At 50.9% G+C, this 113516-nt stretch overlaps 4 protein-coding genes and 1 non-coding gene across 6 annotated transcripts; 4 read left to right on the forward strand and 1 right to left on the reverse strand.

The window, feature by feature from the left end:
* Nucleotides 1-10091: 10091 nt before the first annotated feature.
* Nucleotides 10092-32298, forward strand: LOC146334566 (SMAD family member 4-like). The gene is made up of 12 exons (XM_084824461.1): nucleotides 10092-10327; nucleotides 12115-12369; nucleotides 18182-18356; nucleotides 21466-21486; nucleotides 21907-22116; nucleotides 22753-22893; nucleotides 23006-23161; nucleotides 25311-25364; nucleotides 25450-25633; nucleotides 27437-27605; nucleotides 28661-28799; nucleotides 29182-32298. Exons 2-12 carry the CDS (start codon nucleotides 12133-12135, stop codon nucleotides 29391-29393), a joined length of 1698 nt encoding a protein of 565 aa, XP_084680587.1. The 5' UTR covers nucleotides 10092-10327; nucleotides 12115-12132; the 3' UTR covers nucleotides 29394-32298.
* Nucleotides 32299-34555: 2257 nt separating this feature from the next.
* On the forward strand, nucleotides 34556-40468 carry SNAPIN (SNAP associated protein). The gene is made up of 4 exons (XM_084824473.1): nucleotides 34556-34720; nucleotides 36886-36932; nucleotides 37968-38086; nucleotides 38581-40468. Exons 1-4 carry the CDS (start codon nucleotides 34578-34580, stop codon nucleotides 38683-38685), a joined length of 414 nt encoding a protein of 137 aa, XP_084680599.1. The 5' UTR covers nucleotides 34556-34577; the 3' UTR covers nucleotides 38686-40468.
* Nucleotides 40469-40574: 106 nt separating this feature from the next.
* Nucleotides 40575-54015, reverse strand: ILF2 (interleukin enhancer binding factor 2). Its single transcript, XM_084824462.1, has 15 exons — nucleotides 53897-54015; nucleotides 51251-51310; nucleotides 49595-49637; nucleotides 48946-49050; nucleotides 47412-47489; nucleotides 46860-46962; nucleotides 46697-46762; nucleotides 46300-46416; nucleotides 45990-46068; nucleotides 44688-44775; nucleotides 43804-43865; nucleotides 42874-42988; nucleotides 42184-42274; nucleotides 41150-41318; nucleotides 40575-40718 (listed from the first exon to the last, which is right to left on the reverse strand). The coding sequence occupies exons 1-14, from the start codon at nucleotides 53899-53901 to the stop codon at nucleotides 41158-41160; spliced, it is 1173 nt and encodes a 390-aa protein (XP_084680588.1). The 5' UTR covers nucleotides 53902-54015; the 3' UTR covers nucleotides 40575-40718; nucleotides 41150-41157.
* A 494-nt stretch (nucleotides 54016-54509) lies between these two features.
* On the forward strand, nucleotides 54510-54581 carry TRNAM-CAU (transfer RNA methionine (anticodon CAU)). Its single transcript has one exon. It is a non-coding gene; the product is annotated as a tRNA-Met (tRNA).
* A 4775-nt stretch (nucleotides 54582-59356) lies between these two features.
* Nucleotides 59357-112624, forward strand: NPR1 (natriuretic peptide receptor 1). 2 transcript variants are annotated; one of them, XM_084824459.1, is made up of 22 exons: nucleotides 59357-60719; nucleotides 78173-78372; nucleotides 82720-82833; nucleotides 86653-86788; nucleotides 88077-88168; nucleotides 88781-88916; nucleotides 90160-90244; nucleotides 90938-91058; nucleotides 91549-91623; nucleotides 93084-93161; nucleotides 97118-97222; nucleotides 100106-100177; nucleotides 101216-101375; nucleotides 102293-102451; nucleotides 103665-103833; nucleotides 104412-104561; nucleotides 104831-104954; nucleotides 105997-106065; nucleotides 106196-106370; nucleotides 107224-107322; nucleotides 107957-108048; nucleotides 109298-112624. In XM_084824459.1, the coding sequence occupies exons 1-22, from the start codon at nucleotides 59936-59938 to the stop codon at nucleotides 109358-109360; spliced, it is 3258 nt and encodes a 1085-aa protein (XP_084680585.1). In that variant the 5' UTR covers nucleotides 59357-59935; the 3' UTR covers nucleotides 109361-112624. The 2 variants fall into 2 exon arrangements, with proteins under 2 accessions (XP_084680585.1, XP_084680586.1); XM_084824460.1 differs by having other exon boundaries at nucleotides 59936-60719; nucleotides 104415-104561.
* Nucleotides 112625-113516: the final 892 nt, after the last annotated feature.

Genomic DNA, 113516 nt, shown 5'->3' on the forward strand with positions numbered 1-113516 from the left:
GAGAGAATTTTGGCAAGTGAAGGGGTGAGAAGAGATGGCAGCTGTCAAAATCTGCCTTTGCTGGTTGGCACTGTGCAAGCAAAATGCTGTAGACACCTTTCCTCTGCAGTTTAGAACTTTGCCAACTGTAAAGCTGAACATTTGAAATTGGGAAGTTGTCGATACCTCGTGGTTGGCATCTGCGTTTGTCTTGTGGCAATGCAGACGAGTTAAACCGGTCAAATCCTTAATTCCCATTCTTGTTTTACGAGAGGCCAGCACAGGGCTTGGAGAAGCATTCTGGTTCCTCGTTAGGCTGAAGTGCCTTGTCAGCCACCCTGCTTTGGTATACTGTGTTCTGCTGTGGGCTAACCATTCAGTACACCTTTGTTTCCCACTTGGTTGGAAGGAGCTGCCAGGATGTTGTGTGTGTAGTGGATCGCAAATCTGTGGTCTTGAGTCTCCAGAGCAGCAGCCACAATGAATAACTTCCTCCACTGATAAGAATTTCCAGAGGGGTTGATGTGTTGGCTGTAAAGAGTCTTGTGGAGCCCTAAAAAGCAATTTGAATGTATGACAGAACATGACTAGAGTACTTCATCGAAGGGAGTGTTGCACTAAGCTGCTCCCTGGGTGTGTACATGTCTCTGCTGGATGGAGGCGGGGGCAGGGGCGAGGAAGGAGCCTTCCTTTAGGGTTACCTTTGGGTGAATGTCCCACTAGGTGAGAGTAAAGCAAAGATGGAAAGAACCAGAATCCCCGCTGCAAGATAAGGGCAGGCAATTTGCATGAGTTGCAAGGGCACGATTTGTGAGGGGGTCGTGGCAAGGGAACAGGAGCAGCCTCGAAGGTGGGTGTGGCCCACTGGTGCCACCGCAGATGCAATTCTGAGTTAACTTCAACTGAAAGGTTGGGCTGCTATGTTTGTGCATGCCCATAGACAAGGGGCAGGGTAAACGTCTAGCCTTCCAGATTTTAGGCCAGAACTCCATCATCCCTGACGGTTGGTCGTGTTGGTTGAGGCCTATGGGAAGAGGAGTAGATGTAAAGCAGCTGGAGGTGGCCGGACTGGGTGCGAGACAGAAAACGTCCTGGGCCTAAGCTTTGGCTGCAGCTGGTGGGCTCTCCCCTGGAACCTCAGCAAAAGAATAGGCAGGCACTGGGAGGGAGGGCGGAAGAGTGCTGGCGGGGGTTAGAATGCTAGGTGGGGTGATCTGGGTTTTCAAACACACCTTCCCAAAAAACGCTTACAGGGTTTAATGGACCATTGAAGCAGATGCTTGACCCGTTCGGAACGTATGGATAAATGGTGCGTGTAGGGCCAGCCATAAATCTCGCCCTGGGCTAAAGCTAGCAGTCTCTGAAGAGGGGTGGTGGCTGCATTTGTGTCCTGCTTGTGTGTTCCCAGTTGACAGCTGGTTGGCCACTGTGTGAATAGAATGCAGGATGAGATGGGCCCTTGGTGTGATCCAGCATCAGGGCTCTTCATATGTTGATGTCAGTCCATCCACGAGACGAATTAGTGGTGCACTTTGTACGTGCCCAAGTTGCCTCTACTTCAGTTTGCCCCATCCCTGCACCTCCTTTCCACTGCCCGCCCTCCCCCTACGGGAAGAAACTGGTGGTAAAGCCTGGTCTGGCCTGTACCACTTATCGCCTTTTGGGGGGGGGGGGAGAATATTGGAAGTTTGAATCCCGCCCCCTCGCGGGGTAGACTGTCAGAGGGAAGGGGTCCTGCTTAGCCTGTTGCCTGCAGTGCTGGCTTTCGATGCACAGAGACAAGCGCGGATACGTTTTCGATGGGTGGCGTGGCGCCCGCCTCCCCTGCGCGCAGAAGTGGTACAGGCCGGGGGCGGCGACTCGGCCCCTGGAGTCTGCCCACCGGCCTTTAATTACGCAGGTAGGGCCCGGCCTCCGAGGGGCTCGGGGCGTGGATTGGCCGGGACCTCCGGCGCCGCCTGTGCCCGCGCTGCCTCTTAGCCGCCGCCTTGGCGCGCTCCGCTTCTGTTTTGGCAGCAAGCGAGTTCCCGAAGCGGAGCAGTTCTTGCGACGCTTCGCTGGGATGCAGGGAGGGAGGGGGCTGGTCGGGAGGAGGAGCCAAGCAGCGCCTGCGGGGTGAGCCGTGCCCGCTTCCTACCCGAGGGGCCCCATTTTGCTCCCCCCTCCCCAATTGGGCGCAGTCAGGCACCCCAGATTCCCCCTTCCCTCAAAGATCTAGCGCAGCGTTCCCCAGCCTGGTGCCCTCCGGATGGGTTGGGCTGGGGATGCTGGGAGTTGCTGTCCAACCCATCCGGAGGGCGCCAGGCTGGGGAAAGTGGGTCTCGTGCAGAATAACGTATTGCCCAGACAGACGCACCCCTCTCCGCGGCCCTGCCACGCGCATCTTTGCACCCCTGTAACTCGTTCACACACGCACCAATCCAGGAGTGAGTCGTCCATCGCCTCTACCGACAGGTCTCGCCTCCGCCCGCCACCCAAGCCCGGGGATCTGCAAAGGTGGGCATCGCTCTGCAACCCAGGCGGGCGCTCCCCTAAAGCAGGGCAAGCAAGGGCGCCGTCCCACTCACCAGATGTTGCTGGACTGCAACTCCCATTGGCCCTAGCCAGCGCAGCCAGTGGTGAGGCATGATGGGAGTTGTAGTCCCACAGCATCTGGAGGGCCGTCCCATCCCGCTCAGATGCAAGTTTTCCCTAGCCTGGTGCCTTCCAGGTGTTTGGACAACAGCTCCTGGCATGCCTGAGCATTGCCCATGCTGCCTGGGGCTGATGGGACTTTGAGTCCAAAGCATCTGGGAGGTGCTTGGTTAGGGGAAGACTGTCAGATGAAAGGGGCGCCTTTTCATCCCACCTACCCACCCATTGGTAGGGTCATAGAATCATAGAATATAGTAGGGTTGGAAGGGGCCTACAAGGCCATCCAGTCCAACCCCCTGCTCAGTGCAGGAATCCGGGTCGATCGATGGCTGTTAGTTGTGATTTTCCAGATTTTCAGGCATTGCTTTTCATTTAGCAGAATAATTCAAAGTTTGAACATTTAACGTCTGAAACATTTGTTTTGTTTCCACTTGATGTGTGATATTCCAAAAGCAGGGAGAAACTACCGTAATTACGTGTGCATGGTGGTCCCTCCATATTCAGATGCAATCTACCTCTGAATGCAGGTTGCTGGGGGGTATAAAAATGGAAGAGGGGGCCATTGCCTTCATGGTCACCTTGTGGGTTTCCCTGAAGTGCCTTTGTTAGTGGCCACTGTGCAAAGCAGAACACAAAACGAGATGGGCCTTTGGTTCGAGATTCTGTGCGGCTGTTAAGAACATAGGGTGAACCAAGGGTCCATCTAGTCCAGCATTCTGTTGACACAGTGGCCAACCAGCTGCCCACAGGAAACCCACAAGCAGGATGTGAGTGCAACAGCACCCTCCCACCCATGTTCCCCAGCAACTGATGTAAACAGGCAGACTGCCTCTAATACTGGAGGTAGCATATAGCCATGAGGACTAGCAGCCGTTGACAGCCTTCTCCATGAATTTGTCCATTCCCTTTTAAAGCCATCCAAATTGGTGGCCATCGCTACATCTTGTGGAAGGGAGTTCTGTAGTTTAACTCTGCGCTGTGTGAAGAAGTCCTTCCTTTGATCCATCCTGAACCTCCTCCAGTCAGCTTCATAGGATGGCCCCCACTGGGTTCTACTATTACGAGAGAGGGAGGAAAACATCTCCCCCTCTGCTTGCCTCATGGCGTGCCTCCCCGCCTCATCCAATTGTGAGTGAGGCGAGACTTGCACCTGCCTACCTGGCAAAAGAACCTTCTCTTCTCACCTACGCCCTCCTCAGTCGGATGTTCCAGCAGACCCGATGCACGCACTCCCTCCCAGCCTCCCAACATAATCCCAGATGGCAGCAAGCTAGAATTCCCTTCCCCACCCGCAGTTCCTCCAGATGTGTTAGGACTACAGCCTCCATCTCCCCCGCCAGGGCGTTGCTGGGGGAGGATGATGAGAGGTGTAGTACAACCCATCTCAAGGGTGCAGGGTGGGGGAAGGCTGAGCTAAAATGTCAGGATGCCCCATCGCCCAACCCAGTGCCAGGCCAAACCTAAATAAGGTGTCCCCACCCCACCCTCAGCCTAACTGAGGAGTCCCCCATGGTGCCTCCTGAAACAGGCTGCTTTGCTCCGAGAACAAGCAGGGCATGCCATGCCTGGGCTTTGGGTCTGCATTTCTATAAAAGAGGAGGCATGCCCCAATCTGGACTAGGGGCTCCCCCAGATGAAACCTTCTGCACAGCCCACTGCAAAAGCTTTCCTCTGCTCAGCCCTGGGATGAGTTCCCCACAGTGGATAACTCCAACAGTACGCCAAGCAGATAAAGTACCAATGTACTTTACGTACAGGCAGCCCTAAACTTCAACCCTGGGTTCTCTCGAAACATTTATTCCCCTGGCCCCAGCTCAGTTGTGTCTCTTTTTCCCTCATGTCTCTATTCTGTGTAAATTAGCTTAGATCCCAGCCAAGATCCTGCTGTGTTTTTGAAAAGTCCCTGCAAATCGAAAGCTAGCATGTCAGGAAAAGGGCTAGGCTGAACACCTTTTCCCTGCGGTCTTAACTTTCCGTACGTTGTTGTTCAGTCATTAAGTTGCGTCCAGCTCTTCGTGACCCCATGGACCACAGCACGCCAGGCCTTCCTGTCCTCCGCTCTCTTCCGGAGTGTGTTCAAGTTCATCTTCATTGCATCGGTGATGCTATCTAGCCATCTCATCCTCTGCCGTCCCCTTCTCCTTTTGCCTTCAGTCTTTCCCAGCATCAGGGTCTTTTCCAGGCAGTTTTCTCTTCGCATTAGGTGGCCAAAATATTTGAGCTTCAGCTTCAGGATCTGTCCTTCCAATGAGCAGTCAGGGTTGATTTCCTTTAGGATGGACTGATTTTACCTCCTTGCAGTCCAGGGGACTCGTAAGAGTCTTCTCCAGCACCACAGTTCGAAGGCATCCATTCTTCAGTGCTCAGCCTTCCTTCTAGTCCGGCTCTCACAGCCATATGTTGCTACTGGGAAAACCATAGCTTTGATTAGACGGACCTTTGTCGGCAAGGTGGTGTCTCTGCTTCTTACTACGCTGTCCAGGTTTGCCATAGCTTTCCTCCCAAGGAGCAAGCGTCTTTTAATTTCATGGCCACAGTCACCGTCTGCAGTGATCTTGGAGCCCAAGAAAATAAAATCTGTCATTGCTTCCATTTCTTCCCCTTCTATATGCCAGGAAGTGATGGGGCCAGATGCCATGATCTTAGTTGTTTTAATGTTGAGTTTCAAACCAGCTTTTGCACTCTCCACTTTCACCCTCAACAAGAGGCTCTTTAGATCCTCTTCGCTTTCTGCCATTAGGGTGGTATCGTCTGTGCATCCCAGTTGTTGATAATTCTCCCGGCAAATTCGGACCTGTGATTCATCCAACCTGGCATTTCTCATGATGTACTCTGCATATAAGTTAAATAAGCAGGGTGACAATATGCAGCCTTGTCGTACTCCTTTCCCAATTTTGAACCACTCGGTTGTTCCGTGTCTGGTTCTTACTGTTGCTTCTTGACCCTCGTACAGGTTTCTCAGGAGACAGGTAAGGTGGTCCGGTACTCCCATCTCTTTAAGAATTTGCCACCGTTTGTTGTGATCCACACAGTCAAAGGCTTTAGCGTAGTCAATGAAGCAGAAATAGACGTTTTTCTGGAATTCTCTTGCTTTCTCCATGATCCAGCAAATGTTGGCGATTTGATCTCTAGTTCTTCTGCTTCTTCGAAACCCAGGTTGTACTTCCGGTAGTTCTCGGTTCACATACTGCTGAAGCCTAGCTTGTAGGATTTTGAGCATCACCTTGCTGGCATGTGAAATGAGCGCAATTGTGCGGTAGTTTGAACACTCTTTGGCGTTGCCCTTCTTTGGAATTGGAATGTAAACTGACCTTTTCCAGTCTTGTGGCCACTGTTGAGGGTTCCAAATTTGTTGGCATGTTGAGTGCAGCACTTTAACAGCATAATCTTTTAGGATTTTAAATAGCTCAGCTGGAATACTGTCATCTCCGCTAGCTTTGTTGTTAGTAATGCTTCCTAAGGCCCACTTGACTTCACTCTCTAGGATGTCCGGCTCAAGTTCAGTGACCGCACTATCATGGCTATTAGGGACATTAAGGTCTTTCCTGTATAGTTCTTCTGTGTATTCTTTCCACCTCTTCTTAATCTCATCTGCTTCTGTTAGGTCCCTGCCTTCTTTGTGCTTTATCATGCCCGCCTTTGCACAAAACGTTCCCTTGATATCTTCAATTTTCTTGAAAAGATCTCTAGTCTTTCCCATTCTATTGTTTTCCTCGGATTTCTTTGCATTGTTCATTTAAGAAGGCCTTCTTGTCTCTCCTTGCTATTCTCTGGAACTCTGCATTCAGTTGGATATATCTTCCCCTTTCTCCCTTGCTTTTCGCTTCCCTTCTTTCCTCAGCTACTTGTAAAGCCTCATCAGACAGCCACTTTGCTTTCTTGCATTTCTTTTTCTTTGGGGTGGATTTCGTTGCTGCCTCCTGAACAATGTTACGGACCTCCATTCATAGCTCCTCAGGCACTCTGTCAGGTCTAATCCCTTAAATCTATTCCTCACCTCCACTGTATATTCATAAGGGATATGATTTAGGTCATACCTGTATGGTTTAGTGGTTTTCCCTATGTTCTTCTATTTAAGCCGAAATTTTGCAAGAAGCAGCTCATGATCTGAGCCACAGTCAGCTCCAGGTCTTGTTTTTACTGACTGTATAGAGCTTCTCCACCTTTGGCTGCCTAAGGCTCCAATCCTAAACATGCTAACTAGGGAGTAAGCCTCAATGAACACAGTGAGACTTATGTCCGAGTAAACATCTATAGGATTAGACCATTAATCATGTGTCTCTGGGAAATTTGCATATATTAATGTATTCTGCCCACTTGGGGTGATACAAAACCCTGACCGCTGGAACTCATTCTCAAACTCCTCCTTTTAGCTTCTGAGATTTCCCCAGACATTGCCCCCGTACATCAAAGGCTTCATAAGGACTAGAAACATGTTTCTTCCAACCAACCAACCAACCCCCACCTACCTTTCCATGCATGTTTTTAAATGGAACGATTGCAACGGAAGTACCAGAGCACACGGCATATCACGAATACCCATGTTCTTTCTTCGGAACTGGGGACTTCTTGTTTGTTTTGGCGGGTGCAGAAAAAGGTTGCACAGAGGGGAATGTTGTGTGTCAACCGGGGAAGTAGCTGTGCCTGCAACTTGTAGTCAGTGTGTCCTAGGATTGCCAGAGATTTAATCCGCTCCAGCCCCTGTTGTTTTGTCTGCTGAAGCGCCAAGGATTTTCCCAGTACGCTGTGCCTGCCTTCTGGCCAGCCTGTGACTCAGCGGTGGGCCGGCCCAACCGCTGGCACAGCAATAACAACAGCAGCGTATTAGAAGGGGAGGACTGACGCCCACACAGCTGCCCCAGTCTTGCCCGATATATTTGTATCTCCACAGAACGGCCCAAAGCAATTCTGGCTGGTGTGTGTGTGAGAACCTTTTATTCCAAAGACTGTGGGCGCAGCTTAGAGTTTCTCCAAACTTCTGCTAGCTGGGTAAAGAAAGAGAGGCGTGCAGCCAGGTAACTTCAGACCCTGGGCATAAGGTGCGTTCCTAAAAGTCCCACAACTCCCAGCATGCTGGCTGGGGAACGCTGGGAATTACAGGGCGTCCTTCTGTCGAAACATGCATAGGATTGCGCCCTTAATGATCTTATTGGGGGTGGGGTGGGGGCTTAGACGGCCCTGTGTATTATTACTTCAGTTGTGACGGAAACAGCTAATGTTTCTCTTCTCCGCCCCACAACTGCCGTTCCATGCGTTGAAACTGCATCTACGTTCCTGATCACGTTAGAACGACGCCAACAAAACCGTGTGCCAACCCTGGTTTTCGACACACACACGCTTGCTGCTTGTGCAGATGTTTTGCATTTGAAAGTCAACCGAAGCTCTCCCCACGACCTGAGTTCGATCCCAGCAGAAGCCGGGTCTCAGGTAGCCGGCTCAGGTTGACTCAGGCCTCCATCCTTCCGAGGTCGGTAAAATGAGGACCCAGCTTGCTGGGGGAAAGGTAGTCACGACTGGGGAAGGCAATGGCAAACCACCCCGCTACAGTCTGCCATGAAAACGCCAGCGCAAGCGGCGTACCTCTAGGAGTCAGCAGTGACCCGGTGCTTGCACGGAGGAACCTTTCCTTTTTTTCCCCCTAGGACTGCAGGAATGAAATGGGGTTGGCTTCTGCTTCCCCGATGCCTGCATCAACTGCTGCTCTCTTGGTGGTCATCTGGGGGTCCCCTGGGCGTTGGCCCCAAGGCCCGCTGCTGAAGAAAGCTGCTTATTCATCTGAATTAAAATCAGAGGTGGCCCATGATTTTAACCTAAAAACTGTTTACTTTTAGATGTCATAAAAAGTAAGTGGTACTTGTCCTTAGAAGAGTTTCCCAGATCAGGGAGTCGTGCAGAGACCCAATGGAGCAGCCTTTTGCCTCGTTCTGCTGTGCCCCTCTTTCATAAAGGAACGATCCAGTCCCAACCAACACAGAAGCAGGACAAAGTCGCCCATGCCCGGTGGAGGCTAAGTGGAAGGAGAGGCAGCGTGGTGTAGTGGTTACAACAGCCTTTCTGGTGACCTCCAGATGTTTTGGACAACTCCTCCCGGCGTTCCTGACCATTGGCCATGCTGACTTGGGGCTGAGTGGAGTTGAAGCCCAAAACATCTGGAGGGTACCAGGCTGGGTTACAGTGTCAGGCCAGGAGTGGAGAGACCTGGGTTCAAATCCCCCCATGGCTCTGAAGCTCACTGGCTGTGTGGCCTTGAGCCGCAGTCACTTATCTCTTGCCCTAAACACCCTTTCAGGATTGTTGTGAGGATAAAAATCTGGGGGCGGGGAGAGAAAGAAGAAAAAGCTGACAGAGGCAAGGATTGCCCGGTGAATTGCCCCAAGATGTAGATAGGTATTGCCTCTGCAGATAGGTTTCTTTCAGCTGATGTCAGAATGTAATTCATTTATTCCAGCCCAGTGCTGTAGTATGTCCCCAACACAGTGTTTGGGAAGTGTTCCTATGGGCTGGGTGACCCAATTAAAGTTCCTACTTCACTCTGACCTGACAGGCTCAAACTCAACAGGTATGGTTCCCCCCCCCCCACAGCCTGGAAATACAGTAAGGTGAACTGGAGAGAGATGCTTGTGACACAACAAGCTCTTCCCCGCTCCTTCCTTGACACAGCTGTTATGCTTTGAGAGAGTGCGGCAGGGCAGAAATCTTACCGGTGCAGTTTCCCCCAGTGATTCTGGGGGAGGAAAACTGCCACTTTGTCAAGGTGTGTGTGATAACATGAGACTCCGGGTGCGTCTCGTGGGTTCGCTCGTCTTTAATATGCCTCAGGGGAGAGGAACATAATTTTAGACTCTGGACTTAATGATCTTCTGGAGATGTCTGCTCTGCATATTACTTCACTTACTTTGAACTGTCGTTTGGCTGCGTTTGGGGCCCTCCTGCGTATTCCACCAAGTGGGGGCCCTGGGCGTTTGCCCCAGAGTCCTGCCCTGATGGTGCCACCGGAGAAGAGCTTGCTAGGAAGAGGGAGGGAAGTGACAGATTAGGGAGCAGTGCGGAGTTGCTTTGTTTTTTCTTGTTTCTTGTATTTCTGGGCTGCCTCTCTGAGACCAACCCAGACGGTGGACAAAAAATGTCCATCTTCCCCAAATTCTTATCTTATCCCAAAGTTCTTATCCTTACGTTCTGGACAAACACTTTAAAAACAAAACGGCCCCCAAACCTGGGGCCTGTCGCTGCCCGCTTCTGGCAAGGAAGCAGAGCCTAGTGGTTGGAGGTTAGCAGAGAGAGAGGCCAAGGCGCGCGGGAGGACTGACGGGGGTCTTTCTGCCCTGGGGCGGGGTGGGGCTTAGGAGCCCCCTGACGATGGAAATAAAAAGACGGGGAGAAAAACCCGACCGCTGATGGCCAGCCCCTGCTCTGACCCTGCGTGGAGAATTCTGATTTTCTTTCCCAGCTTCCTCGCTCTCTCTCCCACCCCGGGCGATGCGGTTGACGGCATAACTAGCAGGCAGCAGCGGGAATTGTCTGGCTGGGCTGTGTTTAGTCTGTGCCTCCTCCTCCGTCTTTCACGCCAGTCGCGCAAGGAAAGGGGGCCGCGCGAGCCACGGACGGGCGTCCCGCCGCCGTAGGGAGGCGATGTGCGCTCCGCGGCGTTAAGGGGAGCATGTGCGCACCCCGTCGTGACCGTCTCCGCACCCCGAGGAGGGAAGGCCGGTAGCAGGTGAGCTGGGGGGGGGCGGGTGTGTGTGTGCGAGAGAGAGAGAGAGGGAGGGAGGGAGGGAGGGAGGCCGTCCCCCCCCCCCGCCCCGCTCCGCTCCCCTTCCCTTCCGAGAAAGCGCCTCCCATCCCCCTTGGCAAGCCTTGGGTGCCTGCGTGCGCAGAGTTCCTCTGCCCCGGCGCTCGAGCTCGCTCCTGCCCCCGCCCCGCTCCTTCTGCCCCAGGACTCTCTCGAACCCCTTATCCCAACCTGATCGGGCCTGTGCTCGACCCGGAGAAAGAACCCAGGAGTCCTGGTTCCCGTCTCCTCCCCGCCGCGCACACAGACACACAGAAACGCGCCAGCTTCCTCCTTCCCTGGTCCCTCCTTCCCTTCTTCCCACCCTGCTCTAACTGGTAGACCCGCTGCCTTTTAGGGCGTGGGAGGCCGGGGCCCAGGAGTCCTGCCCAGGCTGGTCCCAAATTAGTAGATCACTGTTTCCCTCCCCCGCTCCCTGCCTCCCCCCACCCCACCCCACCCCACCCCTGGCCATCATTACAACCGAGGAAAGACCCTAGCATGTCCCTGTTCCCTCTTTAAGCTCTCGGTCCACTCACCTCTAACCACTAGGCCCTGCTTCCATTCCAGACCTAGGGGCCGATAACTAGAAGCCCTTGTTTGTCGCTCCTGTGTTCCAATTTTGTTGTTTCAACTAAGTTTTAACATGAAGATTAAAATCCCAGGAAACTTGGCTCCTAATCCTCCTTTCCCACTCTTTTCCCCAGCAAGCTCAAACCAGTAAATACCCTCCCTTTTCTGTCTGGTGTTGAAGACCGGGGAGTCCCGTATGCTCCTCTCTCCCTGCCTTGATTGCCAGGCCAGGGGCAGGCAACCTTTTCGCCCCCCACGAACTGATGAGTGGGGCCACAGACTCTGTGCCACTTGTGCACACAGACACTCGCCCCGCCCCTCGCCCCAGTCGTGGCACACGCTGTTTACACCTCCCCGCTCCTGTGCACTGAGATCACGCCTCGCGCCCCTCCCTCTGCTCACCAGCTAGGCGGCGGGGGGGCATGTTTTCTTGACTCTCCTTCGGCACCCGCTGCCCCAGCACAGTTGTGCTCCTGACGGCCCGCCCAACATCCCCGCGTGCGCTCTTCCCTCGCAGAATTGTGGCAGAGGCAGTGGTGCGCGCGTGGTGGTGCAAAGAATTCGTGGGGGACCCATCAGCTCGGGCACCTGCAGCGGGCCGCCCAAGTAGCCTCCGAGGCCCGCATGAAGCCCTCAGGTTACCCATATCTGCGCTAAGCATTTCACCCCCTGCCAAAGTTACAGAGAAAAACCCAGGTGTCAGCCCTTCTGACACACACATATACCACCACCGCCACTATCTTTTTCTTTTTTGTGGGGGGTGGGGAGGGTGACCGGTCCTCCCTATCTGTCCCACCCAGCTGTCCTTGCTGACCCACTCTTTCCAGCAATATGTCTCATGCATTTTGCTCCTAGCTTAGTATCTCTCCTCAGCAGGCCTCACCGGTCCAGCCAATCACGTTCGGAAAAGTGGCAGCATCCTTCTCCCGGAGGATCTCAACTTCCTTCTTTTTCTTTTTTAAAAAATGCGGGGCAAGTTACTAGTCCTCAGATGTTCCATCAGAGGCACACTAGGAAGCCTGCTGGTGAAATCCTAGAAGTGTTAGGAAACCAGCTTCTGTGTATCTGGCTACTGCCTCCTTTTGCTGGGGGAGGCTGATAGCGGTGTGCTTGGCTTCTCCCCCCGCTCCCCCCCCGCTCGCCCCCTCCGCCCCCACCAGGGAATTGCTGCTCTCGCCATGTCCCTGAACCAGCCCAGCAGCAGTGACGCCTGCCTCAGCATTGTCCACAGCCTGATGTGCCACCGGCAGGGCGGGGAGAACGAGTCGTTTGCCAAGCGGGCCATCGAGAGCTTGGTGAAGAAGCTGAAGGAGAAGAAGGACGAGCTCGACTCGCTCATCACGGCCATCACCACCAACGGCGCCCACCCCAGCAAGTGTGTCACCATCCAGCGCACTCTCGATGGCCGCCTGCAGGTAAGCAGCGGGGGGGGGGGGGAGCAGTTGTGCTGGGGCTCTCCTAGGCCGTGGTCATCTCCAGGCTCAACCTCTGCCCCCAGCTAGTCCCCCATTTCTTTCTTTATTGTTTCATTGCTTTTACTTACTACATTTCTCTACTGGCCCCTAGCCGAAGCTCTCTGGGCAGTTCGCAACCGTTCAAACCATAAAATACGGATGATAAAAAGCAACGTAACTTGGAGACGTTCAAAACGGCGATATAAAAGTACAAAAATAAGAACTAAGCTGAAGCTAGCAGCAGGGCAAACGTTTACAAGATGGCACTAGACACAAAACAAAGTGGAAAACTAAAATGCCTGGGAGAAGAAAAAGGTATTTGCCTGGTGCGGGGCACCACAGCAGAAAAGGCCCTGTTCTCAGTAGTCACCCGCCCTTCTTTTGGCAGGGGCTCCCGGACAAGGACTGCACTCCTGTCTGTTCCAGGCTCAATCCCTCCATCTAGCTGGTGGTGAAGTGGTTAGAGCAGGGGTGCAGAACTTTAGTTCTGGGGACCAAATCCAGCCCTCTTCAGGTCCCAGTCTGGTCCTTCAGGGTTCCCCAAGGCCGGGGGGCCAGATCCAGCCTCCTGGGCTTCCCCAGAGCGCCAACTGTTTGCTGATTTTCCTGGCTTTTATGGAGTCCCCCCCCCCGCCCTGCCCCCCGCCATTCTAAAAGGCCGAAATCCCTCTCCTAAGGCTTAGTGACTGGCAGTGAGAGCTTTAAGTGAGATGCTGGTATTTTATATTGGCCCTGCCCCCTTTTGCTTTTGGCTCTGCCCACCACCAGAATGCTGTCCCACCCCCACCCCCCCCGAGAGCTTCTCCGAAATGGAGTTCGACTCCTGGGCTGACAATATTTCTGCACCCCTGGGTTACAGTTTTGGACTGGGACGCATGAGTCCCAGGTTTAAATCCCCCCTCAGCCGTGAAGTTCACCAGGTGAGCTGGCGCTCAGCCAAGCCTACCTCACAGGGTTGTTGTGAGGATAAAATGGGGAGGGGGAAGGCCATGCCACCTTGGGCTCCTTGGAGGAAAAGGCGGGATCAGGATGTAAGAAATAATAAATAATAATTAGTTCTCAGGATGGCGATGTCTGTCTACAGTAGGGCGAGGAATTCCATCGCAGGCTTCCTGGCTGACAGGGGTCACACGTACGTGCTTGGTGATGACTCAGACCTGGTCAACCTATGCGGCACCATGAGGTGGTAGAATTCTGGGATGGCAAAGCGACCCAGAAGGTTGCGCCTCTTAAACGTTCGTTCGGCCAGTAAAAGTCGCTTCTCTTTGTATCGTAGGAAGATAGAAAGCTGCCTTATTCTGAGTCAGACCTCTTATCCATCTAGCCCAGTATTGTCAGCACTGACTGGCAGCAGCAGCTCTCCAGGGTTTCAGGCAGGGAATTTTTCCTAACTGGAGATGCTGGGAGTGAACCCGGGACTTGGGGCATTACCCACTCAGCTACGGTCCCTCCCCTCCTGGAACTGCATTTCTCATCGCGAGAGTAATGTGAGTCCAGGAGTCCCTATGCACAGTCTTTCTCTCCCCCCACCCCCTATTGTTGAATCCAGGTTCAAGTAACTGGTCTTCAATTTCACCCTTTGAAATCAGTGGCTGAAATGAGAACCCGCGGGTTGTTCTTCCAGGATCAGCAATCCTCCCGCTCTGTTATTGGTTGCTTTCTTTCCTGGGGACTTGTAAAGCATTTTCTTCACCCTGCCCACCCCCCAGACACACACTCTTTCCTGTACCCTCCATTGCATGATGGAGGGCGGGGTGGGGGTGGGGGGTTGTGCACGGAGAAGGAAGGACTAGTTGTATTTAATGGTTCAGCTAGGTAATTTTAGACCCTGGACTCAATGGTCTTATAGCGCAATCCTAATGCATGCTTCGACAGAAAGGAGTCCTGCAGCTGGACTGGAAATTGTAGGACTTTTTTCTGTCTCGGGATTGCACCTTAGCCTGCCGCCACCCCTCATTTAGACAGTCAGGCGTAATAGCGAAGCATGCACCCCACATTCCTCCCCTCTCCCCTGCCTCCCAGCCATTCCACGCTTTACAACTGCTTCTACATCTCTGATCTCTGACAGCAAAAGCTGCAGCAATAAAATCCTCTTTGCCAACCCTGATTTTTAACTTTTTTTTTTTTTAAACAAATACTCTGAACATGTGCGCTTTTTCAGCTGGGAGTTGCTGGAATCATAGCCTCCGTCCAGGAATAAAATGGAGTTTGCTTCTGCTGTCCCAGATGCTATAAGCGCCTTTACTGGGGAATAAGCAGCACTTGGGGGTCGAGAAGGATGCTATATTTTAAAAGTTAAACAACGATAAAATGAGCATCTGTAACCATCTACATGCCGGGCCAGCCGCTCCCGCCCCCCGCCTATAAAATGGTTTTAGGAATAATAAGGAAGAAAGGGTGCTGTAGGGAGCAGTGCCAACCCAGGCATGCCCGCGCCAGGGTTGACGCCAGGCCTTTTTGCCACTGCCTCCACCGCTTGCTGCACTGTGGGAGGCCATTTGGGGAGCCCTTTTGCTGCGGGGCCCCAGACCTCTGCCCCGAGGTCCAACCGTAGCTGTGCCAGTACCATTCCAGTGGTGCCTTATTAAAAGCGGCATCCGCCAAAGAGAAAGATGAATCCTTCTCACAGGCCTGGAAATACTGGCGGCCTGCGCATCCTCTGTTGTTATTTTTTCATCCCCCCCCCCCCCCCGGCCCCCGCAGAATCTGGTTGATGAAGCAGCTCTAGGTTTTGAGGTCAAGATTGTGAGGTCATTAACCCATTCCCTTTTTTAAAAAACAACAACCCTCCACTCGTCTCTCATTTCTTTTCTCTCTTCATCTCCCCCCCCCCCAGCACCCCCCTCCAGATGAGTCACTGTCTGGTTCTTGAAGCCGGGGGGGGGGGGGGGCTGTTGTTATGTCTGGATTCCACAGCAGCCAAAAGCCTTAGGGGAAAAATGAGTACAATGTCTGTGTGTGACGCCCCCCCCCCCCAATCCTTAAACCCAGGAAAGGGAGGAAGGATGTGCGGGGGGGAGGGGGACAGTGCTGTCCTCCTTCTTGCGCTAAGTGGAGAAAGGGGGTTGATTCCTTCGTCCGTCACTGCAGGGGGCTGCATGCACCGCAGAGCAATTTGTAGTGGGGAGGGGGCGGGAGTGTTGGGGTTGTGGGAGAGGGGCGCCACATGCTGTCAGAGGAAGCTTCAGCGAAGGGGGTGCTGAGTGCCTGGCAACTGGGGTCTGGAAGAGAGGGGGACAGTTCCGTTCCTTGCAGATATTTTTCCATCCGTCACCAGGGTGTGTTCTCTGTTGAAAGCTGCATGAATTGGGGGGGACAGGGACACTGCCTTCTTCTGCTTTGTCCCAGGACATGAATGGTGGCGGGGTGTGTGTGTGAGGAGTACAGGGTTGGGAACAAGGGCCCACCTCTCCCCTTGTTAACACCATCAAAATACTCTCAACTTGTTTAGGGACCTGCCATAACGGTCTAAACAAAGTCTTGTCTTTCCCTCCCTCCCTCCCTCTCCTTCCTTCCTTGCTTCCTTCCTTCCTTCCTCTCTCTCTCTCTCTCTCTTTCCTCCCTCCCTCCCTCCCTCCCTCTTTCTTTCTTTCTTTCTTTCTCCCTCTCTCTCTCTCTCTCTCTCCCTTCCTTCCTTCCTTCCTTCCTTCCTTCCTTCCTCTTTCTTGCTTTCTTTTCTCTCTGTCTTCCCTTCTTTCTCTTTCTCTCTTTTCCTTTCTCCCCGCCCCCCTTTCCTCTTTTCTTTCCTCCCCAGCCAGCGCTCTCACTTTAAAACTGTTTCTTCTGAAACCAGTTCTGCCTGGGCACACAAGTAGGGCCCATCCCCAAATTCTTTGTTCTGTCTGCAGTGGTCATCTAATTCTGATCATCTCAAGCAGTACAGAAAAATCATGGGAGAATGAGTTGGGCAGGGGGAGGGATTTCCCCGGCTTCCTGTCGTTGTTGTTGAATAGATCCCCTTGTTATTTTTTTTTAAGCATTATTATTATTCAATAACAGTAGATATTTCCTTGTTCTTTTTTTTAAGTATAATTATTTTTACAGTGGTGTGAAATCTACAAACAAACTCATTTCAACACCAATAAACAATGGTTAAATGAACCCTAAATGATCTTGAGAGAAATTAAAGGGGGAGAGAATGGGGATGTATTATGGTCCCCCGTACTTTTTTGTGAGTTGTTAGCCACTCTGGGCAGAAGAGCAATGGGTTGGACTACAACACCCATTGTTCTGCATGCTGGCTGGGAATGATGGGAATTGCAGTCCAGCCCATCTGGAGGGCACCAGGATGGGACATGCATGGGACTGTAGAGAGCCAGTGTGGTATAGTGGCAAGAGTGTGGGCCTAGGAGCTGGGAGATCCGGGTTCTAGTCCCCATTCAGCCATGGAAGCTCACTGGGTGACTTTGGGCCAGTCACAGACTCTCAGCCCAACCCACCTCACAGGGTTGTTGTTGTGAGGATAAAATGGAGAGGAGGAGGATAATGTAAGCTGCCTTGGGTTCCTTGCGAGAGGAAGAAAGGTGGGGTATAAATGCAATAAATAAATAAATAAATAGTATAAAGCACCCCTAGCAGGGAAATTGAACATGAGGGAAGGATTTACGTTACCCTAAATCAGTAGCGGCAACACCCTTTGAAAAACTCTCCCCGCACAGTTCAGGAAGCAGGAAATGTGGCATCCTTCAAATACCCGCTGAAAACGCATTAGTACACCCAGGCTTTCTCCGGGTTGTAATTAAATTAACTGTGCTTCTCCATCTTACCACTCCGTCTGTTGCTTTCATTGTAGCCTGAGTTGTTTTTCATGTCGTGTTTTTGATATTGTATTTGAAATGTGATTTTAATATTCATGTGTGAACCGCTTAGGGATTTTATTCCATTTAGCGGTATATAAATATCGCACATCAGTAAATAAATAAGTAACTCTCCCCTTGCTTTTCCCCTCCCTTGTGCCTTGGCATGAGCTAGTTTGCATATACAGCAAACATGTGCAAAAACCCTGTGTTAAAAGAATGAAGTAGGATGTTGTTTTTTTGTTGTTGTTATTTGTGTCACACTTTAGGTGTGATCAAAGTACTTTAGAAGGTATTTATTTACTGTGTTTATATACGTTTCTCATTTGATTACAAAAGAATAAAAACAGTAGCAAAACAAACAAAAGACACCACACACACACACACAAGTATCAAGATGCTGGTACAAAAATAGTTCATGGCTGAGGGAAAGCCAAAGCAAACTGGTATCAAGGCCTGACGTACTTCAGAGGGGAAATAATTTCACATGGCAGGCGCCACTGCAGAGAAGGCCCTGCTGAGTCAGACCAAAGCCCGCTCCAGTCCAGCATTCTGTTCCCAAAATGGCCAACCAGATGCCCCAATGGGAAGCCCTTGACGCATGCTCAAGAGCACCCTCCTGTTTGTGTTCCCCAGCAACTGGAGCCATCTCTGATTCTGGAGGATACATCTAGCCTTCATGACCAGTAGCCATTGCTAACCTTCTCTGCTGTGAATTTGTCTAATCCCCTTTTAAAGCCATCACGAGCTCTTGTGGTAGTGAATTCCACGGCTTAACTATGCGCTGTGCGAAGAAGCATGCTAGAAGTGCTAGCAATGTGCTGAATAGACAATATCCAGTCCCCGACTAAAGATGTGCTGTACCCCAGTCCATCTGAGACCTTCGTTACCACGTCCTCCTCACCCGCTGATCTGGTGCTAACCACGTAATCAGACACCGTTTTTCCCCACCCGACCCCCTGCCCTCTCCCTGACAGGTGGCCGGACGCAAAGGTTTCCCCCACGTCATCTACGCCCGTCTCTGGCGCTGGCCCGATTTGCACAAGAACGAACTCAAGCACGTCAAGTTCTGCCAGTTCGCCTTCGACCTCAAATATGACAGCGTCTGCGTCAACCCCTACCACTACGAGCGGGTGGTGTCTCCGGGCATTGGTGAGCAGGTTGGGGGGGGGTGTCACCCAACGGGCCCACGGACACCTAGAACCCCCACCACCTTGGGGTGCTAGGGTAGGGGTAAGCCACTGGAGGCCATATTGCTCAAGTCTGAAACCCAACAAAGCTGCCAGTCCAAAGGCCTCTTCCTGCTGTGCGAGCTTGGATGATACAAGCAAAGGGCACTTTGCCCTCACCATGTGTACAGACACGGCTGTGGATAGTAATGGAGACCTTGGCTCGGTTCGCCTCTTGCGCGCTTCAGGCCCCCACAACCCCTGTGGCTGTGTTTTGTCTCTTGCATGGCAGCCGGCAACAGGGTTGTGTAGTCATTGGAAGCATTTGGCCAAGGCCTCCGTTCATGGTTGTCTTTGGGGAGGAGAGGGTTAAAGAGCCCTTTGAGCGTCTCTCAGCCCTCAAGTTGCCGGAGCTCAAGTTGTGTCTTTGTCAACCCTCAGTGGTCAACTCAAATTTAAATATATTGTTGTCAACCAGGAATCTAGAGCACCCTCTGCCAAGCTGGGGCCCTTTGGGTGTGTGGCACTGCAACCCCTATCATCCCCAGCCATGCTGGGGCATGAGAGCTAGTGCGGTGTAGTGGTTAGACTGGACTCAGGAGAACCAGGTTTGAGTCCCCACTCGACCAAGAAGCTCGCTGGGTGACTTCGGGCCAGTCACAGACTCTCGGCCTAACCTGCCTCACAAGGTTGTTGTTGTGAGGATAAAACGGAGAGGAGAAGAGCATGGGCTCCTTGGGAGAAAGGCGGGATATGAATGTAACAAACAAATAAAAATGTTGGCTGGGGATGATAGGGGTTGCGGCCCGACGCATCCGGAGAGTGCCAGGTTGGGGGAGGGGCTTGGCCTAGTTTCTGTATTCATGGGGCTTGCAGGCCACACAGACCACAAATCGCCCACCCTGTTCCCAGAGGCCTCAGCCAAACGGTGTTGCAGCCATCTTGGGCCTAGGCCAAGCCCAGTTTGCCCGGAGCTTAGCCAAGAAACACACACGTAGCAGCGACCGCTGCCATTGTGACGGGAGTTGCCAGCATCCCAACCGCCTTGGGTGAAGGCCAAAGCCAAACCCCACAGACCGACTTTCTAGAGTCTGGGATGGGACATGAATTGTGACTGACTCCCAGAGGCCTGTGATGAGAACCAAGGTTAAAACTCCTCCTTTGGGCCTAGATCTGGCCCCTGGTCCAGTTTTCTGGGCCTCGCGCTTGGCTCCGCGGAGCGTACACACTCCGCATGAGTGGGTTGCCATAGCAACGGATCCACATTTCTTGCGCCTAGGCAGAATCTCTTCCTCCTCTTCCTGGTCAGTCGCCAGAACAGGAGGATGTGAAACCAGGGGGAAACAGATGATGGTGTGGTCCGTGTTTTCATTATCTCCCTTCTTTTCCTTAAAATATGCCTTGGTTTTTAAAGAGAGAAAAAAATGACCTTCGGAGGAAGCAGCCGGCGCATGCCCAGAGGCCCTGACTGCGTTCACACAACATGCTAACCCACGCTCAGCAGTTGAATGTGGGTTGTTGTTTAACTGTGGGTTGTTTGTTGAACCGTGGGTTAGCGTGTTGTCTGAACCCAGGACATTTTCCACAGGGTGGCTTCTTAACCATGCAGTATGTCTTATTCTTCTCAAACAAGCCACCTTGAGAACCCATGGTTTGTTCTTGGGTTGTTCAGGGTGGTTAACAAGCCACACTGCATGGTTAACAAGCCACCCTGAGGAAAATGTCCTGGGTTCAGACAACATGCTAACCCACCGTTCAACAAACAACCCATTAGCGTATTGTCTGAACAGCCCTACTCTGTCCTTATATAGTTTTCGGGTGTTTTGGGGTTTTTTTTTTAAAAACTGATATCTGTCAGAAGGGAATTGCAATGCATATTCATACTCAGAGGCAATTTAACTGTAGCTTCTAAAATGATTCATCGAGAGCAAATACACTCTGCACATGCTTTGAGGCAAGTGGACCATAAAAAACAATCCCCTTTCTGAGGGAGAATGTTCTCTGTGCACACTCAGGGGCCATTTGATGATGAGCGTGCTTACAAAACCTTTTTTTTTTTAATTTCACTGAACGAGAGTTTATTTTTATGTGACTCTTTTTCAGAAAATTCCTGCCTTATCTTTTTAGGCCTCAGGGTCCTCTGCACATGGTCAGAGGCACCCAGTCAGAGGCACTAGAGGCTTTTGGGGCGGGGGGAAGACAGCAATTTTTGTAGGCAGAGGAGGTTAACGGGGGGATTGAACCACAAAGGCCCAACCCTAGCTTAAATTGAAACCATGGCCGGCCCTACCAGGAGGCAGAGTGAGGCAGCCACTTCAGGCAGCAGATGCCTGGAGTCATGAAAAGGCAGCAGATGTTTAGTTCTTAATTCAGTGTTGTATGTCTACTGCCAGGAAGTGGGAGAGGCACTTGTATTTTCTGCCTCAAGTGCCAAATAACTTGGTTGGGCTTAGGTGTTTGGCTGAAGCGACGTGGGATAGGAACCATTTGCTGATCCACCTGAGGCAGCAAAATCTTTTGAGGCATTTGGGGGAAATCTATTTCCCTGGACCCCTGATCCATTCCCCAGAGCCTCAAACATCCATTGCTGCAGATGCAAAATTTTCTTTTAGGCTTAACTACATGAGTGGGCGGCAATTTTCCCATAGAGGGGGGAGAGAGAGAAGTCAGGAGGGGACACCAGAGATTGCAAATTAATTGTAACTGAAGAGGAACAGCTGATTTGGGATGGCCCTGGGTGGGCACAGATTAAAGATTTTTTAAGAAATTATTGAGATGATTTGGATGAGAAATTAATTGGCTAGCTCTGATGTCTGTGAAATTTTTAAAAATCCTAGTCGTTCTTTCTAAATGTGCCTATAGATGGGCATTAGCATTGGCGAATTTTGTGCAGACTTGTGTCCTATGAGCCTGGGGCCTGAATCTCTTAAATGCCCAGCAACGCCCCTGTGTCCTAAAGGCGTCCAGTGCACCGTTAGCCTTTGTGAGGAAAAGTGTGATGATGCACAGGGTAACTAGCGTGCAGGACGGGATTCAAACCAGAGCTCAGAGGACATCTAACATACCCAGTCTTTTTTCTCTCCCCCTCACAGGCCTGAATATTCAGAATACAGGTGAGTGATGGTCGCGTGTATGTGGGTGACGCTATAATAGAGCTTTCCCCCATTGGAGGCAGTATACCTCTGACATGCCAGCTAATGGGGACATCAGGGATAGGCTGTCGCCTTTAACAGCCTGCTTGCGGGCTCTCCGGAGTCATCACCTGAGGGAAACGGGATGCTTTACTGGAATGGAACTTCTGTCTGGTCACTGAAGTTCCTTGGCTCTTGATCCCATTGGCAAAAAGGATCTCCCGTGCTCAAGGGCAGTGTACCTCTGGACACCAGATACTGGGAGCTTTTTGCCTGCATGCCCTGCTTCTGGGAGGCTATTGTTTGGAAACATGGTGCTGGATTAGATGGATCCTTGGCCTTTTCCAGCAGGTTTCTTCCCACATTCCCTGGGTCTGAAATGCTCTTTCTACCCCCCTCCAGCACCGCCCACCCGGCTCGTGAAAGAGGAATTTGTTCCCGACTGTATCCAGATGGAGCTCCCGGCTCCTCTGCCAGCTGACCGCCCAGGGCCGGGGATCAAGGCCAACCATCCACAGACAGAGGCGTACCAGCCTATATCACCCCTGCAGCTACCTGAACCTTCCCACCCTTCCGGCGGCATCTATCCTGCACTGCCCTTATCTCCCCCAGGTAAGGTTGTTCGGGAGGGGGGAGACATAAACAGAAGACAAAGGATCAGCTCCCTCCCCATCCCCCAAATTATTTATTGATTTGTTTCAAAGTATTTATCGGCCCTTGTTCGGAGCAAAGTAGGTCTTTCTCGCCTGGCAGGATGATATGGATGGAGATGATCCGTTAGGTATCCTGGTCCCAAATGGTTTAGGGCAAGGGTGTCGAACCTCTTCTCTTCCAGCCCGAGGGCTGCATTCCATTTCAGAGAAGCTCTCAGGGGCTGCTTTCCAGTAGTGGGCGGAGCCAAAGGCAAAAGGTGTGTGGCCACCCGAGGAACCTCGGAGGGCCAGATTAGGTCCCCGAGCGTGCTGGATTCGGCCCAAAATTGGCGCTGGCCCCACTAGCAGCCGGGCAACGCGTTTTGCAGCAATGGGAGTTTCCAAACTGTCTTCCAAGGCAGCCCCACGTAACGTGCATTACAGTAGCCCAGCTTGGAGGGAACTAATGCGTGGGTAACTGAGGTCAGGTTTGGTGTTCCTGACCAGTGCCGCTACCTGCACCTCTCCAGATGACTGTGAGCCCAAGAGCGCAATGACCCTGTGATGGTGATTTACAGATCAACTCTCTCTCTCTCTCTCTCCCCCCCCCTCCTAGGCCCTCCTGGGGGGCCCCTGCTCCCCCTTCTGCACAGCGAGGGTCTTCTCCAGATCTCCAGCCCCTCTCACCCCCCAACGCCTTCCCCGGCTCCCCCAGGGTCCCAGCAAAACGGCTGCACCCCCAAACTTCCCTATCCGAGTAAGTATCAGGGCGGTATGATCAGGCATGTTGCGGGGCAGGCAGGTTCAAATTCAACCCGCCCCCCCGACCTGTTTGTCTTTTTGTCTCTTTCTTCTTGGGCCTTTGCAAGATCCGGCTCCCAGCTGGCCGGGGAACAGCAATGCCACGAGCTACAGCTCTGGCGGAAGGGGCCAGCAGCCCACGCCTCCACCGCTCCCCACTCCCCAGCAGCAGCAGAACGGACGGAGCCACCCGCAGCCTCCACCCCATCACCCAAACCATTACTGTACGTCCCTGGCCAGCCAAGTTGTGTGTGGGTGCGCGGGAGAGATGGGTGGTGCTTAGTTTTGGAAACGGGGGGCTTGGCACAGAACCCTGCTTTTTGCGGTGGGGAGTGACACGTACATCAGCAGCAGCAGCCTGCCCAGAAATTACATTCTGTGCTCCGGCCGCCCCATCTCCAAGAGGACGAAGTGCAGAAAAGGGCAAGCTAAAGGATCGAGGTGTGTGTGGGGGTGCCTAGGGGGTGGGGGGGGGGTGTTGCAGCAGTGTCCCTGGAAGGAAAGGCGAGTTTGTTTAGGGCTTTTGAGTTGAGAAGGAAGACTTGTGGGGTGCGGGGAAACGATAGAGGTATATAAAGTGACACATGGTTTGGAGAGAGGCGGGCGAGCGCTAGTGGGTAACCGGTGATGGTCCAGTTCTTTTGCAAACAGCAAGAGGGGGAAGGCACATACATGTCCCAAAACAGAAGGGGAAGTATTCTCAGGTGCTTGAAAAAACTTTCATTCTGCCCAACATGTTTTGGAAAGACATTTCCTTCCTCACGGGCCGCTTACCTTTCTCCAAGCACATCAGAAAGAATCCTTCCTTTGTTTCTTCTCTTTTCAAATGCTTCCAGTTCTTTTGGCCCACTACTCCCATCATCCCTCCCCACTAGCTATGCTGGCTAAGGCTGACGGAAGTTGTAGGCCTCAAGTTGCCCGCCTCTTTTCCCCTCTTTCACAATACAGCCACTCTGGTAGGGTTGTCTCGTGAAATCGCCGGGAAGCCAGTTTGGGATGGACCAAAGGGAAGTCTTCCCGTGTCGTGGAGTTGACTGATGGAGCTCCCTGCCACAGGGCAAGGCAACCAGATTGGTTTGGACCACAACTCCCATCCGCCCCAGCCAGCATGGGCAGTAGTCAGGGATGACAGCCCAAATGTCTAGAGGGCACCAAGTCAGGGAAAGCTGCTGAACCTGCAAGATGGTGGCAACGGCTTCATGGCGTCAGAAGGACAACCCCACAGAGGCGAAGCAGACTGTCAAGGGCTAAATGGAAATCCCCTGTGCTGAAGCAATCTACTGCTGAATACCACTTGCTGGAGACAGTAGACAGGGGATAGGCTGGGGGTGCCTGGGCACCTCCAGTGGCGCCCACACAGCTCTTCACTCCCTGCCCCTTCAAAAAAAAATTTTAATAAAAAAATGTTAGGGTGCCAGGTTCTCCTTCCTGGTCCTGAACCTGTCATTGATCAGCTGCTCAGTGGGCAGGAAGAGAGAGCAAGGCAACGAGTAGAGGGGAGAGAAAGAGCAAGGCTAGAGGCTGGGAAGGGAGTGGAAGAAGAAGGCTAGGGATGGGGAAGGGAGAGAAATAGTGAGGAAAGGGGTCAGGGGAGAGAAATAGCAAGGCAAGAAGCTGGTGGTGGGGAGAGAGAGAGAGAGAGAGAGCAAATGGGAAAGGTCTGTGTGGATGGAAGAAGATTGGGCGGGCCAGGAAATAACCCTTTCCATGTCCCTCTCGCTCTCAGTCTCTAGCCTCGCTATTTCTCTCTCTCTCTCTCTCTCTCTCCCCGCTCCCCCCCCTTACACACACACGTACGTACGTACGTCTTGACTAGCCAGGCCCCCACGGCAGCCATTATGTGACTAGCTACGTCCTCCACAGGATCCATTTTGTGGTGGTGCCCACTGCAGTTTCTTAAATTCCCAAATGTGCCCACAGATCCAAAATCTGTGGGACTTCAGGATAGGCCATCGCCATCACGCCCCCCCCCCCCCCCCGCGCTTCTGAGTTTCCCGGAGGCATTTGGCTAGTGGCTGCTGGAGAGAAAATGCGGGGCGGAGGTGGCCCGTTGTCCTGGTCTGACAAGGCTCAGATTCCTAAGGGTTTGGAGGGAGTCAACGTCACCTGGCTAAGAACGTAGGGCAGCCTCCCACGACTTGGTCCCCTCCGAATGAGTTGCTGGCTGGGGATGATGGGATCTGTAGTCCACCAGATCCAGAAGGGCACCAGGCTAGGGAAGCGTGGGGCAGGGAATGTCTGTGGACCAGGCTGCCTGGGTTCCAAGCTCAGCTCTGGAAAGGGAATGAGTTCTAGTGGTTGGAGGGAACATTCCCAGAAATCCGGTTCTGCCACTGTGCCCCCAACGCCCCCTGTTTTGCCTTTGCCGTGCAGGGCCTGCCCACCACAGCTCACCTCCCTACCAGCAGCCGGTCTCCAGCCACCCCGGTAAGTGATGTCCGCTCCCTCGCTTGCCCTCTCTCCCTCTGTTTCCACAACTGGGCCTGGATGTTTAACTCTCTGCTCCCTGCAGGCCCTGAGTTCTGGTGTTCGATCGCCTACTTCGAGATGGATGTGCAGGTGGGCGAAATCTTCAAGGTGCTCGCCAACTGCTCCGTGGTCACCGTGGACGGCTACGTGGACCCTTCCGGAGGTGACCGTTTCTGCCTGGGGCAGCTCTCCAACGTTCACCGCACCGATGCCAGCGAGCGGGCCAGGTCAGGGGGTGGGCTGGGAGAAGAGAGAGAGCGCGAGGGTGTGTGTGTTTGTGTGAGAGAGTGAGAGGTTTCCACGCAGAAAGACTGCACCAGCCAGTGAAACTTTCTTCGTAGCACAGAGATAAAAGCTTTTATCATTTATAATGCTAGGCAGGAGATACCTGGCATTTGGCAGCATATGATGAGGTTTTAATCAGGTCCTGGATTTTTCTTATTGTTGCCTGTTTAAAATTGTTTTAGATACATGTGTGTCCCTGTGTGTGCTGTCTGTTTATACGTTTGCACATCAGTGATTTTTATAATGTATTCTAAAGGTTTTATTCTTTGTCAGCCGCCCAAACAGCTTTGGCTCTTGACCGGTATAGAAATGCAAGAAATGAAATGAAATTACAGCTACAGAGGCCAGCTGAAAAGTTGGCAATATTCTAATCGAGATATTGGGAGAGGCCCCTGTGGAGTTCCTTTGCCCGCCCCGTGCCCTCTCCCCAGTGGGAGAAGGGGCAGGGCAGGCAAGGTCCATCTCCAGCGGACGCCAAAGGACCATCTTCCCAACGCACCTACCGAGAACCAAGCGGCTTCAGGGGGCGTGGTCACACCCCTTTTCCCATCGGGGTATATCGGCACCCCCTCCGACATCATTTGACCCGCAGAGGGGTGGTGGGTGAGTCATCTGGCCCACCCGGTCATGGCTGCCTCCCCTGCCTTAAAGACTAACATACATATTATGGCATAGGTTTTCATGAACTACAGCCCACTATTGAAATTTCAGTTGTAAACTCCTGGAAGGCAGGGACCTAGTTCATGATCTCTCTCCCCTTTTTTAAAAGAATTTGGGCCTATGTTATTCTGTCAAGTGCCGTCTTACCCTGATGGCTTTATAGCAGAACCTGGTGCCCTCCAGAGGTTTTGGACTCCAAGCCCCATCATGCCTGATCATTGGACCTGCTGCCTGAGGCCAATGAGTGTCGGAGTCCAAAACATCAGGTTGCAGAAGGCTGCCCTATAGAAAGAACAGCAACTGATGCTTAATGCTGAACCCTTTGAACAGATGCAGTGACACACAGATGTGCCTGTGAGATGCAGATGTGCCTGTGAGCAAACTGTGTATGTGGGAGGTCTGTGTGTGTCCTCCAGCACGGGGTGGAGTTACTGCAGGAGTGTAGAACCTCAAGCCTGGGGGCCAAATCCGGCCCTCCAGTGTTCCCCAGAATTTTTTATTATTATTATTATTATTATTATTAAATTTATTAATTGCCCATCTGGCTGGTCACCCAGCCACTCTGGGCGATGTACAGCGTGTAATAAAACAGTTTAAAACAATAAAATTCTACAATAAAAACGTTTTCTAAAATACCCTACCCCACCCCAAATGCCTGCCTGAACAACAGCGTTTTTAATGCACAACGGAAGCTCATTAAAGAGGGGGCATGGCGGAGTGCCCTAGGGAGGGAGTTCCACAGAGTTCCCTAGGGAGGGAGTTCCACAGAAGGCCACACCTCTTTCCCTGGCTCCACCCCCTTCCACCCAACCACCAGTCGTTTGGTGGCTTCTTGAGTTTTGCTCAGTTTCATTCGAAAAGGTTGAAATGCTTCTCCTAAGGCTTAGTGACTGGCGGTAAGCGCTTTCAGCTAAAAGATGCTGGTGGTTTTGGCCCCACCCCTTTTGCCTTTGGCTCCACCCACCATGGGAATGCAGCCCCCGAGAGCTTCCCTGAAATGGAATCCAGCTCTCAGGTCGAAAGAGGTTCCACACCCCCGCGTTGCAGGGCCAAGCCATGTGATCAGCCCGCCCTCCTGTCCGCAGGCTGCACATCGGGAAAGGTGTAGAGCTGCAGTGCCGCGGCGAAGGCGACGTCTGGATGCGGTGCCTGAGCGACCACGCGGTCTTCGTGCAGAGCTACTACCTGGACCGGGAGGCCGGACGCGCCCCAGGGGATGCCGTGCATAAGATCTACCCTGGTGCTTATATCAAGGTGAGCGGGCGGCTTTGCTGTTGTTGTTTTTAGCGCCCAGGAGCAACCCTCGAAGGGAAACTCCCCCCACCTCCCCGAACTATCCCAGCGCAAATCGAAACAGACCAGCAAGGCTCTCTAGTCCAGTGGCATGACAGCCCCCCGCCCCTGCCCTGATCAGCCCACCCAGTCTTGACAACCGTAGCGTTCTACAAGAAGAGGGCCAGCAGGGCTGGAAAAACCCCTGTCAGGAAACCTGGAGAAATGCTGCCAGTCAGTGCCGACAGTACTGGGCTAGATGGACCTAGGGCCCAGCTCAGTATAAGGTGGCTTCCTATGTTCCTGTGTAGGTGCTGTGGCGAAAAATGCCTGCAGGCAGCTCCCAGGAGAAAGATCTGAGGAAGTGAACCAGGTTGCGCATTCTATTCTTATCAAAGAGGTTGTTCAGGTTTGGTAAAGCTTCAGAAACCTGAATGACCTGTTTGGCCAGAGACAACAGCAGGACAAAAGGAATTACCACGGTCACCAATATGATGATGATGAATAACAAGAACTATTATTAGTATAACTATTATTATTAATCCAAAATTGAGTACAAAATTTAACAACACATATAATCACATATGCAAAGAAAAAAAAACTCACAAATAGACATACAGATGGTAGGATAAAGACTGAAGAAAATTCAAAATAGCAGGTATCCAAGTGTACAAGAGTAGGTTTTAAAATGACACATGAAAAGGGTGTTTCAAAGATGCCTTAAAAACCAGCAGTGTGGGAGCCTGGAGGGAGGGCGTTTTGGCGCCACCACTGAGAAGGCATTGCCTCTTTCACCCATCTGTCTAACCTGCTTTTTGATGGGACAGCAAGTGGGGCCTCTAAACTTAATCTTAGTTGTTGGTCAGGTCTCACACCTCCTAAAACCTCTTTCTGTCTCCAGTCTCATATATCCTTTATAAACGGAATGGGGGATGTTTCTGGGCACCCACAGAGGGGTTCCCCTAGCCATGGCTTGGAATCTTCAGTGGTTGTGGGCAAGCTGCAGAATCTCTTACCCCTCCTTTCTTGCCATGCAGGTTTTTGACCTACGCCAGTGCCACCGTCAGATGCACCAGCAAGCGGCCACGGCACAGGCGGCGGCGGCGGCGCAGGCAGCAGCAGTGTCGGGGAACATCCCTGGGCCCGGCTCAGTGGGAGGCATTGCTCCAGCTGTTGGTAAGTATCGAGTGGGAGCTGACATGTCCCAGCTAAGGTATGACAGCAGAAAGGGGAAAGCGTACAGCCAGTGCTGGGTCATGCACCTCCGACGTCTGCCTCCGGGCTCCGTTCCGACATCTGCCTCCGGGCTCCGTTCCGACGTCTGCCTCCGGGCTCCATTCCAAGCCCAGAGGCACTCTCAACTTTATAATCCACCGAGTGTTCTCTGGGGCAGAGCTCTGGCTTATTTATTTATTTATTTATTAAATTTATTACTCGCCCATCTGGCTGGTAACTTTGCTTTTTTCTTTAATCGCCCCTGGTACAAATTAAATCTGGGGCTGATGTCTGGTAGCCAAGCACTGCTCCCTCCCCAATGCTGCCTTTGCATCTTGCCTAGGCCTGTCGGCGGCAGCCGGCATCGGCGTGGACGACCTCCGGCGGCTCTGCATCCTGCGGCTCAGCTTCGTCAAGGGCTGGGGGCCGGACTACCCCCGCCAGAGCATCAAGCACACCCCCTGCTGGATCGAAGTACACTTGCACCGGGCGCTGCAGCTGCTGGACGAGGTCCTGCACACCATGCCCCTGGCCGACCCGGCCCCTGTCAACTAGACGGGCCATGACGAGGCACGAGGGAGACGCCGGGTCTGATCGTCCAGCAGGCTTTGGGGTGGTGGCGTTGCGGGGGGAGGTACCGCGGAGGAGACTCTGCTCCTCGTGCTGTTGCACAGGCTTGGGGTGCGAGGATGGTTTCCTGAAGTCGCAGAAGGGACCAGGGCTGTGGAATTCACTGTGGACGCCAGCCCTTTGGGGTTGTCCTGAGACCCGCTCTATTCCATTGCCAGCGGGGGAATGAACTTTTTTAGAAGAGGGCCGTTTTTTGACCCCCGCCCCCCCTTCTGCCGTCAGCTGGGTCGCTCCTGAGCATCAGCAATCCATCTGCAGGTTCGCTAAGGAGCTGATGCCGACGGGGAACGGCGTCACGCCTGCACGCGCAGCCCCATCCGAAAACCCTCCTCCGAAGCGGCTGGCTTGGATGCATTCTGACGCTTCAGCTCCCAAAGCGAAGGCACCCCCAGTGGGCCCCCTCCCTCAGCGAGTCTGCCTTCTCAACGCTGCTGCCCCAGCTGCTGATTCTCCATCGGTGCTTACCTCTTGCTTGCTTGACAGGCGGAGAGACCCAGTGAGCAAGGAGGCCATGGCATCAGCTGTTCCTCCTCCTCATGACCACCGTTGTCTGGGCCGGAGCGAGAGGCAGGTGAACAAGCCGGTTGCAAGGGTAAACAAGAGGAGGAGCAACGCCAGGGGGCTCTTGTCAGCGGGGCCTGCTGGGGTGTGGGCCCTTGGCAGGTGCCTGACCATGCCAACTCTTGACGCCAGCCCTGGTTTAATCGATTGGTTAAAAGCACCTTTCATTGAGTGCGAAGGAGTCAGCAATATACGGGGCAGCAAATTAATGTTTTAAAAGGTTTTTTGAAAAACAAAACCACAGTACAAGTTCTGATCAAAACCCTCCGTGGCAAGCGCTGTCTTCGAAGAGGGAACTCTCCGTTTCCTGTTCTGCCGAACAGCATGCCTCTTCTCAAAGGTTTTGCTTCTGCTACAAGATGAGGCGTTGCCTGAAAACATAGAAAGCACGTGTCTCACTTCAGCAGTGGGCGGGCGGGCATGGGGGTCAACCCACATGCAAACGATTGCAGATTTAAATCAACTTAATCTACTCAAGCTCATGGGATTAAAATTGCTTTAATGGGGTTGCGGCCCTATCAAAATCCAAATAACTGAAAATACCAAAAAAACCAACCCCAAACCACAACTACCCACAAACAACTCATTTTAAACCTTTGGTGTCTGCTAGGGCTTTCTGTCTTGGTGGTAGGCAACCAGCTGTCTTTCAGCCAAATCCTGCCCCATCGCACATCTTTGGGTTGGCTAATCATTCCCCCGGCGCCATTCTAGCGCAAATCAAATGCCGAATATGGTATCGTTCATAGAATTTGACTGTCTGGAGGATTTCGTCTTTCATTCCACCCCCGCAGAGAAGAAAAAATAACCCAGGTTTCTAGCCCTTAATGTGAAGGTAATGTTTCTGGCCCTCGTGTGAAGACAATCTTGAAAGGGTGTGGGCAATTCCTGATGAAATTTCAGCGGATAGGAGTGAAGGTTTTGTTCCATTTCTCTCCCTCCGATTAGCAAACTAGAATAAATTACACAAAATGGAAGTGGGGGGAGTGCAGAATAAATTCTGCAACGGAAGAGAAATTCTGCTAATTTGCATGAATTGCAGAGGCTGTGGAGTCGAGCTTTTCTTAGCTTGCCTTCTGAGTCCCACAGAGCTCCTACTTGGTTCTATACCCAAGACTGGCCAGCTGGCCAACCACCACTCTGTCTGTGTAATAAGCACAAATTCAACAGGTGCAGATTTCCCCCCTCTTATCATGGAGAGGATAGAATGAGGCAAAGCCTCCTTTTAATGTCTGGCTGCAATCCAGCTGCTGGAAACCCAAGAGGGGGTACAGTAGTGTGTAACCACCTTTTCAAGAGGCATATGGTTTGCCATAATTCAACAGGAGAAGCTTCCCTTCTAGCTCCTTAAGCGTGTGTGTGTGTGGGAAAAACTGCACCTGATGAATTTCTGCCTGTCACTCATTAAAAAGGGCACCCCCCCCCCCCCCGTGGCTTGCTGGCTCAATCTTTTCAGCGCCATCTTATGGATAGCTGTGGACACCTTCTTGCCCATCTGGGACATCGTACAGCAGTGAAAGTCTAATTTAGGAGTCTAATCACACGCCGAACTGGCTCTGAGGACACGAGGGTGGATAATAATCCATGGTGTCTTACTAACCCTCCTTGCACACGCCGGCTCCTTTCTCTCATTACGCTCGCCGGGCGCAGCTTGTCGTGACATACAAACTCAGCGAGCGTGGGTGTGTGGGATAGTTATCAAACCACCCAGAATCCGTGCTCTTCTGTAGGTTAGACTGTGCAGCAGTCCTGCAAACTCACCCCATAAGATGTTTTGATGCGGGGAGGAAGGCAAGCCTCCCAACACCAAATCGGTTTGCCCCGGGGGGTCCACAGGACTATTGCCCCCTATTGTGATTTGAATGTTGCCAACTTTTCAAGTGGCCTCTGTAGCTGTACCTTTTAAGAGCAGCTTGTTACCTTGCATTGTAAGTGATACATGTCTTTATCTCTGTGCTTTGAAGAAGTGTTTCACCTGCTGATTTATGCAAATTAAGCTGCTGATTATAAAGACACAGATGCAGGCCAGGCCGGCTGTTTTCCTGGTAAGTTGGCAACCCTCCCAGAGTCCTGTGTCGGGCCCAGAGGGGATACAGGCAGGAGCAGTTGTTGCAATCCTGCCCACCCCACTTTGTGGGTTGAGTCCGGCCTTTAGCACTGATATTCCTCTGAAATGAGCACTCGTTAATTTCAGCTGCTCTCCAGGCGCTCTTGCCTTTGGCTGTTTTCTTTATTTTTAATAACACATTATTTAAAGGAGAATTTGTTTTCCACCTGGCCTGTGTTTGTGTCTTATGTCAAAGAAGGTGCAGAGGCACTTCCAACCTTTCCCCTCAATTTCAGAAGCAGCTTAAAATGAGCCACTCAGGATCGAGGCACTTTATTCAACTGGAGAGTGCTGCAGAAAGGTCCAGTGGATAAAATGTGTGGCTCGCCCGGTAAAGCGAGCAAGCTTTGTTACAGGCATTGCTGTTGGTATTCCGTGCATATTTGCATGAGAGGGAGAACAGGATAGTGGTACCAGGCACAGAATACTGTATCCTGAGCTTTTCATTTTCAAAACAAGTTTCTAGCCCTTAAGGCAAGGGTTAAAAAGTGTGCATGTGCACTCAGAGAAATTGGAAATCGTGCACACAGAGAAACTGGAAATTTCCCAGCAGGTCCATTGGCTGGGAATGATGTGAGTTGTAGTCCCCCACATCAGCAGAGGGCCAGATTGGAAAAGGCTGCCCTACATCAGTAATGTATTTGCCTCTCCTCAGCCTGTAGGAACATATAGGACCAGAGCTCAGTTGTACAGCACATGCTTTGCACGCAGAGAGTCCACGGTTCTAGCCCCAGGCATCTCCAGCTATAAGGTTGTGAGGGAGAAGACGATGGGAAAGCTGCTAGAAAGTAGTTTCTTATGGTCCTCCTGTCCAGTTATGTATAATTTACATCATAGATACAGGCTATGAAATTCTGTGTGCAGAATTTGGGTGTCTTTGGCCCAGAATTTTTGTTTCCTTTTGAAATTCCATTCCCAGGGGATCCCACTTCATATTTGCTGTGTGTCTGCCTCTGCTCTTGTCTCAACATGGAGCAAACCGGAGCGTTCCACAGTGGGTAAATGGTGGCTGGGATGAGGGCACTGCTTTGGGTGACTAGCTAAAGCGGCTGAAGGCCAGGAGGGCTAAGAGAGGCTGCCTGCAAGACAGGGGAAGGGGCCCCAGCGCCGGTAGCAGAGCACACACCACTCTCCCACCAGAAGAAGACTGTGCACGCTCCTGTTCTCAGTGCGGCTCCCGCCCAGAAGGCAGGAAGCCCGCAGCAGTGACTCACACAGAGATGCGACGGGGCAGCGCATCCTGCTGCGTCCAGAGCAGTGAAATGGGCTAACAGCACAGCCTGTAAAGACAGGGTTGAAGTTAAGCCACCACCAGCAGACGTTCAAGTAGAACGGTGAATCACACACAACCAGACAGATCCCTGGGTGGCGTTTCTCTGGGAGCCAGAGGCCTTTCGCCCATTTATTTCTCATGACACGCCATTTTGGAATTGCCGAGCCGAACGACCCAAAGCTGGAGACCGGGCAAGAAAGCGTCAAACTGCAGGCCCTCCCCTTTACCCCACACACCAACCCCCCCCCCAGCCTTCCCCAACACAGTGCCCTCCGGGTGCTTTGGACTATAACCCCATCATCCCCAACCAACATGCATGGTGATGGGAGCTGTAATCCTTTGGGAAGGTTGCCTAAGGAGTATAGCTGCCTTCCTAACTGGGCAGGCAAGCTGGTGCCCTCCCAATTCTGGGACTACAGCTCCCACAATCCCTGGTCACCGGCCGTGCTAGCTGTTGCTGATGCGGGTTGCAGTCCAAAACATCTGGAGGGTACCACGTTGGGGAAGGCTGGCCTATTCGCTAGGATTATTGCACTGCGACTTCCCCTGAACACAAGGGCGGCTCACCTCCGGGTACACATGATGCAAAGTTAGTTGAAGCCTGTAGGTAGGACACGGGCGCAGTTGCACCCTCCCACTCCCCAGCATACTGCCTCTGATAGTATGGGAGGTAATGCAGAGCCGTCGTGACTAGTAACCCTTGAAAGCCTTTAATGAATTTGTCAGATGATTCATCCTCATCCTATTTTACTTTTTACAAAGAAGGGCTTGAACCCAGGCTTAGTCATCCTTCGAGGAGACCCAGTGAAATGAATAGGACGACTAACTGCCGCGCCATTCATTTCAGTGGGTCAAGTATGACTTAAATCTGGATCCGACCCCAAAGGTTTGACTCTCTGGGTTGGGGGGGACTACATTTCCCAGCGGCCCGTGCGCCAGAACCTCCTCTCCCCCCCCCCCCGTCTTCGGGGACTCCGTTCCCCACAATTCTTCCGGGCAGCGCGCGCGCTTCCCGGCCTCCCCGCGGGAGTTCTCGCGGCAGAGCTCGCGAGGGTTCCTCGCCGTCCCTCCGCGGCAGCCCCCTTGCTCCCGTGAGCCTCTGCGCTCTCGCTCTCCCCGCCCTTGACCAACGCTCTCCCGGCAGGCGTTGCGGCGAGCCGGGCCAGCAGCGATGGCAGCGGCGGCCGGGTTGGCTGCGCCGTCGGGGTCGCCGAGCCCGGCGGGTCCTGCAGCCAGAGACCTCTTCGCGGAGGGGCTGCTCGAGTTCCTGCGCCCGGCCGTGCGGCAGCTGGACACGCACGTCCATGCGGTCAGGTAGGGCTAGGTCTTGAAAACGGGAGGGGGAGAACGGCATGGCAGGCAGAAGTCCGCCAGGTGTAGCTGCTTCCCCCCCCCCCCCAGCCTACCAGTACAGCTATGGGGAAGGAACTTCTTAAATTTCCGCCTGTCCTGGGCGTTCGTAGCTGGGTGACAGGCAGAAATCTGGCAGGTGTAGCTGCCGCAGCTCTGCCATTAACAAAGGGGGGGGGGTGCAGTTATTAAAGTTTGCGCCTGCCCTGTAGTGGGCTTTCATAGTTATAGGACAGGAAGAACTCGATCTGGTAAAGCTTTGCCCTTGCCCTGGAGAAACTGTGATGAGTGTGCTGCTTAAAAGGGATTCTGTCTGTGTGACAGTGCCTTAAACAGATGTGTGACAGGCAGAAATCCGTTCAGTGTAGCTGCCTCATGCCTTGGAGACACAGAAATGGTGATGGAGCTTGCCTGTTCCGTGGTGCCTTTAATAGGTGGGCGACAGGTGGAAAGCAGCCAGGTGTAGCTGTGCCTCTCAACCCTGAGAGGCACAGCAATAAGGATGCGGCTTTTTAAAATGTTGCCTGTCCTGCAGTGGGCGTAATAGCACATTTTTGTCTTCAGCGGTGAAGTGTAGCTTCTTGACCCTGCCCTGGATATAATAGCAATAGGAGTTGCAGCTTTTAAACACGCGTACCTGTTAAAGAACTGTATGCTGGCTGGAAATCCAAGTGGGGAAGTTTCTCTTCCTCCCTTTCCTTCTTCCTCCCTCCCCCAATGTAGGAAAATATAGGCTTGTCAGGCAGCCTTGAACGTGTAGGTAGTAATTCGAAAGATGTAGCTTTCTCCCACGATGGCATCCCCGGAGTCTACCCCCTTGTCAGGGAACTATTTGAGGTATAGGAACATAGCCAAGAAAATGATGGTTTTTCAGAAGAAGAAGCTAGGCTAGGACCCTTCTCCGTGACACGCTAGCTTTCTGTGTGCAGGGAATGATTTGGTAGAATGTCATTATATGAGCCCCGCCCTCCCTGCACCTGAGATCTGAAGTGGTAAGCCCAGATACAGGTTTACTTCCTCTGTAAGATCTAATGCCCCCAAGACCTATCTGGCCCCTTCCTAATAGGCCATTCCCCAAACAGAGAAACACCCTTAGTACAAAACAGTCTCTCTAGCCAAGGCAGTTTGGATGACGGAGAATGTCATTGCTCCCCCCCCCTCCAATGTGAATTACTGAGAATTCTCACTGATTCCTCACTCAGCCCCACTTCCAGGTATTCTGTGCACCAAAGTGGGGCTCACCCCATTGCTTAGGAACTGTTGCCTTAAACCATTAGGTCAGGTGTGCAGAATCTCAGGCCACACAACACTGCCAGTTGTCGGGTGGTTTCCTGGCTTTTGCTCGTTTTCCCCCTCCTATTCCAAAATGTTGAAATGTCTCTCCTAAGGCTTAGTTACTGGCAGTAAGAACTTCAGGCTAAAATGTGCTGGCATTTTGGCCCTGCCCTGTTTTGCCTTCACTGGAACGGAGCCCATGAGAACTCTTCAGCGATTGAATTAGCCCTCGGGGTTGAAATGGTTCGACACCCTTGCAGGGATGAACTGCAGATGATATCTGTGCTTGTTCATCCCAGGGGAGGTGCTGTGTTCTAACCTTCTTGAATCCAGTTAGCATGGAATAGTTCTCGACTGGTGATGTAAAGGGCAGAAGTTACTCCTGATAGATTGGCAGAAAGCACGGTGTCTCCACTACCCAGGGTGTAAGAGGAGGATGGGGTGATGGGGCAGAGGACTCTGAAACGAAACAGTGAAGTGTGGGTGGTGCTAGGGAGACCTGCACTATTGGTGGGAGCCAGAGGGCTGGTTTTGTCATAAAAAGCAGAAGGAGGTTGTTGGATGAAGAGAGGTATGGGAGGTTGTGGTGCAGGCGGTGATGTAATAAGCCAGATGTGTTGAATGCTTTGTAGATTTGAGGGTCTTCTCCTCCCAGTTTTAGACTCTCCGCTCATTCCAGGAATTGCCAGAGGAAATAATCCCCCCCCCCCCCCCGTTATTGTATTTTTAGGTCCCTGGGTTTTTGTGTGTGTGTGTCTACGTGGGCAAACAGGCTAGTGGATTTTCTTTTTTTAAGGGCTATTAATTTCTGTGGAATTCTTTGCAAGCCTGTTTTATCCCTCTTTTTCTGGCAGAGAGAGCCAGGTGGAGCTGCGAGAACACATTGACAGCTTGGCAACAGGTAAATTGGTGTGTGTGTCAGGGGAAGATTTGGAGCTGGCTTTGTTTCTGGAGTGGGGTCACGCTTAAACTTTTCCTGACCAGGAAGTAGCAGCAGTCCATCCTCCAGGAAATAAAGCCAGACTGCTCACTTTAGGGAAGGATATTAAAGGCAAAACTGAAATACTTTGGCCACATAATGAGAAGACAGGACACCCTGGAGAAGATGCTGATGCTAGGGAAAGTGGAAGGCCAAAGGAAGAGGGGCCGACCAAGGGCAAGATGGATGGATGATATTCTGGAGGTGACGGGCTTGACCTTGGGGGAGCTGGGGGTGGCGACGGCCGACAGGAAGCTCTGGTGTGGGCTGGTCCATGAAGTCACGAAGAGTTGGAAGTGACTGACTGAATAAACAAGTAGCAGCAGCAACTTCCACCACAGCATAGCTTGTACTGCAATGGGGGTTGAGCCTTGCGTTGCCCCTTGCCGGAGTAGTGAAGTATCAGCTGCCCTGTATTTCTTTGGTGTTGAGTAACAGAAGTTGAGAGGGTGTTGTTTTAGAAAGGGCCTACTTGCTGTTTCTGTCCAGGAGCATTTGAGTCAGGCTACTCTTTTGGAAACAATCTACGCTGCCTCTCTCTCTCCATCCCTGGCAAAGAAAATGGTAAACCCCTGTTGCATCTTTCAGCTGGGACTTAACCCCCAATGGCATGCAAAGCTTTCGGCTGCTGTAGTTTCGTTGCCTGAAGCAAGGTACAGAATTGCTCTGATCCCAGTGAAAACCAGGAACATTGGAGCCAGTGCGATATAGTAGCTAGAGTGTTGGGGTGGGACTCAGGAGATCCAGGTTCTAGGCCCCACTCGGCCATGAAGCTCACTGGGTGACTTTAGGCCAGTCTCTTGACTCTCAACCTACCTTGCAGGGTTGTTGCGAGGATAAAATGGAGAGGACCATGTAAGCCACCTCTTGCAAGGAAGAGGAAAAAAGGTGGGATCTAAATATAATAAAAATGTGGGCTTAACCTAAAACAGATAGTTCCCCCTCTTCGCCTTCCAGAGCTCTGCCGAATCAACGAGGACCAGAAAGTTGCCCTGGACCTGGACCCTTACGTCAAGAAACTGCTCAATGCCCGGCGCAGGGTGGTCCTTGTTAACAACATCCTGCAGAATGCACAGGTGTGTGGATGGGAGTGGCTCGTATGATGGAGGACGGGTGGGAGGCAGGGCCACCCCTCACAGATCAGTTCCTTAGGTTCCGTGCTAACATTAGCTCACTCTTTTGCTCCTGGTCTTTCTAGAAATACATCGGGATGTGCAGTATTGTTTCTTGCACGCAGGAGAGGCAGTTAGTCTTAAGATATTTTCACTAGCCCAATTAACTGCCTTGTCTTGCTTCTCCCCCACTCCTGAGCTGTGCCTTAATTTATTTTCTTCTTTATAAACAGTGGGTGGAGGGGAAATGCTTTTCACCACCATTGGAGAGTAGGTCTTGGAAGGTGTTGTGAAGGATGTTAGGGATGCAAGGACTTTAGGGTTGGGAGCACAGAATGTAGCCCTACAGAGTTGGTAGGGCCTTCCTCCACATCAAGAGGACTAGAAACGTAAAGGGGAAAAAACCCTTGGATCTGAGTGGCTTGGTTGTGACACTGTTGCTCCACTCTGCCCTACAGGAGCGCTTGAGAAGGCTCAATCACAGTGTGGGCAAGGAGACTGCCCGGAGGAAGGCCATCCTTGAGGCGAGCAGCAGCTACCCCCATGGCTCCCCCAGCAAGTGAGGCGTGTGGCCGAGGGAACAGCCAGAGCGAGGTGCTGCTTCAGAGGCTGCAGTGTTCTGCACAGGTACTGCTGGCTCGTGAGCGCAGTGTGGAGGGGATAAAGCTGGACTTCAGGCATTGTATGGGGCAAGGAACCCACCCGTAGAACAGAAATGCTGCACACAGAACCCTTCTCATCTTGTGAATGAAGTAGAAGGGACAGATGGAGGTGTCTTTGGTCAGATTCCCATAAACGCTTCCCTGAGGTATCCTTAACCTGGAGTTGGTGCAATTAAAACTGCTTATGGCTCTGAGTAAGAGAACATGGACAAGAATAGTGCTTCCCGCTGGTGCAATAAAGCTTACTACTAGCCAACACAGGCCTGCTGTCTGTCTTTGTTGCACGTAGAAGCAGCCTACTCAAACTAACGTCAAACAACTATGGGATTGAAGCACTAGTCACACACAAGCCTTTGCTGGAAAATAGAAAGGAATGGGGGGGAAATGGGTGTCCCAAGCTGAGGCAGGACTACACACTTTAGAACAGGCAGGAGGGAGCGCAAGGCCAGCCCGGAGGACCCAACTTTAATTAATGCACACTTCCTCCTCCTCCAGCTTTCTATTCAAGGGGACTTCCGTACACATGCTCTCTGGGGGATAGAGATGTCGTTCAGTGCAAGAACTTGAGTTCAGCTTTCTTCCTAACTTCCTTCCCTAAAATAATGATATAATGCTCGTCCCTGCAAGATGATGCTTTCTCCTGCCTTGCAAAACTATTTGAGCATCTGCCATCTGAAAAGCAGAGCATCAGTCAAGGTGTACCTCATTCTGTTGATGGACTTCCTGACTAGAGATCTGAAGGTGTGGGGAAAAATTGGACCCCCCCCCCTCCATTTTTGTTTTTTTCTGAAAAATTGAACAGCTTTGGATTATGAAATTTGCTTTTCGAATTCCCGCGCCACCACCTCTGCCCCCAAAAGACTAGAAATGTCAAATGTCTGGAAGTAATGAAGCAATGGGAGAAAATGTTTTTTCCGTTTCTTACTAAAATTATTGATGCAATGTATAGACATTTTCGGATGCTCCAAGTCATGCTGCTGTTTCCCAACATGTGAATAGAGTCAGCATGGAAGAAAATGGACATTCTTGATGGTTTAGGCTTTATCTTCCTGCTTCTTCTGGCTTTTAAGATGATTTAGATGTTTCTGGGACTACTTGCTGAAGTTCCCTCTGGTCAGACATAAACTAGGAACCTCAAATATGTTAAGGGTAATTTGGTTTGCTCATAAAATTAATCATGTTTGGTATATTGAATTTTAGAAGTATAGTTAATTCAGACAATTACAGGTGAACTGTCCACTTCTTAAAGTTTTCAAATACAGTGATAATTTAATGAGCAAAGTTATACATAATATAACTTTAAAACGAAGGCTGCTTTATGTTCCTAAAGGAGTCTTCCTCAACCTGGTACCCTACAGATGTTTTGGCCAATGCCTAGCATTCCTGACAATTGGCCATCCTGCCTGAGGCTGATGGGAGGCGAAGTCCAAAATATCTGGAGGGCACTAGGTCAGGGAAGGCTGTTCTAAAGCAACAAAGTGGCTTTGTATCTGTAAGGAGTGCTTTAAAAAAGTATCACTTATCACAGAACAGCAAGGCTTTTTAGTCCCTCTACATCTAGTAGTGGATGGAAATCTTTATCAGGCCAAAAACAAAAAAGTACTAGGAGGTCCTGCTGAGGGAGTATGTAAGCGGTTTCACTTATGATTGCTGGTGTCTTCCTTTTTAAAATATTTGCAATTTTATGCAAGCTGTGTGAGCCCTTCTTGCAGGCCACTTGGATAACAATTGGCAAAGGCTAGATTAATGGCAATACTGGAGATCTAGCACTGAGACAAACTCTCAACAGCTTTTAAAAGGAAAAGACCATTTTAATGGCAAGAACTATAAAAACAAGACAATTAGAAATAACACATGGGTAGGACACAGGCTTGGTCCTAGACTACAACTTTCTTCAGCTGGTTCATCAAGTATGAGGGGCAGGAAGAATTCCACTGAAAGACAGAAGGAAACAGCCCTTGAACACACTGTTCGGCACCAGTCTCTTCCCCACCCTGCCATGCCTACCCTAGTATTCAAAACCAAAATTAAGGTTGTAGGCATGCCACTCAAAGCTATGAGAGCAGAGCTGGTCCTCACATATCCTAGCTTTGCTAAGCATTAGCAAGGAGTCACCCCCACCCTCCTGACATTTGCATGTGCTACAAGGGAGCCTTGGCCCTCGCCACCAGCCCTAACATTTGGAATAAAGGCAATAGATTAATTGGCTCAGAGGAAGGATGGGGAAGCGGGGATCACAAATAGGCTGACTAAAACAGAACTGTGGCACTATGCAGTACCATTTGGGTTTGTTGGAAGAACTGCACTCCTGTCTGCAGAGGGGTAAAATAATGACCGCTCTCTGCTACTACGCTGCCCGTCATACCTGGGGGTTCACTCCTGGGTTTCCATGCTCTCCTCCTCCTCCCCAGCAGGTGTGTCTTCCTGGTTTTCTTCCTCTTCTTCCCCTTCCTTCTTCTCTGGAGGTTTCTCATATGCCTTCTCTGACGGAGTCACAATCACCCCTTCCCAGGTGGACATTTCGGTAGCCAGGTCTGCAAAGCAAAAAATGCTACAGGAACCTTCCAGGGTGAGGGAAAGGGGGTGGGGTGGGATAACAGGCCCCATGCTGGTGTCTGACAGAAGGTACAAGCTACAGTTGGTTAGAGGGAGTCTCCTTATGTGTGTTGCCCCGCCCCGCCCCGCCCCACCCCACCCCACCCCACCCCCTTAAGGTAAAAGCCTTAAAAATGCCAAAAGACTGTAGAGAAACAGGTGTTTGTACCCACACCCTTCGCTACAGGTCTGCCCCACAAGCTCATTTACATGACAGCAGTGATCAGGAATTCTGCTGCTCTCAGGGCCAGGTCTCTCCCATGCCTTTCCACCATCACCCTTGTTCTGAGCCTGTGTGAGCCTTCTCCCCATCTGCTGCTACGCTAACAGGTGAACTGCTTTGAAGGCCATCCACCAACTATCCTTTTTGGGTAAGCCAGAAGCTCCCCCCTCCACCTTTTTCATGCCCTGCTTTTAAAGGACACAGGCTAAGCAAAGAGGAACAAGCAACAGACAGGACAGCGTGAGTTGCAGTGCGATCCTATGTCTACTCTCAAGTCCCACTGGCTGCAATAGAGCTGACTTCCAGGTCTGTGGGTATCAGGTTGCAGGACTACACTGGCTAGCCATTTGCAGGTCATGGCAGGACTCCCCAGGAGGCTCTCCCACCCGTGGGGTTTCCACTATTTCGAACATCTCTTCCCACAACTAAATCTCAAGGTTGCAACACTGTTATGAACCCAGTTCATTTACTCAGGTTTGCAGACTGTTCTATCCCTTCCATAAGGCTCAGAGCAAATAGCGTTTTAACAGATTGTTTTTGCCCCTCTTGCTCCCACTGGTTTCCAAGAGCTTCCTACTTACAGTTGGCATCTCCTTCCTGCCCGAGGATCTTTCGGTAGCCACCATGAGAGAGAATGCGGACGAGGGTTTGAGCTGTGTAGCAAACCATGTCCTAGCCGGTGCCAAAGGAAAAACAGAGGGATTGGTATGCTGTTAGCATTCCACTTACAGCGTCTTTTCAAGGCTTTTCCTCCCCTGGACATTGCTAGCAATTTGATTTGTAAGTTGCAAGAACCAAATTTGCCTTCTGACAGCATATTTCTCTTAAAATCTGGACTCTAACAAGAGACAACAAGTTACACAGAGAAGCCGGACGGATGCAAGGTGCTCATCTTGCTCCAAAAGTAGTTCAAAGCACCTGGCATTTGAACTGTTTAAAGTGCTTCCATGTAGTTACCTCTAGTAATCTTTCCAACAGCACTGTCAGGGGGGCCAGTTCTGACCCTGCATATTTACGGGGGGAGGGGGGGCCCAAGCCTGAAAGAACACCGACTTGGCTAACCTAATGAGTGAGGTGAGAACTGGGGGCCTTCCATTCATCCCTACTATTCTATGATTCTATAGGGATGCTCTGACTTGGATTCCTGCACTGAGCAGGAGGTTGGACTCGATGGTCTCACAGGCCCTTTCCAACCCTACTATTCTATGATTCTAGCCACTGTAGCATACCAGTCTGACCATAACAACAAACAGCGATGGGACCAGGGTTACCTGCTGCTCCAGGGTCATGACTGTGTGGACTCTGAAGTTCCCGCTCTCACAGGGATCGGTGATGCCGACTGACCCAGGAAGGAACAGCCCTGCTGCCAAGATCTGAAGGCAGCGCCTGGGAAAAAGCAAGATTAGGATGCCAAGGAGTATTTGGTCCATGTTCATTAATTCAGAGGTGTGCTGTGTAATCAGGTGAATACAAAATGTAAGTCTGGCACTTGATGAGCAGCAGGGAAGGAATGGGATTTGCTCTAGAGCATTTGTTGCCTAGACAGACAGGCAACACAAGGTGTGTGCTGGCCAGGTGTGTGCAAGTGTAGCACTACTACAAGGAGCTGTCTCCTCCAGGAAATGCAGGCATCAAAGGGCAGGGGAGTCACTGGTAATGGAGTTTAGGCTCATGGGTTCTTTTCAGTGTAGGAAGTGGAGCGAATGCCATTCTTCCCTCCACTCAACCGGGATTCTAGGTGAAGAGGTATGAGGGACTGAATAAGGAGCCGAGGATGGTTTCTGCAGCACGGGAGATACAGTAACAGGGCGTGCAGAGGCTTTAGAATTCTGGCGTGGCTTCATAGATTTTTGAGGAACACTTGGCTCTGATGTGCATAGCCACATATAGTTTATTCTTGCTAGGAACTTTCAATTTCTAAGACAAGGATGAGAGAACAGAGCACAGGCAGGGCCTGGAAACAGGCACATGCGAGAGCAAGGAAAACAGGCCAGCAAGGAGCTAGCAGAGGCCACAGGAGAGGGACCAGGAGCTCCTTCAAGCGTAACATCTCCAGCTTTCCCTCTGGAATTCACAGCCCTCAATATGGCTCCATGAGCTGAGCAGGCAGCAAAGTGCTTCTCCCTTTAGCAGATTCCGAAGCTGCATGTTCCCTCTGCCTCCCCCATGAACGCTCAGAGAAACGATGCTTTCAACCATACCTGTACGCAACGTTGAGAGCCAAGGGCTGTCGGGTTGGGTTATTCATCACTGCGTAGTGGCCCTAGGACCAGAGAGAGGATGGTTAGGATTTGCCAATAAGGGATGCTGATTATTTGAGCTTGGTTTTCTCACCCCTGCTACTTGGAAACAAGCCCCACTAGGTTCAGTGGGGTTTACTCACAAGTCAAATATTGTATTGTGCATAGGTCACTGGCAAGTCCCTCAAGGAGCAAATATTTCCCCGGGGGGGGGGGGGGGGGATACAATTAAAAGGACCTGCATTATATGCAATTATCTCCACACTGTGGAAAAGGCCTTGTAAGAAAGCGTGTCTAGGAGCAAATTGCTGAGGCTGTGGTCTTGGATGCCACTTGAGTGCTTCCAGACAGAGGGCTCCTAGTGCTACCGATGAGGAAACATTGGGCGGCTGTTCTGCCTTTTCTCCAACAGATTTTTTGGCGTGGAAAGAAACGAGACAGAAATAGTGGTGGGAAAACATGGGAGGGTTATGAGTAAGGAAGACAACGTCTGCCCCCTCCCCTGAAAAATTCTGTGAACGAGGCAGGGCAATAGCGCCATAGAAGCCTCTTCTGGGGGCACTTTGAGTCCGCGTATCTTCTGTTCCTCCATCTTCCTCAACTTCCATATCCTTTTTGAATTCACTATTCAGCTTCTTAGATTTACTTAATAGTCTGCCCCAGCTCTTGATCTAGGAGCTCTAAATGCTTCAACTCAGGGAAATAGATACTGATCAGGCTCTCCAAGCTGCACAAACGGGATGCATTAATGCACACCCAGCCCCTCCAAGGGAAGCAGTGTGACAGGATGCAGCTAGAACAGAGAACTAACCCAAACTGGAAACCACCCCCCACCTTCCACCTACAAGCAGGTCAAGAATCCAAGGGGTGAGGGGTTCAAAGCCTGGAAACCGCATCCTGAGGTCCTTCAGTAGACGGATCAAGACCTTCACCCTGAAAGAAGAAGGCAAGGTCATCCCGGAAGTAAGCATGGTCACTATTCTCTCCACAATAATAACAGACTCTGGGTCACTCAAAGGAACCGGTTTGGCAGTAAATTCAGGCACAGAAAAGAAAGCACTTCTCCACATTACGTACAATTAAACTTGAGGAATTTCCCAGCAGAAAAAACAGTGTGGTGGCAGCTGGTTTAAGAGGCTGTAGTCTTGAGGATTAGAAAGATGCATGACAGAGGTCTACCGCTGGCTAGCGATAGGATGGCTACATGGAACCTCCATGTTCAGCAGCAGTTTAGCTCTGATGACCAGTTGCTGGGTGGCACACCCTGGGAGAGGAAGGCTGTTGCCTTCATAGCCTGCTTGTGGGTGTCCCAGAAATACTTCGTTGGTTTTGGCATTATTTTATGAGGAAAAGCGGGTAATAAATAATTAAATTCTGTTGGCCTCTGTGTAAAGCAGAAAGATGGACCTTTTGGTCTGATCCCTCAGCACTCTTATTCCAGATTTTTTTTTAAAGGGCCTGACGAGCAAACCATCTACATTATCTGGAGAAGAGTCCTTTTTTCTTTTTTTAAAGTTTAAACAAATTCTTATAAGACTCCAGGGTGGCACACCACAGACATAAAAATTATGCAAGGTACAAATAGAAGAAAACACCGTCCTTCATAACAATTACAGACTCAAAAGGCAGCAAAAGATTGAAAACTACAGGCAGATTAAAAGTAGACAAGCCTTTAAGTAACACCAGGGTAAACTGAAGAACTCTTAACCTGGTGCCAGAAAGACTGATGTTGGCAACAGTTGTACCTCTTTGAAGAGGGCCACTGCAGAAGAGGCCCCCTCCTTAGTGTGTACAAAGTGCACCTCTGGTGAAGGCGGCACTTGGTGTAGGGGCTCAGCCAAAGGTCTTACAGCCCAGGCAGGCTGGTATGGACAACTTAACTGGAAAGACGTTCGCTGTGACAAGACCAACATCCCCAAGATGCACTTGTTTTTACAGAAGAACTGGACGAAGAACACCAGGAGGAAGCAGCCAAAGGAGAGCCTAACTCCTGAAGAGACCCACCAAAGCCCTGGCATTTCCAGTAGTGAAAACACTGATGGGTGGCCAAAAACATCCTAGAGCCCACCGAGACTGGAAAGCAAGGGAGATGCCTTCTCTCCTAGCCTTTTGCAAGATGATCCACCTCCCCAACCACAAAGACTTACGTGGACTGAGAGGCGTTTTCCTCAAACCAGCGGGCATGTCGGATAGCTGCCAGAGCACTCTGCAGCACTTTAATATCCACTGAGGGTGAGGAGAAAAGAAACGACCTTAGGGAAAATTAGAGCCAAGTACTACTTCAGCAGACAAACGATCCTGCCTGCCACCTTCAACCCATCACGAAAAGGGCATAATGTCCTTTTGCTAAGTTGATCTTTTCTACTCCTCGCCCCTGCCCAAATCTCAAGCTGTTTAGGCAAGCTCTTTTTACCCATCCCTCTGCTCGCCCCCAAGAAGATGGCCACGTTTCCTTACAGTGCAGCTCTGGATCCAACTTGCGGAGATTGGGGGGCACGGTAGTGATAAGGATCTTCACAGTCGCATCAGCAGAGCTGATTTCAAAACCTGTCTCATTGGTGAGCATAGTGAGTACTGGGGCAGCGGAGAGAGAAAGAGAAGTAAAGTTACTACAGATCTCAACACTTGGGAAACAGATTTCTCTCAGTCTTCTGTTTTACTCAGGAACTTCTACCTTATTTTGTACTCTGGATCGTATCAATTGTATTTGGGGCTCCACCTGGATGGCTTGAGTGTCCCTTTGATTCCTGGCCATGTATCTAGCTGGTCTTTTCCCCTGGGCCATTTTGCTTTAAACACAGCTGTGAGTGGCTCGTGCAACAAACAGGGCACTGGCTGATGATGTGGTACTAACCTTCGGCTGGATCCTGAGTCCTCAAGCTCTCCACAACTTTGTTTCCCAAGGCAGCGACAGCTTCCACTGTGGAAGGAAGAAGTAGAAACTCAAAACATTATGCTCAGCTACAGCCCCCTTCCCCCTGGCCCCATCTTCCCTTGGCATGAATACAGAAACCTACATGTGGGCAAGATTTTCAGGATCACGACCAGATCAGCCACATTGTGGCCAGTCATCATGGTGCCTTTCTTGTAGGACCCCACCTGGCGAACCTCTTCAATTTGCTGGTAAGGAGGGGGGGGGAGGGGGGAGAGAGAGAGAACACACTTATGCATAAGCAAGGAATGGTGAGCAACTCCAGGATTTGAGCAGTGTGTGTGCACGAGTGTTGCCACCCTCAGACCATGTCCCATGGTTTGACCTATGTAACGGAAGTGTCTTGAGCTATTCACTTGGCAGGGTCTTTGGGATGGTGCCATTTCTTTTGTTTTAGCAGTCTAGACCTGACTCTCTAGGCTAGAGATACTTGATTAGAGGTGGTGATGTGTAGATCCTGCCTGCAAGCAGGCTTGGAGGACGTTCTTGATCAATTCCAACCCAGCGCCTTGGAGTTACTGCACGCTGAGAGGAGACTCAGCTGGCTAACCACAGTGCCTCAGGTGGAAGCTGGTGCTGCCTTGACAAACAGATATTCCCCCAATGCACTCTCAGGAAAGAGGGGGAGAAGACTCACCACTTCGAATGTTCCTGGCGCCACAATCAAGTTATCAATCACATTGTTGATCTTGGTCACCAGAGAGAGAATAGAGGCCTAGTATGGGGTGGAAAAGAGTATTAAATGGATGTATCCTTCATATCACAACATGTTTAAAACCACGGGGCACAGTTATGTGCACGAACAGGGCCATTACGTATGGCACACCTGCCAACTGCAGATATTAACAATGCTAGGCTTTTGCATATCTGGTGCTACTGTTAAGACTGTCTCCTACCAGGAGAAATTAACAGATGCTATCCCTGTAACTACTAGTTCCTGGGATAGTACTAGCTCCCCTCTACTCAGCACTGGTTAGGCCTCATCTGGAGTACTGTGTCCAGTTCTGGGCACCACATTTTAAGAAGGATGAAGACAAACTGGAGAGGGTTCAGAGGAGGGCGATGAAGATGATCAGGGGACTGGAAACAAAGCCCTATGAGGAGAGACTGAAAGAACTGGGCATGTTTAGCCCTTGAGAAGACTGGGGGGAGATAGGATAGCGCTCTTCAAGTACTTGAAAGGTTGTCACAGAGAAGAAGGCCAGGATCTCTTTTCAATCATCCCAGACTGCAAGACACAGAATAATGGGCTCAAGTAACAGGAAGCCAGATTCTGGCTGAACATCAGGAAAAACTTCCTGACACTTAGAGCAATGCGACAATGGAACCAATGACCTAGGGAGGTGGTGGGCTCTCCCACACTGGAGGCGTTCAAGACGAGGCTGGACAGCCATCTGTCACGGATGCTCTGACTTGAATTCCTGCATTGAGCAGAGGGTTGGACTCGATGGCCTTGTAGGCCCCTTCCAACCCTACTATTCTATGATTCTCCCTCAGCTGTCACCAGCAGCAACCATTCCAACAGGCTATACTGAGGGAAATGAGAGGGAGAAGCAGGGCCATTCCACCAGCCCTGCTGAAACTCTTGAGGTTTTTTCCCCCCTTTCCCACTCCATTCCTTTTCTTGTGTGTGTCATTGTTTTAGACTGTCAGGGACTGTCCTGTTTTACTGGTTATATGTAAGCTGCTCCAAGAGCTTTTCTTGATTGAGTAATGGGATAAAAATACTTTAAATACATACATATGTGCATGTTCTCTCCAGACCAAATGTACTCCAGGACAATTAGAATGGCTGACCAGGGCCTGAGACATCAAGCACATGAGGCAATTGATATATTATGCTCATTTGTCAGGAAGGGAGAACCACAATGTAGTTGCTATTTAAGATGAGAGCATTCATAATTTTGCCTTATTATGTGAACTGTTTCTAGCTGGTGTAATCTTTAAACAGTAACAAAAACCTGTGGTGATGGTATTTCTTTTTAATTTCTTAGGCCATAAGGATCATTGCTTCCATTTAATTGATTTTATTGAGCACCCGAGCTGGAAAATTAACTCGATTATTTTATGACCAATATGAGATCAAAGGCATAGACAATGCCCCTGGCCCACTCCTTAGCTAAAACCTCTTACGGCCACCGGGAGGAGCGCAGCAAGCATGCAGGATGCACCTGTTCAGCAGATGTTGGAGCAAGGTCCTGGTTTCTCTTCAGCAAGGCTTCACTGAAGGCAGTCTCATCCGGGGCTGGTTTCACGCGGGGGAAAGCCATCTCACACTGGGGGCAGGAGAATACCTTTAGTGAGAGTTTGCCACAGACACACCCCACTACCTTCATCTCCAGTGGTACCGTTCAGGAAGAGTTCACACATGTCTGTTCACCGCACAGCAACACCAAATGGCAACCTATGCTTGTGCAAGAGCTGCCACCAACAGACCAATATAAAATAAACAGGGCTGGTTAAAAAAAAAAAGGCTAGATAGCTATGGTTTGGCCTCCCAGTATCTCTTCACACACACTGATATGCAGCCCTAAGAGCCTGATTCTCATGCAAAGGGTTTTCCAGCCCTGGGTACCAGCATCCCTTGTCCATGCTCAGTTGCCAGCCTGTGCCCACTCATTCTCTGTTTCAAGCTAACCTAGAGCATCAGGCGTTCCCACAGAAGGATTTACAAGGGAAGCACACCATCTCTAGATGTATCCAAAGAGCTCCCTAAACTTTTCAGCCCCACACTTTCTTTTTAATTTCCCCAGGAAAAAACCCTCAAGCCAAGAGCACTGTATTAAAGTTATGCTTAAAGCACCTGTCAGGCCTACTTACCACATAGAAGTCGAAAGGGATGTGAGGCACAAAGGGTCGGAACCTGAAACACAGTTAAAGAGGAAATATGAGCCTTTAGATTTCAATTCTGCCTCAGGCCCAAGCCATATTTACAGTACATATTTGGCATACTTCACAGGGTCACTAGCATAAGAGTAAAAAAATAATGACTTCCTTAAAGCTTTTGTAGGGAGGAAATACATCAGCGACAAGTCCCAGTATATTCATTGAGGGTTACTCTCCAAGCTTGCACGCTTTTACTTTGGAAGAACCTCCACTGATAGCCGTATGTCTTGCTGCCAAGTAAACTTGGTTCAGATTAGGCTTTATATACAAACCCAGTACTCTGCCCAATGAAACTGCCTCAATCTCTCCTTTGGCTGAAGTCGCTACCTGCAACTGTCAGTATACAATACTGGGTCACTGATCTAGCCTGCACCCAAGAGAAGGAGTAATGCAAATTAATAAACAATTATTATTCCTTCTATCCACTTAGACTGGGAAGTGGGAGAGGTGTCCAGAATTTTGCAGTTTAACTCTCCATTCTTGCTCTACGTTCCTACACTGCCAGAAACCTCAAACTCAAAAGTTCTGTTGAATTAGTATTTGTGTTACTTTGGACTGCTTAAACTGGAAACAGTCCCTTCCAGCCATTACACTTATCTGCCCTAGTATTCAACCCACACTGTGACACAGCCAAACATATAGCTGTGTTATATACAAGGCTATATTAGGCGCCCAATCAATTATTTCAGGAACAAGGAAAGCAAGGATTGGAGAACCATCGTTTCAAAGGTAGAATGACAACAGGGGGTTGGTGTCTTTTCCACACACCCATCAGCCAGTGCACCCAAGTCCTCTTTCCTTTTTTTAATGTTTAACTAGAAATTGCCCACTATTTTTTGGGTGTATCTATGCACCTCCAGGAATGCCGCACAAGTTAGCGTAGTTAGAAGCCTGTGGTTAGGTTAAGTCTCCCAATTTGTTTTCAAATTAATGTGTCCTAGAAAGTCCAGAACAACTTCTTTCCCCTCATTGTGTACACATGCATGTGTGCATGTGCAGTACAGAGGAAGAAGTTAGAGAAGCACTAAGGTTCCAGAAAGGTTGCTAAGTATTATCAGGATGAGGCCCTGCACCCATCCCACAAGGAAGCAGGCCCTGATTGCCGTAACAATCTGACATGCACAGCTGGAAGGTATTGAGTTGGCAGTTGGTCAAAAAGTTATAAATAGAGCAGCTTGCAGCAGAGGAAAGAAGAAACTTCCCCCAGACAGTAGAGGCTGCTACAGACTAATCCAAGCTACTTGCACAAGCAGGAAGTTGCAGCAATAAAATCCCAGTATTATCAGCTGCTACTCCACCTCCTGCAGGGCCTTAATTAACATGCTCAACAGTGGTCCGGGAACAGACAAGGCACACAGAAAGCTTCATAAAGGTAGGCCTAATCATTTTACATTTGTAGAATTCAATTTCCTCTGCTGCAAAATGTACCAATATTTAAAAGCCTTATAGCTTAGGAACTCTGAGCTTCCCTGAAAGCCCCGTGTGGAGTGGGATAGGACACTGTGGGCCTCTCAGGGCTTCAGGTTGCTATATTTTCTGCTCCTCACACTACTAGAGTTGCAGAAGCTATTAACTCCATGTGGGACTTACCCACTGCCGGGACCTCCCCGAGAACCAAAGCGCCCGCCACGACCACGGCCTCTGTCGCCCCTGAAGGAAGGCATGGAGGAAAAACAGAGTGGTAAGCTTAAGCAGGAGCCAAGATGTGCTGGCATCTTTGTTTACTTGCTGCCCCCCTTATCTATATTGAGGGTGGGGAGCCTGTGGGCCAAATGTGGGTCACTTCCTAGGCCATGCTCCAGATTAGTATTATTTACTTGATCCTGCTCTGTCCCCCCAAACTGCAAAAATGATGGAGAGTGCCTTGCACAAATTTGGGAAGGATAATGCCTGGATGCAAATGTCTCTCCCCTCCACCCCTGAACAAAAGTAAGAGTCACACCTGTAACTCTGACTACTTTGGCTCTGCCCACTCCTTGAATGCAAACCTCCCACACAACAGAATTCAACAGACAGGAAAAAAAAGTTCCCATTAGAAGTCTGCTACAAAGCTAATACCCATTTCAACCATCCTCCAATCTCCCTGCCCACATAAAAGAAGTTCCATTCATCTCCAACCCAATCCCCAAAGTAATCCTGCAAGATCAGATGAAGCATCCACTGTATCCAGTCAAACACCTCTAGAAAATCAAAATGGGGATGAAGGTGATAGCCTTCTCTTGTTGCATGTTTGCAGCATCCGGTGTTTTCAGAAGTAGATTCTTTGTTCCATCCTCAGCTCTCTTTATACCAATACTCATTCCCTGTTGTTGTTCAGTCGTCTCCGATTCTTCGTGACCCCATGGACCATAGCATGCCAGGCCTAGTGATACGTTCCATGGGGTTTTCTTGGCAAGAATACTGGAGTGGGTTGCCATTTCCTTCTCCAGTGGACCACATTTTGTCAGAACTCCCCGCCATGACCTGTCCGTCTTGGATGGCCCTGCACAGCATAGCTTATGGCTTCACTGAGTTACGCAAGCCCCTTCGGCTCATTCCCTGCTATCCCATAAAACTCCTTGCTTCATGTCAATACCATTTCCTCTCCCTCCACTGGTTCTTTATGCTCCCTCCACTTTTTGGGACACAATAATTGTACAGCTGCATCAGGCAGAGGGTCCACCTTGGCAATGGGCCACAATTCAGTGATAGAGCACATGCTTTGCTTGCCAAAGGCCCCAGGTTCAATCCCTGTTTTCTCCAGGCAGGGCTGTTGAAGTTTCCTGTCTGAAACCCTGGGGAGCTGCTGGCAATGAAGATAATACTCTGTTAGATTGACTAACAATCTTTATTCTGTATCAGGTATAGTGATGTGAAGGTCTGGGAAAAAACCTTGAAAAAATGAGGAGGGGGAGACTGGGAACCCCCCCCCCAATTTTTAGAAAATTTTAAAAACAAAAGCCCAGTCCCCCTGAAGTCTATTCATCTCTGATCAGGCAGCTTCCTATATTCCTACTCAATGGGACTTTCCCCCTCCAGTAAACATGCAAGTGGTCAGGCTACACACATGAACAGGACTGAAGCCTTCCAACTGGTAGTGCACCTGCTTTGCTCACAGTAGGTCTCCATTTCAACCCCTGGCATCTCCAGTGAAAAGCCTTGGAAAGACCTCTGAGAATGCCTGCTAGGAAGGGTAGACCAATCTTTGCCCTCCAGATGTGGACTACACCTCCCATCATCCGCAAGCAAGATGGCAACAGGATGATGGGGTACTAGCCCAACAATTCTGGAGGGCATCAAGTTGGAGCAGGCCAGGGAAGGCAAGATTGGGCAGCAAGGATCAACAGAATGACCCAGTATAAAGAAGCTTCTTGTTACCTGGGTGGTCAAACCCACCAGGAAACACGAAAAGCTCCTCTCTCCCAGTTGTCTGACGCTTTCCCTTTCCTCCACCATCCCCACCCGGCTTTACCAGGCGCTTGTAGTAGAGATAGACCGCTTCTATCCGTAGTGCTTCCACCGCTGCATTTATAACCTCTTTTTGTGTCTCACAACATTTATGTACCGCTCCACATCTAAGCAGATTCTAGAGCAGTGCACAATAAAAGATAAACCGAATAAAGCATCTTATTAAAAGTTTTCTTTAAAAAAAACCACACACAATACCAATAAAAAACGTGGCTGGTCAATCGAGGAAGGCTTGTGGAAACAAAGATGTCTTCATCAAGCGCAGAAGACCACGCAACATGGGGACCTGCCTGACCTCCAGAGGCAGGCTTGTGTTCCACACAAAGGGAGCCACCACACTGAAGGCTCGGCTTTTTAATTAAGATTTTGTTTGTTAGTCTGGATTTGATTGCGTATTGCTGCCTTGAGAACCAATTTGGGGGGGCGGGGGCGGCCGAATGGAGGGATCAAAATAAAATAATCCTCGCTTCCTGTGGGGGTAAGAGAGACCTTCCCTTCCCCAACACATTACCTGCCCCCCCAACGAGAGACCCCCCAGTCCCCTTCCTCCTCCACGTGTCCTCAATCCCTCTCCCTCCCCCACGTGCTAATCCCTCCCCTCCCCCATTCTCTAATTCCTCCCCCCTCACATGTCCCCAACCGCCCCCCGCACCGATGCGCCCAGCTCCCCTCCTCAGAAATGGAGGGCGCCCGGCTCCCCTCCTCCTTTCGCCCCCAATTCCCTCCTTCCGCTTCTCCCCTCAGTTCCCTCCTCTCCGCCCTCCACTCTCGCTTTCCTCGCCTCCTCACCTCATGTTTCCGTCGAGCAATAACCGTCGCCGCTCCGGGTGAAGAGAAAACGGCGGTTGGAGGTAGAGAAATATGAAAGAAAAGCTACCCCGCCGACCCTCGCGCCCACCGCTTTGCCCACCTCCCAACAAGCGTCCCCGCTATTGGTTCCCGCGGGAAGCAAGCGTCGTGGCTATTGGCTGCCGCCGAGCCTCCACGGCTCCATCCAATCGGCTTCGCGCGTCCCGCCTTTCTCTGCGTCAATCGCGCGATGTCGTTGGCTCGCTCTGCCCGCCTATCATGGAGATCGATCACGCGCTTGCGCGCGCCCCCAACCCCCACCGCTACGGCCTCGCGGGCCATTGAGGAAGCGTTAGCCAATGGCGAAGTCGGCAGCGGGAGCTGCGACCAATGGGAGGGTGAGAAAGAGGGGCGGGGCGGGGCATCGGCAGCGACCGCGCGGGAGGGGAGCACGCATGCGTGGGGAAGGAGGCGGAGCGTCTCGGAGGCCGCTAGGGGGAGAAAGCGATGTAGAAAGGTGGCAGGAAGAATGGGGGAGAGTGTTGCCTCGGGCGCATGCGTGCAGTGTAGCAGCGTCTTTCTAGAGCATCTATGGAAGGTTGCAGTTCCAAGCAGCAGAGTGGCGCAGCGGAAGCGTGCTGGGCCCATAACCCAGAGGTCGATGGATCGAAACCATCCTCTGCTAGTTTAATGCGTTTCGCTTTTAATTTTTTTTTTTTTAAATTCTGGATGCTTTTATTTTTTTTAAATAATACCTCTGTGGAGGGTGAGTGGGCAAGCCCTTCAGGTGGGCACACATTCCCCCGCATTGTTTACCACAATTTGCACAAAAAGTACAGTTGTGGGTTTCCCCCCCTAAAAGCAAAAGCAGAGAGAGTTGCTAGTTGTCTCCTACTGATAAGTTGAGGAAAAAGGCCTTTTGGGGAAGGCCATCTCCTCTTTTCCCTTCCTTTATTTTATGGTTATTATAATAACCATAATGGTGGTTATTATATGGAGCACCACCATTGTGCATGGCATTTCATAAAGTGCAAGGTCTCTGCCCCTGGGACTTTACAATCTAAACATGCCACACGGGTGACAACAGAAGAAGAGGAGGAAGATGGAGCCTGGGGCAGATCTTTTATTTTAAAGAAACCCAAAGCCGCCTCATCAGGCGGCCTGTCTGAGGAGAATTCGAATGAGGAGGTTAAATATGCTGTTTACGTCTTTCCCTCACCCCCATTTGTCTGCTCAGCTATCCGCTGCTTTTTTCCTCAGGGGCTGGGAGATGCAGGGTTCTGCCCACACACCAAAAAGCAGCTTAAGAGATAGTGTGATTTTCAGTGGGCGAGATGGCGACAGGAGCGAGGGAAAAGCAGCCTCCGTTATTCCACCTCTTTGTCTTTGAGTGCTGCCTCCGAGGCTGCTTTTCAACGGGACACGCGTGTGCGGAATGGAAGGAAGAGGCACCAAACTCCATCTCATGTCTGGTTTGGGCTTGAGCTTTACTGAGGTGCCGGCAGCGTAAGTGAGGCCTTTGTTAGCGCCAAATAATACTTCGCAAAGTCAAGAGCGAGCTTTTGCATTCTTCGGAACAATTCTGGCTGCATGTGAAGCAAAAACAAAACAAACAACCTGACAAAAAAGCGGGGAAGCGACAGGAAATGTTGCTGAGGGAGAGAGAGAAAAAAATCGGTCATAAGAACATCAGAAGAGCCCTGCTGGATCAGACCAAGGGTCCATCTAGTCCAGCATTCTGTTCACACAGTGGCCAACCAGCTGTCGACCGGGAACCCACAAGCAGGACACAAGTTCAACAGCACCCTTCTGCCCATGTTCCCCAGCAACTGGTGTTCATAGGCTCACTGCCTCTGGTACTGGAGGTAGCACGTAGCCATCAAGACTAGTAGCCATTGATAGCCATTGTTCTGGCTGAACATCAGGAGAAACTTCCTGACTGTTAGAGCAATACGACAATGGAACCAGTTCCCTAGGGAGGTGGTGGGCTCTCCCACCCTGGAGACATCAAGACGAGGCTGGACAGCCATCTGTCAGGGATGCTTTGGCTCGGATTCCTGCACCGAGCACGGGTTTGGACTCGATGGCCTCGTAGGCCCCTTCCAACCCTACTATTCTATGATTCTATGATAGCCTCCTCCAGGAATTTGTCCAACCCCCTTGTAAAGCCATCCAAATTGGTGGCCATCATTACATCCTGTGGCAGCGAGTTCCATAGTTCAACTACGTGTGAAGAAGTCCTTCCTTTTATCTGTCCTGAATCTCCCACCAATCAGCTTCATAGGATGACCCTGGGTTCTAGTGTTTTGAGAGAGGGAGAAAAATATCTCCCTATCCGCATTCTCCTCACCATGCATAATTTTGTACACTTCTGTCATGTCTCCCCTGACCCTTCTTTTTTCCAGGCTATTGTAGTATATATTGTAATCCCAGCTGTTGTAACCTTCTATCATAGGGGAGATGCTCCAGGCCCTTGATCATTTTAGTTGCCCTTTCTGCTCTTTTTCCAGCTCTACAATATATTTTTTTTATGTATGGCGATCTGCAGTCATCCTATCCTGGAAACATCTTTTCTCTCTGATTCTTCATGTGTCCCCCTTTTTTTCTTCCTCTTTTGTGGCTTAATGCCTAGTCTGAAGAAGAGTTTTGTTGAACTCGAAAGCTTGCTTGCTACTTTGTGACATTTCACTTGGTCCAGACAAAGCTATCTGGATTATTTCCCCCCACTTACTTGACTGTCCTGGAAACATCTTTTCTCTCTGGTTCTTCATACGGGTCCCCTTGTTTCCTTCCTGTTCTTCTTCTTGCGGCTTAATGCCTGGCCTGAAGAAGAGTTTTGCTGAACTCAAAACCTTGCTCACTACTTGTGACATTTCACTTAGTCCTAATAAAGCTATCCAGATTATTTTCACCCATTTACTGGGCCGAGCTGGCTACCTGCCACTTTTGTGCTAGTGTGAACAAGACAGAAGTGGAGTTCTTTTTTTCTTATTATTTTTGGGCCAAAGTTGGTGCGGGAGCCAGCAATGAAAAGCTTGTCCTGACCTTTAGGTGGCACCATTGCTCTTCAAACAACAAATGCGCTGCAAGTCCCAAATTGGGGGGGGGGGGGGATGCTGAGCCAAAACGCCATAACTGGACTCCCTGAAAACTCTCACACCCCTCCTCTCCTTTATCACCTCAGGGAGAATGAGGCCAGAGAGTGTGAAAAAGGCACATTTCTGCAAACGTCCCCGAGGACGCACAATTGGAGCCATTCCTGGGTAGAGTTACTCGGAGGTAAAACCCGTTCACTACAACTTCCTAATGATAAGACCTGTTTGAGAGTGGAACACACCTGTTCCAGGAAGCTGCACTGAGCAGGGGCTTGATGACCTCCGAGGTCGTTTCTAACTCCACAGTTCTATGATTCTTCCCAAGTAATTTTGGCTGGGTCTGCAACCTTACAGTGCAATCCTGTGCATGTTCACTGTGAAGTATGTTCAGCGCATGGTAAGTGCGCATGGGATCGCGGCTTTAGTTCCAGTCATTTCATGGGGATTTGTGGCACAAATCTATGCATGTTTACTCAACAGCAAGCCCCACTGATTATTTCAATGGGGCTCACCCCCTAGTAAACGTGCATAGGATCGGGGCCTTAGTTGTGACTAAGTTTAACTGGACTGTACCATAAATTTGGTGGCAGAGGGGTGCAGTGGGGGGACCTCTCACATCTTGTGATATATTAGCAGGCTGTCCTTGACAGAGCCTTAGAAAAAAATGAACTTGGAAACAGTTTTGGAATGTATTTATTTTGCATCTAATTTGTAACTTTTTACTTAGAGCGTTGAGAAAAGTGTAGCTATAAACCAGATTACATTTTCCCTTCTAATTATATTCAGATTTTGGGAAAGTGTAGGTTGTACGATATAGCCCGTGGAAAATTCAGGCTGATCTTGATACCTGTGTGCTCTTTAAATTAAGTGTGTGTGTGTGTGTGTGTGTGTGTGTGGCGGGGGGGGGATGGGATGGGATGGGACGGGAATCTATATACTTAACTCAAAAGCTTCAGCAGAGTGCTAGATTAATAATTAAATGCAGCATCTAGTGGACAGTTGGTTTGACTCACCCTTGAAAATAAGCCCACAAAAGTTACTAGCCTGCTACGAGGGTAATCTGGGTTCCCATGCTGGCTAGGAAGAGGAGAAGACCCATTATCCAGGGCCTGCATGGCTACTAGCCTCGGGCAGCCTAGCAGAAAAAAATCCTTCCAATTGGGATGTTGAAGAAGGGGCAAAGGGTTCCGTCCCCCCCTCCCCACCGGCCCTCTTGCTCACCTGCACAGAATTCCCAGTGGCCAATGGCGACCAGGGCAGTTGTTCAACACAGGGCTGGTTTGACTGGCACAATTACGCCCATGGAATATAAGCTTGCTTTTGATGCTGGGGCGCTCCTCGAATAGAGCTAAAATTGCTAAAAAGCTTTGGGTGGGCGGTGCCAGATTAATAACCAAATACAGCATCTGGCACACTCTTGGCTCAATGTGGATGTTGATGGGTGGTACCAGCCACCCCCCCAGCAGTGCCCACTTTGTGACATTGCTGCGCATAATGCCCATGGAGCCTTCTGTTTCCCACTGCTCGGCCCTAAAAGCTTTAGATGCCCGTGGGGTCCTCCGCAGTACCTCTCCATCTTTGTTCAAACTCCTTGATATTAGTCTCTTCCACAAGCTTTTGGCATAACCCGTTCCTCCTCCTTCCCTACAGAAGCACATATGCCAGTCTCGGCATAGCTACATTGACACATATTCTTCCCCTCTGTTTCCTTTCCCCTCCCTTTTTGTCTACCCCTCTGCCAAAATTTAGATTGTAATCTCCCCAGTCCCCAGAGACCTATTTTGCATGTGTCGCCTTCGAGTGTCAGATTTTGACTGGGGAGTCGTAGGTTCAAATCCCCCTCATTCAGCACCAAAGTTTTGCCGGGTGACCTTGCTGGGTCCAGCCGCGCTCTCTCTCTCTCTCAGCCTGACCTACCTCGCCAGGTTGTTGCCAGGATTTTTTAAAGGGTGGGAAACCATGCTCTTTGGCAGAAAGGTGGAATAAAACAATGTACTGAGATAAAACGTGCTAAATAAAATGACAATTAAGCTGTCAGATTGCTTGAAGCAATTTGGGGGGGGGATTTTTTTTTAAAAAAACCATACAGTTCCTGGTGCAGCATTAGACACTCTGTTGATAGCTCCATGTGTAGCTCATAATGAGGTACTTAGTTCATAATTAATTATGATCAATAATTATAATAAATGCCTGGCAGGGGGAAATTATCCCGCTTTAAATTCCTCGGTGTGTTTTCGAGTGGTCCTTGCAGGGAGGTCTCCTGTGTGCCCCTCCTGTTCCTGCCCTAACTGGAAAGAGGGGAGTCCTGGGAAGGAAGGAGTTAAGCCGCCCTGTCGGTGATAGCAACCCTTTTGTCATTGAATGAGGAGAAGGAAAAGCAACTCAGCCCTGTGTAGATAAAGCTTTCGGCTCTGCCCTTCCACTCACTCCAGCTCTGTCTGGGCTACGGGAAGGAAGGGAAGGCAGGCAGAGCTTGGGGCAGGACCCGACGGGGCGGATGAGTCCGGCGCCCGGCAAACTCTAGAAGTTGGTGGAGCCCGCAGGGAAGGAGCGGAGATTCGATCAAAGGGGCAGGAGGCTGGGTCAAGGGAGCCATCAGGGTCGTGGGGCGGGGGCTGGAGAGGTTAATGGGGAGATTGTGGGGGGCTGAAGGGAAGAGCGGGTCAGGGTCTTGCAGCCGGATGCAGGGGAGCTGGCAGGGCAGAGGTCCGGCGCAGAGTGCAGCCGCGGGGCTGCCCACAAAGTGCGCCAAAGCATGAGCGCCACCCCTCCATACTGCTCGCCGTTGGGGCTTTAGGGAGGGGCCTTGGTGGCGAGTGGGAGTCCAGGCTTGGGGTGGTTCCTTGGAGGGGGCGCAGTGAGTTCTGGGGCTGGCACAAGGAGGCGCCTTAAGTGGCTCAGGTTCTGGGGAGGTTAGGGGTGCCAGTCGGGCTCACCCCAGGGGATGAGGGCTGGGCGCGGTCGAGGCGGCAGCGGAAGCTGCGGAGCCCTCGGAGGGGCCTGGCTCCGCCTGACGCAGGGGCCGAAAGAGCCACGTTGGCTGGGCCCCAGTAGCATGGCCCTGTGGTGGTTCCTGGCGGCCCTGTCCCAGCTGGGCCCGGCGGCCGGCGCCAACTTCACCATCGCAGTGGTGCTGCCGGAGCGCAACACGACGTACCCCTGGGCCTGGCCCCGGGTGGGCCCCGCCATCGAACTGGCCATCCGGAAGATTAACGCTCGGCCAGACCTCCTCCCGGGCTACACCGTCCAGAGGGTCTTCGGCACCAGCGAGGACCGGTGGGGGGTGTGCTCCGACACCGTGGCTCCCATGTCGGCGGTGGACCTGAAGCTGATCCACAACCCGCACGTCTTCGTTGGCCCCGGGTGCATCTACACCTCTGCCCCTGTGGCTCGCTTCACCCGGCACTGGGGGCTGCCACTGGTGACCGCCGCGGCTGAGGCCATCGGCTTCGACACCAAGGACGACGAGTACGCCTTGACCACCCGCACCGGACCCAGCCACAGCAAGCTGGGCGAATTCGGTTTCTGCCTCAACCAGCGCTTCAACTGGACCCGTCACATCATGCTGCTTTTCTGGGACACCAATAAGGGTGACCGCCCGTACTTCTTCCCCTTGGAGGGGCTCTACATAAAATTGCTTTCCCTGAACAACATGACCGTGGAGCACATTGGTTTTGACCAGACCAACTACACCGCCCTGATCCAGGAGATCAAGGAGAAGGGCCGAAGTAAGTCCCGACTCCCTAGGCTACTCCCCCGCCCCGCCCTTCTGGGATTTAATCTTTTCCTTAAAAAGGGAACGCAGGCCTTTGCCTCCTTTGCTTCGCTGCACACGTGCAGCAAGAGGAAAACGCTCTCCACATGCCCAGAGACACTATGTTCAGTACTGCTTTCATGTTTTCCTGGACAAACTCCAGCCTCAAGATGAGATTGCAAGACGCAAACCAGGCAGTGTCTCCTCCCTGTCCCATTGCAGCCTTAATTTGGACCCGGACCTCCTTTTTCCTGGGCCTGGGGGTGGGGTGAAGTCACAAGGAAGTAAGGAGTACCTCTGAGCATGTGGAGAAAGGCTTTCCTTTGCTGTGGCCCACAACGTCACGCTCGGGCCGCGTATCCAGAGCAGCGGGACTAACTTCGAGCCGTCTCGGGTCTGAGCATACAGCGGTTTAGAAGCTGAGGGGCTGCGTTTGCAACGGATACGAGTGGAACAGAGAGATAGAGGGGGGCAGCAGGAGAGCCTTTCACCCCCACCCCTGTCTCCTCGCTCCACCGTTAAGTAACCAGACACCCGCAAACACACCACCCCGCCTAGCAGCAGGCAATGTCCAGGCTGGAGATCACGCTTGCCTTCACCTCTGACACTTCTCTGAAATTGCGGTGTGTGTTTATTTGAGTCAATGCATGCTATGTCAGCGCCGGGCGGGCAGCTGAATCGGTGAGCATATTTCGGAGCTTGGGGGCAGGCGTGGCATGTGGGTTGCGGAGTGTTCCGATCAACTGCTGATCGATCAAGAGCAGGAGTAGGGAACGTTTTCCAGCCCAAGGGCCTAATGTCGGAGAAGCTTTCGGGGGCCACATTCCAGGGGTGGGCAGGTCCAAAGGCAAAAGCGGGAAAGCCAGATCCCCCCAAATGCCAACCTCTTTCAGCTGAAAGCTTTTCCTGCCAGCAACTAAGGCCTTTGGAGAGGCATTTCAACCTTTACAAGGGGGTGGGGGGGACCCGCACAAAAGCTGGCAAAGCAAATGATTGGTGGGTGCAGGGAAGGGGTGTGGCTCACTGGGGAAACCCCGGGCCGAGGTTCCCCACCCCTGATCTAGGGAACGGGGCTGGCTGTTGGCATCGCTTGTAGCTTTGACGTCAGCTTCATGGGAGTGTGTGTGTGTAAAACGCAGCGCATCACCAGTGTTTGTGTATGTATCTTTACCCGTTTAGAGAAACAGTGTGTGGAATGATCTGCAAGTGACGTGCGGCTTCCTCCGCACTCCCCAGCTAATTCACTTGACCATCTATGGGGAGCTTTGGGATGCTTGGTGTCTGTCCTCGGCAATCCTTACAACAACCCTGAAAGGTAGTCCGGTGGTCTGTTACGTTGCAGATGTGACGTTGATGACGGTGATGTTGGTGGGGAGGCTGAGACCAAATAATTACGGCTGATATGCCCTCTAGAATTATTCCTGTACATTCTCAATACTTTTTAGTACATTCTTGCAAGTTAGGCCAGTATTATTGTTATCCCCAAATTGCTGGCGGAAGAGGGCAGGGTTGAGGCCAGGAGGAGAGGGCCTAAGCCATCTAGTCAACTCATAGCAGAGGTGAAATTTGAACTCAGGGCTTTTGGACCACAGCCCTGACGCTCTTCTGCCATGCTAGAGCAGGCCTTCCCTAACAGCCAATGACTCTGTTGACTGGGGATGATGGGAGTGTTGTAGTCTGACACATCTGATTGGGGAACAGTGCTCAAGATAATGGTTTGGGAAATAAATAGTAGGCGGGCTTAGTGGTGGTGGTGAGGGACAGGCACTCTGCACATGCTCAGAAGAATGCCTTTTAAGATTATTTTGTTTCCGGCTCCAAAGCTGAGGCCTGTTGCTAGATGCGAGTTAAAGGGATCCTGCCTCAGTTGAAGCCCCGCGTGTGCTAATCCTGTGTATGGTCCCTGCTAATCTCTGAGCATGTCCAACTGCAAGCTGTGCGGGGCAGAGGCCTCTCGCTCGCTTGCACGAGTTGAGTTTTAATAGCAGTGAGGTCCTGACCTTGGATGGGTGTTAACTACAGCAGCCTGATAGCAGCTGGGAGAGGACCGGGGACGTCTCCACAGCGGGGTGTGGATTTTGGAACGCGTTTGGGGTTTCTAAAGGGCCGGAGTCAGAGGAAGGGCTTGGCTCAGATATCCATTTTCTTTCAAAGGTGGTGGAGGGGGTTGCGGGGGGGGGGGGCGGGAAGGAGCTTAAGCAGAAGTCCAGGAGCTGTGGCAGAAGCAGGCTGACGGTGTGCATGGAGCATTCCTGTTCTCCTAGGATTTGTCAGCTTCACTTCTTTCCCCACCTGCTAGATCAAGCAGGCCTTCTGTTCTGTGGTGCCATCCCAGGAGATGGCAATGTATGGAGCAGCATAAGAGAGAGAGGGAAAAATGGGGCAGGTCTCTGCCCCTATGAACTTAATAACATAACATCCACCGGGGAGGCAAAAAAGAGAGTAAGAAAGAATAAGCCATGAGCCTTGCCTTCATTCTGACCTTTCCTTTCTCTTCCTGACATCTTCATCTTTAGACTGTAAGCTTGCAGGGAGAGATTTGACGTGTTGTTAATTTTTGTACACTGCCTAGCAGTTCTGGGAGCTTTTTAAAATAGTAGTAACAATAATAGTAATTATAAATGTGAGAAAATGCAGTTTTGTGTATGGCCTGACCTGCTGATCGGTCCGTGAAAGTTACATGCCCACGATACCAAGTCCTGTGAGGATTGCTTGAAAGAGCTGGGTATGTTTAGCCTGGAGAAGAGAATATTAAAGGGACACACAATCGTGGCCTTCAAATACCTGAAGCTGCCATGCGGAAGACGGAGCAGTGGTCTCTGTCACTCCAGAGATCAGGGCGCGAATAAAGCGCTGGAAATAGCGGGGAAGCCGATGTCGGCTCAACATTAGGACGGAGCAGGCAGAAGCAGGATTAGGGTCTACCAATAGATCTCTGGAGATTTGAGGTAGATCACCAGGGGTTTCTGACTCCCCGTTGTTTAACAGGAGCAAGCACAACATGTGATTTCCCCCCTCCGCCCTTGAAATTAGGTTGTTGACATTCAGAAAGCTTGGAGTAACCTAGAATGGACTTCGGTGTGAAAGGACTGTGAGGTCAGTTTGGTTCTGGTACTGAAAACAAATCGCACGGTTCAGAATGTGCTCAGAGGCACTCTGTTCTTGAATTTTAAGTGTACCGTATGTCCTTTGCACCTAGCTCTGGTTGGTGCATCTTGGGGTTCTAGTACACATGCAGAGTAGATCCTACAAGCCTAGCATCAGCTGCATCTGCATTAGGAGAAACTTCCTAATAGTAAGAGCTGTTAGCCAGTAGACCATACTGCCGGGGGCGGGGGGGCTGGCCTTCACTGGAGGTGTTTAAACAGGGGCTGGGCACCGTCTCTTGGGGATGTTGGCTTAATGGTCAGTTGTTGAAGCTGATACAAATAGATCTGATTCTCATGTAACAACAGCCCATGGGTTAAACAACCCCTGGGCTGTCGTGCGCTGTGCTGCCCACCTCCTCTGCGTTTACTCAGCAACCCATGATCGGCTGCTTTGTAGGCTGCTGGACATGACATGCAAACCTGGACCACTGGATTGTTTAGGGGCTAAACAACGTCGCGTTTAACCCATGGTTTGTTGTTGGGTTAACCACCGGGTTGTTGAGCTCCTAAACAACCCAGCGGTCCAGGTTCGCACATCACGCTCAGCAACCCACAAAGGAGCTGATCGCGGTTTGCTGAGTAAAAGTGCTCTCTCCTGATCATGGCTATTTAACCCATGAACTGCGTTACGTGGGGCGTGGCCCATAGTGTAGGCAGCCTATGCAGAAGGAGACATTCCCTGAAACGTTGGGCAAGCACACAATAAAACAGGCTCTTTTGTGACTCATTCACTTTCTTTTTTGGATCGGAGTGCCTCCCTGTTGTCGTTGCAAGATTCCTGCACTGAGCGTTGGACTCGGTGACCTCTAAAGTCCCTCCCAACTTTAAATTTCTGTGATGCTGTGAAATGTTTACCTAATGCCCGTGCCCGAATCCATTTGCTTGAAAGTTACTTGTCAAATTTCCTGGCCTGTGTCCCTGATAAATCGTTTGGTGTTTTCCCAGTTTTTGTGTGTTTTCCCCCCATTCTAAAAGGTTGAAATGCCTCTCCTAAAGCTTGTTCCCGGGAGTAAGAGCTTTAAGCCAAAATAGGCTAGTGTTTTTAGCCCCACCCCTGGAATGCGGCCCCCCAAGAGCTTATCTGAAATGGAATTTGGCCCTCCGCCTGGAACAGGTTCAACACCCCTCGTTTAGAAAGACCATTGACTTGATTTGGCTGGGCGGTTCTTACAGACGTCCTGGGAAGTGTAATAGCATCCCCACCAGCCCAGACTTGTACCACCTTGAGAAATAAAATGTGTGCGACTGTATGGGAGCAAAAGAGGTCCACTTAATTATTCAAACACAAATCTAGAATATGCAGGACGCTTCGTGCATTTGCTTTGGAATTTGAATTTGGGGATCTGGCACCCAAGTGGGATGGAGAACAGCTTCTCCATTTAACTTGCTCTTCTTGTGTGTTGCGCTGAGGCAGGCCAGGGATCTTATAGGAGATGAGCACCAAGGGAGACACGTGTCTGTCGCAGAGAAGGGGTAACCCCGTAGCACCAGGTTGGGGTGACTCCAGATGTTTTGGCCTACAACTCCCATGATCCCTCGCCATTGGTTATGTTGACAAGGGCTGATGGGAGTCGTAGGCCAAGCCACCTGGAGGGCCATGAGTCAACCACCCCTGCCTTAGGGTAAGTAGGGGCAAATAATTCGGAGAACCGGGGAGGGGAGTTGATTTCAGAGCTCCGTCTTTCCTCTTTTAACCACGCTTCTTTAGCTCCAACCCCGCTCCCTGTGGTCATTCCCCTCCTTAAAGACACAGAGGTGACCATTTTATAAGAAAGAGAACCTCTGAACATATGGCGTGTCTTTCTCCCTTGCCATGGAGCAACTGCACCCTGCCCTCAAATGGTGAGCAGGACGTTCTTCCAGAGAGCAAACGCAAGCATGAATCCCCACACCTTAAAAAAACCCAGTAAAGCTTTGCTCTCGGTTCTCTTTTTGGAGAACACGTCCAAAGTGAAACTTTTAAAAACTTTTAAAGCTGACATCTGGGATGACCTCTTTGTGCAACTGCTAAACCATACACTGGAGACTGTACCAGCGCTACATTTCACCTTTGGGGTGACCTTTTCTTCATTTTGGGGTCTCCCTGTGCTCAGGACAAACTGAGACAGCTGGGGCCTATGAGGTGCTTCTCCCCACCCCCAGAATCATGCACCCATAGCTCTCTTTTCACCCGCCTCCCCTTTGCCGGGATTGTTTTCTCAGCCTGGCGTGGGTTTTGTTGTTGTCTGGGGGCCTGCTATTTCTGGGGCTGCTCTGCAGCCGGTCAGGAATGTTCCCCTGAGTTTCTCAGTGCCAAGCAGAATGTATTGCTGGCGCCTCCAGCATGGTTAATAAGATCCCTCATTCCTTGTTATTTCTATAGTGTCACTAGCGGTCCATGGTGCTTTAAAGCATCCTCCGGCAACCTGCACCTTACAGATGTGTTGGACTACAATACTCATAATTGCCAGCCAGCATGGCTAGGAATGGTGGGAGTTGTAGTCAAACCCATCTGGAGGGGGCCAGGTTGGGGAAGCATGCTTTAAAGCATAATATAAGCCGATCATAATACCTTGTTATTGAGTGGCACATAAATGCAGTTAGTAAGTACAGAAACAAAATTAAATCAGCAGAAAAGTCAAGGTCCCCACCCCAAGGAGCATACAATTAATTTTCAAAAGTAGCAGAGGGTGACAAGAGGGGGGAAGTCAAAGGTAATAGGATGAATACATATGCAAGGGCAAGTTTAACATGCTTAGGCTGGTTTGGGCATCAGCAGAATGAGACGGAAAAGTCCCACAATGGTATTGAGGACAGTACCACTTCAAGAGCAGACTGTACCACTTGAAGAATGCAGGTGAAAGGTAACATTGTTTTTTGGAAGATACCAATATGAAGGGTGCTAGAGTTTCTACGGAGGGTTGCTAGGGTTGTCTGTTGGCCTTTAGTCTTCTCCCTGGATTGCCTGCAAAAGCTAAAATTCTGGAATGGTGTGAGCGGTTGCATCTTCTCTCTAGCACACGCGTGTGTGTAGACCAGAAGTGTTGAACCTCTTTCAGCCTGAGGAGAGGCATTTCAGCCTTTTAGATTGGGTGGGCGGGGAAACAGGCGAAATCACCAAACTATCAGCGGTCAGGGGAAAGTGGGTGGGGCCAGGGGAAGGGGGTGGGACTGTACCACCTGAAGAATGCAGATTTGGCCCTGGTATAAAATGCTAAATCAATGCAAGGCCCAGTCTGCCATTTCTCCCCCTCTTGCTGCTGCTGCAGTCCGTTTTGAACTGTTGATAACTTCCAGGAGGACGCTTCAGGTTTTCCTGGTGTATCTTTAACTCAGTTTGTGAACGGAAATGGGGGATTTCTTGTAAACACCCCGCTCCCATTCCCATGCCAAAGATCACTGCCTGAGCTGCTCTCCCCCTCCACAGTTACACACTGAGAAGGCTGTCCCCCACCTGCTTTACATAGCATCATAGAATAGTACGGTTGGAAGGGGCCTATAAGACCATCGAGTCCAACCCCCTGCTCAATGCAGGAGTCCAAGCCAGAGCATATTTACTCCACGGATTTTCTGTTTTCCACGGATTTAAAAAGGGTGATTGTTCTTTAAGTTACTAGAGGGAGAAATCTAGGGTTGTTCTTTAGGTTTCTAAGGGAGAAATATACCAGGGCTGGGGGAAGCCATACAGACAAATTATCCTACAATGGAATCATAGGATTTCAGAGCTGGAACGGATCTTGGAGGTCGATGCACAGCCCTGAAGATGGCTTCCAATTCTCTCTTCTGCATCGATCTCTTCTTCGGTGGAAGATGCAACTTCAGCATCCCGATAGATAATACTCGAATCCAATGGGGTCGTCCCATGAAGCCGATTGGTGGGAGATTCTGGACAGATGGAAGGCAGGACTTCTTCAGACAGAGGATAGTTAAACTACGGCATTCTCTGGCATGAGGTGTAGCGATGGCCATCGATTTGGATGGCTTTAAAAGGGGATTGGAAAAATTCCTGGAGGAGAAGGCTATCGATGCCTACTAGTCCTGATGGCGACATGCTATCTCCAGTACCAGAGGCAGTATGCTGGGGAACATGGGCAGGAGGGTGCTGTTGCGCTCGTGTCCTGCATGTGGGTTTCCCGTGGGCAGCTGGTTGGCCACTGTGTGAACAGAATGCTGGACCAGGTGGACCCTTGGTCTGACCCAGCAGGGCTTTTTTTTAAGTGTTCTTATAGATGGCTGCCCAGCCAATGCTTATATCACAGTGGGCAGTGCATGGGCTGCATGTGTCTCTTCCCCCCCCCATATCTTTGCACCCCTTGCCACCCTTCAGTTTGTCACTACAGCCAAACTGTCACCAACTTTTGGTGATGTGGTGGCAGCAGAGGGGGAAAAAACACATTTCCACAGTAACACGAGGCGCACAGGGAGCGCATGCCTTGTTCTAATGCAAATCCACAATCCCCCAGAGCTTCTAGGAGCTTGATTATGCATGGAAACAAGATGCACCCCTCATGCGCTTTGCTTTAAAGTGAAAATGTGGCTTTGCTGCCACTTCTGAATTGCTGTGAAAGCCGAATCTGGTGGCAGGTGGGTGCAGCCCTCAGTTGATTCTGGAGGCCGGGACCTCTGACGTTGCCCTCCCCGGCCAAAATGCCTCGAGCGAAGGAGAGCACGTGTGCCCCCCACCCCGGTATTTAGACACCTTTGGGAGGAAGGGAAATCCTGAAGAATGAACGTGTGAAATCCCAGGCTGCACATTTGCACGGTGCCTTAACATTCAAGTGCACTTTTTGACATGCATATGCCAAGAGACAAGATGCTTCCACCTTCCTGCCCTAAGATTAAACAACTGGACACACTTGGGAAGGAGCCTGACGTAGTCTAAGGCAGCTTCTTACGTTCTTGAGGAAGGGCTGTAGCTCGGTGGGAGAACCTCCCAGATTCGACCCCCAGCATCTCCAGGTAGTGCTGGGAAAAACTCAGGCCTGAAACCCTGGAGAGCCGTTGCTGCCAGTCTGTGTCAACAATACTGAACTAGATAGATCTGTGGTCTGGCTTGATATAAGGCAGATTCCTGGGTTGATTCATTAGTAGAACGTCGTTAGCTCAGTGGTAGAGCCCTGCTTTGCATGTAGAAGGTTGCAGGTTCAATCTCTGGCATCATCAGGTAGAGCTGGGAAAGAATCCTACCCAAACCCCTGAAGCGGTGCTGGTGGTCGGTGTCTAAACCAGTCCTTTATTCAAAACCCTAAGGACTGGCATCTTACTTCCTTTTATTTAGGTGAAGGGCCATAACTCAGTGGTAGCACACCTACTTTGTGTGCCCCAGGTGCCAGGTTCAATCCCCGCCTCCTCCAGTCAGCATCACCAATACTGAGCTAGATGGATTGATGGTTTGAGTCAGTATAACAGAGCTTCCTATGTTCACCCTTCTGGCTTTTAAAATCACCAGATGACAAGTGATTGTGGAGTTGAATGCGCAGCGTGGCGAAACCGGAGAGGAGGGCTCCGCAATTTGTTATACATGCCGGGGGTGTCTCGAGGGGGTGGGGTGGGCAGTGAACAATCCTTCATGCGGCTGTTGGGGGGAGTAAAAGTATGTTGCTGTGTGGGTTGGGGAAATCGCGGAGAGGGTGTGAAAGGCACAGGGAGAGCACTGCTGAGGGATGTTGGACCATCCTGGCTGGCCACTAAATCACCGGCTGAAATTCTCTCCAGCGGGAAGGGGAGGAAACGGCGAGTCAGCAAAACAGGAAAACGCTGGCTCAGGGGGGCCAAGCATGCCGTGACCCCACCCCGTGGACGGAACGCGTCCCTTGACCTCAGCTGCCGGTGAGGGGGAAGGACACGCAGCAGGAAAATAACAGGATGTCTCTTGGCCAGAGGCCCGGGAGAGGGTAAATTAGTGAAAAGAGCCAACCTAGCCTCTGGACCCCCCTGGAATCAATGCTTCTGCCGCCGTTAGGCATAGGGTTGCCAACATCCTCTCCCACCCGCTGCCAGCAATGCTCCTGTGCCTTTCAATCTGTGTGTGCGATGAGCTGAAACTTGGCAGGTTTTCCCCAAATGGGGCTCCTCCATACCTGGGGGAAGCTGCATCCTGTGCCAACTCCATATTTTGGGGGCCCCGGGGCAAGGCACCCTCCATGGGCCCCCTCCCTCAGCGAGTCTCCCTTCTCACTGCCATTGTCACCAGCTGCAGTGGTTCCTCGTCCTCTTTCTCAGCATTGCTCCCACTGGTTTGCTGGACAGGCAGAGAGCCAGGGAGCAAGGAGGCCGTGGCATCTCCTCCCCGCTGCCCCACTGCCGTCTGCATCAGAGCGAGAGCCAGGCGGACAAGCCAGTTGCAATGGTGAAGAAAAGGAGCAACTTCAGGGGGCTCTTGTCAGTGGGCCCCTGCTGTGGTGTGGGCCCTCGGCAGGTGCCCAACCAGGCCTGCTCTTGACGCCAGCCCTGGCTGCATCGGTTAATCTGCTTAGTTTAGGAGACGTCAGAAGAATCCCGGTGGGTCCATCTATTCTAATGTCCTGTGGCCGTTCAGATGCTTCTGGGAAGCTCCCAAGCCAAGCATGAAAGCAACGTAGGGCCGGCCAAGACGATGATCGCGTAGCATCCTCCGCTATGTCTGAAGGTAGCAGGGATTTAGAGGGCACAGAGGAAGCTAATATCTCGCTGCCACCTCCCAGGATCTGCCACCTGAGGCAGTTGCTTTACTCTGCCTCCTGGTAGGGCCGGTCCTGAAGCAGCAGCACTCCCCTGCTGCTGTCCTCCGGGAGCTGGTATTCCGAGGTAGACTGCCTGGGAATCTGGGCGCTCAGTGCAGCTGTCATGGCTTCACATGCCCGATTATAGGCCTGTTCCTGCCCCACTGCACTGGTCTCACCCCCTTTCAAAGACAGCTGAGTGAGAGCCTTCCTGCCACATCTTGTGTCAGTGAGTTCCGTAGATGAATTAGAATTGCACATTGCACTGCATCTCCTGTCAGTCAACTTCATGTCTAGTTCTACTAAAATGAAAGTGGGGGGGGGGGAATGTTTTCTTTCTTTTCCCCACGCCGTGCATAACTTGAGAAACCTCTGTCGCAGGGGTGTTGAACCTCTTTCAGCCCAGGGGCCGAATCCCATTCCAGAGAAGCTCTCGGGGGCCGCATTCCGGTGGTGGTGGAGACTGAAGGCAAAAGGGGCGGGGTCAGAAATGCCAGCCTGTTTTAGCTTAAAGCTCTTCCTGCCAGGAACTAAGGTTTAAAACGGTAAAGGTAAAGGTGTCCCCAGCCAGTCGTGTCCGACTCCAGGGTGCGGCGCTCATCCCCGTTTCTAAGCCGAAGAGCCAGCGCTGTCCGAAGACGCTTCCGTGGCCATGTGGCCGGCATGACTGAACACCGAGGTGCACGGAACGCTGTTGCCTTTCCCGCCGAGGCGGTACCTATTTATCTACTTGCAGTTTCTTGCTTTCGAACTGCTAGGTTGGCAGGAGCTGGGACTGAAGACGGGAGCTCGCTCCGTCACGTGGCCCTCGGGTCTTGAACTGCTGTCCTGCCGACCTTCCGGTCTGCAGTTCAGCGTCTTAACCACTAAGCCACCGTGGCCTACAACTAAGGTTTAGGAGAGGCATTTCAACCTTTTGGAATGGAGAAGAAATCACCCCAAAGCCAGGAAACCACCAAATAATTGGTGGTTGGGGGAAGGGGGCCGAGCTGTCTGAGCAGCCCAGAGGGCCTGAGTTGTTTTGCAGGGCTGAGGTTCTGCACTCCCTTGGCCATTAGTCGTCTTTTCTGCTCCTTTGCTAAGATAAACTGCTGCAAACATTGTACCCTCTCCTTGCAGGGAATTTGCATCAACCCCCTGATCATTGCCCCTTTTTCAGCCCCTTTTCCATCTCTACCACCCTGCTTTTGAGATGGGGCGACCCAACGAGAACATGAACAGTGTGCTGATTCTCATTTAGGGTTCGGGTTGCGATTCCGAGATGAGACCAGGGAGCGAAGGAGATGGGCTTCTTTATTTTTTGTTGGCTGTTGTTTCTTGTCATGGAAGGGTGAAAGAAAAGTGGATGCTGCCAGAATTCGCTCCTTGGCCCAGGCAGAGGTTCTCCTCCTCCGCTGACTGTAGGACATGCCTGGGCAGAAGCTCTCTTTTCTGCCCCAGCTCTCTGCCAAGCAGGGGATCAGTCTTGCTGGACAAGCAGGAGGAAAAGGGAAGGGCAGGTTGCTAAGTTTTTATCATGCTTGGCCGCTCCGTCCTACCTCCCGACAGGAGGAATTAGCTGCTCCTTGGAAATAATTGTCCCAAGACATTTGTCATTTGTGACAAATAATAAGAAAGGAAGGTAGAGAGCAAGAGAGCTCTGTTGCAATTTAATAATTTTAAAAAAAAGTCTGGTCACCTGGACTGCATCTTTCCTCACCACAGGTGAGTGATCTAGTGTCTGTTGACCTGCCTGGGTTACTTCTTCTGGGCAGTGTTTTCCCAAACTTCTGGTCTCTGAGACACAGACTTCCCTTTTCTGAATTAAAACGGGAAAACTTGGAGGCATGCCTCAATCTTCCACTCCAAAAGGTATCTAAAAGGGAGAAAAACCTGGCCTTGGAGTTCCCCTGTGCTTGAAAAATATTATTATTTTGCTTGAGCCACTGTTTTCAGCATGTGTCCTTATTAGAAGGATCCAAGCCTAGATTGGGGACTCATACAGGGACAAAACAGGGCTGTATCCTCTTAGGGCGAACAATTCTGCTGTGTTGCTGCTTGAATGGCATAATGCAGTAAAAGTTCTGACAGAGCAAGGGTGGGGATTCCGGGCCGCACTAGGTGTTGTTGGATTCCAGCTCCTATCAGCCCCAGGCAGCAGTTGAGAGTTGGAGTCCAGCAACATCCGGAGAGCTGCACGTTCCCCCACTCCCCTGCGATCGCGGTATTCTTTGCAGGGCTCCTGTGTGTGTTTGCTTGACTCTGACCTCCTCCAGGGCTCGCTTTTTCGCTCTCCGCTGGGCCCGGTGGGAGGGAGAGGAGGTGGGTCTGGATTCCTTCGTTCTGGTCTGCGAGTGAGGAGGCCGTTGGTGCTAATTAGCAAGGAACAGAAAGGGGCTTTCTGGAGCTCAGCTGAACATCCAGGCCATGTTTCGCAACGGCGGCGCTAATGGCTCCCAGTGGAGAGGATTTGGCGGTGGACCTGGGTGTGCGGAGCCCAGCTTTGGGGGGGACGGGGGTGGGGAGAGGGAACGCTGTCTCTTGCACTTCCACTTCATCAGCGAAGGAATCTAGGGAAAAGTGTACAAAGCAGAACCCCTCCTGGGGGGGTTGAGTTGGAGAAAGGGGGAGAGAGTGCAATGTGTTATCATCTGTTTATGTGCAGCTTCTTTCTTTTTCCTCTTTAAAAAACTTGGCACATTTTGGGCACCCTAGAACAGCCTTCCCCCAACTTGGTGCCCCCCCAGATGTGTTGGAATATAATTTCCAGAACACCCCCGCCAGGTGGCTGGGTGATTCTGGAAGTTGCAGTCCAACACATCTGGAGGGCACCAGGTTGGGGTAAGAATGCTGAGAATGGTCACAACAACGATAATGATTACCCCCAGCACATTCAAAACAGCCTTGTATTTAACAACTCACCAGCTCGCCGTAGCCGACCAGGAATTCCATGCAGGCAAGTGAGTGGCCAAGCAGAAGAGCAACAGACATGCTGGCTGGGGGATGCTGGGAGGTGTAGTCCAACACATCTGGAGGGTGCCAGGTTGGGAAAAGCTGTCCTAGAGAGTCCAGTAGGGTGAGACGCGCCCTCAGCGTAAATTTGCAGAGACACTGAGTCTCTGCCCCAAAGAGCTTACCAATCTAGAATGTGACATGGAAGGGAAGGGAGGAAAGATGGCGGCAGGGGTAGAGGGAGCACGTGCGTTTGGTTCAGTGACACGTGCTTAGGCTTCCTTTCAAGTGGGGGACGAGAGCTTCGGGGGCGGGAGGTGCGCGCCAAATGGGGAGCATAGCAGCGGCCAAAGGCCTGTGTGTGTTTGTGTGATGAGGAGCCCTGGCTATTTCCGCAGGGGGGCATGCCTCCCTTTTTCATAGGTCTCCTACGACTCCACCCCGTGCTCTGTTTGGCAGGCTGCGTGCGCGGTTTCTCGGTATCCCTTGGCTCTTGCCAGAGGCCAACTCTCGGCCTTTCCTGTTGCTGTCACGGTTGTCCTGTCTTCCTCCCCCTCTTCTCATGGGTGCCGTCAAGGCAGGACTTTAGGGCTGATGGCCAGGGACCCACTCAACAGAATGAGCGGGGGCGGCGGGGGGAGGAATATCAGCAGCTTACCACATGTTGAAGCCAGTGAAGTAATGTTCATAACCATCCAAGGAAGCCACCTCCCCATGCATAAACTCCAGAGTCTAAAACTACCTAACATCACTACTGCTGCCGCCTTCCCCTCCTCCTCCTCGGTCCACCTTGCCCCTATTTTACAGCGGGGAAACTGAGGCTGCAGGAGGGGCCCTGTGGTATGCTTTAGTACAGGGTGGGGAACCTCTTTGGAGAAGCTCTCGGGGGCCGCATTCCAACGGTGGGCGTAGCCACAGGCAAAAGCAGGCGGGGCCAAAATAAATACCAGCCTATGTTAGCGTAAAGCTGCCAGTAATTTAGCCTTAGGAAAGTCATGTCAGCCTTTTAAAATGGAGGGGGCCAGACCTGCTCAAAAGCTGGGAAACTCCCACATGATCAGTGGTTGGGGGAAAGGGGGTGGAGCCCCAGGAAAGGGGCGTGGCCATCTCCGGAACACTGGAGGGCCAGATTGGAGGCCCCCCAGCCCTGCTTTGGTGTGTAAGAATCCCCCTGCTTAATCTCAAGGATTTCAGGCTGAATGATCTCAGGTGACCAGGTTAAGAAGAGCCTCTTTTCCCTAGCCCTTGGATTGCTGGTGTCGTGGGATAGCTTGGGGGAGATGAACTGTCGGTCCAACTCAAAATCAGGCTTCTAAGGCAGAGTGTGATTTGCTTACGCCACCGGTGGGGAAACTGTGGCCCTCTAAGTGTTAGCCCCAGCCAGCATAACCAACATCTGGAGTGGCCGTAGGTTTCCCCATCCACGGGTGAGATACATACCCTCCAACCGTTCCTATGGAACCGGGGGGAGCCTCTTCTGGTCCTTGTTGCTGATAAATCAGTGCCTGATCAGTTCTCTTAAAATAAAAAAAGGGGGGGAGCTTGTTAAAATGTTGTTGGTGCAAGTTGCTAGTGTTGTGCCCACCACCTTGGGGTCTCTAGAACTGAAGTCTCCCAGCTGACCATGGAGGCATCTAGTGTGCATGCACGGCCGCACATGCGCATGAATGGCAGAGCCCTGCGCCATTTTACACACACTGCGGCTGCTGACCTATGTTTTGAACTGTCAATAAGCTATTGTAGAACAATAGCCTTTCTCCCCCCGGCCCCCGTGCGCCACCCTGCTCCGCTGTCCAGCATATCTCCAAGAACAAACACCCGATGGGCTTTTAAAGCAGGACATGCTCTTGCCTAGTAAACTAATATACCATACAGGCAGGCTGCAGTCAGTCTTCACCGATGTGCAATCCTGAAGCCGGTGCAGCGCATGAAGGGATCTTTGGTGAACAGGAGTTTTCCAGGAGCATTCCTCTCTATTTTCTCTTGTGAGATGTTGGCTGGAACTACTACTGTAGCACAGCATGCATCCGTGCTCGGAGAACGCATAATGGATGTATTTATTATATTTTTAATCTGCCCAATCACACATGTTCTCTGGGTGGATTACAGTCAGTTAAAAGTCTGAAATGGAGTACAAACAATAAAAATATAATATAAATATTTAAAAGAATGAAATACAAAAGCAGAGGTGTGCAACTTCAGGAGGTTGGCGGGAGACTGTACCTGGGACCTTTTGCATGCAATCTTGGGGACCTTTAAGGTGAGCTGCAAAGACCTCGGGGGAGGTTGCTACCAGTCAATGCAGACAATACTGAGCAAGGACCTAATACTAACTAGTTGCTGGGGAACATGGGCAGGAGGGTGCTGTTGCACTCGTGTCCTGCTTGTGTGTTTCCTGTGGGCAGCTGGTTGGCCACTGTGTGAACAGAAAGCTGGACTAGATGGACCCTTGGTCTGATCCAGCAGGGCTCTTTTATTTTTTGTTATTACATTTATATCCCACCTTTTTTCCTCTTGCAAGGAACTCAAGGCAGCTTACATGCTCCTCCTCCTCTCCTTTTTATTCTCACGATACCCATGAGGTAGGTTAGGCTGAGAGTCAGTGACTGGCCCAAAGTCACCCCGTGAGCTTCATGGCTGAGTGGGGGCCAGAACCCAGGTCTCCCCAGTTCAACACTCCAGCCACAACGCCACATTGGCTCTCCTGTTACTGTATGTTCTTACGATCTGAGTTTCTCCCTATGCCGACATATCCGCAGCTTCCAATGTTGATGCAGGATGCTGTCTATCCACATTTAGAACAAATAATGTTGTGCATTGACTAAAGGACCAAACAAGAAATCCAGGCCAACAGACTCACTCATTGGTTGTAGCCAAGTAACCCTTTTCTCAACTTCTTTTCTCCACCCCTGCGACACATGTCTTGAAACAGAGGAATAATAATGCTGGATTACCTTGCAGAGTTGTTTCTAAGCATTACTGAGCGAATGTATGCCCTGCACTGGATCTCCAAAGCACTATATCAATCGGGTGTTGAACCTCTTTCAGCCCAAAGGCTGAATCCTATTTTGGAGAAGCTCTCATTCACCCACCACATTCCAGCGGTGGGTGGGGCTGAATGCAAAAGGGGGCAGGGCCAAAATACGAAAACTGGGAGCATCTTTTAGCTTGAAGTTCTTACTGCCAATAGCAAAGCCTTAGGAGAGGCATTCCAGCCTTTTCGAAGGGGGGGAAAATGTGCAAATGCTGGGAAACCACCAAACGGCTGGTGGTTGGGAGAAAGGGGGTGTGACCACCTGGCGACCTCGGAGGGCCAGATTGTCAGCCCACAGGCCTCGGGTTCAACACCCCTGATATAAATGCTTGGTGGTATTAGATAAGCGACACACACACCTGTGCACTGAAGTGGTATACATGGTTGCCAACTGACCAGGGGAAAAAGCACGCCCCTGGTGTGGCCTGGTTTGTGCCTTTAGTAGCAACTTGCTATGCAGGCGTAGGCAGGGGGAAGCTTTGCACAGCAGGGAGATAAGCAGAATCACCCGCGAATGCCTGCAGGTTGTTCAGCTCTGGAAGACACAGGAGCTGGGTTGTGCACAAAAGAAAAAAAATGTTGGCAACCGTGCCGGTGGAGTCCAAGGAGTGTTTCACCCATGTGAATGTTCCAAATGTGTCGCTTGGCCCTTGGAACGCTTTTGGAAGATGGTGAGGCTTTCCTGAAGTAAGGATTTCGGTGATCCCTTCGCTGTGCAGGGTAGTCGTGGAGAATGCTGTCCCAGCTTTGGTGTGTGAGCGAAGAGGGCACCCTTAGCTGACCTTCAGAGGTTGTCACGGGACAAGGTGGAAGAGCCCGTTGTGTCGCCCGGGTCTTTGTGGGTTTATCGCGTATGCCGGGGACAATGGTGCAGTTAGGTAATTTAAACTTTAGACTCAGTGGCCTGGCCGGGGACGTCTTTAGACGGGAACGTGCAATTCCTTTTCTTAGTTCGAAATGTGGGTAAGCCAGCCCTGCTGGCCCGTTTGGGGACCCCTCTCACTCATTCGGCTGAGCGAATTTGACCCAAAGCCCTGCCCTGACAGCACTGCTGGCTGGGTAAAGGACCAGTGGAAGGGTTCCATCTTGCTCCTTGTACACAACCATTCCTCGATATTCTGTTGCTGTTGCTGTTGCTGCTGCCTAGGGAGGTGGGGGGCTCTCCCACACTGGAGGCATTCAAAATGAAGCTGGACAGCCACTTGTCAGGGATGCTCTGACTTGGATTCCTGCACTGAGCAGGAGGTTGGACTCGATGGTCTTGTAGACCCCTTCCAACCCTACTGTTCTATGATTCTATGATTTCTGTTGGGTTCGTGCTTATGTTTTGATTTGGATTATTTTTAGTTGCTCTGGATTTATTTTATTGTACACCTCCTAGAAATCCTTTCCGGGGTGAAAAGCGTGAGACGAATTTAGTAAATAAATAAATACATACATACATACATACTAGACCTCCCATTAGACTGCGTGAGGCTACCCGCCTCAAGCAGCAGGTTTGGGAGCTGCTATGAAAGGGTGGCAAACGATTGGCTGTTTCTTTCTTTTTTGACCCCATTTTGGATTTTCCGCCTCGCAACGTCTTTGCAATCAAAATGCCTGCCCTGCTCACCACCCTTTTTCTGCCTTGCAGTCGTCTACATCTCCTGTGCCACTGACGTCTTCCGCGAACTCATGATCCACGCATATCGCGAAGGCCTCACCACAGGCGACTACGCCTTTTTCTACGTTGACCCCTTTGGGGCGAGCCTGCAGGGTTCCCACTTCCCCGACCGACGGCTCCCCTGGCAACGCGGGGACGGAAAGGACGACATGGCCCGCGAGGCTTTCAAGGTAAGCGCTCTGGAAAGCGTCTTGCCTCCCCACCTTCTCTCTCTCTCACTCACGCACGCCCTCTCCAATGCAAACAGTTTGAGCTGAAACAAATTATTATTTATTATTATTTGAAATATATTTATGCTGCTTCTCAGCGAAAAAGACTCTCAGAGCAGCTTACATATAATTAATTAAACCAGACAGTCACTACTTGCAGGCTTACAGTCTAAAAAGACATGACATGCAAGGAAAAAAGAACGGGGAGGGAAGGGCAGGGCAGGGAGGAAATAAGCTTTCCTTCTCACCTTTCGAAGGATAACCTGCTGGAATGGCTGCTTGTGGTAACCGTTGAAGATGGGAAGTCTTCTTGAGGGAGGCTTTTCAGCAGGGCTGATGGAATATTTTTGTGAACTGCCCAGAGAGCTTTGACCGTTGGGTGGAATAGCAATGAAATGAAATAAATAAAGTAAGAATAATAGCCCACCTTCCGCTCTCATCTCCCTCAGTAAATGTATTTGCGTGTCTTTGCAATTAGTCACGCAGATTTTCAGTGTGAAATTTTGAGGTCAAAATTCAGGTTCTCAGTTTTCACCACAGACCTTTTAGCGCTTGAAACCTGTGAGCATCTCTTGATTGCTTTGACAGCTGTCAAATGTAAAACCTCCTGTAAGATTTTCTGAGTAGCCTTTGGCAGAAGCCCCTAACCTTCATACCCTGCTGTCACAAAGTATATGTAACTGAAATAAAGGCGTCTTCTTCTCCTGTTTACCCCTTCGTCTGTTGTCTGTGTGTCTAGCTATAGATTGTAATACCTTCGGGGGCAGGAACCTATCTTCTTGTATTTTGTAAAGCAGATAGATGGCATAGTAATAATCAACTTCCAGTGTTAAAATATGGTTGTGCGCTATGCACCATTGCATGGCAGCAATCAAATTAGGGTAAAATGCTATGTATCCTTGCATGCCAACGGCCAGCTATCAAATAGTATCAAACAGAATTCTCTGTCAAGTTTCAAATGCTGTCAGATATCAAGTACTGACGTTTTTAAAAACTCAGATGGCCTCAGAGCATTCAAGATCAAAGTTCACAGAGGGGAATGTTATATTTGTTCAGCTCTAGTGGAAATGCAACAAGCAGAAATCGACGGCCTGACGGTGGCAACAGAGCCTGTCTAAGGCTGAATGGAAGGATCCTGGCTTTGGGTTGCCATCGTCGTATTTCCCCCGCCCTTTCCTGACAGTGTTCCTTGCCTCTACCTGCTAAAGGAGAGACAGAAATTCCACCAGGGAAGCTCTCCATCAGTGGTGGAGAAAGCTGGACTCATTGAATTTTTGCTGGCTGAAGCTGTTAAGAAGGCATGGGAGCTTTGCCAGGAAGGGGGAAATGTGGTAACTCTACCAGGAATACCTGGCACAGGAGGCTGACCTGCCTTTCTGAGGGAACAGTTACTGCCTCAGGCCGGTGCTGTCTGGCGGGCATCCCAGTGCAGTGGGAAGATTGGGCATGGGCGCAACAGAGAAGTTTTAGGGTGGGTTGGGAAGCTGCCCTGAGCTGGGGTGGGTGTCGGTTGGCAGCCAAGGTGGGTATTGTCAGGAGTCTCCTGGTGTCAAGTTACTAGGTCTCATGGCAGGAGGCCCAGTTGCCAACTTGTTCCTGTTGCTGCCTAGGCCTCAGGGAGCCCCCTTCAGGCACAGGAGGGAATTTGGGTGTGTGTAGTGGTCACGCAAACATGTCCCGCTTGCCCTGATGGACCTGAGCGGGAGCAGACGCCGTGGGCATTGCTCCTGGTGACTTCCAGGATAGCCTGTTTGCAGCTCAGCGTTCTCTTCCTGCAACTCCCCCCTTGACAACAGGAATTAGGGGAGGAGAAGGGCAGGAGCACCTGAGCTAGATGGGCCTACGTTTTGACCCCGTATGAAGCAGCTTCTTCGTTTTCTGTTTAAAACAGCCCTTCCTCAGAACCATGAAGACTGGAATCTGGCTTTATTTTTAGGAAAAGGGCCACAGCTCAGGGGCAGAGCCCTGCTTTGCCTGCAAAAGGTCCCAGGTTCAATCCCTGGGATCTCCAGGTGAGCCTGGGAAAGAGCACTGACTGAAACTGTGGAAAGCAGCTCCCTGTTGGTGCAGTTCCCCAACCTGGTACCCTCCAGATATTTTGGCCTGTAACACCCATCATCCCTGACCATTGCCCATGCTGTCTGGGGTTGATGGGAGCTGCCCTCCAAAACATCTGAAGGGCACCAGATTGCAGAAAGCCGGTACAGACAATACAGAGCTACATGGCCTAATGGCCTGACTCCTATGCTGTTATTTAAATCAGCCCTTTATTCAGAACCATGAGGACTAGAACCTTACTTACCTTTTAAAAGAAAGGCCATATCTCAGTTCTAGAGCCCCTCTGTTGCATGCAGACAGTCCCAGGTTCAATCACTGGCATCTCCAGGTAGGGTGGGAAAACACACACACACACACACACACACACACACACACACCCTACCTGAAACCCCTGGAGAGCCACTGTTGTTCATCAGTGCGGACAATACTGAGATACCTGGATTAAGTATAAGGCTGTTTCCAGTGGTTCCCCCAGGCACAAAGATGGTTTCTCTTTGTATTCTTGGGCCTCAGCTGTTTCCTTATTCTCCGCTCTGCGCGCCCCACACACTTTACTCCTGGTGTAATGCCTTTAAATCCCACATAGTGCTCCTATGCCAGGGGAGGAGAGCCTTTTCACCCCAAGTGCCGGATTCCATTTCTGAGAAGCTTTTGGGGGGGCCACATTCCAGCGGTGGGCGAGGCTGAAGATAAATACCAGCATATTTTTTTGGCAAAGGTCTTCCCACCAGTCACTAAGCCTTAAAAGAAGCCTTTCACCTTTTTAGAGTGGGGGAAAAACTGGGCAAAAGCTGGGAAACCAGCAAGCGATGACTGGCTGGAGGGCAGGGGGAGTGGCTGTCTGGGGGACCTTGGAGGGCCGGATTTGGTCCGCGGGCTGGAGGTTTGACATCCCTGCCTTGCGCCTTTGGAGCTGGTCTCCAGACCCCAATATGGGGGAGAGGGGAAGGTGTTGGGGAGAGGGGAGGGAGGGGTGATGGCTTACAGCAGGCCCCAGCCTGCTTTTTCTTTCTCCAACGTCTCCCAAAGAAGAGGAAGGAAGCGAGATAATTCCCCGGATGGAGTGGCCGGGTGGTTGCTGCTATTAATAACCCCAAGGAGTTGAAAGCCAGATTGAATCGCTGGGGAGCGGGAGAAGCTGGTAGGAAAGAAGGATGGAATTCACTGGCCCCAGGGTGACGGGCTAAGGTGCTGGCTTTAAAAAGAGATTAGACACATTCACAGAGGAGGAGGAGGAGGAGAGTTCCGTCTACAGCAGGCTTCCACAGCCTGGTGCCCTCCAGATGTGTTGGATGACAACTCCCATCGCCTTGGCCAGTGGTTTAGGAACCTTGGGAGTTGTAGTTCAAAACATCTGGAGGGGCACCAGTTTGGGGAAGGCTGATCTATAGGCATCAGCCATGAGAGCTAAAGGCAGGCCGGCTTCAGAGGCAGTGCACCTTTCTAAATACACATTTCTGGGAGGCTGCGGGCTTGAACCTCAGGCACATGGGGCAAATCTAGACTGCCTGGGGTCCCAGTCTTCAGGTTCCCCCAGGTAATCCACCCCTTTCCCTGACCACTGATCGTTTGGTGGTTTCCCAGCTTTTGTGGAGTTTTCTCCCTGTTCTAAAAACATTGAAATGCTAAGGGCTAACTTACTGACCATATGAGCTTTAAGCTAAAATATAGGCTGGTGTTTTTGGTGTTCTGGCCCCATCTCTTTGCCTTTGGCTGTGCACTGTTTACCATCAACCAACAACACCTCCCCCCCCCCCACACACAGACACACACCTCTCCTATTGTTTAAATGCGGCCTCTAGGACATTTTATTTGGCCCTTGGCCTGAAAGAGGTTCGGCACAACCAATGTAGGCCTTGGGGTAGGCAACTTAATGCCCTCCAGATGTCTTGGACTACAACTCCCATAATCCCTGACTATTGGCCATGCTAGCTGAGGCAGACAGGATCTAAAACATCAAGAGGGAGCCTGGTTGCCAGTCTCTGGTTTGGCTCCTTATTCCCCATAGCCTACTGCAACTAAGCTTAAGTGCTGAAATAAATGTGGGTCTTCTCAATGTTTTCCCCTTCCCTCCAAATCCCTCCCCTTTCCTACGTTGAGTTTTAGACTGTAAGCTCCTCTGGGCAGGGACTGTCCTCTTGTGTTGCCCACTGATAGTGTCCTATACCCAGTATTATCTCCAGCGCAGTGTTTGAAAGGTGGGAAGGTTTCAGCTGAGCCGTTACGTGTCGTCTTCTCGAAACTCCGCAGGCAGTGATGATCATCACGTACGCCAAGCCCACGAACCCTGAATACCAGCCGTTCCTGCGGGAGGCCCAGCATGTTGCTCAACAGCAGTTCAACTACACCATGGAAGACGATCTGGTAAGCAGGCTGGGTTGAGACTCGGGCTTGCCTGCGGACAGCAGCCTGGCTGGATCAGGGGCAGCATAGGTAGGGGCCTTGCAGCCCTCGGCCTGATTCCGCGTGGTCCTCACCGTCATCCGGCTTTCTGGCGCTGCAGGGCTGGTCTCCAAATGGCCCCTCTCGGCATCTCTTCCTCTTTGCTCTCCAAATGGCCCCTCTCGGCATCTCTTCCTCTTCATCCAGGGCTGGGCACATTGTGGCTCTCCAGATGTTGTTGGACTGCAGCTCCCATCATCGCTCACCCCTGGCTGTGCTGGCTAGGGCTGATGGGAGTTGGAGTCTGATGACAACTGGAGGGCCACAAGTTACCCTAGTCTCTTTGTGTATCTGTGTGTTTGTGTGTGCCCTTCAGAGAGAGAGGCAGAGAAGGAATGAGGTAGGGCAGACAGAGAAGGAGCTATGCAATCCTGCCAATCCCCCCACGTTTGGCTCTGGCTCTGCCTACCATCGGCTGTGTCCCTGCCCATTTATTTTTCCAGTAGATTAGTGGCCATTCATAGGAGAAAGGGTGCCCCACCGTTGTTCTTCGGGGAATGCCTGAACCTCTGGTTTGCCATTGTCTTTCAGCACAATCCAAGGCAACAGGTTTATTTTTTTCATTTAGATCCCATAGTTCTTCCATAACGGGATTCAAGGCGGTCATCCCCAGACCAGCTTTCACATCAGTAAAGTGGCTTGGCTGCATCATGTGCCTTCGATCCCCGCCTGTGGATGGGTTTTTTATCATGACGATCGGCCTTCCCCCAACCTGGTACCCCCAAGATGTGTTGGACTACAATTCCCAGAATCCCCCAGCCAGCTGGTTGTGGGAAGGCTGATGAGAAAGATCGTAACGATGGCAATCACCGCAACATATTAAAAACATATCCGATAAAGCAGCCTTGTATTTAACAACTCACCTGTTCGCCATAGCCGACCAGGAATTCCATGCAGGTGAGTGAGTAGTCTGGCAGAGGAGAGACAGACTGCTCCAGCCTCCTCCGCCAGCCTGCTTGGATTCTGTGTCAGCTGTGGAGAAAGGGTCTTCTTGTCCTTGATGCCCAGCATGGAAACGCAGCAGGCAAGCGGAAGGGCGGAAGGATGGAGTCATCCGTTCCTCATCTGTCAGCCCGCTTGGCAGAAGCCATTTTTGAATGACTAATCATAGAATCATAGAATAGTAGGGTTGGAAGGGGCCTACAAGGCCATCGAGTCCAACCCCCTGCTCAATGCAGGAATCCAAATCAGAGCATCCCTGACAAATGGCTGTCCAGCCTCGTCTTGAAGGCCTCCAGTGTGGGAGAGCCCACCGCCTCCCCAGGTAATTGGTTCCATTGTCGTATTGCTCTTACAGTCAGGAAGTTTTCCCTGATGTTCAGCCGGAATCTGGCTTCCTGTCACTTGAGCCCATGATTCCGTGTCCTGCACTCTGGGATGATCAAGAAGAGATCCTGGCCTTCTTCTCTGTGACAACCTTTCAAGTACTTGAAGAGTGCTATCATATCTCCCCTCAGTCTTCTCTTCTCAAGGCTAAACATGCCCAGTTCTTTCAGTCTCTCTTCATAGGGCTTTGTTTCCAGTCCCCTGATCATCTTTGTTGCCCTCCTCTGAACCCTCTCCAGTTTGTCTGCATCCTTCTTAAAGTGTGGTGCCCAGAACTGGACGCAGTACTCCAGATGAGGCCTAACCAGTGCTGAGTAGAGGGGAACTAGTACTTCCCGGGATTTGGAAGCGATGCTTCTATGAATGCAGCCCAAAATAGCATTTGCCTTTTTTGCAGCCACGTCACATTGTTGGCTCATATTCAGCTTGTGATGGACAACAGTTCCAAGATCCTTCTCGCTTGTAGTGTGGTTGAGCCACGTATCCCCCATCTTGTAACTGTGCATTTGGTTTCTTTTTCCTAGGTGCAGAACTTGGCATTTATCCGTATTAAATGTCATTCTGTTGTTTTCTGCCCAGCGCTCCAGTCTATCCAGATCACTTTGAATTTTGTTTCTGTCTTCCAAAGTATTAGCTATCCCTCCCAATTTTGTGTCATCTGCTAATTTGATCAGCATTCCCTGCACCTCCTCCTCCAAATCTAAAAGGCTAAGAGTAGAGAGCACAGCCAGCATGGAAACGCAGGCTGCTGGCCTCTTAGCAAGCTAGTACATTGCAGCCTAGTAACGTTTGTGGACTTTTCTTTTTAATACACGGCTGCAATAAAAGAATCCATATGCTAAAAACATGCATAAGCTAAGCAGCATCATAGGCCAGGGCCATTTCTAGCCTGGTGCTCTCCAGATGTTTTGGAAGACACTCCCAGCATTCCTGACCATTCCTGGCTGGGGCTGATGGAAGTTGAAGTCCAAAACATCTGGGGGGGAGGTTGGGAAAGGCTGGCATAGGCAGATAACAGCATCAACAGACCACATACAATCCAGAATGGAAAGTCAGCAACCAGCTGCCTGCTGACGTAAGCGGGGTTTGTTTTTTAGGTGGCATTTCGGAATGAGCATCTAAAAAGCCAGGCAGATCACCTGTGGAAAGGTGTCTATAGCAGGGGTGGGCAGAAGGTAGATCTTCAGATGTTTTGCACTTTGACTCCCAGAAGCCCCTGCCAGCATGGCCTATGGTCAGGAATGCTGGGAGTTGAAGTCCAAAATCTGTCCCATGCTACGCTCATCATCTGAGGCCCTCTTCCAAGTGCCTCCTTAGAGGGAGGCTCAGAGGAAGGCAACAAGGGAGAGGGACTTCTTGGTGGTGACTCTCCGATTGTGGAACACTCTCCCCAGTGAGGCCCGCCTGGCACCAACATAGTCATCCTTTTGGCACCAGGTTAAGACTTCCTTCTATGCCCAAGCATTTGGCAGCATGTGATAAGGTTTTTAATGGATCCTGGGACTTACTGTTGATTATTTAAAACTGTTATATTTTTGTAAATTGGTTTTCTAATATGTTCTGATAGATTTTGGTGATGTAATCTTTGTAAACCACTGAGAGAACTTTGGCTGTTGGGTGGTATAGAAATGTAATAAATAAATGAAATCAAATGAATGAACTTCTGGAGATCTATTTCTGCTCAAACCTGTTCTAAGCAATTGTCTCCGTCACCAAGCCACTATGTTGTATCATGTTTCCGCCCCTGCGCCACCCAGCTTTGGAGTGCTTTTCCTAGGGAAGCTCGCCTTGTATCCACACTGCTATCTTTTCAGTGCCAGGCAAATACTTTTTCTGTTCCCCCAGGCTTTTAAAAGTCTTTTAGAATAAAGACATACTATTTTAATCCCTGCGGTGTGCTTTTAACTCTTGTACCCGATGGTAGTTTTAGTGTTTACATCCGACGTTTTATTGTAATTTTATTGTACCTGTTCCATTGTAAACAAAAATATATTTCACAATGCCTAGAGAAATCTTTTTTTATTAGGTGTTTAGGGGTGCAATCCTATGCATGTTTAGACAGAAAAAGGACCTCCAACTCCCAGCATTCCCCAGCCAGCATAGCTGTAGAACCTCTTCCTGTCTAAACATGCATAGGATTGCAGCCTAAACGAAATAAATACTTTTGCGTCAACCTCTTCCCCCTGAGCTGTGATTTTGCTCCCGGCTCCCGTTGGTGCAGACCTCGGGGTCATAGTAAAAACAAAAAACAAAGCAAATGCTGTGAGCTCGGAGCCTGCCCACCTCTGCTGTAGAAGCACCGTCAGTTCTGATGTGTCGGATTACTGCCGGAACGCCACACCCTTGGCCCAGCGGTGTCCGTCCAGCCCTGTCTCTCGCTGGTGGCACCTGACTGGTCCTTGTCCCATCCTCCAGAAGAGCTACATTGCTGCTTCCTTCCATGACGGCGTGATGCTCTACGCCCAAGCTGTGAACGAGACCCTGGAGCAAGAGGGTGCCATCTCCAATGGCACGGTCGTCACCCGCCAGATGCAGAATCGTACCTTCTACGGTCGGTACCTCTCAAGCGCTCCTCATTTTTACTGTGTGGATGTGTTTAAAGGATTAGTATTGTTACTGTGATTGTTTTGGGAGAGGAACCAGCCGTAGAGCTCCTGCAAGGTTGGAGGAATTTGTCAGTGTCGCTTTCTCCCGCATTCAAAGCTATACAATCTCCAATTATAAATACGAAGGGTGTTGCAAGTCTGGATAAATTATTATCAAAACCCAACCAAGGCAAAATTCTCACCCATCTGCATTGGCCAAATGCAATAGATATAGCTGTTCCTAACACTTAGAGGATGGTGTCGTACCTGCCTGCTATGGAGCTGTTTAAGGGCGTTTCTACACCAGCCTAAAGTCCTGCATTTAAAACGGGGCTTTCTGCCTCCGTTTTAAATGTAGGATCACAACTGACCCCCTTTGCACATGCTCCCCCCCCCCCCCGGTATCTGAGTCTTCGATTAACTTTCATTGATCTCGCTCCTCTTCTTGCCACTTTAACTCTTTTCACGGAGGAAACTGAAGTGGAACACAACGGGGTAATTTGATAGCTCATTATCTGCGATCGGTTTAAAAATGGAACAAAGGGCATGTAGTGCAGGAGGGTCATGGCATCATGTAAAGAGCCCACAAACAGGAGCAATCTCAATCGCAGGATAAAAGCTCCATGTGATGAAGCCCTAAGATGAGGAGCGGGTCAGAAAAACAGAGTTGGCAACCTTAATGCAGCACCAGAAACTGCTTTAAAGGTTGAATACAGAGGGATTCGAACCCAGACTTTTCAGAGCAAAGCACTCAAAGCCCTGTCCTGCTTTGCATGCAGAAGGACCCAGGTTCAATCTCCAGTTAAAAAAGGAGCAGGTCATGAGGAAGACCCTCCTTTTCCTGAGACCCCTGGACCGCGGCGCTGCTGCCAGTCAGTGCTGGCAATATTAATAATATAACCTGGTATAAAGCAGCTTCCAATGTCTGCTGTTCCTTCGCTCCCCTGTACAGTTTTATGATGCAGAGTAGCGAAACCTTAACAAAGACCTCTGGGGATGTTTAACAGAGAGCTCCTTCCCCAAACTCTAGCTGCCAGGATTCTTTCTCCCCCCACTATCTTCCCCAGGAGGTTTTGTTTGTTTGTTTTTAAACACATTTCAAATTGGCTTGCAGCAGCAGTACGAACAGAGAACGTTTTGGCATCTCTGAATGCTGGGCATCCGAGAATGTCATGCTAGTGAGAAGTGGAGAAGATGCACTCTCCTTGAGGATCCGTTTGGGCACGCTCAGGTTTTTCTTCTTCTACCCTGCAGGGGTCACGGGGGTGCTGACGATCGACCAGAATGGAGACCGGGAAACGGACTATTCTCTCTGGGACATGGACCCTGTAGTGGGGGAGTTTGAGGTTAGTGAAGGAGCAGGTGACCGTGGCCTTGGTATCCAGAGGCCCATCTGAGAGTAATGGCCCAGCCGGATCAGATGGTTCTGGTCTACAACTCCCACAATCCTTAGGCCATGCTGAGTGAGGCTGATGGGAGTTGTATTCCAAAACATCACGAGAGCAGCATGCAGGTTGCCCATTGCAATTAATAAATTTAATAATAAATAAATAAATTCCTAGTCCAGTCCCTCATCCTAACTCTGTAGAGACTCCAACGAGTTCCCCCTGCGAAGCCCGCAAACAGGGCACAGAGGCAACAGCCCTCCCCTGCTGTTGCCCCCCGCATAGCACCTGGTATTCAGAGCTAGAGTGCCTCTGTACATGGAGGTTTCACTTCGCTATCCCACATCATAGCTGTTGATCGACGCATCAATTGCAAGCATGCCTGGCCCCTTTTTAGCGGCATGTAACCCGGTGGCTGTCACCACACCCTTGTGGCAGTGACTCCATTACGTGTTCTGTGAAGGTGTCCATCTGTGCTGTCAGTGTTAAACAGTAGGGGGAGCGTGGTACCCTGCCTCCCTCTCCTCCATCTTCCACTCTCTCTCCTTTCCCTCGACTCGTATCTTTCTCCAGATCGTTGCCAATTACAATGGGACCACCAAGAAGGTTGAGATGGCCCCCGGAAAGGATATTCACTGGCCGGGGAACACCATTCCGAGAGACGTGCCGATCTGCGGCTTTGAGAACACCAACCCAATATGTCATAAAGGTATCTGGGAGGGGCGCATGGGTGTAGAGCTGCCTTCTGCTGGCTGTGCATTCTTATCTCTATCATGCCCCCTTGCCCCGACTCGGTGGCATAGCTGCTTAAATTGGGTTCATAGTACTGCCCTTTCTCCAGGAGATCCTGGGAATTGTAGTTCGAAAAGGGATGGGATCTCTCTACCAGAACTCTTGGCACCCTCACCAAACTCCAGTTCCCAGCATTCTTTGGTGGGGGCGGTTCCCAAACGGCATGCTAAGTGCTTAAGGCCCAATAGGGCCTTGCTTAGTGCACACATTCTGGGGTTTCTTGATGGATAAGTTTATTACATTGACATATTCTGCCTTGCTTCCACGTGGCGTGCGTGCGTGCATGTGTGTGTGTGTGTTCCCTGGCAGTTTCCCATCCAAGCACCAACCAGCCCGGGACCTACTGAGGTCCAGCAAGTTGGCTGCATTGAGTGGGCTATAGTGGGAAGTGATTGGCTGGCTCACAGTGAGAGATGCCTTGGTTACCTCCTGTTTGGACTACTGTTATGCGCTCCACGTGGGGCTGCCTTTTACAAGTGTTTGAAAAGCTGCAGCCAGTCCAGAATGCTGCAGCCAGGCTGTGGACCAGGGCCAGTTCCAAGGAGCACATGACTTCCTTGTACAGCCGCTTCACTGGCCACTGGTCTGTTTCTGGGCACAATTCAAAGTGTTAGTTTTGGCCAACAAAGCCCTAGAACTACTTGGGACCAGATTATTTGAAAGACAGCTTTCTCTCATACGAACCTGACCGGGCTTTAAGATTCTCTGGAGAGGCCTTTCCTTCTGCACTGCCACCATCAAAGGCACATTTGTGGGAATGCGGAACAGGGCCTCCTCGGTGGCTGCTCCCAGGCCCTAGAACTCCCTGCCAAGGGAGATCAGGCTAACTCCATCTCTCTTCTCCTTCTGCCAGCAGGCAAATACATTTTTATTGAGGCAGGCTTTGGGCTTTTGAGCTGATTTCTTTGCTGAAGTAGGTTTTAATGGGGGGGTTCGTTTCTCTCTATTTTGTTAATTTCTTTTGTATTGAGTTGATTCTTTTTTAAATTTTCCATTGACCTGCTCGTACGTTTTAATAATATTATATTTTCTCCTCCCTTGTATTGTCCTTGGCTTGGCTGCCTTGAGTGCTGCTTGTAGGGGAAAGTCTGGATATAAATTCAGTAAATCAACCAACCAACCAACATCCTTCCCACGTTTCTTTGCTCCCTTTGCTGCAGCCTCCTTCTCCTTGCTGGAGATCCTGTCTCTCGCGATGACCCTGCTTCTTTCCTTCGTCATCATGGCCGCCTTCTTTGTGTACAGGTGAGGGCCCGGAGGGGTTTTGTGGGTGGGGGCTGCCGAGCACAAAGGACAGCCCCGCTGGCCACCCAATGTTTTGTTTCTGACTCTGCCCACCCCTGTGACACAGACAGGGAGTGAAGGCACTCCCTCCCGCCTCTGTGGTTTGCCCTCCACATCAGCATTCCGATGACACCCTGCCTCTGCACAAGGAGGTTCCATTTGGGTATCAAGCGTTCCAGGAAGGTTGACTCATCCCCTTTGAAAGCCACCGGAGCCTAGTGTCCATCCTGATACCTTGTGGTGGTGTGAATTCCTGAAGTCAGGGTGTAGGCAACCTGATGCCAGCTGTCACTGCTGGATCCAGGTTTTGGAGGGCCCTTGGGCAAGCCATCCTCGACGGGCCCCCTTCCTCGGTGAGTCTCCCTTCTCACTGCCATTATCCCCAGCCGCAGTGGCTCCTCTTATTACTGCTGCCACTTGATTAACAGGCAGGGAGCGAGGAGGCCGTGGCACCTACTGCTCATCCTCTCCCCGCCCTCCGCTCTCTGGGGCAGAGTGAGAGGCAGGTGAACAAGGCAGTTGCAAGGGCGAGGAGGAGGTGGAGGAGCATGTCCAGAGGGCTCTTGTCAGTGGGCCCCTGCCCCTCGGCAAGTGCCCGACCATGCCAGCCCCTGGCGCTGGCCCTGCCATCTGTCCTTGTCCTCTACTCCCCAGGAAAATGAAGCTGGAGAAGGAGCTGGCGTCGGAGCTGTGGCGCGTCCATTGGGAGGACGTGCAGTCGAGCAATTTGGAGAAGAACTTCCGGAGCATGGGCAGCAAGCTCACGCTCTCTCTGGTCAGTGCCCTCTTGCCTGTCTTCGCTGGAGCCTGCATGGGTCGATGCGCCCGCTGAGCCCTTTCTTGCAGGATCGTGGTCCTCTTTGTTTCGTCTGCTTAAAAACACGTTTTAAAACCCTGCGCCAAAATAATGTGAACTCCGCAATCACTCTTAGCCTTCAGACAGCTCCTTTTGAGTGTTCAAACCTCCACATACGTTATCTTGTTGTAATAGGTACACCAACCCTGCGAGGTGGGTGTGTATGGTTTTGTTATTTAGCGTCTTCATCTCCCAGACCGAAGAGGCTGAGATAGTGGCTGGTCTGTCGTGGCCGGGGAGGGATCCGAAACTGAGAAGTCATTGATTTGTAGCTCAGGGCTTTCAGGCACTGCAGCTCTCCACCCGTATAGATCATGCAAATCAAGCAGGAGAAATCGGGGGTGTGGGTGGGAGGTAGGTTTTGTTCCCTAGAGAGGGGGTTCCCTCACTGCTTTCCTTCCCTCCTCAGAGAGGTTCAAACTACGGCTCCCTGCTCACCACAGAGGGACAGTTCCAGGTTTACGCCAAGACAGCTTATTACAAGGTGAGGCTCGGAGAGCAGCTTCAGTCTTGATCGGATCCTGGAATTCAGGGGCGGGGCCTTCGCCCAAGGAGGTGGGACCTGTCCGCTTCAGGAACCCGAGTTTCCACTAGAGGAGAGAGTGCTTGCATCGCATCTCGCTGCTTCGCTGCGGAGAAATCAGCACGCATGAGAGCCAGATCACATGTTTGCGCGCCAGCCGTGTTTATAGGGAGGGGTGAGAAATGAGTTGGGTTCTCATTGTGATGCGAACTTATCAAATACGCAGTTCCTGAATGTGCACATGCATTGGAGTGCAGTTTTATGGTGATACTTCTACTTTTCCGAATTTTGCGCTGCACCTTATAAATTAAAAACGCACACAAAAATATGTATAGTAGGGGCAAAATGAGTCTGCTGGGGGACAGCGGGCACAAAAACACACACGTTACTGAAAATATTGCGCAACAACGCATTACATGGGGGAAATCACTTGGTAGAAAAATGTGTACGTTTGAAAAAGTGCATGTGAAAATGCGTGCATGAGGAGAAATGCACACGAAATTATGTACACGTTTTTGTGGAGACTTTTTACGTGTGGGGAAATCACAAACTGATGTGGAAATGGGATGGAATGAACGTAATGTTGGCAAAATGAAAAACTAAGCAAAATCGAACTTAACGGATTAGCCTGTCCCTACCTGTTTACATATCAACGAGCTGTGTGCGTGTGTGTTATTTTAATACTGGAAAGAGCACACAGGAGAGCTGTGTTCAACCCTACCCCGCGACCCCCTGTTACTCCTCACAACTGGTTGCTCCAGCCACCCTTCTCCCCTCCCGGCTCTAGTAGCAGAAATGAGCCAGGAACAGTGCAAAGTTCTGGGATCAATCGACTGAATGGGAAGTAAGGCCCGAGTGGGCACGGGTGACCTCTCCCCAGTGTTTCTGTCACGGTTACATTAAAACCCACCCATCTCACTACTTTATACGTTGAACAGTGCAGAAACACTGTGGAAAGAGCTTCTGCGTACAGCTGAGAGTCAAGCAGCTACTGAAGCTAATTTCCTCACATGGAGATATTTTGCTTTAGATCTCATAGCCTAGGGGGGGCGGGGGGGCATTCCTGAAGGCTCTTGCCAGGGGTGCACATAGACTGTGGACTTAATAGTGTTAAGAGGGCCCAACTTTTTAAGATGGTCATGGATATTATTACTTCACTTTACTTCAAAATGTGGTAACCAGCCCTGCTGCTGTGTTCAGGGAGCAGCCTCCTGCTCAGTGGGGTCCTGGATATTTTACCCTGGTCACCTACCCTGATGGCACCAGTGGCCCATAAAACTGTGGAACCGGCCTGGGTAGGTGGGTGAATGTCTGCCACCCAAAACAGCCCCGTTGGCAAACCTTCTTTCCCTCAAAACATTAGCAAATAATTCCCTTTATTCTCTCTCTCTCTCTCTGGTTGCCACCTCTTTTTTTCCCAGGGGAACATTGTGGCCATGAAATACGTGAACAGGAAGCGCATCGACATGACGAGGAATGTGCTCTTTGAGTTGAAACATGTAAGTGTGCCAGCCCATTCATTCGCGGGGCAGAACATGGCGGAGAAAGTGACAATGGCTCCAGAGCTGTGGGTGCACGGGGGCAATGGTGGTATACCTCTGGGACAGTGGCGATTGTCTGACATGGAACTTGCTAGAAGATTATCATTATTATTAATTAGTGCTGTGCTGAAAATGTCTCCCACATTTTTTTCGACTATTCTCATTCAATTTGATAGAAGAGAAATTGCTTTCGAAAAGAAATTCAGTACTGGAGAAATTTCGGAGCGGTTCTCAAGGGTTGGGTTTGGGTTTCTTGGGCTTACCTTGCTTAGGAGGTGGCTGAGGAATGAGCACAAGTGGCCTGTCTTTCATTGTACAATCGTCTCTCTGGCAGCCTGTAGCCTCCTCAGCTCCCTGCACTTCAACTGAAGCCTAGTGGAAGGCATCATGAGGTAATTCCTCCCATGGGGCTTTTTCGGATCACGAAGTACAGGCAGCCTGGGAGGCTAGCTGGGATTAGGTAAGCTCAAAAACACCACCAAAAGAAACTCGACACACATTATAGACTGTCCTGAGAATGAGGCAGAACAATGGAAGCTCCTTTCAGGGGGGAAGAAAACTTTCAGGAAATGGGAGGACAGATTTTGGCAGAGCACTACTCATCCCTGGAGCTAGACACAGCACTGCCCCCACTTGCATTGTGTGGGGATACAAAATGGGGGGCCAGCCTGCCAAGGTAGTTGATGCTGTTGCAGCCCGAAGACCCCCCAAAACCCTTACCAAAAAAGAAAGAAGCTGTGCTACAAGCCGTGCCAATGGGGAGCCCTCCCTGGGAGAAACTGCTGAGAATGTCTCCTCCCTCTGGAGAAATTCGGTGAAATTATCTCCCAAATTTCTCTGCCCACAAATAAGGTGGAGAATTTCGAGAGGCCATCTGTGCACAGCTCTATTATTAATTAGCTGCTCCTAAGCTAAATCAGCTCTCAAAGTGCCTTACAAAGGATATCACAAAATACACATATTACTCTTAGGTTAATTAGGAATTCTCTTTTTCGTTACATCAGGGGTGGAGAACCTCAGGCCCAGGGGCCAAATCTGGCCTGCCTAGGATCCCAGTCTAGCACTCTGGGCTTCCCTAGACCATCATGCCCCCTTTCCTCGTCCCACCAATCGCTTGATTTCTCAGCTTTTTCATGTTTTTTCCTGCCTTTCTAAAAGGTTGAAATGCCTCTTCTCAGGCTTAGCTACTGGCAGTAAAGAGCTTTAAGCTAAACTACGCTGGGTTTTTTGGCCCCGCCGCTTTTGCCACATCCACTACGGGAATGCAGGCCCCGAGAGCTGGAAGAAGTTCCACACCCCTGATTCCACACTCTTTCATGACCAAGGGTTCCCAGGGCGGCTTGCAAACTTATCAAAAATACATAAGCAATATCCCTCCCATGCAAAAAAACTGTTATTTAAAACAAACATGAGACACTGTTACTGCTCTTTTGCCGCCTCAGGTGGAATGGCTGGCTGTCCAAATGCTCAGGGAGGCCGTTCCCTTCCATGCAAGGTGCTAGTAGTGAGGGAGTCACCATCTCAGTTCTACACCTTGAAGGATGCAGACAAAGTGGAGAGGGTTCAGAGGAGGGCGATGAAAATGATCAGGGGTCTGGAAATAAAGCCCTATGAGGAGAGACGGAAAGAATTGGGCATGTTTAGCCTTGAGAAGAGGAGACCGAGAGGAGATAGGATAGCGCTCTTCAAGTCCTTGAAAGGCTGTCACGGAGAGGGAGGCCAGGGTCTCTTCTCGATCATCCCAGAGTGCAGGACACTGAATAATGGGCTCAAGTTACAGGAAGCCAGATTCTGGCTGAACATCGGGAAAAACTTCCTGACTGTTAGAGCAATGTGATGATGGAACCGATTCCCTAAGGAGGTTTTGAGCTGTCCCACACTGGAGGCATTCAAGATGAGGCTGGACAGCCATCTGTCGGGGATGCTCTGACTTGGATTCCTGCATTGAGCAGGGGGTTGGAATCAGTGGTCTTATAGGCCCCGCCGAACCCTACTATCCTACGATTCTGTGATTCACCTTGGGTTAGCCGGGTTGGGCATGAGCCAAAGGCCTGAACAGCCTGCATCGCCGTTCTGATGTGCAAGCTTCCTGGGCGCCCCTCCCGGAGCAAGAACGCCCTCCTCTTACCCTTCCGCCCCTTCGTACTGCATCATGCTCCCGCTGGCTTTTGGCGTCCCTTTCATAGCGATTTAGTGAGGCACCAGCAGGGGGCGCTGCGCTGTTGGGGCATTTGCTGGCACAGGCAGAAAGCAGCTCATTAGCAAAGACTAAAGAGCGATGGAAGGGGGTCGAGGGCTACAGGCCAGCACCCGGGCCGCCCAGCACCAGGGCTAATGAATCATTAGCGAGGAAGCGGCAGGGAGATGGCCATCTGCTCCTCCTTTAATTAACAAGCAGAGTGGCTTAAAGCAAGAAGAACGGCTCTGTGTGTGCGTGCGCGCACGGGTAAGCGAGCGAGAAGATAAACAAGGGGCTGGAATCTCGAACAGCCATCTGAACAAGCAGAGATAATAGCTGGGAGTGGAGGCTGGAAGGGTGACAGATATTTGCACCCTGCTTGCTTTTTTTTTTTTTTTTTGGCGTCTGTCTGTGTGCATACTCTTCCTCTGGCAAGTCCTCCACATGTCAGTCACCCTCGCCCTGTCGTGTGTGCAGTCCTTCCTGTCTCCCATGAGTGCGGATTCCGTTTTTCGCAGTGATGTGTCTCGTGGAACTGGGACAATTCCCTCCGAGGGTTCTCCAAGCTTGTTTTGCGCAATGTTAGACCCCCTCCCAAAAACACACACCCAGACCCCAAGAAATGCATTCTGTACCTCCACCAGGAAAGAGAGAGATTCAGCACAGAGGTGCCGTGTGGAACTGAGGTCCCTCCGTTTTTCTTGGAGCGGGTGTTTCTCCTATGCCTGCTGGGATTCTGGGATTCTGTAGGGGGTCATTAGACTTGTGGTTGTTGCGGGGTGGGGGTGGGGAAACAGTGCATGATTGCCCAAGCTCTGAAAATCCTGGACATAAGAATTCCCCAGGGGCACAAAACGAACAATAAATCATTCTTGTGTTTTATAGCAGGGTGTCGGCTGTCTTGATATAAATCTCCGCTCTCCCCCCCCCCCCGATTTTTTTCTCCTCTCTACTGTTTGCGGAGTTAAGTTTTGGGAAGGGAAACCCTCAGTTCTCTGTGCTTGGATCTCTCTCACACTCTCACTGACCCAGATATTAAAATGATGAAGTTGCTTCCATGTGAGATAGAAAAAGTTCACCTTTCTGTCACATGTAGCAGCAGTTTCTGTTTATTTTTGCTCCTGGGTATTTTCATTAGGTACACAGGTAAGGTGAATTTGAATATACTCTGGTGCCATAAAAGCTTGAAAACTTGGCATTTTTACTTCTCTTACATGGGATGTAATAAAATCTGCCTTATAAGAGAGGCCAAGCAGAGAACAAGGCAGTCCACACGAGTGCTGGAATGTAATTATGGGTGCTGGACTTCGCACGCCTCAAGCAGCCTCCGATGGGTGGATTTGCAGTGGCAGCCAGGAATGTACTTTTCAGAATGGAACAAGCCTTGTGCAAAATGTGGGACTTCTCCTTCCTGCATAGTATCATAGAGTTGGAAGACGCCCTGGAAGTCATCTAGTCCAGTTCCCTGCTCAGTGTAGGATCCACAATCCAGGGTGCAACTACCGCATCCCTGATAGTTACACTTTAGTAGAGGTTGCATCTGTAGTGGCAGCCAGGAACATCTCTCTGCTTGCAGAATGCAAACTGTGTTTCCTAGTAATGTATATGCAGCTACCCTGAGCTCCAGAATTGTCTGGAATGTTGTGGGAGCCTTGTGTGTGTGTGTTTGAGGGCAGGATGTTTGGTACCTTGGCAAGATGCAGGCCCTTTAATCACGCCTCCGTGTTCTTTCCAGATGCGGGATGTTCAAAACAAGCACTTGACACGTTTCATTGGAGCCTGCATTGATCCCCCGAACATCTGCATCCTGACAGAGTACTGCACTCGTGGAAGTCTCCAGGTACTTTCAGAGCAGGGCAGGGGTAGGAAAAAAGGGGTAGGAAGAATCCACAAGAAATCCGTTTGGGGTCACAGAGGGTTGGAGGAAGACCTGAGCAATTTGTGCTCTGGGAAGAGTGGGTTGCTGGTGAGTTAGCGGGACCTAAAGGAGGCAATAGGCTAGTGGTGTGTTAATAAAAGCATGCCTAGATGTTAACTCCTTCTATGGTGGAAGTGCTGCTTATTTACTCCTAGGTGGGTGGGGTCTGGTTGTGGTTACTCAATTGACTCTGCATACACTCCAGGGTACTCCATTTCTTATTACTGCTGGCACTGAAACCCAATCTGGACATTCCCTTGGCAACAGGGTAGCCATCTTGTAGGCCCGAGGAGAGCCCAACACTTCCCGGCCTTCGTTACTAACACTGCTGACCACAGAGGCCGATTTAGCCATTCCCTTTGCAACGGGGCAGCCATCTTGTAGGCCTGAGGAGAGCCTGGCACTTCTTGGTCTTCATTACATATGGTAGTGTCATGAGGGGCTCCAACTAGAGCAGTTAAAAGATGCATTTTTTTAGCTTGGCACAACTGCCTCCATCAGGGCCAACCTAGGTGTGTGTTGCCAAGTGAGGCTGGCCTGTATGAGTGCAGCCAGATACACGGACGGCCCCGCGTGGCAATCAGCGTAGGGCTTTTCCACGTAGGAACTGTGACACGGAGAACGAAGCTCTGGCCGTTGCCTGGTGCAGCTTCTTTCCTGAGTGTTTCTCCCCCACCTCATCTCAGTGGGGCAGAAAAGTCTTGTTGTGCTTTACTTCAGACCCGCCACCTCAAGCCTGGTTGTGCAAAGGGCCGAGGCGGGGGCAGGCGGGGGCTTTTTAATTAAAAGGAGAGGCTGCGGAGGGGGCACTGCAGTCCTCTCCTCGGAGAAAGAGAGGAGCGCTCCATGCAGCCCGTTCCAAGAGGGATGATTTATAGTGGGGTGGAAGGGCGAGAAGGATTGGCGGTGGAGGCTGGGGAGGGGAGAAGGAAAGGGAACGGCGATTTCGACAGCCTGAGATTCCTGGCTGCCTGCTGGAGATCAGCATTTCCTCTTATAAAAGAGATGAGAGACAGAAAGGGGGAGGCGGGAGAGGTGTTGGGGGGAAGGAAGGAATAGAAGGGGGGGAAATGGATGGGAATAGGTAGCTAGCTGGGGTGGGATCAACATGGAGACGGGATAGAAAGTAGACCCAGTGTGGTGTAGTAGTTAGAGTGTCAGACTAGGACCGGCGAGACCCAGGTTCAAGTCCCCATTCAGCCATGAAACTGACTGGGTGACTTTGGGGCCAGTTCCCCACCCCTTCTCGCTTTTTCAGCCTAACCTACCCTTGCAGGGTTGTTGTGACAATTAAATTGATGCCAGTTCCCCCACTCGGCCATGATGCTCCTTGGGTGACCTCTAGCCGGTCACACATTCTCAGCCTAACCTACTTCGCAGGGCTGTTGTAACGATAAAAGGCATGGGGAGAGAACTTTTGGGTTTGTTAGCCGCCCTGAGCTCGCTTGGGCAGAAAGGTGGGATAAAAATATTGCTCAGATCATGGGTGGGCAACTTGTGGCCCTCCAGATGTTTTGACCTACAACTCCCATCACCGTAGCCAATGGTGAGGGATGATGGGTCGAAACATCTGGAGGGCTACAAATTGTCTACTCCTGGGCCTTAAATAGACCACTGGTTCTGAGCCACTCCCTGGCCATTCAATATTTCTGCCTCTTGTTTTGGTATCAGGTATTTTGTTTAAGTAAAGCAGGTATTTTGCGTTGGCAGAGGGTTAAATGATGTTATTTTCTGCAGGCTTTGTCCCTCATCCACCAAACCCCGCCTGCTCACCCACCAAAACTTCGCCAGGCCCCACACGCTGTTCACTTAAAACTAAGCCCTGTCACCTGATTGAAGGCATCTTGGCTGATTAATCAAATTTGTTTTAATTGCTATTCTCTGCATACATTTAGATGTGATTGAAACAGTAGTTTTGAAGGGGGGGAAAGCAGGCTTTTAGCGCCTGCTGTAACATCTAAATACGCTATTTGAAAAAGGCACCTCTGCGAGAGTGAAGGGGAAATGACTCTTTTAAGATGGTGTTTGCAATCAGTAGTTTTTATATTAAATATAATTAACCTTTTAAAAATAGATGTGTTGCCTGATTAATCAGACATGCCTTTTTACACCTCTTTCCTCCTCGTCCCTTTTTACCTTCTGTGTCATGACTTTTTAGATTAGTTTAGTTTAGGCAGAGACTGTGTTGTTAGTTATTGATCCTACGTGAATTGCTCTGGGATCCTTTTTGGCTGAAGAGCAGGACAAATACGCTTTAAATGAATAAATAAATAATATCACATTGGCAAACCTAGCTAGTGCCGAAAGGAGTGTGAGGAAACCAGATCACAGGCAAATTCTCGTAACTTCAAAACTTATCAGAGGAAAAGATAAAAATGTATAGTTAGTGTGTGTGTGTGAATAATATTTTGCCAAATTGGATTCTGTTGGAGCAAAGGTTTCCTGTAAAGAAACCCCCCAAACAAAACAGGATGTGTGGAGTGCTGAGTTTGGAAAAGTTAATACTTTTAACGCTTTATATTTTTAAAATAAACAGATGAACCGAAAAACCACCCCAATCATTGAAGCATCCTTTGAAAATAATTTTGGCATATGCAGTTTCAGATTTGGTTCTTTACAAAGGGTGCTAGTTATTGTTTGTTTGTTTGTTTGTTTGTTTCTGCAGGACAAGCTAAGCCCTTAGAAACTATAAATGCATGGATTGGAACCAGCAGTGGAAGGGGAAAGAGAAGGGAGCTCTCAGCAACCAGTCTTAGGGGAGGCTACTTCTGAACCCATTATCTACCTCTTTCTCCCTCCTTTTAGGATATCCTGGAGAATGACAGCATCACTCTGGACTGGATGTTCCGCTATTCACTCACTAACGACATTGTTAAGGTAATCTAAGGGTATGATCCTGTGCATGTTTAGACAGAAAAAAGTCCTACAGTTCTGGCATGCTGGGAATTGTAGAATTTTTTTCCTGTCTAAACATGCATAGGATTGTTTATTACTTATTTATTTGCAATATTTATATACCACTCCACATCAAAGATTTCAGAGCGGTGAACAACAAGATAAAAGAATAAAACCCCATAATGAAAACAATTAAAACATTTTAAAAGAACAGATTCTGAACTGAAAAATCCGCAGCTGGTCACTCAGGGAAGGCCTCTTGAAATAACGTCTTCAGGAGGCGCCGAAAACAACACAGCATTGGCGCCTGCCTGACCTCTGAAGGCAGGGAATTCCACAGGAAGGGGGCCACCACGCTGAAGGTTCTTTTCCTGGTGGACCCCAACTGGGCCATAGGTCCATGTGGAACCACCAGGATTGCGCTCTAAGAGCGTAAGGGGAGCCCTGGATCAAACTGAAGATCTAGTTCAGCATCTTGCTTCACCTAGGGGCCAACCAGAAGTCTCTAAGTAGCTTATGAGCAGGGCTGGAAGGCTGTTGCCATCCGCCAGCTGCTGTTTTCCCTGAAACTGGTATACGAAGGTTGTAGAGCTTTGTTCCCAGCTCTGGGAAGGGCTACAGCTGTGGGCTTGGGTGTGGGTCGATGAGGCTCAGAAGGGCATGATCAGACAGACTGGATCAGACAGATGAGGCGCAAAGGGCCGGAGGCAAGTTCAGGGCCAGGCAGAAGAAGGTCACGTTCCAAGGCAGCAATTGATGGTTGAAGGGCCAGGCAGGTCCAAAGCAGGCAGGGTCACAGTCCAATGTTACGCTCAAGGCCAGTTGCTCAGATTGATGAGCTGGCTTGGCTGCGAGGGTTTTTATAGGGCCTGGCGTGTCCTGATTGGCTTGGAGAGTCAACTGACTCTCTTCCGGCTGGAACTGCAGCCTAGGGGGCACCCTTTCCCCTAGCCTCGATTCTTTGACATCTCCCTCTCTCTGTCTTGACCCCCAATATTCTCCCACTCCTCCTCCCACCAGGGGATGCTCTTCCTTCACAACAGCGTGATCAGCTACCACGGCAGCCTGAAGTCCTCCAACTGCGTGGTGGACAGCCGCTTCGTGCTGAAGATCACAGACTACGGGCTGGAGACCTTCCGCCAGGCACCCGAGACGGACGACTCGCATGCGCTGTTTGCCAGTGAGAGATGCACCGGGGTGGGGGGGAGGCGGCAGAGGGGGTAGCAGCAGCTATGCCAAGAATTGCCCTGCCTGCATAGCCATCATGCCTTGAAGGACTGCAGCCTTGGTGTATCCCATACCTACCGTAGCACACTCCTAGTCATTCTGCAGGCCACGATGGTAGTGACTGACCGCCCCCCGCCCCAAATAATAGGTTCTGCAGTTCAAGGGCCTGTTAAGGAGCAGGAGCCTCTGACTTCGTAATAACTTAAGTGGGCCGCGCAGGTCAAATTTCCAAACTGTTACTTCAGCCTTTGGCATGCATCCTTGAGACCAGTGCCAGTTTCAGGTTTTGGGGGCTCCTGGGCAAGACCCCCGCAATGGGCCCCCTCCCTCAGTGAGTCTCCCTTCTCCCTGCTGTTGTCACCAGTGCTTTTTCTTCTCCTCTTCCTCCTCATGGTTCCCACTTGCTTGCTTGACAGGCAGGGAGCAAGGAGGCCGCAGCATCTCCTCCTCCTCACCTTCACCATTGCCTGGGCCAGAGCGAGAGGCAGGGGAACCGGCAGGTTGCAGGGGTGAAGAGGAGGAGCGACTCCAGGGGGCTCTTGCCAGTGGGCCCCTGCTGGGGTGTGGGCCCTCAGCAGGTGCCCCATCATGCCTACCCTTGGCGCCAGCCCTGCTTAGGACATAGGCCCATTCCACTGTTCGTAAGAACAGACACTCCAGGTGTGAGCCAGTGAGCTGGCCAGAGAGGACACAGCCCGCAACATACGCACAGTGCCACGGTGCTCCTCTTGCGCCTCTTGTTCGCCTTTGTTGGTACCCCACGGTCCCTTGGACCCCCTCCTCTCCCTCATCTTTTTTCCTTTCATGCCCGTGCTTGCCAGATGGCAGGTTGCTCAACACTGCCTGACTCTGCTGTCATGCTTCCCCTAGAGAAACTGTGGACAGCCCCCGAGCTCTTGCGCCTGGAGGCGGCCTCCTCCCCGTGGGGCACCCAGAAAGGCGATGTCTACAGCTTCGGGATCATCCTGCAGGAGATCGCCCTGCGCAACAGTGTCTTTTACATGGAGGGAATGGACTTGAGCCCCAAGGGTAAGAACTGGGGGTTAGGGTGAGCAGGAAATGCCCGTTTATCCTCCTCCCATTCATGGCTAGGCTGGCCCCAAGCCTATAAACGGAGGGCCATTTTGTCTAACAGACCATCACGATCAATACCGATAGAATTTTTTTCCTTCTGCGGGGTGCAAAGCTTCGGAGCGAGCAATTGTATGGCCTCTAAACAGCGTCTGGAGGGGGGCATAGGATAGTTCAGATTCCTGGATCTGAGGTTGGTTGCCTGTCTGCAAATACAACCTCGGAGGGGAGGGAAAAGGGGCGGTCTGTGGGAGGGGAGGGGAGGGGACTGGTGAGGTCAGCTTATGAAGAATCCTCCAACCTTCCCAGCCTCCTTCCCTCCCGCTTCTCAGAGCCCCAGCTAGATGGGCGAAAAAGCCTATCTAGCAGAAATGCAGAGCAAGAGGAGTGCAGAGGCAAAGATCGCCTCTGCGCTCCTCCCGCTCTGCATAGGATGTCCGTCGGCCTCGAGTTTGGAGGCTGACGGGCATCCTGATAGGATTGCGCCCCAACTTGAGCATATTTTGGTGAGCAAAATAGGGTTATCACTATTTTTTTCTCCTTGCAGGTAACTATCCAGTAGTTGTTTCAGAGATGAGATGAGACTCAGAGTGACACACGCTCTGTCATGATAGTCCATTAGTCTGACCCTGTAGAAGGCAGCTTCCACTGTATCTGATAAAAACGGGAAGCCACCTGTAGCTATTTTTCCTATGGGTGCAGAGTCTCTTGGAGTCCACTCTGTCTCTTGGTGCCTATACAGTAAGGGGAGAAAAACCTGCTCTATTATTTTGCATTGAAAGTTAGACTCGAAATAAACCTACATACTTTTTAGATCGGCCAAGGACTGCAATGGTGTGTGTCTGTGGGCTTTTTCTGTCTCTGTGACTGCCCCCACCTCCAGTTACTCCCCCTTCCCCAAACAGAAAAACCTTACTTTGCTTTGATCACTTTGGTATTTTTTATCTCCCAGATTTCTTCTGCCTGGGGCTCATGACAATGTTCAGGGGGGGTTCCCGGGTGGTCTCCCATCCAGGCAGTGACAAGACCCAGACCAGCTTAGCTTCTGCACTGTTTCTGCACCACTTTCCTTCAGACCTGGTGGGGAAGTGGTGAGCTCCCTCTTACCCCTGCTCCCCCATATTGATCTCCTCTTGGTCTATCTCTCCCCACCCCCTCTTGCCACGTTCAGAGATCATCGAGCGAGTGAAAAGCGGGGAGCACCCGCCCTTCCGGCCCTCGGTGAACTTGCCTCCCAACCTCGAAGAGGTGGTGCTTCTCATGCAGCGGTGCTGGGCCGAAGACCCCCAAGAGCGCCCCGACTTCCAGCACATCAAAAGCATGCTGCGGAAGTTCAACAGGTGCATGCCCTGCCCCGAACCCCTCCTTGACCACCTGCCGTGCATGTGCCTTTTGAAAATGAGTGGTGTGGCACCGTTCAGCGTTCTCCTGTAATGGAAAGTGGGGAGGGGCAGTGCCAACTTCCAGGCTATAGATGGAAATATTGTGGGGAGGGGGATTAAGGATACCCTGGGAGCAGGGGTTGGGAGAAATAATACAGAATAGTCAGAATCCATATACAGTTAGCTGAATGTATTTAAATTTAATTGAACGTATTAAATAACAATCGCATTGGTGCTGATTGTTATTTTAGTACTTAAAAAAGCATAAGGGCCTATCACTTGTCAGTCATTCCCAGTGCCTTTGGCCTCATGGGCCAGAAAACTGGAAGGTGGGAGCCTGGCATGTTTCTCGCAAAGCAGTGGGATACAATCCTGCCTCCACGCTTTTCCTTAGAGCTCCCGTGGATGGGCAAGAAACTTAGTTCTGCATTAGCCTTTAAATGCAAACTGGAAAATTGCATGGGGAAGGGCCTGGAATATCCCTGGTGGGGGCTGGCTACAGCCTTGGTGGCTTTGGCTTTCGCATGTCTATCCAGCAGGGAGAACAGCTGCAACCTCTTGGATACGTTGCTGTCGCGCATGGAGCAATACGCCAACAACTTGGAGGAGCTGGTAGAAGAGCGCACGCAGGCTTACCTGGAGGAGAAGCGCAAAGCAGAAGCCCTGCTCTACCAGATCCTGCCCCAGTGAGTCTGCCCTTGCACACTCCTCCCTTGATAGCTGTTAGCCATGTGCACTAAATGGGACTTTCCTCTGCAGAGGCAGTGTTCTTTCCCCCACCCCCTGCCCTGAGCCCGTTCCTCAAAAGACAGCCCGCTGCATCTCGGCCCCACAGTGAGTGCGCTTCCATGGTGGGCCTGTGACCAAAACGATGTACATCTGTCTTTGCCCCTCGCTGCGGTTCATCCTTGTATGTGCAAATGCGATGAGGTGGGTTTCTTGCCTTCCCGTGCAGCTCGGTGGCGGAGCAGCTGAAGCGTGGGGAGACAGTGCAGGCAGAGGCCTTCGACAGCGTCACCATCTACTTCAGTGACATTGTGGGTTTCACTGCGCTGTCGGCGGAGAGCACCCCCATGCAGGTAATTGGGTTGAGGGGGGGCGGGAGCCAAAGAGGGCAACAAAGGCAGGAGGAAGTAATGTGAGCAACAATTATCCTGTTGGGGGTCTTGAATCCAGAACCTCTTAGGCCAATCTGTCTGGGACGCAGAGGCCTCAGTGCGCCAAAGGGGATCGGTGCACAACATCGGCCTCTGTGATTGGACAGCAGTATGAAGCCTCTGGATTGGCTAAGCCTTGGAGCCTGGCCACGCTCGGTCAATAGAGCAGGACCTGCTGCATTTTCCAGGTTCAGCCCTTGGTTGCACAGGGATGTTGTTGAATGGGCAACGAAAGGCTACCAAACTATGCCTGTACATGTGCTGCGACAGTTCAGGTAACCGGGACAACAGCGGTTAGCTCACAGAAGTAACCAGGGTAATGGGGGCAGGTGACCAGAACAAACAAGGGCTGGGAAACCCCAGTCACTGGGGAAACGAGTCTGTCACACACGTAACGGGGGCAACCAATGCAAGGCTGTTCAGGTAGTTTGAACAAGGGGGAAGGGTCGTGCCAGGCGACTGGGGGTAAATTGCCTGTGGGAGGGTGTCAATGGGTTGTTCGCTTGCTTAGTCAGGCCTTCAGAACCATGTCCCACTGCAAGAAATAAAGGAAGGAGAAAAGAGCAGAAAGAGACAGGGAATGCGAATGGGAAGAGACTGGACCAGCCTTCCCCCAAAATCTGGTGCCCTCCAGATGGTTTGGATGACAATGCCCAGCATTCCTGACCATTGGCCGTCCTGGCAGGGGCTGATGGGAGTTGAAGGCCAAAACACCTGGAGGGCACCAGGTTAGGGAAGGCAGGACCCGACCACTTTCACATTGCACGGAGATGTTAGAAGGCTTAACGTTTTGCCCCTTCTCCCTCCGACCCCAGTTCTGGTTGGTGTGGATTGCGTGTATTTCAAGAAAGCCCTATAGCAAAGTAGCCAAACCCCTGCTTTGTGCCCAGAAGGCCCCAGGCTCAATCTCCAATTCAGCCCTGTAAGTCAATAAGATCCCACCTTTTTTTTTTACCCTTCTCAGGTGGTGGCCCTGCTCAATGACTTGTACACTTGCTTTGATGCGATCATCGACAATTTTGACGTCTACAAGGTGAGCGATTCTTCACCGGGTTGGCTTGGGCGGGATGGAGAGGGATGAGCTGATGACTGTGGAGCCAACAGGTGTTTGGCCCATGGCAGAGGGGTGTTCAGCAGTGCCTCTCCCCATCACCCATGTCCAGGTGGAGACCATCGGCGATGCCTACATGGTGGTGTCAGGCCTGCCAGTTCGCAACGGCCGACTGCACGCCCGCGAGGTGTCCCGCATGTCACTGGCGCTTCTCGAGGCTGTCCGCAACTTCAAGATCCGCCACCGGCCTGAGCAGCAGCTCAAGCTGCGGATCGGGATCCACAGTGGTGAGAAATCGGGGTGGGGTGCATGTGCAGGTATTCACACGTATGCGTGTGTATGGGAGAAAACAGAGGTGCCCTTAGAGCCATCCTAGACATTACAAGGCAGCTGTGTTTGCTCAGCACTGATGTGGTTCAGATGTAAATCCAAACCACGGTTTGTTGTGATGTCTGAACCAATGCCACAAACTGACAAACCGTGGCTTGAGAGCAGCCGCCAAACAAGAATCTAAAGCTATGGTTTCAAGTTGCTTTGGAAACCGCAGTTTGGGCAAACTGTATTTGGTGTTGCACCCATACCAACAAATCCAAGTTCAACCCCTGGCATCTCCCGGTAGGGCTGGGAAAGAATCCTGCCTGAAACCCTGGAGAGCCACTGCTGCCAGTCATTGTCAACAATACTGGGCTAGATGGACCAAGATCTGACTCTGTGTAAGGCAGTTTCTTGGGATGTTTCTCCTCCCTGGGAGCCTGCTGTTTGGAATAAGATCCAGAGATTCTCAGGGAAGACAGGAGAAGAGGAAAACTGCACAAACCTTGGTTTGCCTGTATGTCTGGGACACAAATCAGGGTGTGGGAGTCTAAACTACAGTTAGTGCAAACCACAGTTCAGCATTTTGCCAGAACCAACCAACTGGCAACAGACCCAGCATTTGATTTGCTTCTGTGTTTGTCCATCATTTCTGTTACAAAAGTGAGAGGAAAAATTCCTCTGCCGTTCCCGTTTTATTGTTAGGTGTATGCAGTGGTTTCCAAGGCGCAGAGGGTCTCATCCTGGCAGTCAGGGCCAGGAGGTAGGAGCTGAGAAGTGTCTGGCTATGCACCCTGACTTATCTTTCTCCCCAATTCCACTCCCAAGGTCCAGTCTGCGCAGGCGTCGTGGGCCTGAAGATGCCGCGTTACTGCCTCTTTGGGGACACGGTCAACACAGCCTCGCGCATGGAGTCCAATGGGGAAGGTGAGTTGGTGTTTTGTGGGGCAGGATGTTGACAAGATAGATGCCAGTGTGTGGACTGGGGCATCCCCCACAGACTGAGCACTTGACATTCAGCAGATGCACGGAGGAACAGCATGGAACGGCCTATGCCAGGGGTAAGCAACCCAGTCCCTGCTGGACGTTTTGAACTACGACACCCATCAACCCCAGCCAGTGTGGTCAGGGATTATGGGAGCTGTAGTCCCCAAAATCTGGAGGGCACTTGATTGCCTACACGAAACCCCTAGGAATGCTGCTGCGTTTGGGTGCCTACACAAGGGCTGGGCGAAGCAGTATCGATCCACCTCTTGAGTGCCATGTCTTCTAGACCAGCCTCCCTCAACCTGGCCTCCTCCAGACGTTTTGGGTCACAACTCCCATCATCCCTCCCATTGGCTATGTCGGCTGGGGCTGATGGGAGTTGTAGGCCCAAACATCTGGACAGCACCAGGATGGGGAAAGCTGCTTTAAATTGTAAGGTTGAGGGCAGGGACTGTCTTACAACTGGTCTTTGGAAGCTGTTTGGGAGCCTTTGGGGCTAAATAGCAGGATAGAAATGCTTTCAATAAACGTGATGAGTAACACAAATGTGCTAATGCCCATCTGGACCATCCAGCTCTGAAGATCCACCTGTCGGCAGCCACCAAATCCATCCTGGAGGAGTTTGGCTGCTTCGACCTGGAGCTCCGTGGGGACGTGGAGATGAAGGTGAGAGGGAGAGGGAAGTGTTGGTGGGGAAGAGGGGTGGAACTTGCTACCCAGAAGATGAGATGCTGCGTGCTGGTTTAGGTGGCTTTAGAAGGAGATTAGATACATTTCCCGAAGAGGAGGAGATTTCCATCTATGGTAGCCTTCCCCAACCTGGTGCACTCTGCGTGTTGTGGACTTCAACTCTTCTAAGCCTCAGCCAGTATGGCCAGTGGTCAGGCATGTTGGGAGTTGTAGTCCAAAATATCTGGAGGGCACCAGGTTGGGGAAGGCTGATCTGCATAGGCAGGTAGTGGCTCTCCAGGGTTTCAGGCAGGAGTTTTTCCAGCCCTACCTGGAGATGCTGCGAAATGAACTGAGGACCTTTTCCATGCAAAGCAGGTGCTCTACCACTAAACTACAGTCCTCTCTTTACTCTCTCATCGCCTCTGTGCCAGCCCCCCTTTCCACTTCACCACCCAAGCGGGCATCCAATTCCTCTTCCTGGCCTAGTACTTGTTCTTCTGGCCTCTAAACCCTCCCCTCTCTACTCTGTAAGGACCAGGATCATACCAACATGGCTCGCATATTGTGCCCCCAATTCCACCCCATGTTTTTCGTGTAAGTGGTATATTGGGGTTGATGCCAGTTTTGCAGCCACGCTGTCCCGCCCTCCCGAAGAATCTCAGAATTCCTCTTGGGTGACGGTGCAGGGACCTCTCGCTCCCCTCCCAGAATGACAGCTCCGCCCTGGGTTTCCCGTAAAGAGGAACAACAGTTTTAGCTAGGTGCAGTCCTGCAGCAATTCTGCAGTTTAATTCTTTTCCTGGGGCCGGCGGCGGCAGAGGGATGTCGTGGCGGCTGATTCAGGTGCTCAGGTCACCACCACCAGCCATTCCGGCAGGCTGTGCTGAGGGAAGTGAGAGTCTGAAGAGGGGCCGTTCCACCGGCCCCGAAGCCCAGCCCCAGGACGGTTCCTCCTCCCTCAACTGTCATCTCCAACAGGCTGTGTTGAGGGGGAAGCATAGCCATTCCATGAGGCCTGCTGAAAGACTTAATTTCCCCCATGCTCTCCTCCCTATTCCTTTCTCCTTCTGCACCGTGTCTTTTAAAGTATGTGGGCAGGGACTGTCACCTTTCATTGATTATTTGTAAGCTGCTCTGGGAGCCTTTTTGACTGAGGAGCAGGATAAATATACGCTAAAATGCACTAAATACTCTGCCAGATGTTTTAACAGCCCTTCTCTCTCCCTTTCTCCCCACCCTGCAGGGCAAGGGCATGCTGCGGACCTATTGGCTGCTGGGGGAGCGTGTCAGCAGCACCCGGGGCTGATGCGCTGCAGCGCTCCTCCAGGACACGGGGGAGGCCCTGGCCTCTTGCTTTCCTGAAGGCAGAAGGACAAAGACTCCCTTCAGGGACCTCTCGGCCTGGGGTCAGGGGGGATCCCGGACTGAGCCCCCAGGACTCCTACCCCCTTGGCCCCACGTTTCCACCATGGGCCTTTTGAGCACGAGTCTGACCTGGGTCCAACACTGAGCTCCAAGGACTGGGTGGCCTTCTGCAGGTGGCCAGGGGCGAAGCATAGCTGTGGCTACGTTCTTCTGTGGCTCCTTTCTCTGTGTCGCCCAGGCCCTGTCATCCACAACAACCAGAAGCTGTTGGCCCCCTCATGGTCAAAAGGGCTTAGCCCTAGCCTAACAGATTAAATGTGCTCTACACCACCTCCTCTTTGTCCCTCGAAGGCTGGGAGTGGACGCCTGAAGCTTTTATTTTGTTCCAGGAAGCTCTAGCTTTTGTAATAAAATGAATGTTGTCACCCTCTACCTCCCCTGAGTACCAGATAAGCCACACACGTTGCCTTAAGAAGTCCTTACTCTTAATCCCGATGTACGTACGGCCTGGTTGTGATTATTTACACTCCCTGTTGAGGGAGTGGCACTCTGTCCATGCTCAAAGATACTTTTTGCTACCTCACCTATCCCAGGATTGAAAATAGACTTCAGCATTGATCTGTGGCTAAAATGGTGTGTGTAAGTAAGAGAGAGTGTGTGAGTGGGAGGATCAGGAGGGAAGCTGTCTGCTGGCACAAACAGCAGCAGTCATCATCCTGTAGCAAATACCATTGGAGGTTGGGGTGGGATTTTCATCAGGACCACAGTGGTAGGGGAAAGCGTTACCCCCCCCTCCCCGCTGCCGTCGCACACTGCAGTCCCGGACTTGATTGGGCTCTTTAATGAAACAAAAACAGCCACGTTCAAGTGCAAATACGAATGCAACATACCATGTCGTTTTACTCCGTTAGGAACTGCAATAGCTGGCATCTCGCTGCTCATAGCTCAATCTATCCTCTTAACTTGTCATTTCCAAACTGGGGCTGGTGGCAGTGTGTCACAATAAATAAATAATTAAAGGCCACCATAAGCCCAGGGACTTAACGGCTGGAGAGACTGTCTGTTCGATCTCTTTGCATGAGTTTGCCTCCTGGAAAGAACCATGGGATCTGAGCTCCACAGGGGGCGGGTAGGTAGGTCTTACTAGTACACATGCTACTCCCACCCCCTCAGTTTTCAGTGAAATGAGTGAAGCATCCCAACCCTCAATTTGGAAAGTGAGTGCAGACTGAAAAGCAGAGCTGGTGTTAATACCTGGCATCCTTGGCAGGTGAATACTGACAACTAAATTAACACGTGGTAAATGTGGGGGAAGTTTGCCTGCTTCTTAAAGCTCATTGATAGAGCCCCTGCTTGGCATGCAGAAGGTCCCAGATTCAATCCCTGTCATCTTCAGGTAGGGCCGGAAAAAATCCTGCCCCAAACGCTGGAGAGCTGCTGCCAGTCAGTGTCAACAGTACTGTGCTAGATGGGCCCAGGGTCTGACTCAGCATAAAGCAGCTTCCGATGTTCTCTTTTTCTTCCGTGCACATTTCTCAATGTGTCTTGGTTCTTTGTTGAGCGCAACAGATGGTTAATATGTTCTACTTATCTGGCTTTTAAAAAAAAATGCTGTGGGCCCTGAGAGGGTGTCCCAGGAGCTATAAGTTTTAACCAATCTCCATCTTCACCTGTGGATAGGGTGATTGGGGGCAAAGGCGATACACCTTAGCAGATCTCCCCATGGTAGAGTGCAGGCACGGAAACTTCTTCATTGTCAGTGCTCTGACAGCATAAGTGGCAAGGGGTAGGTGCTGGGGTGTGGGTCATGGGTCCCATTCCCCTGAGATGCCTCCTGAATTGGGGGGAAAATAAATACTTTTCCCTCCAGCCTCCTCCCCCTCCCCGCTTCTACCCTGCTGGCATGAACTGTGGATTGGGCGGCACCTCCTTTAGATTGCTCTGTGTGTTGTTTTTAATCCTGCAAAGTCCTCTATTAATTTTAAGGTGTAAAACAGGGGTGTTGAACGTCAGGCCCATGGGCCAAATCCAGCCCTCCTAGAATTCTAATCTGGCCCTCCGGGGTTCCCCAGATGGCCACACACCCTTCCCATGGCCCCGTCTGCTTTCCCCCAACCATGAATTTTTCGGTGGTTTCCTGGCTTTTGCACAGTTTTTTCCCCATTCTAAAAAGGTGGAAATGCCACTCCTAAGGCTTAGTTATTGGCAATACAAGCTTCAAGCCACAATATGCTGATGCTTTTACTATTTCGGCACCACCCCCTTCGGCCCTGCGGCCCCTGAGAGCTTCTCCAAAACTGAATTTGGCTCTTGAGCTGAAAGAGGTTCAACACCCCTGTAATAGGTGGTAAAGGTTGGGGTTTCTATAAAGTTTCTGCACAATTATTGCTTGATTTTCCTGCATTCACTCAGCAAACAATGGTTATCACAAATCAGGAAGTGAGGGAAGGTGAGGAGAAGAAGCATGTGTGATACTCTCTAAGCCCTGGACTGGTTTCCTGATCTAAATCCCCCATTTCCTGTTGTCCTTGTATTTTTTTTTATGCCTGTGGGGCTAGTAGCAACTCAGGGGTGTTTGTGATTTAAATCAGAAAAAGAGTATGGGGACAGGCTGTAGCTCAGTGGTAGGCTTTGCATGGAGGAGGCCCCAAGTTTAATTCCTGGCAGGAAAAACTACCTGTCTGGAACCCTGGAGAGTCACTGCCAGTCAGCGTAAGCCAAGGGCGGGCAGAAAGTATATTGGGATCTACTGGCAGATCCCTAGGTGATTTGCAGTAACCAATCGTTTCCAATTTCCAAATGTTTCATGGAAGCTACAACAATATAATTTTCCCACCTTCATTTGGCTGCTGAAATGAAGGAAGCTTGGGTAACCAGGTATGGACTCTTACGTGAAAGGACTTGTGAGCTCAGCTCAGTTCCTGTACTGAAAACAAATCCCTCAGCTCAGAACATGCTCTGAGGCAGCCTGCTCCTTAATTCTGTGTTTGTTACACCTGGCTTTAGTTTGTGGATCTTGGGGTTCCAGTAAAAAAGAAAATAGATCTGACAAGCCGAGGTCTGTCCCATCTGCTGTGGAAGCAATACTGAGCTTTTGTTGTACTGCAGCTATGTTCCTCATTTCCCCTTCCCTCAGTGTTGCTTTAAAGTACAAAAAAATAAAATGTCAGGTGATCCCATCTCAGGTCACCTGCATCACATCTGCTTTGGCCTTAAGTGCTTTACCAGTCCAATGACCTAACTTATTTTATATCGGTGGTTGTATTGTATGATGTGCGGTGGCGGTGGCGGGAATGACATTTTCTGTCTTTTAATCTCCTGCATGTTACTTCCCAAAAGCCGGATGCTGCTACTTATGCTACGAGAAAGGGTAATTAGCAGATTGGCCTTTCATTTCCTTTGAGCCACTCACAATTGTATTACTTAGCATCTCACATGAAATGTATTTCCCTTTGTGCACGGAAAGAACGCTTGATACCTCAGAAACATGAATCACAAGTGAGCTTGCAAACTCTATCCACAACTTGAAAAGGAAAACAGGAATATTCTATATATGATTGGGCTGCCTTGAGTTTTCATTTTAAAACAGTTTTGCTTTTTAAAGAAGAAGCATATTTCTAATCAGAGCACCCTGCTACTTTCTGAATCTTGTCTGTTCCTCCTTAGAAATGATTTCTTTCAAGAGTTCTGATTGTTCCTTGCGTTTCTATTTAATTTGGGGGGGAATGTTGATCTTGCCTTCCTGAGAAGAGCCTCAAGGTGGATACCAGAATCCATGAAAGGTGAAATACACGAAAACTGGATGAAAAGCTGACAATGACCTTCATAAAGCCATTTCTTGCTGAATTGGGTTACGAATGCACTTCAGTGGAAATTCACATATTTTCCAACTACGGCCAATGTCTTCACTTTTCAAATTCTTCCTTTGCAAGAAATAAGATATGACTGACTGGAAATTAGGGGTTAGTGGGGAGCTTAGATGCAAGTTTGTGAAGCAAATTTTAAAAAGGGGAAGTTGGCTTACATGAACAGAGACCTATCTCTGCTCTGCTCCAAAGGAGTCCACAAGTCCCAGTTTTTACGTGATGGAGTTGGCT

Source organism: Heloderma suspectum, chromosome 17 (genome assembly GCF_057233095.1).
Source record: "Heloderma suspectum isolate Gila_16-S chromosome 17, 16-S_ref, whole genome shotgun sequence".
In the NCBI taxonomy this organism is placed as follows: domain Eukaryota; kingdom Metazoa; phylum Chordata; class Lepidosauria; order Squamata; family Helodermatidae; genus Heloderma; species Heloderma suspectum.

Coding starts and splice junctions, on each gene's coding strand:
- LOC146334566 (XM_084824461.1), top strand. CDS start 12,133: ATGTCCCTGAACCAGCCCAGCAGCAGTGACGCCTGCCTCAGCATTGTC. Junction 23,162..25,310: donor CCATCACCCAAACCATTACT/GTACGTCCCTGG, acceptor TTTGCCGTGCAG/GGCCTGCCCACCACAGCTCA. Junction 27,606..28,660: donor ACCCTGGTGCTTATATCAAG/GTGAGCGGGCGG, acceptor CTTGCCATGCAG/GTTTTTGACCTACGCCAGTG.
- SNAPIN (XM_084824473.1), top strand. CDS start 34,578: ATGGCAGCGGCGGCCGGGTTGGCTGCGCCGTCGGGGTCGCCGAGCCCG. Junction 36,933..37,967: donor CATTGACAGCTTGGCAACAG/GTAAATTGGTGT, acceptor TTCGCCTTCCAG/AGCTCTGCCGAATCAACGAG. Junction 38,087..38,580: donor ACATCCTGCAGAATGCACAG/GTGTGTGGATGG, acceptor TCTGCCCTACAG/GAGCGCTTGAGAAGGCTCAA.
- ILF2 (XM_084824462.1), bottom strand. Junction 49,638..51,250: donor CGGGGAGGTCCCGGCAGTGG/GTAAGTCCCACA, acceptor ACTGTGTTTCAG/GTTCCGACCCTTTGTGCCTC. Junction 42,275..42,873: donor TCATGACCCTGGAGCAGCAG/GTAACCCTGGTC, acceptor GGCACCGGCTAG/GACATGGTTTGCTACACAGC.
- NPR1 (XM_084824459.1), top strand. CDS start 59,936: ATGAGGGCTGGGCGCGGTCGAGGCGGCAGCGGAAGCTGCGGAGCCCTC. Junction 90,245..90,937: donor GCCGCCTTCTTTGTGTACAG/GTGAGGGCCCGG, acceptor TCTACTCCCCAG/GAAAATGAAGCTGGAGAAGG. Junction 100,178..101,215: donor TCACTAACGACATTGTTAAG/GTAATCTAAGGG, acceptor TCCTCCCACCAG/GGGATGCTCTTCCTTCACAA.